Below are 136263 nucleotides of genomic sequence, written 5' to 3' on the forward strand. Positions count from 1 at the left end.
ATCTAATTATGTTGTTATGAACAGGTCTAATGATGTTGTTATAGACCCATCTAATGATGTTGTTATGAACAGGTCTAATGATGTTGCTATGGACATGTCTAATGATGTTGCAATGGACAGGTGATGTTGCTATGGACAGGTCTAATGATGTTGCTATGGACAGGTCTAATGATGTTGCTATGGACAGGTCTAATGATGTTGCTATGGACAGGTCTAATGATGTTGCTATGGACAGGTCTAATGATGTTGCTATGGACAGGTCTAATGATGTTGCTATGGACAGGTCTAATGATGTTAATGCTATGGACAGGTCTAATGATGTTGCTATGGACAGGTCTAATGATGTTGCTATGGACAGGTCTATTGATGTTGCTATGGACAGGTCTATTGATGTTGCTATGGACAGGTCTAATGATGTTGCAATGGACAGGTCTAATGATGTTGCTATGGACAGGTCTAATGATGTTGCTATGGACAGGTCTATTGATGTTGCTATGGACAGGTCTATTGATGTTGCTATGGACAGGTCTAATGATGTTGCTATGGACAGGTCTAATGATGTTGCTATGGACAGTTCTATTGATGTTGCTAATCTAATGATGTTGCTATGGACAGGTCTAATGATGTTGCTATGGACAGGTCTAATGATGTTGCTATGGACAGGTCTAATGACGTTGCTATGGACAGGTCTAATGATGTTGCTATGGACAGGTCTAATGATGTTGCTATGGACAGGTCTAATGATGGACAGGTCTAATGATGTTGCTATGGACAGGTCTAATGATGTTGCTATGGACAGGTCTAATGATGTTGCTATGGACAGGTCTAATGATGTTGCTATGGACAGGTCTAATGATGTTGCTATGGACAGGTCTAATGATGTTGCTATGGACAGGTCTAATGATGGACAGGTCTAATGATTTTGCTATGGACAGGTCTATTGATGTTGCTATGGACAGGTCTATTGATGTTGCTATGGACAGGTCTAATGATGTTGCAATGGACAGGTCTAATGATGTTGCTATGGACAGGTCTAATGATGTTGCTATGGACAGGTCTATTGATGTTGCTATGGACAGGTCTAATGATGTTGCTATGGACAGGTCTAATGATGTTGCTATGGACAGGTCTATTGATGTTGCTATGGACAGGTCTAATGATGTTGCTATGGACAGGTCTAATGATGTTGCTATGGACAGGTCTAATGATGGACAGGTCTAATGATGTTGCTATGGACAGGTCTATTGATGTTGCTATGGACAGGTCTACTGATGTTGCTATGGACAGGTCTAATGATGTTGCAATGGACAGGTCTAATGATGTTGCTATGGACAGGTCTAATGATGTTGCTATGGACAGGTCTATTGATGTTGCTATGGACAGGTCTAATGATGTTGCTATGGACAGGTCTAATGATGTTGCTATGGACAGGTCTATTGATGTTGCTATGGACAGGTCTATTGATGTTGCTATGGACAGGTCTAATGATGTTGCAATGGACAGGTCTAATGATGTTGCTATGGACAGGTCTAATGATGTTGCTATGGACAGGTCTATTGATGTTGCTATGGACAGGTCTAATGATGTTGCTATGGACAGGTCTAATGATGTTGCTATGGACAGGTCTATTGATGTTGCTATGGACAGGTCTAATGATGTTGCTATGGACAGGTCTAATGATGTTGCTATGGACAGTCTAATGATGGACAGGTCTAATGATGTTGCTATGGACAGGTCTATTGATGTTGCTATGGACAGGTCTAATGATGTTGCTATGGACAGGTCTAATGATGTTGCTATGGACAGGTCTATTGATGTTGCTATGGACATGTCTAATGATGTTGCTATGGACAGGTCTAATGATGTTGCTATGGACAGGTCTAATGATGTTGTTATAGACAGGTCTAATGATGGTGTTATAGACCCATCTAATGATGTTGTTATGAACAGGTCTAATGATGTTGTTATAGACCCATCTAATGATGTTGTTATGAACAGGTCTAATGATGTTGCTATGGACAGGTCTAATGATGTTGCAATGGACAGGTCTAATGATGTTGCTATGGACAGGTCTAATGATGTTGCTATGGACAGGTCTAATGATGTTGCTATGGACAGGTCTAATGATGTTGCTATGGACAGGTCTAATGATGTTGCTATGGACAGGTCTATTGATGTTGCTATGGACAGGTCTAATGATGTTGCTATGGACAGGTCTAATGATGTTGCTATGGACAGGTCTAATGATGGACAGGTCTAATGATGTTGCTATGGACAGGTCTATTGATGTTGCTATGGACAGGTCTAATGATGTTGCTATGGACAGGTCTAATGATGTTGCTATGGACAGGTCTATTGATGTTGCTATGGACAGGTCTAATGATGTTGCTATGGACAGGTCTAATGATGTTGCTATGGACAGGTCTAATGATGTTGTTATAGACCGGTCTAATGATGGTGTTATAGACCCATCTAATTATGTTGTTATGAACAGGTCTAATGATGTTGTTATAGACCCATCTAATGATGTTGTTATGAACAGGTCTAATGATGGACAGGTCTAATGATGTTGCTATGGACAGGTCTATTGATGTTGCTATGGACAGGTCTAATGATGTTGCTATGGACAGGTCTAATGATGTTGCTATGGACAGGTCTAATGATGTTGCTATGGACAGGTCTAATGATGTTGCTATGGACAGGTCTAATGATGTTGCTATGGACAGGTCTAATGATGTTGCTATGGACAGGTCTAATGATGTTGCTATGGACAGGTCTAATGATGGACAGGTCTAATGATGTTGCTATGGACAGGTCTAATGATGTTGCTATGGACAGGTCTAATGATGTTGCTATGGACAGGTCTAATGATGTTGCTATGGACAGGTCTATTGATGTTGCTATGGACAGGTCTATTGATGTTGCTATGGACAGGTCTAATGATGTTGCAATGGACAGGTCTAATGATGTTGCTATGGACAGGTCTAATGATGTTGCTATGGACAGGTCTATTGATGTTGCTATGGACAGGTCTAATGATGTTGCTATGGACAGGTCTAATGATGTTGCTATGGACAGTTCTATTGATGTTGCTATGGACAGGTCTAATGATGTTGCTATGGACAGGTCTAATGATGTTGCTATGGACAGGTCTAATGACGTTGCTATGGACTGGTCTAATGATGTTGCTATGGACAGGTCTAATGATGGACAGGTCTAATGATTTTGCTATGGACAGGTCTATTGATGTTGCTATGGACAGGTCTATTGATGTTGCTATGGACAGGTCTAATGATGTTGCAATGGACAGGTCTAATGATGTTGCTATGGACAGGTCTAATGATGTTGCTATGGACAGGTCTATTGATGTTGCTATGGACAGGTCTAATGATGTTGCTATGGACAGGTCTAATGATGGACAGGTCTAATGATGTTGCTATGGACAGGTCTAATGATGTTGCTATGGACAGGTCTAATGATGTTGCTATGGACAGGTCTAATGATGTTGCTATGGACAGGTCTATTGATGTTGCTATGGACAGGTCTATTGATGTTGCTATGGACAGGTCTAATGATGTTGCAATGGACAGGTCTAATGATGTTGCTATGGACAGGTCTAATGATGTTGCTATGGACAGGTCTATTGATGTTGCTATGGACAGGTCTAATGATGTTGCTATGGACAGGTCTAATGATGTTGCTATGGACAGTTCTATTGATGTTGCTATGGACAGGTCTAATGATGTTGCTATGGACAGGTCTAATGATGTTGCTATGGACAGGTCTAATGACGTTGCTATGGACAGGTCTAATGATGTTGCTATGGACAGGTCTAATGATGGACAGGTCTAATGATTTTGCTATGGACAGGTCTATTGATGTTGCTATGGACAGGTCTATTGATGTTGCTATGGACAGGTCTAATGATGTTGCAATGGACAGGTCTAATGATGTTGCTATGGACAGGTCTAATGATGTTGCTATGGACAGGTCTATTGATGTTGCTATGGACAGGTCTAATGATGTTGCTATGGACAGGTCTAATGATGTTGCTATGGACAGGTCTATTGATGTTGCTATGGACAGGTCTAATGATGTTGCTATGGACAGGTCTAATGATGTTGCTATGGACAGGTCTAATGATGGACAGGTCTAATGATGTTGCTATGGACAGGTCTATTGATGTTGCTATGGACAGGTCTACTGATGTTGCTATGGACAGGTCTAATGATGTTGCAATGGACAGGTCTAATGATGTTGCTATGGACAGGTCTAATGATGTTGCTATGGACAGGTCTATTGATGTTGCTATGGACAGGTCTAATGATGTTGCTATGGACAGGTCTAATGATGTTGCTATGGACAGGTCTATTGATGTTGCTATGGACAGGTCTATTGATGTTGCTATGGACAGGTCTAATGATGTTGCAATGGACAGGTCTAATGATGTTGCTATGGACAGGTCTAATGATCTTGCTATGGACAGGTCTATTGATGTTGCTATGGACAGGTCTAATGATGTTGCTATGGACAGGTCTAATGATGTTGCTATGGACAGGTCTATTGATGTTGCTATGGACAGGTCTAATGATGTTGCTATGGACAGGTCTAATGATGTTGCTATGGACAGGTCTAATGATGGACAGGTCTAATGATGTTGCTATGGACAGGTCTATTGATGTTGCTATGGACAGGTCTAATGATGTTGCTATGGACAGGTCTAATGATGTTGCTATGGACAGGTCTAATGATGTTGCTATGGACAGGTCTAATGATGGACAGGTCTAATGATGTTGCTATGGACAGGTCTATTGATGTTGCTATGGACAGGTCTAATGATGTTGCTATGGACAGGTCTATTGATGTTGCTATGGACAGGTCTAATGATGTTGCTATGGACAGGTCTAATGATGTTGCTATGGACAGGTCTAATGATGTTGCTATGGACAGGTCTAATGATGTTGCTATGGACAGGTCTAATGATGTTGCTATGGACAGGTCTATTGATGTTGCTATGGACAGGTCTAATGATGTTGCTATGGACAGGTCTAATGATGTTGCTATGGACAGGTCTAATGATGGACAGGTCTAATGATGTTGCTATGGACAGGTCTATTGATGTTGCTATGGACAGGTCTACTGATGTTGCTATGGACAGGTCTAATGATGTTGCAATGGACAGGTCTAATGATGTTGCTATGGACAGGTCTAATGATGTTGCTATGGACAGGTCTATTGATGTTGCTATGGACAGGTCTAATGATGTTGCTATGGACAGGTCTAATGATGTTGCTATGGACAGGTCTATTGATGTTGCTATGGACAGGTCTATTGATGTTGCTATGGACAGGTCTAATGATGTTGCAATGGACAGGTCTAATGATGTTGCTATGGACAGGTCTAATGATCTTGCTATGGACAGGTCTATTGATGTTGCTATGGACAGGTCTAATGATGTTGCTATGGACAGGTCTAATGATGTTGCTATGGACAGGTCTATTGATGTTGCTATGGACAGGTCTAATGATGTTGCTATGGACAGGTCTAATGATGTTGCTATGGACAGGTCTAATGATGGACAGGTCTAATGATGTTGCTATGGACAGGTCTATTGATGTTGCTATGGACAGGTCTAATGATGTTGCTATGGACAGGTCTAATGATGTTGCTATGGACAGGTCTATTGATGTTGCTATGGACATGTCTAATGATGTTGCTATGGACAGGTCTAATTATGTTGCTATGGACAGGTCTAATGATGTTGCTATGGACAGGTCTAATGATGTTGTTATAGACCGGTCTAATGATGGTGTTATAGACCCATCTAATTATGTTGTTATGAACAGGTCTAATGATGTTGTTATAGACCCATCTAATGATGTTGTTATGAACAGGTCTAATGATGTTGCTATGGACATGTCTAATGATGTTGCAATGGACAGGTCTAATGATGTTGCTATGGACAGGTCTAATGATGTTGCTATGGACAGGTCTAATGATGTTGCTATGGACAGGTCTAATGATGTTGCTATGGACAGGTCTAATGATGTTGCTATGGACAGGTCTAATGATGTTGCTATGGACAGGTCTAATGATGTTGCTATGGACAGGTCTAATGATGTTGCTATGGACAGGTCTAATGATGGACAGGTCTAATGATGTTGCTATGGACAGGTCTAATGATGTTGCTATGGACAGGTCTAATGATGTTGCTATGGACAGGTCTATTGATGTTGCTATGGACAGGTCTATTGATGTTGCTATGGACAGGTCTAATGATGTTGCAATGGACAGGTCTAATGATGTTGCTATGGACAGGTCTAATGATGTTGCTATGGACAGGTCTATTGATGTTGCTATGGACAGGTCTAATGATGTTGCTATGGACAGGTCTAATGATGTTGCTATGGACAGGTCTAATGATGTTGCTATGGACAGGTCTAATGATGTTGCTATGGACAGGTCTAATGATGTTGCTATGGACAGGTCTAATGATGTTGCTATGGACAGGTCTAATGATGTTGCTATGGACAGGTCTAATGATGTTGCTATGGACAGGTCTAATGATGTTGCTATGGACAGGTCTAATGATGGACAGGTCTAATGATGTTGCTATGGACAGGTCTAATGATGTTGCTATGGACAGGTCTAATGATGTTGCTATGGACAGGTCTATTGATGTTGCTATGGACAGGTCTATTGATGTTGCTATGGACAGGTCTAATGATGTTGCAATGGACAGGTCTAATGATGTTGCTATGGACAGGTCTAATGATGTTGCTATGGACAGGTCTATTGATGTTGCTATGGACAGGTCTAATGATGTTGCTATGGACAGGTCTAATGATGTTGCTATGGACAGGTCTAATGATGGACAGGTCTAATGATGTTGCTATGGACAGGTCTATTGATGTTGCTATGGACAGGTCTACTGATGTTGCTATGGACAGGTCTAATGATGTTGCAATGGACAGGTCTAATGATGTTGCTATGGACAGGTCTAATGATGTTGCTATGGACCAGTCTATTGATGTTGCTATGGACAGGTCTAATGATGTTGCTATGGACAGGTCTAATGATGTTGCTATGGACAGGTCTATTGATGTTGCTATGGACATGTCTAATGATGTTGCTATGGACAGGTCTAATTATGTTGCTATGGACAGGTCTAATGATGTTGCTATGGACAGGTCTAATGATGTTGTTATAGACCGGTCTAATGATGGTGTTATAGACCCATCTAATTATGTTGTTATGAACAGGTCTAATGATGTTGTTATAGACCCATCTAATGATGTTGTTATGAACAGGTCTAATGATGTTGCTATGGACATGTCTAATGATGTTGCAATGGACAGGTCTAATGATGTTGCTATGGACAGGTCTAATGATGTTGCTATGGACAGGTCTAATGATGTTGCTATGGACAGGTCTAATGATGTTGCTATGGACAGGTCTAATGATGTTGCTATGGACAGGTCTAATGATGTTGCTATGGACAGGTCTAATGATGTTGCTATGGACAGGTCTAATGATGGACAGGTCTAATGATGTTGCTATGGACAGGTCTAATGATGTTGCTATGGACAGGTCTAATGATGTTGCTATGGACAGGTCTAATGATGTTGCTATGGACAGGTCTATTGATGTTGCTATGGACAGGTCTATTGATGTTGCTATGGACAGGTCTAATGATGTTGCAATGGACAGGTCTAATGATGTTGCTATGGACAGGTCTAATGATGTTGCTATGGACAGGTCTATTGATGTTGCTATGGACAGGTCTATTGATGTTGCTATGGACAGGTCTAATGATGTTGCTATGGACAGGTCTAATGATGTTGCTATGGACAGTTCTATTGATGTTGCTATGGACAGGTCTAATGATGTTGCTATGGACAGGTCTAATGATGTTGCTATGGACAGGTCTAATGATGTTGCTATGGACAGGTCTAATGATGGACAGGTCTAATGATGTTGCTATGGACAGGTCTAATGATGTTGCTATGGACAGGTCTAATGATGTTGCTATGGACAGGTCTAATGATGTTGCTATGGACAGGTCTAATGATGTTGCTATGGACAGGTCTAATGATGTTGCTATGGACAGGTCTAATGATGTTGCTATGGATAGGTCTAATGATGTTGCTATGGACAGTTCTATTGATGTTGCTATGGACAGGTCTAATGATGTTGCTATGGACAGGTCTAATGATGTTGCTATGGACAGGTCTAATGACGTTGCTATGGACAGGTCTAATGATGTTGCTATGGACAGGTCTAATGATGGACAGGTCTAATGATTTTGCTATGGACAGGTCTATTGATGTTGCTATGGACAGGTCTATTGATGTTGCTATGGACAGGTCTAATGATGTTGCAATGGACAGGTCTAATGATGTTGCTATGGACAGGTCTAATGATGTTGCTATGGACAGGTCTATTGATGTTGCTATGGACAGGTCTAATGATGTTGCTATGGACAGGTCTAATGATGTTGCTATGGACAGGTCTATTGATGTTGCTATGGACAGGTCTAATGATGTTGCTATGGACAGGTCTAATGATGTTGCTATGGACAGGTCTAATGATGGACAGGTCTAATGATGTTGCTATGGACAGGTCTATTGATGTTGCTATGGACAGGTCTACTGATGTTGCTATGGACAGGTCTAATGATGTTGCAATGGACAGGTCTAATGATGTTGCTATGGACAGGTCTAATGATGTTGCTATGGACAGGTCTATTGATGTTGCTATGGACAGGTCTAATGATGTTGCTATGGACAGGTCTAATGATGTTGCTATGGACAGGTCTATTGATGTTGCTATGGACAGGTCTATTGATGTTGCTATGGACAGGTCTAATGATGTTGCAATGGACAGGTCTAATGATGTTGCTATGGACAGGTCTAATGATCTTGCTATGGACAGGTCTATTGATGTTGCTATGAACAGGTCTAATGATGTTGCTATGGACAGGTCTAATGATGTTGCTATGGACAGGTCTATTGATGTTGCTATGGACAGGTCTAATGATGTTGCTATGGACAGGTCTAATGATGTTGCTATGGACAGGTCTAATGATGGACAGGTCTAATGATGTTGCTATGGACAGGTCTATTGATGTTGCTATGGACAGGTCTAATGATGTTGCTATGGACAGGTCTAATGATGTTGCTATGGACAGGTCTAATGATGTTGCTATGGACAGGTCTAATGATGGACAGGTCTAATGATGTTGCTATGGACAGGTCTATTGATGTTGCTATGGACAGGTCTAATGATGTTGCTATGGACAGGTCTATTGATGTTGCTATGGACAGGTCTAATGATGTTGCTATGGACAGGTCTAATGATGTTGCTATGGACAGGTCTAATGATGTTGCTATGGACAGGTCTAATGATGTTGCTATGGACAGGTCTAATGATGTTGCTATGGACAGGTCTATTGATGTTGCTATGGACAGGTCTAATGATGTTGCTATGGACAGGTCTAATGATGTTGCTATGGACAGGTCTAATGATGGACAGGTCTAATGATGTTGCTATGGACAGGTCTATTGATGTTGCTATGGACAGGTCTACTGATGTTGCTATGGACAGGTCTAATGATGTTGCAATGGACAGGTCTAATGATGTTGCTATGGACAGGTCTAATGATGTTGCTATGGACAGGTCTATTGATGTTGCTATGGACAGGTCTAATGATGTTGCTATGGACAGGTCTAATGATGTTGCTATGGACAGGTCTATTGATGTTGCTATGGACAGGTCTATTGATGTTGCTATGGACAGGTCTAATGATGTTGCAATGGACAGGTCTAATGATGTTGCTATGGACAGGTCTAATGATCTTGCTATGGACAGGTCTATTGATGTTGCTATGGACAGGTCTAATGATGTTGCTATGGACAGGTCTAATGATGTTGCTATGGACAGGTCTATTGATGTTGCTATGGACAGGTCTAATGATGTTGCTATGGACAGGTCTAATGATGTTGCTATGGACAGGTCTAATGATGGACAGGTCTAATGATGTTGCTATGGACAGGTCTATTGATGTTGCTATGGACAGGTCTAATGATGTTGCTATGGACAGGTCTAATGATGTTGCTATGGACAGGTCTATTGATGTTGCTATGGACATGTCTAATGATGTTGCTATGGACAGGTCTAATTATGTTGCTATGGACAGGTCTAATGATGTTGCTATGGACAGGTCTAATGATGTTGCTATGGACAGGTCTAATGATGTTGCTATGGACAGGTCTAATGATGTTGCTATGGACAGGTCTAATGATGTTGCTATGGACAGGTCTAATGATGTTGCTATGGACAGGTCTAATGATGTTGCTATGGACAGGTCTAATGATGGACAGGTCTAATGATGTTGCTATGGACAGGTCTAATGATGTTGCTATGGACAGGTCTAATGATGTTGCTATGGACAGGTCTATTGATGTTGCTATGGACAGGTCTATTGATGTTGCTATGGACAGGTCTAATGATGTTGCAATGGACAGGTCTAATGATGTTGCTATGGACAGGTCTAATGATGTTGCTATGGACAGGTCTATTGATGTTGCTATGGACAGGTCTAATGATGTTGCTATGGACAGGTCTAATGATGTTGCTATGGACAGGTCTATTGATGTTGCTATGGACAGGTCTAATGATGTTGCTATGGACAGGTCTAATGATGTTGCTATGGACAGGTCTAATGATGTTGCTATGGACAGGTCTAATGATGGACAGGTCTAATGATGTTGCTATGGACAGGTCTATTGATGTTGCTATGGACAGGTCTACTGATGTTGCTATGGACAGGTCTAATGATGTTGCAATGGACAGGTCTAATGATGTTGCTATGGACAGGTCTAATGATGTTGCTATGGACCAGTCTATTGATGTTGCTATGGACAGGTCTAATGATGTTGCTATGGACAGGTCTAATGATGTTGCTATGGACAGGTCTATTGATGTTGCTATGGACATGTCTAATGATGTTGCTATGGACAGGTCTAATTATGTTGCTATGGACAGGTCTAATGATGTTGCTATGGACAGGTCTAATAATGTTGTTATAGACCGGTCTAATGATGGTGTTATAGACCCATCTAATTATGTTGTTATGAACAGGTCTAATGATGTTGTTATAGACCCATCTAATGATGTTGTTATGAACAGGTCTAATGATGTTGCTATGGACATGTCTAATGATGTTGCAATGGACAGGTCTAATGATGTTGCTATGGACAGGTCTAATGATGTTGCTATGGACAGGTCTAATGATGTTGCTATGGACAGGTCTAATGATGTTGCTATGGACAGGTCTAATGATGTTGCTATGGACAGGTCTAATGATGTTGCTATGGACAGGTCTAATGATGTTGCTATGGACAGGTCTAATGATGTTGCTATGGACAGGTCTAATGATGGACAGGTCTAATGATGTTGCTATGGACAGGTCTAATGATGTTGCTATGGACAGGTCTAATGATGTTGCTATGGACAGGTCTAATGATGTTGCTATGGACAGGTCTATTGATGTTGCTATGGACAGGTCTATTGATGTTGCTATGGACAGGTCTAATGATGTTGCAATGGACAGGTCTAATGATGTTGCTATGGACAGGTCTAATGATGTTGCTATGGACAGGTCTATTGATGTTGCTATGGACAGGTCTATTGATGTTGCTATGGACAGGTCTAATGATGTTGCTATGGACAGGTCTAATGATGTTGCTATGGACAGTTCTATTGATGTTGCTATGGACAGGTCTAATGATGTTGCTATGGACAGGTCTAATGATGTTGCTATGGACAGGTCTAATGATGTTGCTATGGACAGGTCTAATGATGGACAGGTCTAATGATGTTGCTATGGACAGGTCTAATGATGTTGCTATGGACAGGTCTAATGATGTTGCTATGGACAGGTCTAATGATGTTGCTATGGACAGGTCTAATGATGTTGCTATGGACAGGTCTAATGATGTTGCTATGGACAGGTCTAATGATGGACAGGTCTAATGATTTTGCTATGGACAGGTCTATTGATGTTGCTATGGACAGGTCTATTGATGTTGCTATGGACAGGTCTAATGATGTTGCAATGGACAGGTCTAATGATGTTGCTATGGACAGGTCTAATGATGTTGCTATGGACAGGTCTATTGATGTTGCTATGGACAGGTCTAATGATGTTGCTATGGACAGGTCTAATGATGTTGCTATGGACAGGTCTATTGATGTTGCTATGGACAGGTCTATTGATGTTGCTATGGACAGGTCTAATGATGTTGCTATGGACAGGTCTAATGATGTTGCTATGGACAGGTCTAATGATGGACAGGTCTAATGATGTTGGTATGGACAGGTCTATTGATGTTGCTATGGACAGGTCTACTGATGTTGCTATGGACAGGTCTAATGATGTTGCAATGGACAGGTCTAATGATGTTGCTATGGACAGGTCTAATGATGTTGCTATGGACAGGTCTATTGATGTTGCTATGGACAGGTCTAATGATGTTGCTATGGACAGGTCTAATGATGTTGCTATGGACATGTCTAATGATGTTGCTATGGACAGGTCTAATGATGTTGCTATGGACAGGTCTAATGATGTTGCTATGGACAGGTCTAATGATGTTGCTATGGACAGGTCTAATGATGTTGCTATGGACAGGTCTAATGATGTTGCTATGGACAGGTCTAATGATGGACAGGTCTAATGATGTTGCTATGGACAGGTCTAATGATGTTGCTATGGACAGGTCTAATGATGTTGCTATGGACAGGTCTAATGATGTTGCTATGGACAGGTCTAATGATGGACAGGTCTAATGATGTTGCTATGGACAGGTCTATTGATGTTGCTATGGACAGGTCTAATGATGTTGCTATGGACAGGTCTAATGATGTTGCTATGGACAGGTCTATTGATGTTGCTATGGACATGTCTAATGATGTTGCTATGGACAGGTCTAATTATGTTGCTATGGACAGGTCTAATGATGTTGCTATGGACAGGTCTAATGATGTTGTTATAGACCGGTCTAATGATGGTGTTATAGACCCATCTAATTATGTTGTTATGAACAGGTCTAATGATGTTGTTATAGACCCATCTAATGATGTTGTTATGAACAGGTCTAATGATGTTGCTATGGACATGTCTAATGATGTTGCAATGGACAGGTCTAATGATGTTGCTATGGACAGGTCTAATGATGTTGCTATGGACAGGTCTAATGATGTTGCTATGGACAGGTCTAATGATGTTGCTATGGACAGGTCTAATGATGTTGCTATGGACAGGTCTAATGATGTTGCTATGGACAGGTCTAATGATGTTGCTATGGACAGGTCTAATGATGTTGCTATGGACAGGTCTAATGATGGACAGGTCTAATGATGTTGCTATGGACAGGTCTAATGATGTTGCTATGGACAGGTCTAATGATGTTGCTATGGACAGGTCTATTGATGTTGCTATGGACAGGTCTATTGATGTTGCTATGGACAGGTCTAATGATGTTGCAATGGACAGGTCTAATGATGTTGCTATGGACAGGTCTAATGATGTTGCTATGGACAGGTCTATTGATGTTGCTATGGACAGGTCTAATGATGTTGCTATGGACAGGTCTAATGATGTTGCTATGGACAGGTCTATTGATGTTGCTATGGACAGGTCTAATGATGTTGCTATGGACAGGTCTAATGATGTTGCTATGGACAGGTCTAATGATGTTGCTATGGACAGGTCTAATGATGGACAGGTCTAATGATGTTGCTATGGACAGGTCTATTGATGTTGCTATGGACAGGTCTACTGATGTTGCTATGGACAGGTCTAATGATGTTGCAATGGACAGGTCTAATGATGTTGCTATGGACAGGTCTAATGATGTTGCTATGGACCAGTCTATTGATGTTGCTATGGACAGGTCTAATGATGTTGCTATGGACAGGTCTAATGATGTTGCTATGGACAGGTCTATTGATGTTGCTATGGACATGTCTAATGATGTTGCTATGGACAGGTCTAATTATGTTGCTATGGACAGGTCTAATGATGTTGCTATGGACAGGTCTAATGATGTTGTTATAGACCGGTCTAATGATGGTGTTATAGACCCATCTAATTATGTTGTTATGAACAGGTCTAATGATGTTGTTATAGACCCATCTAATGATGTTGTTATGAACAGGTCTAATGATGTTGCTATGGACATGTCTAATGATGTTGCAATGGACAGGTCTAATGATGTTGCTATGGACAGGTCTAATGATGTTGCTATGGACAGGTCTAATGATGTTGCTATGGACAGGTCTAATGATGTTGCTATGGACAGGTCTAATGATGTTGCTATGGACAGGTCTAATGATGTTGCTATGGACAGGTCTAATGATGTTGCTATGGACAGGTCTAATGATGGACAGGTCTAATGATGTTGCTATGGACAGGTCTAATGATGTTGCTATGGACAGGTCTAATGATGTTGCTATGGACAGGTCTAATGATGTTGCTATGGACAGGTCTATTGATGTTGCTATGGACAGGTCTATTGATGTTGCTATGGACAGGTCTAATGATGTTGCAATGGACAGGTCTAATGATGTTGCTATGGACAGGTCTAATGATGTTGCTATGGACAGGTCTATTGATGTTGCTATGGACAGGTCTATTGATGTTGCTATGGACAGGTCTAATGATGTTGCTATGGACAGGTCTAATGATGTTGCTATGGACAGTTCTATTGATGTTGCTATGGACAGGTCTAATGATGTTGCTATGGACAGGTCTAATGATGTTGCTATGGACAGGTCTAATGATGGACAGGTCTAATGATGTTGCTATGGACAGGTCTAATGATGTTGCTATGGACAGGTCTAATGATGTTGCTATGGACAGGTCTATTGATGTTGCTATGGACAGGTCTATTGATGTTGCTATGGACAGGTCTAATGATGTTGCAATGGACAGGTCTAATGATGTTGCTATGGACAGGTCTAATGATGTTGCTATGGACAGGTCTATTGATGTTGCTATGGACAGGTCTAATGATGTTGCTATGGACAGGTCTAATGATGTTGCTATGGACAGGTCTATTGATGTTGCTATGGACAGGTCTAATGATGTTGCTATGGACAGGTCTAATGATGTTGCTATGGACAGGTCTAATGATGTTGCTATGGACAGGTCTAATGATGGACAGGTCTAATGATGTTGCTATGGACAGGTCTATTGATGTTGCTATGGACAGGTCTACTGATGTTGCTATGGACAGGTCTAATGATGTTGCAATGGACAGGTCTAATGATGTTGCTATGGACAGGTCTAATGATGTTGCTATGGACCAGTCTATTGATGTTGCTATGGACAGGTCTAATGATGTTGCTATGGACAGGTCTAATGATGTTGCTATGGACAGGTCTATTGATGTTGCTATGGACATGTCTAATGATGTTGCTATGGACAGGTCTAATTATGTTGCTATGGACAGGTCTAATGATGTTGCTATGGACAGGTCTAATGATGTTGTTATAGACCGGTCTAATGATGGTGTTATAGACCCATCTAATTATGTTGTTATGAACAGGTCTAATGATGTTGTTATAGACCCATCTAATGATGTTGTTATGAACAGGTCTAATGATGTTGCTATGGACATGTCTAATGATGTTGCAATGGACAGGTCTAATGATGTTGCTATGGACAGGTCTAATGATGTTGCTATGGACAGGTCTAATGATGTTGCTATGGACAGGTCTAATGATGTTGCTATGGACAGGTCTAATGATGTTGCTATGGACAGGTCTAATGATGTTGCTATGGACAGGTCTAATGATGTTGCTATGGACAGGTCTAATGATGGACAGGTCTAATGATGTTGCTATGGACAGGTCTAATGATGTTGCTATGGACAGGTCTAATGATGTTGCTATGGACAGGTCTAATGATGTTGCTATGGACAGGTCTATTGATGTTGCTATGGACAGGTCTATTGATGTTGCTATGGACAGGTCTAATGATGTTGCAATGGACAGGTCTAATGATGTTGCTATGGACAGGTCTAATGATGTTGCTATGGACAGGTCTATTGATGTTGCTATGGACAGGTCTATTGATGTTGCTATGGACAGGTCTAATGATGTTGCTATGGACAGGTCTAATGATGTTGCTATGGACAGTTCTATTGATGTTGCTATGGACAGGTCTAATGATGTTGCTATGGACAGGTCTAATGATGTTGCTATGGACAGGTCTAATGATGTTGCTATGGACAGGTCTAATGATGGACAGGTCTAATGATGTTGCTATGGACAGGTCTAATGATGTTGCTATGGACAGGTCTAATGATGTTGCTATGGACAGGTCTAATGATGTTGCTATGGACAGGTCTAATGACGTTGCTATGGACAGGTCTAATGATGTTGCTATGGACAGGTCTAATGATGGACAGGTCTAATGATTTTGCTATGGACAGGTCTATTGATGTTGCTATGGACAGGTCTATTGATGTTGCTATGGACAGGTCTAATGATGTTGCAATGGACAGGTCTAATGATGTTGCTATGGACAGGTCTAATGATGTTGCTATGGACAGGTCTATTGATGTTGCTATGGACAGGTCTAATGATGTTGCTATGGACAGGTCTAATGATGTTGCTATGGACAGGTCTATTGATGTTGCTATGGACAGGTCTATTGATGTTGCTATGGACAGGTCTAATGATGTTGCTATGGACAGGTCTAATGATGTTGCTATGGACAGGTCTAATGATGGACAGGTCTAATGATGTTGCTATGGACAGGTCTATTGATGTTGCTATGGACAGGTCTACTGATGTTGCTATGGACAGGTCTAATGATGTTGCAATGGACAGGTCTAATGATGTTGCTATGGACAGGTCTAATGATGTTGCTATGGACAGGTCTATTGATGTTGCTATGGACAGGTCTAATGATGTTGCTATGGACAGGTCTAATGATGTTGCTATGGACATGTCTAATGATGTTGCTATGGACAGGTCTAATGATGTTGCTATGGACAGGTCTAATGATGTTGCTATGGACAGGTCTAATGATGTTGCTATGGACAGGTCTAATGATGTTGCTATGGACAGGTCTAATGATGTTGCTATGGACAGGTCTAATGATGGACAGGTCTAATGATGTTGCTATGGACAGGTCTAATGATGTTGCTATGGACAGGTCTAATGATGTTGCTATGGACAGGTCTAATGATGTTGCTATGGACAGGTCTATTGATGTTGCTATGGACAGGTCTATTGATGTTGCTATGGACAGGTCTAATGATGTTGCAATGGACAGGTCTAATGATGTTGCTATGGACAGGTCTAATGATGTTGCTATGGACAGGTCTATTGATGTTGCTATGGACAGGTCTATTGATGTTGCTATGGACAGGTCTAATGATGTTGCTATGGACAGGTCTAATGATGTTGCTATGGACAGGTCTAATGATGTTGCTATGGACAGGTCTAATGATGGACAGGTCTAATGATGTTGCTATGGACAGGTCTAATGATGTTGCTATGGACAGGTCTAATGATGTTGCTATGGACAGGTCTAATGATGTTGCTATGGACAGGTCTAATGACGTTGCTATGGACAGGTCTAATGATGTTGCTATGGACAGGTCTAATGATGGACAGGTCTAATGATTTTGCTATGGACAGGTCTATTGATGTTGCTATGGACAGGTCTATTGATGTTGCTATGGACAGGTCTAATGATGTTGCAATGGACAGGTCTAATGATGTTGCTATGGACAGGTCTAATGATGTTGCTATGGACAGGTCTATTGATGTTGCTATGGACAGGTCTAATGATGTTGCTATGGACAGGTCTAATGATGTTGCTATGGACAGGTCTATTGATGTTGCTATGGACAGGTCTAATGATGTTGCTATGGACAGGTCTAATGATGTTGCTATGGACAGGTCTAATGATGGACAGGTCTAATGATGTTGCTATGGACAGGTCTATTGATGTTGCTATGGACAGGTCTACTGATGTTGCTATGGACAGGTCTAATGATGTTGCAATGGACAGGTCTAATGATGTTGCTATGGACAGGTCTAATGATGTTGCTATGGACAGGTCTATTGATGTTGCTATGGACAGGTCTAATGATGTTGCTATGGACAGGTCTAATGATGTTGCTATGGACAGGTCTATTGATGTTGCTATGGACAGGTCTATTGATGTTGCTATGGACAGGTCTAATGATGTTGCAATGGACAGGTCTAATGATGTTGCTATGGACAGGTCTAATGATGTTGCTATGGACAGGTCTATTGATGTTGCTATGGACAGGTCTAATGATGTTGCTATGGACAGGTCTAATGATGTTGCTATGGACAGGTCTATTGATGTTGCTATGGACAGGTCTAATGATGTTGCTATGGACAGGTCTAATGATGTTGCTATGGACAGGTCTAATGATGTTGCTATGGACAGGTCTAATGATGGACAGGTCTAATGATGTTGCTATGGACAGGTCTAATGATGTTGCTATGGACAGGTCTAATGATGTTGCTATGGACAGGTCTATTGATGTTGCTATGGACATGTCTAATGATGTTGCTATGGACAGGTCTAATTATGTTGCTATGGACAGGTCTAATGATGTTGCTATGGACAGGTCTAATGATGTTGTTATAGACCGGTCTAATGATGGTGTTATAGACCCATCTAATTATGTTGTTATGAACAGGTCTAATGATGTTGTTATAGACCCATCTAATGATGTTGTTATGAACAGGTCTAATGATGTTGCTATGGACATGTCTAATGATGTTGCAATGGACAGGTCTAATGATGTTGCTATGGACAGGTCTAATGATGTTGCTATGGACAGGTCTAATGATGTTGCTATGGACAGGTCTAATGATGTTGCTATGGACAGGTCTAATGATGTTGCTATGGACAGGTCTAATGATGGACAGGTCTAATGATGTTGCTATGGACAGGTCTAATGATGTTGCTATGGACAGGTCTAATGATGTTGCTATGGACAGGTCTATTGATGTTGCTATGGACAGGTCTATTGATGTTGCTATGGACAGGTCTAATGATGTTGCAATGGACAGGTCTAATGATGTTGCTATGGACAGGTCTAATGATGTTGCTATGGACAGGTCTATTGATGTTGCTATGGACAGGTCTAATGATGTTGCTATGGACAGGTCTAATGATGTTGCTATGGACAGGTCTATTGATGTTGCTATGGACAGGTCTAATGATGTTGCTATGGACAGGTCTAATGATGTTGCTATGGACAGGTCTAATGATGGACAGGTCTAATGATGTTGCTATGGACAGGTCTATTGATGTTGCTATGGACAGGTCTACTGATGTTGCTATGGACAGGTCTAATGATGTTGCAATGGACAGGTCTAATGATGTTGCTATGGACAGGTCTAATGATGTTGCTATGGACAGGTCTATTGATGTTGCTATGGACAGGTCTAATGATGTTGCTATGGACAGGTCTAATGATGTTGCTATGGACAGGTCTATTGATGTTGCTATGGACAGGTCTAATGATGTTGCTATGGACAGGTCTAATGATGTTGCTATGGACAGGTCTAATGATGGACAGGTCTAATGATGTTGCTATGGACAGGTCTATTGATGTTGCTATGGACAGGTCTACTGATGTTGCTATGGACAGGTCTAATGATGTTGCAATGGACAGGTCTAATGATGTTGCTATGGACAGGTCTAATGATGTTGCTATGGACAGGTCTATTGATGTTGCTATGGACAGGTCTAATGATGTTGCTATGGACAGGTCTAATGATGTTGCTATGGACAGGTCTATTGATGTTGCTATGGACAGGTCTATTGATGTTGCTATGGACAGGTCTAATGATGTTGCAATGGACAGGTCTAATGATGTTGCTATGGACAGGTCTATTGATGTTGCTATGGACAGGTCTAATGATGTTGCTATGGACAGGTCTAATGATGTTGCTATGGACAGGTCTAATGATGTTGCTATGGACAGGTCTATTGATGTTGCTATGGACAGGTCTAATGATGTTGCTATGGACAGGTCTAATGATGTTGCTATGGACAGGTCTAATGATGGACAGGTCTAATGATGTTGCTATGGACAGGTCTATTGATGTTGCTATGGACAGGTCTAATGATGTTGCTATGGACAGGTCTAATGATGTTGCTATGGACAGGTCTATTGATGTTGCTATGGACATGTCTAATGATGTTGCTATGGACAGGTCTAATTATGTTGCTATGGACAGGTCTAATGATGTTGCTATGGACAGGTCTAATGATGTTGTTATAGACCGGTCTAATGATGGTGTTATAGACCCATCTAATTATGTTGTTATGAACAGGTCTAATGATGTTGTTATAGACCCATCTAATGATGTTGTTATGAACAGGTCTAATGATGTTGCTATGGACATGTCTAATGATGTTGCAATGGACAGGTCTAATGATGTTGCTATGGACAGGTCTAATGATGTTGCTATGGACAGGTCTAATGATGTTGCTATGGACAGGTCTAATGATGTTGCTATGGACAGGTCTAATGATGTTGCTATGGACAGGTCTAATGATGTTGCTATGGACAGGTCTAATGATGGACAGGTCTAATGATGTTGCTATGGACAGGTCTAATGATGTTGCTATGGACAGGTCTAATGATGTTGCTATGGACAGGTCTATTGATGTTGCTATGGACAGGTCTATTGATGTTGCTATGGACAGGTCTAATGATGTTGCAATGGACAGGTCTAATGATGTTGCTATGGACAGGTCTAATGATGTTGCTATGGACAGGTCTATTGATGTTGCTATGGACAGGTCTACTGATGTTGCTATGGACAGGTCTAATGATGTTGCTATGGACAGGTCTATTGATGTTGCTATGGACAGGTCTAATGATGTTGCTATGGACAGGTCTACTGATGTTGCTATGGACAGGTCTAATGATGTTGCTATGGACAGGTCTATTGATGTTGCTATGGACAGGTCTACTGATGTTGCTATGGACAGGTCTAATGATGTTGCTATGGACAGGTCTATTGATGTTGCTATGGACAGGTCTATTGATGTTGCTATGGACAGGTCTACTGATGTTGCTATGGACAGGTCTAATGATGTTGCTATGGACAGGTCTATTGATGTTGCTATGGACAGGTCTAATGATGTTGCTATGGACAGGTCTAATGATGTTGCTATTAACAGGTCTAATGATGTTGCTATGGACAGGTCTATTGATGTTGCTATGGACAGGTCTAATGATGTTGCTATGGACAGGTCTAATGATGTTGCTATGGACAGGTCTATTGATGTTGCTATGGACAGGTCTATTGATGTTGCTATGGACAGGTCTAATGATGTTGCAATGGACAGGTCTAATGATGTTGCTATGGACAGGTCTAATGATGTTGCTATGGACAGGTCTATTGATGTTGCTATGGACAGGTCTAATGATGTTGCTATGGACAGGTCTAATGATGTTGCTATGGACAGGTCTATTGATGTTGCTATGGACAGGTCTAATGATGTTGCTATGGACAGGTCTAATGATGTTGCTATGGACAGGTCTAATGATGGACAGGTCTAATGATGTTGCTATGGACAGGTCTATTGATGTTGCTATGGACAGGTCTAATGATGTTGCTATGGACAGGTCTAATGATGTTGCTATGGACAGGTCTATTGATGTTGCTATGGACATGTCTAATGATGTTGCTATGGACAGGTCTAATTATGTTGCTATGGACAGGTCTAATGATGTTGCTATGGACAGGTCTAATGATGTTGTTATAGACCGGTCTAATGATGGTGTTATAGACCCATCTAATTATGTTGTTATGAACAGGTCTAATGATGTTGTTATAGACCCATCTAATGATGTTGTTATGAACAGGTCTAATGATGTTGCTATGGACATGTCTAATGATGTTGCAATGGACAGGTCTAATGATGTTGCTATGGACAGGTCTAATGATGTTGCTATGGACAGGTCTAATGATGTTGCTATGGACAGGTCTAATGATGTTGCTATGGACAGGTCTAATGATGTTGCTATGGACAGGTCTAATGATGGACAGGTCTAATGATGTTGCTATGGACAGGTCTAATGATGTTGCTATGGACAGGTCTAATGATGTTGCTATGGACAGGTCTATTGATGTTGCTATGGACAGGTCTATTGATGTTGCTATGGACAGGTCTAATGATGTTGCAATGGACAGGTCTAATGATGTTGCTATGGACAGGTCTAATGATGTTGCTATGGACAGGTCTATTGATGTTGCTATGGACAGGTCTAATGATGTTGCTATGGACAGGTCTAATGATGTTGCTATGGACAGGTCTATTGATGTTGCTATGGACAGGTCTACTGATGTTGCTATGGACAGGTATAATGATGTTGCAATGGACAGGTCTAATGATGTTGCTATGGACAGGTCTAATGATGTTGCTATGGACAGGTCTATTGATGTTGCTATGGACAGGTCTAATGATGTTGCTATGGACAGGTCTAATGATGTTGCTATGGACAGGTCTATTGATGTTGCTATGGACAGGTCTAATGATGTTGCTATGGACAGGTCTAATGATGTTGCTATGGACAGGTCTAATGATGGACAGGTCTAATGATGTTGCTATGGACAGGTCTATTGATGTTGCTATGGACAGGTCTACTGATGTTGCTATGGACAGGTCTAATGATGTTGCAATGGACAGGTCTAATGATGTTGCTATGGACAGGTCTAATGATGTTGCTATGGACAGGTCTATTGATGTTGCTATGGACAGGTCTAATGATGTTGCTATGGACAGGTCTAATGATGTTGCTATGGACAGGTCTATTGATGTTGCTATGGACAGGTCTATTGATGTTGCTATGGACAGGTCTAATGATGTTGCAATGGACAGGTCTAATGATGTTGCTATGGACAGGTCTATTGATGTTGCTATGGACAGGTCTAATGATGTTGCTATGGACAGGTCTAATGATGTTGCTATGGACAGGTCTAATGATGTTGCTATGGACAGGTCTATTGATGTTGCTATGGACAGGTCTAATGATGTTGCTATGGACAGGTCTAATGATGTTGCTATGGACAGGTCTAATGATGGACAGGTCTAATGATGTTGCTATGGACAGGTCTATTGATGTTGCTATGGACAGGTCTAATGATGTTGCTATGGACAGGTCTAATGATGTTGCTATGGACAGGTCTATTGATGTTGCTATGGACATGTCTAATGATGTTGCTATGGACAGGTCTAATTATGTTGCTATGGACAGGTCTAATGATGTTGCTATGGACAGGTCTAATGATGTTGTTATAGACCGGTCTAATGATGGTGTTATAGACCCATCTAATTATGTTGTTATGAACAGGTCTAATGATGTTGTTATAGACCCATCTAATGATGTTGTTATGAACAGGTCTAATGATGTTGCTATGGACATGTCTAATGATGTTGCAATGGACAGGTCTAATGATGTTGCTATGGACAGGTCTAATGATGTTGCTATGGACAGGTCTAATGATGTTGCTATGGACAGGTCTAATGATGTTGCTATGGACAGGTCTAATGATGTTGCTATGGACAGGTCTAATGATGTTGCTATGGACAGGTCTAATGATGGACAGGTCTAATGATGTTGCTATGGACAGGTCTAATGATGTTGCTATGGACAGGTCTAATGATGTTGCTATGGACAGGTCTATTGATGTTGCTATGGACAGGTCTATTGATGTTGCTATGGACAGGTTTAATGATGTTGCAATGGACAGGTCTAATGATGTTGCTATGGACAGGTCTAATGATGTTGCTATGGACAGGTCTATTGATGTTGCTATGGACAGGTCTACTGATGTTGCTATGGACAGGTCTAATGATGTTGCTATGGACAGGTCTATTGATGTTGCTATGGACAGGTCTAATGATGTTGCTATGGACAGGTCTAATGATGTTGCTATGGACAGGTCTAATGATGTTGCTATGGACAGGTCTATTGATGTTGCTATGGACAGGTCTAATGATGTTGCTATGGACAGGTCTAATGATGTTGCTATGGACAGGTCTATTGATGTTGCTATGGACAGGTCTATTGATGTTGCTATGGACAGGTCTAATGATGTTGCAATGGACAGGTCTAATGATGTTGCTATGGACAGGTCTAATGATGTTGCTATGGACAGGTCTATTGATGTTGCTATGGACAGGTCTAATGATGTTGCTATGGACAGGTCTAATGATGTTGCTATGGACAGGTCTATTGATGTTGCTATGGACAGGTCTAATGATGTTGCTATGGACAGGTCTAATGATGTTGCTATGGACAGGTCTAATGATGGACAGGTCTAATGATGTTGCTATGGACAGGTCTATTGATGTTGCTATGGACAGGTCTAATGATGTTGCTATGGACAGGTCTAATGATGTTGCTATGGACAGGTCTATTGATGTTGCTATGGACATGTCTAATGATGTTGCTATGGACAGGTCTAATTATGTTGCTATGGACAGGTCTAATGATGTTGCTATGGACAGGTCTAATGATGTTGTTATAGACCGGTCTAATGATGGTGTTATAGACCCATCTAATTATGTTGTTATGAACAGGTCTAATGATGTTGTTATAGACCCATCTAATGATGTTGTTATGAACAGGTCTAATGATGTTGCTATGGACATGTCTAATGATGTTGCAATGGACAGGTCTAATGATGTTGCTATGGACAGGTCTAATGATGTTGCTATGGACAGGTCTAATGATGTTGCTATGGACAGGTCTAATGATGTTGCTATGGACAGGTCTAATGATGTTGCTATGGACAGGTCTAATGATGGACAGGTCTAATGATGTTGCTATGGACAGGTCTAATGATGTTGCTATGGACAGGTCTAATGATGTTGCTATGGACAGGTCTATTGATGTTGCTATGGACAGGTCTATTGATGTTGCTATGGACAGGTCTAATGATGTTGCAATGGACAGGTCTAATGATGTTGCTATGGACAGGTCTAATGATGTTGCTATGGACAGGTCTATTGATGTTGCTATGGACAGGTCTAATGATGTTGCTATGGACAGGTCTAATGATGTTGCTATGGACAGGTCTATTGATGTTGCTATGGACAGGTCTAATGATGTTGCTATGGACAGGTCTAATGATGTTGCTATGGACAGGTCTAATGATGGACAGGTCTAATGATGTTGCTATGGACAGGTCTATTGATGTTGCTATGGACAGGTCTACTGATGTTGCTATGGACAGGTCTAATGATGTTGCAATGGACAGGTCTAATGATGTTGCTATGGACAGGTCTAATGATGTTGCTATGGACAGGTCTATTGATGTTGCTATGGACAGGTCTAATGATGTTGCTATGGACAGGTCTAATGATGTTGCTATGGACAGGTCTATTGATGTTGCTATGGACAGGTCTAATGATGTTGCTATGGACAGGTCTAATGATGTTGCTATGGACAGGTCTAATGATGGACAGGTCTAATGATGTTGCTATGGACAGGTCTATTGATGTTGCTATGGACAGGTCTACTGATGTTGCTATGGACAGGTCTAATGATGTTGCAATGGACAGGTCTAATGATGTTGCTATGGACAGGTCTAATGATGTTGCTATGGACAGGTCTATTGATGTTGCTATGGACAGGTCTAATGATGTTGCTATGGACAGGTCTAATGATGTTGCTATGGACAGGTCTATTGATGTTGCTATGGACAGGTCTATTGATGTTGCTATGGACAGGTCTAATGATGTTGCAATGGACAGGTCTAATGATGTTGCTATGGACAGGTCTATTGATGTTGCTATGGACAGGTCTAATGATGTTGCTATGGACAGGTCTAATGATGTTGCTATGGACAGGTCTAATGATGTTGCTATGGACAGGTCTATTGATGTTGCTATGGACAGGTCTAATGATGTTGCTATGGACAGGTCTAATGATGTTGCTATGGACAGGTCTAATGATGGACAGGTCTAATGATGTTGCTATGGACAGGTCTATTGATGTTGCTATGGACAGGTCTAATGATGTTGCTATGGACAGGTCTAATGATGTTGCTATGGACAGGTCTATTGATGTTGCTATGGACATGTCTAATGATGTTGCTATGGACAGGTCTAATTATGTTGCTATGGACAGGTCTAATGATGTTGCTATGGACAGGTCTAATGATGTTGTTATAGACCGGTCTAATGATGGTGTTATAGACCCATCTAATTATGTTGTTATGAACAGGTCTAATGATGTTGTTATAGACCCATCTAATGATGTTGTTATGAACAGGTCTAATGATGTTGCTATGGACATGTCTAATGATGTTGCAATGGACAGGTCTAATGATGTTGCTATGGACAGGTCTAATGATGTTGCTATGGACAGGTCTAATGATGTTGCTATGGACAGGTCTAATGATGTTGCTATGGACAGGTCTAATGATGTTGCTATGGACAGGTCTAATGATGGACAGGTCTAATGATGTTGCTATGGACAGGTCTAATGATGTTGCTATGGACAGGTCTAATGATGTTGCTATGGACAGGTCTATTGATGTTGCTATGGACAGGTCTATTGATGTTGCTATGGACAGGTCTAATGATGTTGCAATGGACAGGTCTAATGATGTTGCTATGGACAGGTCTAATGATGTTGCTATGGACAGGTCTATTGATGTTGCTATGGACAGGTCTACTGATGTTGCTATGGACAGGTCTAATGATGTTGCTATGGACAGGTCTATTGATGTTGCTATGGACAGGTCTAATGATGTTGCTATGGACAGGTCTAATGATGTTGCTATGGACAGGTCTAATGATGGACAGGTCTAATGATGTTGCTATGGACAGGTCTAATGATGTTGCTATGGACAGGTCTATTGATGTTGCTATGGACAGGTCTAATGATGTTACTATGGACAGGTCTAATGATGTTGCTATGGACAGGTCTATTGATGTTGCTATGGACAGGTCTAATGATGTTGCTATGGACAGGTCTATTGATGTTGCTATGGACAGGTCTAATGATGTTGCTATGGACAGGTCTATTGATGTTGCTATGGACAGGTCTATTGATGTTGCTATGGACAGGTCTAATGATGTTGCTATGGACAGGTCTATTGATGTTGCTATGGACAGGTCTATTGATGTTGCTATGGACAGGTCTATTGATGTTGCTATGGACAGGTCTATTGATGTTGCTATGGACAGGTCTAATGATGTTGCTATGGACAGGTCTATTGATGTTGCTATGGACAGGTCTATTGATGTTGCTATGGACAGGTCTAATGATGTTGCTATGGACAGGTCTATTGATGTTGCTATGGACAGGTCTAATGATGTTGCTATGGACAGGTCTAATGATGTTGCTATGGACAGGTCTATTGATGTTGCTATGGACAGGTCTATTGATGTTGCTATGGACAGGTCTATTGATGTTGCTATGGACAGGTCTATTGATGTTGCTATGGACAGGTCTATTGATGTTGCTATGGACAGGTCTAATGATGTTGCTATGGACAGGTCTATTGATGTTGCTATGGACAGGTCTATTGATGTTGCTATGGACAGGTCTATTGATGTTGCTATGGACAGGTCTAATGATGTTGCTATGGACAGGTCTATTGATGTTGCTATGGACAGGTCTACTGTACCAACATGAGGTGGTTGGATCCACTCTCAATTTATTCTCAGTTATTTGTATTTCACAAATGAAATGTTGTGCTTTGCCCAGTCGACTACATTATGGTAACTGTGGCATAATGGTACTGGTGAATGCACCAATTTGTAAGTCGCTCTGGATAAGAGCGTCTGCTAAATGACTTAAATGTAATGTAATGGTCCCCAAATGTTATTCCATGAAATCCAGGTCATTTAATCCAGGAATTAGAAAAAGTTCTTCAGAATTCCATTGAACGTCGTTCTCTGTGTCTCCACACACACACACACGCACACACGCACACACACACACACACATACAGACACACACGCACGCACGCACGCACGCACACACACATGCAACCCTAAATATTTAAGTAATGGGACACCAGAGAGATGTGATTTTCAAGGTTTATATTCACGGAATATTTTTCCTTTTGTGGGGACGAGGTGAAGGGAGACGTACTCAGACTCGAGCTGAGACTGACAGTCTGAACAACGCCAATGCTGAGTTAACGTTTTGTAGCCTTTCAACTGTTGGATCGACATCCCCACCTGTTGGCAGAGAGGCGGCTGGTCTGTTGGTCGTTCTTCACCTGCAAACGAACCAGCTACGTGCCAGTGCTGCCATCTTGTGGTAACCTTTTTTTTATACAGTCTTCGGGATCAAACAGAGAGAAACTAACAGACCGTTACAAATTATTAAAGCTACAGTCTGGGACTTGGGAATCTGTTCAACGGTTATTTAAATTCTTTACAGTCTTGTATCTGGAGAGCTGTCCATGAATTTGAGTGGGGTTTCATTTCCCTCGCAACCCTCATCACTCAAATGTATTAGTTTATGTTGAAGTGGTATGCAATGGTTCTTTATATACCAATTACATACTGTAGTAATCATGTGATACACTATATTTACAGCAGTATGTGGACACTCCTTCAAATGAGTGGATTCAGCTATTTCAGCCACACCCGTTAGTGACGGGTATATAAAATCAAGCACACATCCATGCAATCTCCATAGACAAACATTGACAGTAGAATGGGCTTACTGAAGAGCTCAATGACTTTCAACGTGGCACCGTCATAGGATGCCACCTTTCCAACAAGTCAGTACATCAAATTTCTGCCCTGCTAGAGCTGCCCCGGTCAACAGTAAGTGCTGTTCTTGTGAAGTGGAAATGTCTAGGAGCAACAACGGCTCAGCCTCGAAGTGGTAGACCACACAAGTTCACAGGACAGGACCGCCGAGTGCTGAAGCGTGCAGAGTGTAAAAATCGTCTGACCAGTGATACATTACATCAAGATGCAGTAGATGGTATAGAGTACAGTATATACATATGAGATGAGTAATGTAGGGTATGTAAACATTATATGAAGTGCCATTTGAAAGTGGCTAGTGATACATTTATTACATTCATTTTTCCATTATTAAAGTGGCTGGAGTTGAGTCAGTATGTTGGCAGCAGCCACTCAATGTTAGTGGTGGCTGTTTAACAGTCTGATGGCTTTGAGATAGAAGCTGTTTTTCAGTCTCTCTGTCCCAGCTTTGATGCACCTGTACTGACCTCGCCTTCTGGATGAACAGGGGAGAACAGGCTGTGGCTCGGGTGGTTGTTGTCCTTAATTATCTTTTTGGCCTCCCTGTGATATCGGGTGGTGTAGGTGTTTTGGAGGGCAGGCAGTTTGCCCCCGGTGATGCGTTGTGCAGACCTCACTACCCTCTGGAAAGCTTTGCAGTTGTGGGCGGAGCAGTTGCCGTACCAGGCGGTGATACAGCCCGACAGTATGCTCTCGATTGTGCATCTGTAAAAGTTTGTGAGTGTTTTTGGTGACAAGCCAAATTTCTTCAGCCTTCTGAGGTTGAAGAGGCGCTGCTGCGCCTTCTTCACCACGCTGTCTGTGTGGGTGTACCATGCATAGTGCCAACTGTAAAGTTTGGTGATGAAGGAATAATGACATTGAAATATTCTCAAACATGAAAATTAGAAGTTTGTGTGATTGATCGTTGATCAATACCATTTAAATAGAATAAATGTGTGTTGACAGGAAGCTATAGTTGCATTCATTTACATTTGAGTAATTTAGCAGACGCTCTAATCCAGAGCGATTACAGGAGCTTTGAACCAGCGACGTTTCGGGTTACTGGCACAACGCTCTTAACAACTAGTATTTGCCGCCCTACACAGTTTAACTGATTTAGAGAAAACCCATCAATAACATCTGACATGGAAACATGTGTTGATCAATTCTTCTTGTCATTTAAAAAAAATCCCTTTTCGCTGTGTTGTCTCTCCTGTTTCTCTTTTCAGGAATCGTCAGACTCAGGTCACTCAAATGTCTTGCTATGTACGCTTTTATTGGATTATTTTCTCGGCTATTTTAGCCTTTTTTTAAATACCTTCATTGAAGAGATGACTGAATTCATTCACATTTTAATGACATTGTAATGACATAATCAGAAATCATTATTTTGACACATCAGATATTACCCCCACCAAAGAGGCAGGCTATCGCCCAGTAAAAGGCGATGCTGATTGGCTAGAGAGGTTTAACAATGTATCAATTTACAAAATATTTCGCGGAATAGTTTATATGTTGTGACATTAACAGCCTATATAAATATGTTTATTTTAATATTTTCTAATTCAATAGGCTATTAGTCTGATAATTCATCAAACAGAAGATAAGTCAAATAAGTATTGTCTTTTGAGGTCATTTAAATGTTTTAAAATGTATTTTGACTGCAGGCAAAGTCGATTATGTAACGAGATTGTGCGTGCGCACTCATCTCCAGTTGGCCGCTTGGGCACGCAATTATGGGTAACTGCACCGGGCAATGTGAGGCGAGCATGCGCTAAAGCAAGCACAGACTTACGTAGGCCCAACACATAATAATACCATCACTGATGTTTACGTACGGAATTTAAATAAATAAAAGACTTATTCGCGGAGAAAACTTTCTTCAACAGAACGAACGTGAGTTATATTGTTATTTTACGGCTCTTTTACGCGCCGCACTCGTTTTGTATGGGTGAATAATTCGGTATTTTTATTGTGCGTTTATTGAGCAAGTTTGATCAGCATCTCGGACGCACTGGTTGGATTAGGGATTGTTTGAACCCAGTCCCTCCAGAAAGCCTTTTCAAAACAAACGGAACCCCCACTAGGTTTTATAAACAGCTGAATGTATCTTAGATCAAAGCTTTTTACTCAATTTGCAGAGAGAATATATGACCTCAATAGGTCGAGAACAAAATGTTCCAATCTCAGGACGTAGACTTTGTTAAATGTCCATCAGACCGTGATTTCATCCCTGATCCATGGGAAGATGTTGCACAATGCGTTATGTAAGTGGTACGGAACGGAGGGCATTTCGGTAATACAGTTCAGTTGTTAATGCTATGGAAAACGACGGTCATTTCGCAACCCAGGTCTAGCAAAGGTAAAATACATGTCGCTCTCCCGCCAAGTCGGTTCCATAGGCTAAATGTACATTCGTTAGATTGTTATGTTTAGATAAAGCCTATATTCTGCCAATGTATTGGTTTATTAATGGGGCAGTAGACCTATGTTTTCCTTGTGAATTCGTTTAAAGATCGAATGTATTGTCGTGCGAAATACAGTAAATACAACAAGCCTTTCAATTTGCACTACTTGATTTCTGTGTGATCAGCTGGTTGACAGGTTCGAATGAAGTAGACCGACCACTTGCTTCACAATGGTCTTTGCTTGGCTTTATTTGGATCATTATTTCATAACATCTTTTTCGAGTAGTATGTGTGCGTGTGTGTGTGTGTGTGTTGGTGGCTCGTGGTTGCAATCCTTGGATTCTAGTCGTACAGCATGGCTACAAGGCAGAGTAGAGTACACACCCACTCTTTTGTGTTCCCAAAAAATACCCCCCTTCTTTCTTCTCACTCTCTCTTTCTTGGTTTCCCCATTCTGTGTTGTTGAACTTTTTGTTCCAAACGTGAAGGATAGCCTAGTAATGCTGGTATATTAAGAAAGTTGTGAATAATCATTGCAAATGTTATGCCTTCATATCGTGAAAGAACAGGATTTCAATATTCCTGCGCGCCACCTATGCAAACGTGTGCGTGATAACTGCGTAGTCAGCATTTTATGCAGGTCTGTTTTTTTTGCGTTGGAAACATTTAGTTACATTCTAGGAATACTCTTCGGTTTGATTTTCATGTTGACTTGGTTACTTTTGGATTTAGCTCGAAGGCAGTTCAAATGTGTAGCCTATTTTGAAGAAGCATTTATTTTTTTATTGTGATTAAAACGGTTTAGGTCCCAAAATGCACAATAAATGTGAAATGTTATGTGAAGTAGGGAAAAAAAGAGACAAGGAGGGTATTTCAAATGTTATCTGCATTTCAGTGTACTTGTTACATGTGAACTTGCATGTGCAATGCCCCACTCCACCCTGTTTGTACCCAATGCAATGGCAATGGCTAAAGGGGTAGTTCACTATTTTACAACATGTTAGATTTTTCCTACCATAAAAGTAGTCTATGGGCCATGAGAAATTGTAATCCAGTGTTCTTTTTTAAATGTATTTTTTAAACAACCACTACAAATTTAGCTAATTTTAGCCACCGTTAGCTAAAACTCTATGGACGTGAAGGGGGCGGGGGGAATCACTTTAAAACAACTCCATATTTGATTTGATGTTACGTAAAAGTGATATAGAGCCTGTTGCCCAACTATTAGGTACTTTAGTTATGTTGTCTTCAAGATATCACTTTCTCTCCTAAATTTACATAATATTTTATTTGGGTACTAGTGATGGGAAGTTCGGCTCTTTTTGCTGACTCTGATCTATTCCACTCATTCAGTCAAAAGAGTCAAATCTTTCAACTAATTTCGTTCATTTGAGTCAGTAATGCCCAGAGTGTGCAGGACCCCCAACCGACTGAAGGAGGATAGATCACTCTACTATTCACTAAAAACACCCTGTCCTGGGGGGGTGTAGGGAGGGAGGGAGGGAGGGAGGATAGATCACTCTACTATTCACTAAAAACACCCTGTCCTGGGGGCGTGTAGGGAGGGAGGGAGGGAGGATAGATCACTCTACTATTCACTAAAAACACCCTGTCCTGGGGGCGTGTAGGGAGGGAGGGAAGGAGGGAGGATAGATCACTCTACTATTCACTAAAAACACCCTGTCCTGGGGGCGTTTAGGGAGGGAGGGAGGATAGATCACTCTACTATTCACTAAAAAGGGAGGGAGGGAGAGGTGGACTATTCACTAAAAACACCCTGTCCTGGGGGCGTGTAGGGAGGGAGGGAGGGGGGGAGGGAGAGGTGGACTATTCACTAAAAACACCCTGTCCTGGGGGCGTGTAGGGAGGGGGGGAGGGAGGGAGAGAGAGGTGGACTATTCACTAAAAACACCCTGTCCTGGGGGCGTGTAGGGAGGGAGGGGGAGGGAGAGGTGGACTATTCACTAAAAACACCCTGTCCTGGGGGCGTGTAGGGAGGGAGGGAGGGAGGGGGAGGGAGGGAGGGGAGGTGGACTATTCACTAAAAACACCCTGTCCTGGGGGCGTGTAGGGGGAGGGAGGGGGAGGGAGGGAGGGAGAGGTGGAGTATTCACTAAAAACACCCTGTCCTGGGGGCGTGTAGGAGGGAGGGGAGGGAGGGAGGGAGTATTCACTAAAAACACCCTGTCCTGGGGGTGTGTAGGGAGGGAGGGAGGATAGATGGGAGGGAGGGAGTATTCACTGCTAACACCCTGTCCTGTAGAGAGAGAGAGAGAGAGAGAAATGGAGTACAGTACAGTATTCACTACTAACACCCTGTCCTGGGGGTGTGTAGGGAGGGAGGAGTGGAGCACATCTGGGTTTCAATGGAATTACACACATTGGGCCTGATTCCGACCCGAGTTAAACTTGCTTAAATGGAATTCCCTTTTTATGCTCTTTTCTTTCTATGCATATTCTGACCTTGAGCTTAAGCATGAGCATAGTGTGTCATGTGGTTGTTGCTGAGGATCATTAGTAACAGGTGATGATATAAGAAAAGACATGTCGGCTAATTAAATGGTTGTGGAGCGGAGCACAGACCAAGCCATAACAGTTGGAACCCAACGCATGGTGCAATACTTAGCTGTGTCATCACACAGTTCAATGCTTAGCACAGGCAATAGATGAGGGTATAGTCTACTATTGTACACTATTCTCCCTATTATAATTATATGTACCCTCATCTTCCAACATTACCATGGATTAAGGAATGGACATTTTCAGAATTAATCAAACCATCATTTTTTGTTGTTGTTGTGTATAAAGGCTCTCCAAACCAGTTGTTTATGACTCATAAATAGTTTCATAATCCTAAATAATCTACAAAATCAGAGTATTTTTTAAATCTACCAGTTGGTTCTGAAACAGAGACTAATATGCATATATTAAGATGGCTTTCATTCATTGGTCCATAATATTCTCAAACTGTTCTCTCCATGTATTCTGTTGAGTCTGTGGACAAAATTCTAATTAAAGGTACACCATATTTAAATAGACGGCTTAAGATAAATGTACTGAAAACCATATTGAATGAAAACTCCACTAGAAAATCTGTTAGGCCAGCAAGTGAGAACTTTTTAAGCGTTTGAATTTATTTATTCAGCATTTCCAAGGAACCACGCCTGTTAAGCACCTTCATAAGGTAAGTCTGAACACCAACTACTGAGAAGTGCATCAGAAAGGCATAAAGTCTGAATCGGGCCCGCACTTACTTTGGCTTTCTCTCACTTACAGACATGTTAGTCTGCCTCGCCATCATACTTTCTTTCTCTCACTTACAGACATGTTGGTCTGCCTCGCCGTCATACTTTCTTTCTCTCACTTACAGACATGTTGGTCTGCCTCGCCGTCATACTTTCTTTCTCTCACTTACAAACATGTTGGTCTGCCTCGCCGTCATACTTTCTTTCTCTCACTTACAGACATGTTGGTCTGCCTCGCTGTCATACTTTCTTTCTCTCACTTACAGACATGTTGGTCTGCCTCGCCGTCATACTTTCTTTCTCTCACTTACAGACATGTTGGTCTGCCTCGCCGTCATACTTTCTTTCTCTCTCAAACACACACAACACACATCACAGACTTTATGCGTGGCTGTTAATGGCCTCTGACATTACAGGGTGTGCCAGCAGAAACAGTGATGGCGGTGGATGTGATAGACTGACAGACAGAAATAAGGGAATTGAGACTGTCACCATTCAGTTCAAATGAAAACACACACACAGCTGGAGCTCTATACACTCGACTCTATATAACGACCAGTTTTATATAACAGCCCTGTTTTCTCCGTTCATAATATGTGATGTTACACGGATGTTTGTGAGGCAGTGACACAAAACATAGATACCTACACACTGCATTCTGAGTCTGTTTTCTTGGTTGTGGAGGAAGTAGCACAAACATATAGCTTCTAACTTGTTCTTGATAACCCAGACACAAGTAAGCATTGTGATGAGTCAAGTTGTGTACAAGTGGGTGCTGCACATTGGTGGTGGATGAGGTGAGTTTCCTCCTAACTAAAGTCCTATTATTATTATTATTATAGCCTACTGATGATATCGGAGGGGTGAACTACAAAGCTAGCTAGATATACTCAGGTTTTACTAAAGCTAACTAGCGTTAGTTAGATCCACATTCCAGCTCTGATATCTGGTCAAAAAGAGTATGACATTGTTGCTGCCTGTAGCACTGAATGCAAGGGAAGCCAGCGAGCATTTGGCCTCCTATATATACTTTAAAAATAAAATAATAGCCAATTAGCATTGAGCTAAACAGAGAGAGCTCAGCTGTGAATGGTCCTGGCACACCAAAAAAAGTGTCAAGGGAAGTCAGTTTAGATTTGGCTTCAGACCAATCATATCAGAAGGCAAACGTCAATGACAGAAAACTTGAATTTTTGCATCTCATTGTGGCTTGTTAGCTAGGTAAAATCGTTCCAAAATTAGCCATGGATGGAGATAGGGATTTGGACTTGTGGTTATACTTAATTCTCTGTAATGGCCAATAATTATAACAGGGATTCTGATCCAATCATAAATTCATACATTGTACCCTGTGTCTGAGAGAATGGAAGTTCAAATCATATCAAACTTTATTTGTCACATGTGCCGACAGTGTAGTTCAAGAACTATTTACCAAGTAAACTAAAGTAAAAAATAATAAAAAGTAACAACTAAAATAACAAAAAAAAGGCTATATACAGGGGGTACCAGTACTCAGTCAGTGTGCGGGGGTAAAGGTTAGTCGTGGTAATTTTTAGATTTAGGGGTGAAGTGACTATGCATAGATAATAAACAGCATAGCAGCAGCGTAAAAAACAAATGGAGGGAGGGGAGTGTGAATGCAAATAGTCCAGTGGCCATTTGATGAATTGTTCAGCAGTCTTATGGCTTGGGGGTAGATCAGCAGTCTTATGGCTTGGGGGTAGATCAGCAGTCTTATGGCTTGGGGGTAGATCAGCAGTCTTATGGCTTGGGGGTAGATCAGCAGTCTTATGGCTTGGGGGTAGATCAGCAGTCTTATGGCTTGGGGGTAGATCAGCAGTCTTATGGCTTGGGGGTAGAAGATGTTAAGGAGCCTTTTGGTCCTAGACTTGGCGTTACAGTACCGCTTGCCCTGCGGTAGCAGAGAAAACAGTCTATGACTTGGTGACTGGGGTCTTTGACAAGGGTTTGGGCTTTCCTCTGACACCGCCTAGTCACCAGTATATACAGTTGAAGTCGGAAGTTTACGTACACTTAGGTTGGAGTCATTAAAACTCGTTTTTCAACCACTCCACAAATGTCTTGTTAACAAACTATAGTTTTGGCAAGTCGGTTAGGACATCTACTTTGTGCATGACACAAGTAATTTTTCCAACAATTGTTTACAGACAGATCATTTCACTTATCATTCACTGTATCACAATTCCAGTGGGTCAGAAGTTTACGTACACTACGTTGACTGTGCCTTTAAACAGCTTGGAAAATTCCAGAAAATTATGCCATGGCTTTAGAAGCTTCTGAAAGGCTAATTGACATCATTTGAGTCAATTGGAGGTGTACCTGTGGATGTATTTCAAGGCCTACCTTCCAACTCAGTGCCTCTTTGCTTGACATCATTGGAAAATCAAAAGAAATCAGCCAAGACCTCAGAAAAAAATTGTAGACCTCCACAAGTCATATCCTTGGGAGCAGTTTCCAAACGCCTGAAGGTACCACGTTCATCTGTACAAACAATAGTATGCAAGTATAAACACCATGGGACTACGCAGCCGTCATACCACTCAGGAAGGAGACGCATTCTGTCTCCTAGAGATTAATGTACTTTGGTGCAAAAAGTGTAAATCAATCCCAGAACAACAGCAAAGGACCTTGTGAAGATGCTGGAGGAAACGGGCGCAAAAGTTTTTTTTTTTTTTTCTTCACCTTTATATAACCAGGTGGGCTAGATGAGAACAAGTTGTCATTTACAACTGCGACCTGGCCAAGATAAAGCATAGCAGTTTGACACATACAGCAACATAGAGTTACACATGGAATAAACAAAACATACAGTCAATAATACAGTAGAAAAAAAGGAAAAAGTCTATATACAGTGAGTGCAAATGAGGTAAGATAAGGGAGTTAAGGCAATAAATAGACCATGGTGGCGAAGTAAATTACAATATAGCAATTAAACACTGGAATGGTAGATGTGCAGAAGGTGAATGTGCAAGTAGAGATACTGGGGTGCAAAGGAGCAAGATGAATAAATAACAGTATGGGGATGAGGTAGTTAGATGGGCTGTTTACAGATGGGCTATGTACAGGTGCAGTGATCTGTGAGATGTTCTGACAGCTGGTGCTTAAAGCTAGTGAGGGAGATATGAGTCTCCAGCTTCAGTGATTTTTGCAGTTCGTTCCAGTCATTGGCAGCAGAGAACTGGAAGGAAAGGCGGCCAAAGGAGGAATTGGCTTTGGAGGTGACCAATGAGATATACCTGCTGGAGCGCGTGCTACGAGTGGGTGCTGCTATGGTGACCAGTGAGCTGAGATAAGGTGGGGCTTTACCTAGCAGAGACTTGTAGATGACCTGGAGCCAGTGGGTTTGGCGACGAGTATGAAGCGAGGGCCAGCCAACAAGAGCGTACAGGTCACAGTGGTGGATAGTATATGGGGCTTTGGTGACAAAACGGATGGCACTGTGATAGACTGCATCCACTTTGTTGAGTAGAGTGTTGGAGGCTATTTTATAGATGACATCGCCAAAGTCGAGGATCGGTAGGATGGTCAGTTTTACGAGAGTATGTTTGGCAGCATGAGTGAAGGATACTTTGTTGTGAAATAGTAAGCCGATTCTAGATTACATTTTGGATTGGAGATGCTTAATTTGAGTCTGGAAGGAGAGTTTACAGTCTTACCAGACACCTAGGTATTTGTAGTTGTCCATGTATTCTATGTCAGAACAGTCCAGAGTAGTGATGCTGGACGGGAGGGCAGGTGCGGGCAGTGATCGGTTGAAGAGCATGCATTTAGTTCTACTTGCATTTAAGAGCAGTTGGAGGCCATGGAAGGAGAGTTGTATGGCATTGAAACTCTGTAGGTTGATTAACACACTGTCCAAAGAAGGGCCAGAAGTATACAGAATGGTATCGTCCGCGTAGTGGTGGATCAGAGAATCACCAGCAGCAAGAGCGTCATCATTGATGTATACAGAGAAAAGAGTCGGCCCGAGAATTGAACCCTGTGGCACCCCCATAGAGACTGCCAGAGGTCCGGACAACAGGCCCTCCGATTTGACACACTGAACTCTATCAGATAAGTAGTTGGTGAACCAGGCGAGGCAATCATTTGAAAAACCAAGGCTGTTGAGTCTGCCAATAAGAATGTGGTGATTGACAGAGTCGAAAGCCTTAGCCAGGTCGATGAATACGGCGATGAATGCACAGTAATGTCTCTTTTTCGATGGCTGTTATGATATCATTTAGGACTTTGAGCATGGCTGAGCTGCACCCATGACCAGCTCTGAAACCAGATAGCGGAGAAGGTACGGTGGGATTCTAAATGGTCGGTAATCTGTTTGTTAACTTGGCTTTCGAAGACCTTAGAAAGGCATTGTAGGATAGATATAGGTCTGTAGCAGTTTGGGTCTAGAGTGTCTCCGCCTTTGAAGAGGGTGATGACCACGGCAGCTTTCCAATCTTTGGGAATCTCAGACGATACGAAAGAGAGGTTGACCAGGCTTGTGATAGGGGTTGCAACAATTTTGGCAGATAATTTTTTAGAAAGAAAGGGTCCAGATTTTCTAGCCCAGCTGATTTGTAGAGGTCCAGATTTTGTAGCTCTTTCAGAACATCAGCTATCTGGATTTGGTTGAAGGAGAAATGGGGGAGGCTTGGGCGAGTTGCTGTGGGGAGTGCATGGCTGTTGACCAGGGTAGGGGTAGCCAGGTGGAAAGCATGGCCAGCTGTAGAAAAATGCTTATTGAAATTCTCAATTATAGTGGATTTATCGGTGGTGACAGTGTTTCCTAGCCTCAGTGCAGTGGGCAGCTGGGAGGAGGTGCTCTTCTTCTCCATGGACTTTACAGTGTCCCAGAACTTTTTGGAGTTTGTGCTACAGGATGCAAATTTCTGCTTGAAAAAGCTAGCCTTAGCTTTCCTAACTGCCTGTGTATATTGGTTCCTAACTTCCCTGAAAAGTTGCATATCACGGGGGCTATTTGATGCTAATATAGAATGCCACAGGATGTTTTTGTGCTGGTCAAGGGCAGTCAGGTCTGGAGAGAACCAAGGGCTATATCTGTTCCTGGTTCTACACTTTTTGAAAGGGGCATGCTTATTTAAGATGGTGAAGAAGGCACTTTTAAAGAAAGACCAGGCATCTTCTACTGACGGGATCAGGTCTATATCCTTCCAGGATACCCAGGCCAGGTCAATTAGAAAGGCCTGCTCGCTGAAGTGTTTTAGGGAGCGTTTGACAGTGATGAGGAGTGTTCGTTTGACCGCGGACCCATTTCGGATGCAGGCAATGAGGCAGTGATCGCTGTTGAAAACAGCAGAGGTGTATTTGGAGGGCAAGTTGGTTAGGATGATATCTATGAGGGTGCATGTGTTTACAGATTTGGGGTTGTACCTGGTGGCTTCATTGATTATTTGTGTGAGATTGAGGGCATCAAGCTTAGATTGTAGGATGGCCGGGGTGTTAAGCATGTCCCAGTTTAGGTCACCGAGCAGCACTAGCTCTGAAGATAGATGGGGAGTAATCAGTTCACATATGGTGTCCAGGGCACAGCTGGGGGCAGAGGGGGGTCTATAGCAGGCACTAACGGTGAGAGACTTGTTCCTGGAAAGGTGGATTTTTAATAGTAGAAGTTCAAATTGTTTGGGTGCAGACCTGGATAGTAAGACAGAACTCTGCAGGCTATCTCTGCAGTAGATTGCAACACCGCCCCCTTTGGCAGTTCCATTTTGTCGGAAAATGTTATAGTTAGGGATGGAAATTTCAGGCTTTTTGGTGGTCTTCCTGAGCCAGGATTCAGGCACGGCTAGGACATCCAGGTTGTCAGAGTGTGCTAGGGCAGTGAATTAAACAAACTTAGAGAGGAGGCTTCTAATGTTAACATGCATGAAACCAAGGCTTTTAGTCAACAAATGATAGCGCCTGGGGAATGGGAGTGGAGCTAGGCACTGCAGGGCCTGGATTAACCTCCACATCACCAGAGGAACAGAGGAGGAGTATGATAAGGGTATGGCTAAAGTCTAAAAGAACTGGTTGCCAAATACTTTCAGAAAAGACAGTAAAAGGAGCAGATTTCTTGGCATGGTAGAGTAGATTAAAGGCATAATGAACAGATAAAGGTATGGTAGGATGTGAATACAGTGGGGTTAAACCTGTGCATAGAGTGACGATGAAGGAGATATTGTCTCTAGAAATATCATTTAAACCAGGTGATGACATCGCATGTGTGGTAGGTGGAATCAAAGTGTTAGATAAGGCGTATTGGGCAGGGCTAGATGCTCTACAGTGAAATAAGGCAATAATTACTAACCAAAACAGCAATGGACAAGGCATATTGATGTTAGCGAGAGGCATGCGTAGCCTAGTGAATCATAGGAGTCCAGTGAATGGCTTCAGGCAGTTAGCGGGCCAGGGCAAGCAAGCTAGCAGAAAAAGGGCCTTGGAGGGACGTCGCGACGGAAGAAAGTCCGTTGTGGCCCACTCGTGCTATTACGTCGGCAGATGGATCAGCAGGGCTCCGTGTGGTAAACCAGGCCAATTGGCAAAATAGGTTTGGTGGCCAAAGACATTGTCCGATGAGCCTCTTAAGCTAACAGTCCGATGTGATCTGGACAGCTAGCAGGCCGCGGCTAACAGGCTAACAGATGGGCATTCAGGGGGACGATGAAATGGCGGAGCTAGTTTAGAAAACCCCTCGGGCAGATCACGTCGGTGGTCCAGTCGTGATGGGTTGGGGCCGGTTGGCAAAATAGGTATTGTAGCCCAGGGAGTGACTGATGGACCTCTATTGGCTAGCTGGTGAGATTGGCTTAGCAGATTGGCCTGGCAAGGATAGCTCCAGGCTAATTGGTTCTTGCTTCGAGACAGGGACGTTAGCCAGGAGTGGGCACTCGGATAGCTAGCTGCGGTGATCCAGGTGAAGAAAAAAGAGAAAGGTTCAGAGCTTGTGGTAGGAATTCGGAGATATGGAGAAAAATAAGTCAGATATGTTCTGGTTTGAGTCGCGCTGTGCAGACTGGCGAAAGTTTCCATGCTAGAGGTAGCTGATGACCCCACTAGCAGTGACTAGCTGACTACTAGCTAAGTATCTAAAAAAGGTATCTCTATCCACAGTAAAACACGCCCTATATCGACATAACCTGAAAGGCCGCTCAGCAAGGAAGAAGCCACTGCTCCAAAACCGCCATAAAAAAGCCAGACTACAGTTTGCAACTGTACATGGGGACGAAGATCGTACTTTTTGGAGAAATGTCCTCTGGTCTGATGAAACAAAAATAGAACTGTTTGGCCATAATGACCATCGTTATGTTTGGAGGAAAAATGGGGAGGCTTGCAAGCCGAAGAACACCATCCCAACCGTGAAGCACGGGGGTGGCAGCGTCATGTTTTGGGGGTACTTTGCTGCAGGAGGGATTGGTGCACTTCACAAAATAGATGGCATCATGAGGTGGAAAATTACGTGGATATATTGAAGCAACATCTCAAGACATCAGTCAGGAAGTTAAAGCTTGGTCGCAAATGGGTCTTCCAAATGGACAATGACCTCAAGCATACTTCCAATGTTGTGGCAAAATGGCTTCAGGACAACAAAGTCAAGGTATTGGAGTGGCCATCACAAAGCCCTGACCTCAAGCCTATAGAAAATCTGTGGGAAGAACTGAAAAAGTGTGTGCGAGCAAGGAGGCCTACAATCTTGGCTCAGTTATACCAGCTCTGTCAGGAGGAATGGGCCAAAATTCACCCAATTTATTGTGGGAAGCTTGTGGAAGGCTACCCAAAATGTTTGACCCAAGTTAAATCATTTAAAGGCAATGCTAGCAAATACTAATTGAGTGTATGTAAACTTCTGACCCACTGCGAATGTGATGAAAGAAATAGAAGCTGAAATAAATAATTCTCTGTACTATTATTCTGACATTTCACATTCTTAAAATGAAGTGGTGAACCTAACTGACCTAAAACAGGGATTTTTTTACTCGGATTAAATGTCAGGAATTGTGAAAAACTGAGTTTAAATGTATTTGGCTAAGGTGTATGTAAACTTCCTACTTCAACTGTAGGTCCTGGATGTCAGGAAGCTTGACCCCAGTGATGTAATGGGCTGTACACACTACCCACCTGTAGCGCCTTACGGTCAGATTCCAAGCACTTGCTCCAAGCACATACCAGGCGGTGATGCATCCAGTCGGAATGCTCTCAATGGTGCAACTGTAGAACTTTTTTAGGATCTGGGGACCCATGACACGGATCCCTCTAGAACTTTCATTGTGCACACCTGGCCCGTATTCCCACTGATTGTATTTGTATATAGGTGTCCTTTGTTCACCATGGTCTTGTCGATTATTGTTACTATATCCATTGGTGTGTGTGAGTACCTGTGCTGCGTGTTTTGGGCTTTCGTGCCCTTGTGGATTGCGCAGATGATTACGGGTTTCGTCCCGTATGATAATCATTGTGCGCTTGTGTTATTTATTCGAGGTACTCCTCGCTCTTTTGTTTGGGGTTACTACCCTGTGTTTTGTTATGTGTTTGTTTGGGGTTACTACCCTGTGTTTTGTTATGTGTTTGTTTGGGGTTCTACCCTGTGTTTTGTTATGTGTTTGTTTGGGGGTTCTACCCTGTGTTTTGTTATGTGTTTGTTTGGTCTTCGTCCCCGTGCCTTTACACGGCATGCCGTAATTTGGGCTGAATAAAAATAAAACTATTACACATTCCTGCACCTGTCTCCCGAATAATTTATAACAGTATGACAACCCATGACTAATCTTCTCTCTCTCCTGGGGGGTGAAAGGTGTTGTTGTGTCCTCTTCATGACTGTCCTGGTGTGTTTGGACCATGATAGTTTGTTGGTGATGTGGACACCAAGGAACTTGAAACTCTCGATCCTCTCCATTACTGCCCCGTCAATGATATCGTTCAGCCTACCTTTTCTTGTAGTACACAATCAACTCCTTTGTCTTGCTCACATTGAGGGAGAGGTTGTTGTCCTAGCACCACACTGCCAGGTCTCTGACCTCCACCCTATAGACTGTCTCATCGTTGTCGGTGATCAGGCCTAACACTGTTGTGTCGTCAGCAAACTTAATGATAGTGTTGGAGTCGTGCTTGGCCACGCAGTCGTGGGTGTACAGGGAGTATAGGAGGGGACTAAGCACACACCCCTGAGGGGCCCCCATGTTGAGGATCAGCATGGCAGATGTGTTGTTGCCTACCCTTACCACCTGGGGGCGGTCCGTCAGGAAGTCCAGGACCCAGTTGCAGAGGGAGGTGTTTAGTCCTTATCTTAGTGATGAGCTTTGAGGACACTATGTGAGAAAATAATTCTCACATAGGTGTTCCTTTTGTCACGGTGGGAAAGGGCAGTGTGGAGTGCAATAGCAATTGTGTTATCTGTGGATCTGTTTGGGCGGTATATTAATTGGAGTGGGTCTAGGGGTTCTGGGATAATGGTGTGACTAGCCTTTCAAAGCACTTCATGGCTACAGATGTGAGTGCTACGGGTCGGTAGTCATTTAGGCAGGTTACTTTGGCGTTCTTGGCCACAGGGCCTATGGTGGTCTGATTCAAACATGTAGGTATTACAGACTTGGTCAGGGAGAGGTTGAAAATGTCAGGGAAGACACTTTCCAGTTGGCCAGAGCATGCTCGGAGTACACATCCTGGTAATCTGTCTGGTCCTGCGGCCTTGTGAATGTTGACCTGTTTAAAGGTCTTACTCACATCGGCTACGGAGAGCGTGATCACACAGTCGTCTGGAACAGCTGATGCTCTCGTGCATGCTTCAGTGTTGCTTGCCTCGAAGCGAGCATAGAAGTAATTTAGTACATGTCCTGGTAATCCGTCTGGTCCTGTGAATGTTTACTTGTCATGCCTGCTCCCCCTCCCCCTCCCTGGCGCTTGAGGGCACCAGGCTACTCTTATCTACACGCACCTGTCACCATCATTATGCGCAGCAACGCTCATTGGACTCACATGGATTCCTTCCATGGTTGATAACCCCCTGTATATCTGTCTGTTCCTCTGTGTTGTTAAATGTTCATGTCCAGACACTGTTCCTGTTCCATTTCATGTCCGTCAGCTATTAAACCTTCACTCCCTGTACCTGCTTTTCGCCTCTTCTTACAGGCCTGTTTCATAGTGTAGGGCTAAGATGTGAGGAGGAATATATTGAGTGAGATTTGTCACGTGAATTTATTTGACTTTTGTAGTCAAACATATAGTATGAACTCATTGACAGACACCATGTGAAAGTGCACATTCTGTCAATAAAGAAGGGCAGAGATTGAGGAAACCCGTTGTGCAAGTACAGGAAACTTTATGGTGCGTCCGCTGCTGAACTTCATGTCTGAAGGGACTGAGGGGAGAGAGAGTGGAACAGGAACAGGGACTGGAACAGGGACTGAGGGGCGAGAGAGTGGAACAGGAACAGGGAGTGAGGAGAGAGAGAGAGAGAGGGTATTCACTGGAACAGGGACTGAGGAGAGAGAGAGAGAGAGGGTATTCACTGGAACAGGGACTGAGGAGAGAGAGAGAGAGGGTATTCACTGGAACAGGGACTGGAACAGGGACTGAGGAGAGAGAGCGGGCGTATGCACTGGAACAGGGACTGAGGAGAGAGAGGGGTATGCACTGGAACAGGGACTGAGGAGAGAGAGGGGTATGCACTGGAACAGGGACTGAGGAGAGAGAGAGGGGTATGCACTGGAACAGGGACTGAGGAGAGAGAGAGGGGTATGCACTGGAACAGGGACTGAGGAGAGAGTGAGGGGTATGCACTGGAACAGGGACTGAGGAGAGAGTGAGGGGTATGCACTGGAACGGACTGAGGAGAGAGAGAGAGCGGTATGCACTGCAACAGGGACTGAGGAGAGAGAGAGGGGTATGCACTGGAACAGGGACTGAGGAGAGAGAGAGGGGTATGCACTGGAACAGGGACTGAGGAGAGAGTGAGGGGTATGCACTGGAACAGGGACTGAGGAGAGAGAGAGGGGTATGCACTGGAACAGGGACTGAGGAGAGAGAGAGGGGTATGCACTGGAACAGGGACTGAGGAGAGAGTGAGGGGTATGCACTGGAACAGGGACTGAGGAGAGAGTGAGGGGTATGCACTGGAACGGACTGAGGAGAGAGAGAGAGCGGTATGCACTGCAACAGGGACTGAGGAGAGAGAGAGGGGTATGCACTGGAACAGGGACTGAGGAGAGAGAGAGGGGTATGCACTGGAACAGACTGAGGAGAGAGAGAGGGGGGTATGCACTGCAACAGGGACTGGAACAAACCACATGGAAAGTGTTAATGTTTATATATGTGTAAATTGTGGTCCATTATTGTGTGTTTATATTTATTCAGGTGTCCATACATGTTTTTGTTTGTTGTTTATGTATGTTGTTTGTGTTGTTGTTTATGTTTGTGATTTATGTTTATGTTTGCTGTTAGGCTTTGTTGTTTGTTGTTTGTTGTTTTCTGTTCGTTTGTGTTTGTTGTTTATGTTTGTTTGTTTGTTGTTTATGTTTTGAATCTATACATTCATTGAGTGTTTTTATATGGCCTTGTGTGTGCATGTTTATTTGCGTATGTTCACTGGTGCATATGTGTGTGTGAACAATAGTGTGTGTGTGTGTGCATGCATATAGAGTGTTTTTATTTCTTCATGTGTCTTCCTGTGTGTATCACAGGAGGTTGGTGGCACCTTAATTGGGGAGGATGCGGTCGTGGTAACGACTGGTGCGGAATCAGTGGAATGTAACAAATACAACACATGGTTTCCATGGTTTCCAGGTGTTTGATGCCATTCCATTTGCTATGTTCCATTATTATGAGCCGTTCTCTCCCGTTGTGTATGTAGATATCTGTGCACCAGGGGTTCCGCTGCTGTCGTGTAGCTGTGGTGCTGCGTTGAGGAGCAGGTTGAAGATGGTAGAACAGTCCTCTGCAAACAAAACGAGTGATGACTACAACAATCTGACAACCCCACAGTAGAATAGTTGATTTAATTGCCTAGTTGGCTCGTTGTTGTGTGTTTTATTCAAGATAAATATTTATCTCAAGATAAATATTTATCTTGAGGCGCATGCAAGTTACGAGTGCCACAGGAAGAGAAACATGCATTCTGACAAGCAGCCAATGCACAACAATTCCTGCAATCGCGGGCAAAATAGTCGTTTTTATGGTCTTTGTTAAAAGAGGGGTATCCCAGCTTTCCATTCCTACTTTATTTATTTCTCAACACTTAAATATGTGTGAACTGCACCATTTTAAACCCAGAGTTTATAGCAGCGGCATAGTTAAGCACGTTACCACTCCACAATTCACCCTGAGTGCATAGGGGAGATGTAGAGGTCCTGGGCTGGTGTGGTTACACATTGTCTGCGGTTGTGAGGCCGGTTGGACATACTGCCAAATTCTCATTGGAGGTGGCTTATGGTTGAGAAATGAACATTTAATTATCTGGCAAAAGCTCTGGTGGACATTCCTGCATCAGCATTCCAATAGCACACTCCCTGAAATCTTGAGACCTCTGTGCCTTTGTGACAAAACTGCACATTTTAGAGTGGCCTTTTATTGTCCCCAGCACAAGGTGCCCCTGTGTAATGCTCATGCTGTTTAATCAGGTGGATGGATTATCTTGGCAAAGGAGAAATGCTCACTAACAGGGATTTAAGCACATGTGTCGGCACAACATTTGATTGAAATAAGCTTTATGTGCATATAGAACATTTCTGTGTTCTTTTATTTCAGCTCATGAAACATGGAACCAACACTTTACATGTTGCGTTTATATTTTTATAGATAAATGCCTGCTTTGTTGACAAACTCATTATATTGTTGATTTAATTGTACTGAAGGTCACAAACGGAGATCCTAACCAGTTATTGTCCATTGTTACTTCGGTTCAGTGTGTACTACATTTTGCATCATAGTTTAGTTGACTTGTCTTAGACAGTCTACAGGTAGATTTAAACATAGGCTGGTCTTATGTCATAACAGGATAATCAACTTGCAGAACTTGTGTTTCCTGTTGGAGAAATGCTAGCTAGAACGTAGTGTTCTTTCTGGTTCTCAACAAGTGTTGAGGAAGCAAAAACAGATTGAGAAGAACCCGTTATCAAATGATCCAACTGGCTTTATAACATCTTCAGTTAATTACATCTTTAAGAAGTCACTGTCTCTTGGCCGTGAGGTTTGGAACTCTGACAGTAGATCCATTCTGCTGTTATAACTGAAAACAGATTTAGTGTTCTCTCTCTCTCTCTCAGCATGTGGTGGCCTGTTGTTATTCCCTTGGCAGTTCTTCTCTCAGAGCAGTTTGGAACATTAGCATAGTGTTAACATTAGCTTAGTGTTAACATTAGCTTAGTGCTCCTCATCAGGGCGTGATTACCTCTTCAAAGATCATCTTCACATCTGTCTTATCCCACTGCATGCATTTAAAAAAATTATTTTCCTAATAGCACTGACTTTGCTGATAACGTCTTTATTGAGGAAAAATGTACTGACTACAACTGTGATATGTGGTTGTCTCAACTAGCTAGCTTAATAAGATGAATGAACTAACTGTAAGTCGCTCTGGATGAGAGAATCTGCTAAATGACAAAACTGTTAAAAAAAATGGTAATGTAAAGTGATTTGAGATGTTAACCTACAATGTTAGCTTCGGGGGCAGTTTGGTGTGCCTCTAAGTCAGACAAACGTGTTCAGTTTGTTTGTAGTATTAGTATGGTAATGGTTAATAGATGCATATGACCGGTTACATTTTTGCTAATTATTATGTTTGTATAATTGACGTTCTGTGTGCCATGACATTGGAGCGTGTGTGTGACTGTGTGTGTATATGTGTGACTGTGTGTTTTTAGTCCACAGAGTAATTCCACCTCAAAAAGCACCAGAAAGAGGACTTCCCTCCATCTCAGATTGTTCTGAAACTATTTATATCGTTAGAAACAGAGGATTAACATTCCTGAAACATTATTTTGTTGAAAGATAATTTGAACACTGAGAAATTAAGCAAATTTATTGCACCCAATTTGGCCATTTCAATTTATAGGATTCATATAATATTAAATAAATATAGTACCCAATATCTGATTTGGACCAAACCTCTTCTAAACAGTGAATCTAAATGAATGGTCAAAAGCCATCCAAGGACCCCAAAATCCAGTATACATCATCAGTGATTTATGTTTGACAAGTAGTATGAAGCTGCGGCTTGGAGTATTGTTTATTCATACTATGTAATGTATTCTTAGTGAATTTGATTATGTTTTTTTCTCTCTGTTCAGATAAATTAGCCAAATTAGCATTTCCCCTATGAATGAATGTTAAAGTACCAAGTTTTGCCCACTAGATGTTACTGTTTCTGCTACTGTCATACCCTTTTATCAATTTTGCTGGTCTCTTGCATTTATTCAATGGATCACAACATTTACAACTTTGGGTAGAATACCAATAGCTTTTGCTTTTAATCCAAATAAATTGTGTGGTTATCCTCAAGTCAAGCCAGTCCTCCATGAAAGCAATTGAGTTCTTCCTTCTCTTAGCAGCTAATGCTTCAACCCAACTCACCTTGAAGAGTCCAACAAATGGCAGCTCTCTGAGAGGGCTATGCCTATGGTGAAATTCTCATATGAAGACTTTTCCTATAACCTCAAACAAATCTATTGAGAAATGAACTAGTGACTGTTGCATGGCAGGTTTCTGTTTGTCAATAAAAGTATTAAAACACCTCTTAATATGTTGTGCGATTAGTGTAATTTACCATCAAACCCATACCATTAACATTGTAAAACACTATACAGTATGTGCTTTGGACTTTTACCATTGAAGACCTTTAGAGACCATAACATTGAAGCCATTATATCTGCTGTAGCCTAATGATTTGCTTGTTCACCAGGGATGGTCTAATCCAGACCTTTTTTTAAAGGGAATAAATCACAAACACAGGGGCCATTTCCTGGACCTAGATTAAACCTAAGAGAAGGACAAACTGCTTTGGTTTCATGGAGGACTGGCTTGAATTGAGGATAACATTATTATTATTATTTTCAACATGAGCTAAAGCAATTTTTTTTAAATCCAAAATTGTAAAGAAAATGTTGTCCTCACGAGACAAGCAACATTGATAAAAGGGTGTGGCAGTAGCAAAAACAGCATCATCTAGTGGGCAAAACCTAGTACTTTAAGGCCAGGCAACACACACTCATAGGGCAATTTTTCCCCTTAATCAAATAATAATCACATTTTACCAGTTGAATGTAGACCAAAATATAATACTTTTTTGGGTTAAACATGTTATGAAATATTTTATTACAACATGCAAATGAGGCAATAGCTCATTAAATATGCACATATTTGCATATCACACAAATCCATTTTTCTGGACACTGGATGAAGTCCAGCATTTTGTCCAGAGCAGATTGTGGATAAATACTTTTTCAAATCTTTCTATCTGTAAAATAATAAATATTTTTTCCCCAAATAAAATGTTATCTACAGTGCCTTCAGAAAGCATTCAGAACCTTGAATTTTTCCACATTTAGTTGTGTTACAGCCTCAATTTAAAATGGATTAAATAGAGATTATTTGTCACTGGCCTACACACAATACCCCATCGTGACATCACAATACCCCATCGTGACATCACAATCCCCCTTCGTGACTTCACAATACCCCATCGTGGCATCACAATACCCCATTGTGACATCACAATACCCCGTAATGTCAAAGTGGAATTATGTTTTTACTAACTAATTAAAAATGGAAAGCTGTGCTTAACACTTAATAAGTTGCATGGACTCACTTTGTGTGCAATAATAGTGTTTAATATAATTTCTGAATGACTACATCTTCTCTGTATCCAATACGTACAATTATCTGCAAGGTCAGATAACCAGTTATTAAATGCAAGGGTTTTACATACTTTTTCCAACCTACACTGTGAATGTTTAAATGATGTATTCAATATAGACAAGAAAAATACAATTATTTGTGAGTTATTAGTTTAAAACACACTGTGTTTGTCTATTGTTGTGACAAAGATGAAGATCAAAATGTATGACTAATTTATGCAGAAATTCCAAAGGGTTCACATACTTTTATTTGCCATTATGTAAATGTACTGTATGTAAATTAGATATCTAGACCCAATCTCTTCAAAGATAGTTACTAAACATATAAACATAGTCCAGTTTTAACATTCTCTATGAAATGGTCTTCTAAATTATGTGTAATTTAATGTTATGAGCTTTGAAATTATTGCTGTATTTTAAAGTGGTTAAAATTCATGAAAATATTGATGACGGTAGTATGACAAACTAAAGAAAATATACATTTTCATAAAGTTTTTTAAATGTATTTGTTAAAATTCTAATCGGTAAAAATGTAATTTCAGTTTTGCCTGGCCTTAAGACTAATTTATGGGGGAAATGTGAGCTACATCAATGGCTAATTTCTCTGATCAGGAGGGGAAAAACCTCACGTAATTCACTGAGAATACATTACATAGTATGAATAAACAATGTGCAAGTAAAACATTACAAAACCTGATCAGTTAACCTGTTGCTTCTACTCGGGACGCTTGCGTCCCAACTAGAGCTCTGGAAATGCAAATGCGCTACGCTAAATGCTAATAGTATTAGTTAAAACTCAAAAGTTCATTAAAATACACATGCAGGGTATCGAATTAAAGCTACACTCGTTGTGAATCCAGGCAACAAGTCAGATTTTTAAAATGCTTTTCGGCGAAAGCATGAGAAGCTATTATCTGATAGCATGCAACACCCCAAAAGACCCACAGGGGACGTAAACAAAATAATTAGCATTTCGGCGTTACACAAACCGCACAATAAAATAGAAAACATTCATTACCTTTCACCATCTTCTTTGTTGGCACTCCTAGATGTCCCATAAACACTATTTGGGTCTTTATTTCGATTAAATCGGTCCATATAAAGCCTAGATATCGTTATATGTAGACTGTGTGATAAACGAAAAAAACATTGTTTCAAAAACGTAACGTCATTTTTTAAAATTCAAAAAGTCGACGATAAACTTTCACAAAACACTTCGAAATACGTTTGTAATGCAACTTTAGGTATTAGTAAAGGTTAATAAGCGATAAAATTCATCAGGAGGCGATGTAAAGATCATTAGCTGTCCGTCTGGAAAAATGTCCGGCTAGAAACTCAACGAAAATATCCGGTCCTAGACCGGAGGAGATACGGTGTCCTGTATGTGTTTGACCAAGAAAAAACTCGAAGGGAAATGACAAGACTCTAGACACCGTGTGGAAGCTGTAGGTACTGCAACCTCAGTCAATTAATTGTGGTTCACGTTTATCAATGGGTTCAAGTAGCGCATGGATATATTTTCCCATTTTCAGTGATCAGTTTTTCCTGTGCTTTTCGATGTAAATGCCGTTCTGGTAAAGCCACAGCAGTGATTTAACCAGTTTTTTAAACGTCTTGAGTGTTTTCTATCCACACAGACTAAGCAAATGCATATACTATATTCCTGGCATGAGTAGCAGGGCGCTGAAATGTTGCGCGATTTTTAACAGAATGTTCAAAAAAGTAGAGGGTCGACTTAAGAGGTTAAAGTCATCAGTCTCAAGTCTCAAGTGATTTTATATCTAGTCTCAAATCATCAAATGTGTGACTTGAGTCAGACTCAAGTCCAAGTCAATGTGACTAGTATCTACTGTCTGAAGCTGAAATGACCTTGACCCCCCGTTAGTTGGACACACACGTAAGCATGAAAGATCAAAGCAGGATTATTGGTATTTGTTGTGACAAGTGAATTAGATCCGATGACAATGACAGCTCAGTAGAAGAGTAATCTGCTCCTTCCCTGCGTAGATGAAACCACGCTAGTCTAGACTATTGTTTGAATGTACTGTATATACAATATACAAACTGAATGATCAAGGCTGGTGGTAGAGATATGTTTTCTTTGTTCCAAAATGCTATTGTCCTAATAACGTAATCTACTTTGGGCTGTTCATATGGTCATGTGAAATTCATTAGACTAATATAATTATTATAATAGACTTCAATAGACTAATGTAATCAACAAAAAAAAAAGATAACAGCACATAATTTAATTACAAAATAGAATGTTATAATACAAATGTTAGAGGATACACAGATGACTGCATTCCTTTTGTTGTGAAAGGCCCAAAACGGCAGTCACTTTCTGAAGATCTGTCACAGTCTTGTCTGCAAACTGCTAGTCAACAAGTAGTAAGAATTAAACGATCAGCTTGTTGGAGCTACGTCAGCTCATCCACCAAAGGCCTACTTGATTCTCTTGCACTTTGGGAGATATTGTATTTAGAACCACTGCTCTGTAGTCTTTAAGTGTACAAAGCTTCAGGAACTATTTCCTAATATTTAGTTGCACTCCATTTTGCCCTCAGAACAGCCTCAATTCGTCTGGGCATGGACTATTTTTTAAATTTAACTAGGCAAGTCAGTTAAGAACAAATTCTTATTTACAACGATGGCCTACCAAAAGGCAAAAGGCCACCACGGGGGCTGGGATAAAAATATATATATATATATATATATATAATGACAAAACACACATCACGACAAGAGAGATAACACTACATAAAGAGAGACCTAAGACAACATAGCAAGGCAGCAACACATGAAAACACAGCATGGTAGCAGTACAACATGACAACAACAGGGTAGCAGCACAACAATGACAACAACAGGGTAGCAGCACAACATGACAACAACAGGGTAGCAGCACAACATGACAACAGGGTAGCAGTACAACATTTTTATTTATTTATTTCACCTTTATTTAACCAGGTAAGCAAGTTGAGAACAAGTTCTCATTTACAATTGCGACCTGGCCAAGATAAAGCAAAGCAGTTCGACACATACAACGACACAGAGTTACACATGGAGTAAAACAAACATACAGTCAATAATACAGTAAAAAAAACAAGTCTATATACAATGTGAGCAAATTAGGTGAGAAGGGAGGTAAAGGCAAAAAAGGCCATGGTGGCAAAGTAAATACAATATAGCAAGTAAAACACTGGAATGGTAGTTTTGCAATGGAAGAATGTGCAAAGTAGAAATAAAAATAATGGGGTGCAAAGGAGCAAAATAAATAAATAAATTAAATACAGTTGGGAAAGAGGTAGTTGTTTGGGCTAAATTATAGGTGGGCTATGTACAGGTGCAGTAATCTGTAAGATGCTCTGACAGTTGGTGCTTAAAGCTAGTGAGGGAGATAAGTGTTTCCAATTTAAGAGATTTTTGTAGTTCGTTCCAGTCATTGGCAGCAGAGAACTGGAAGGAGAGGCGGCCAAAGAAAGAATTGGTTTTGGGGGTGACTAGAGATATACCTGCTGGAGCGTGTGCTACAGGTGGGAGATGCTATGGTGACCAGCGAGCTGAGATAAGGGGGACTTTACCTAGCAGGGTCTTGTAGATGACATGGAGCCAGTGGGTTTGGCGACGAGTATGAAGCGAGGGCCAGCCAACGAGAGCGTACAGGTCGCAATGGTGGGTAGTATATGGGGCTTTGGTGACAAAACGGATTGCACTGTGATAGACTGCATCCAATTTGTTGAGTAGGGTATTGGAGGCTATTTTGTAAATGACATCGCCAAAGTCGAGGATTGGTAGGATGGTCAATTTTACAAGGGTATGTTTGGCAGCATGAGTGAAGGATGCTTTGTTGCGAAATAGGAAGCCAATTCTAGATTTAACTTTGGATTGGAGATGTTTGATATGGGTCTGGAAGGAGAGTTTACAGTCTAACCAGACACCTAAGTATTTGTAGTTGTCCACGTATTCTAAGTCAGAGCCGTCCAGAGTAGTGATGTTGGACAGGCGGGTAGGTGCAGGTAGCGATCGGTTGAAGAGCATGCATTTAGTTTTACTTGTATTTAAGAGCAATTGGAGGCCACGGAAGGAGAGTTGTATGGCATTGAAGCTTGCCTGGAGGGTTGTTAACACAGTGTCCAAAGAAGGGCCGGAAGTATACAGAATGGTGTCGTCTGCGTAGAGGTGGATCAGAGACTCACCAGCAGCAAGAGCGACCTCATTGATGTATACAGAGAAGAGAGTCGGTCCAAGAATTGAACCCTGTGGCACCCCCATAGAGACTGCCAGAGGTCCGGACAGCAGACCCTCCGATTTGACACACTGAACTCTATCAGAGAAGTAGTTGGTGAACCAGGCGAGGCAATCATTTGAGAAACCAAGGCTGTCGAGTCTGCCGATGAGGATGTGGTGGTTGACAGAGTCGAAAGCCTTGGCCAGATCAATGAATACGGCTGCACAGTAATGTTTCTTATCGATGGCGGTTAAGATATCGTTTAGGACCTTGAGCGTGGCTGAGGTGCACCCATGACCAGCTCTGAAACCAGATTGCATAGCAGAGAAGGTATGGTGAGATTCGAAATGGTCGGTAATCTGTTTGTTGACTTGGCTTTCGAAGACCTTAGAAAGGCATGGTAGGATAGATATAGGTCTGTAGCAGTTTGGGTCAAGAGTGTCCCCCCTTTGAAGAGGGGGATGACCGCAGCTGCTTTCCAATCTTTGGGAATCTCAGATGACACGAAAGAGAGGTTGAACAGGCTAGTAATAGGGGTGGCAACAATTTCGGCAGATAATTTTAGAAAGAAAGGGTCCAGATTGTCTAGCCCGGCTGATTTGTAGGGGTCCAGATTTTTCAGCTCTTTCAGAACTTCAGCTGAATGGATTTGGGAGAAGGAGATATGGGGAAGGCTTGGGCGAGTTGCTGTTGGGGGTGCAGTGCTGTTGACCGGGGTAGGAGTTGCCAGGTGGAAAGCATGGCCAGCCGTAGAAAAATGCTTATTGAAATTCTCAATTATGGTGGATTTATCAGTGGTGACAGTGTTTCCTATCTTCAGTGCAGTGAGCAGCTGGGAGGAGGTGTTCTTATTCTCCATGGACTTTACAGTGTCCCAGAACTTTTTAGAGTTAGTGTTGCAGGAAGCAAATTTCTGCTTGAAAAAGCTAGCCTTGGCTTTTCTAACTGCCTGTGTATAACGGTTTCTAGCTTCCCTGAACAGCTGCATATCACGGGGGCTGTTCGATGCTAATGCAGAACGCCATAGGATGTTTTTGTGTTGGTTAAGGGCAGTCAGGTCTGGGGAGAACCAAGGGCTATATCTGTTCCTGGTTCTAATTTTCTTGAATGGGGCATGTTTATTTAAGATTGTTAGGAAGGCATTTAAAAAAATATCCAGGCATCCTCTACTGACGGGATGAGATCAATATCCTTCCAGGACACCCCGGCCAGGTCGATTAGAAAGGCCTGCTCGCTGAAGTGTTTCAGGGAGCGTTTTACAGTGATGAGTGGAGGTCGTTTGACCGCTGACCCATTACGGATGCAGGCAATGAGGCAGTGATCGCTGAGATCTTGGTTGAAGACAGCAGAGGTGTATTTAGAGGGGAAGTTGGTTAGGATGATATCTATGAGGGTGCCCATGTTTAAGGCTTTGGGGGGGTACCTGGTAGGTTCATTGATAATTTGTGTGAGATTGAGGGCATCAAGTTTAGATTGTAGGATGGCTGGGGTGTTAAGCATGTTCCAGTTTAGGTCGCCTAGCAGCACGAGCTCTGAAGATAGATGGGGGGCAATCAGTTCACATATGGTGTCCAGAGCACAGCTGGGGGCAGAGGGTGGTCTATAGCAGGCGGCAACGGTGAGAGACTTGTTTTTAGAGAGGTGGATTTTTAAAAGTAGAAGTTCAAATTGTTTGGGTACAGACCTGGATAGTAGGACAGAACTCTGCAGGCTATCTTTGCAGTAGATTGCAACACCGCCCCCTTTGGCAGTTCTATCTTGTCTGAAAATGTTGTAGTTTGGAATTAAAATTTCTGAATTTTTGGTGGTCTTCCTAAGCCAGGATTCAGACACAGCTAGAACATCCGGGTTGGCAGAGTGTGCTAAAGCAGTGAAAAGAACAAACTTAGGGAGGAGGCTTCTAATGTTAACATGCATGAAACCAAGGCTATTACGGTTACAGAAGTCATCAAAAGAGAGCGCCTGGGGAATAGGAGTGGAGCTAGGCACTGCAGGGCCTGGATTCACCTCTACATCGCCAGAGGAACATAGGAGGAGAAGAATAAGGGTACGGCTAAAAGCAATAAGAATTGGTCGTCTAGAACGTCTGGAACAGAGAGTAAAAGGAGGTTTCTGGGGGCGATAAAATAGCATCAAGGTATAATGTACAGACAAAGGTATGGTAGGATGTGAATACAGTGGAGGTAAACCTAGGTATTGAGTGATGAAGAGAGAGATATTGTCTCTAGAAACATCATTGAAACCAGGAGATGTCATTGCATGTGTGGGTGGTGGAACTAATAAGTTGGATAAGGTATAGTGAGCAGGACTAGAGGCTCTACAGTGAAATAAGCCAATAAACACTAACCAGAACAGCAATGGACAAGACATATTGACATTAAGGAGAGGCATCCTTAGTCGAGTGATCAAAAGGGTCCAGGGAGTGGAGAGGTTGGTTTGGGGGTCACGGCGATTTAGACAGCTAGCCAGGACATCGGTAGCAAGCAAGCATAGGATGGAGGTCTGTTGTTAGCCACCTCTTGCGTTCCGTCAGTAGATTAGTGGAGTTCCGTGTTGTAGAGGGGATTAGTCCAAATCACACAACAACAAAAAAATAAATAAAACAATAGATATAGTTATAGAGGCCCAAGAAGAAACATAATAATAATAAAAATAAATAAATTGTCCAGTTTGAGTGTTTGTTGCAGCTCGTTCCAATCGCTAGCTGCAGCGAACGGAAAAGAGGAGCGACCCAGGGATGCGTGTGCTTTGGGGACTACAAGGTGTCGAAAGCTTCCCACAGTTGTGTCAAGTTGGCTGGATGTCCTTTAGGTGGTGGGCCATTCGATACACACAGGGAAACTGTTGAGCTTGAAAAACCCAGCAGCGTTGCAGTTCCTTCTTTAACCCAGCAGCGTTGCAGTTCCTTCTTTAACCCAGCAGCGTTGCAGTTCCTTCTTTAACCTGTCTCCTCCCCTTTATCTACATGTCTCCTCCCCTTCATCTACACTGATTTGAAGTGGATTTAACAAGTGACATCAATAAGGGATCATAGCTTTCACTTGGATTCATCTGGTCAGGCTATGTCATGGAAAGAGCATGTTTTTCACACTGGCACACAGCTTATGCCTGCAGGGATGGAGGCAGGTCACGTCAATGATTCCCTGTACTGCCTGATACCATTAGAGCTGCATGTCAATCTGCAACTTGCATATATGAAAAGGGCTTATTGCTCAGTCCCAAACAGTTGAACTAGTGTACTCCCAAAATAAGCATCATGCCTGTGTCACTGCCTTTTTCAAAGTCCCCCAGTCCCATGACAACGACACGTCACATGTGAAATGAAGGATTATATAAAAAGGAAAAAATTGTGTGTCTACACACTGCTTGTCTGAGAACGGAGTGCTCTGTGTTCCTGTAGGGATGGAGTTCCCTGTGGACGGCCTGGTCAGCGTGAGCCAAGAGATCCTGGAGAGATCAGCCCAGGACTACATGAACAGCCTTCTCCACAGCCCCCTTGACTCACCCCAACACCTCACCCTCGCAAACAACACACAGGTAAATAGACCCTCACTCTGCCACACTCTACACAGGTAAATATCAAATCAAGTCAAATTTGATTGGTCACATAGACATGGTTAGCAGATGTTAATGCGAGTGTAGCGAAATGCTTGTGCTTCTGGTTCCGACAGTGCAGTAATATCTCATAAGTCATCTAACAAATTCACAACAACTACCGTATACACACAAATCTAAAAGGGGTGAATGAGAATATGTACATATAAATATATGGATGAGCGATGGCCGAGCGGCATAGGCAAGATGCAATAGATGGTATAAAATACAGTATATACATATGATATGAATAATGTAAGATATGTAAACATTATTAAAGTGACCCATTTGTTAAAGTGGCCAGTGATTGGGTCTCCATGTAGGCAGCAGCCTCTGAGTTAGTGATTGCTGTTAAGCAGTCTGATGGCCTTGAGATAGAAGCTGTTCTTCAGTCTTTATCCTCACTCTGCCACACTCTACACAGGTATATAAACCCTCACTCTGCCACACTCTACACAAATAAACCCTCACTCTGTCACACTACACAAATAAACCCTCACTGTCACACTCTACACAAATAAACCCTCACTGTCACACTCTACACAGGTAAATAAACCCTCACTGTCACACTCTACACAAATAAACCCTCACTCTGTCACACTCTACACAAATAAACCCTCACTCTGTCACACTCTACACAGGTAACTAAACCCTCACTCTGCCACACTAACACAGGTAACTAAACCAGAGGAAACAGATAAAATAAGTGTAGTGTTTGCCATGTGTTACAGTTAAAGCTAGCTAGCTAACAATTCCATAGCCACAACAAAGTAATGTGCTGTGGGTGAGAAGCTTGGATCGAGTGCTGCACAACATCGAATCAAATGTATTTATAAAGCCCTTTTTTTCCTTTTACATCAGCCGATGTCACAAAGTTCTAAACAGACACCCAGCCTAAAACCCCAAACAGCAAGCCATGCAGATATAAAAACACAATGGCTAGGAAAAACTCCCTAGAAAGGCAGGAACCTAGGAAGAAACCTAGAGTTGAACCCCTACAACTCATCCAGAACGCCGCAGCCCGTCTGGTGTTCAACCTTCCCAAGTTCTCTCACGTCACCCCGCTCCTCCGCTCTCTCCACTGGCTTCCAGTTGAAGCTCGCATCCGCTACAAGACCATGGTGCTTGCCTACGGAGCTGTGAGGGGAACGGCACCTCAGTACCTCCAGGCTCTGATCAGGCCCTACACCCAAACAAGGGCACTGCGTTCATCCACCTCTGGCCTGCTCGCCTCCCTACCACTGAGGAAGTACAGTTCCTGCTCAGCCCAGTCAAAACTGTTCGCTGCTCTGGCCCCCCAATGGTGGAACAAACTCCCTCACGACGCCAGGACAGCGGAGTCAATCACCACCTTCCGGAGACACCTGAAACCCCACCTCTTTAAGGAATACCTAGGATAGGATAAAGTAATCCTTCTCACCCCCCTTAAAAGATTTAGATGCACTATTGTAAAGTGGCTGCACCACTGGATGTCATAAGGTGAATGCACCAATTTGTAAGTCGCTCTGGATAAGAGCGTCTGCTAAATGACTTAAATGTAAATGTAAATGTTGAACCAGGCTCTGAAGGGGGGCCAGTCCTCATCTGGCTGTGCCGGGTGGAGATTATAAACCTAGAGAGGAACCAGGCTCTGAAGGGGGGCCAGTCCTCATCTGGCTGTGCCGGGTGGAGATTATAAACCTAGAGTTGAACCAGGCTCTGAAGGGGGGCCAGTCCTCATCTGGCTGTGCCGGGGGGAGATTATAAACCTAGAGAGGAACCAGGCTCTGAAGGGGGGCCAGTCCTCATCTGGCTGTGCCGGGTGGAGATTATAAACCTAGAGAGGAACCAGGCTCTGAAGGGGGGCCAGTCCTCATCTGGCTCTGCCGGGGGGAGATTATAAACCTAGAGAGGAACCAGGCTCTGAAGGGGGGCCAGTCCTCATCTGGCTGTGCCGGGGGGAGATTATAAACCTAGAGAGGAACCAGGCTCTGAAGGGGGTCCAGTCCTCATTTGGCTGTGCCGGGGAGATTATAAACCTGAGAGGAACCAGGCTCTGAAGGGGGCCAGTCCTCATCTGGCTGTGCCGGGTGGAGATTATAAACCTAGAGAGGAACCAGGCTCTGAAGGGGGCCAGTCCTCATCTGGCTCTGCCGGGGGGGGAGATTATAAACCTAGAGAGGAACCAGGCTCTGAAGGGGGCCAGTCCTCATCTGGCTGTGCCGGGGGGAGATTATAAACCTAGAGAGGAACCAGGCTCTGAAGGGGGTCCAGTCCTCATTTGGCTGTGCCGGGGGGAGATTATAAACCTAGAGAGGAACCAGGCTCTGAAGGGGGCCAGTCCTCATCTGGCTGTGCCGGGTGGAGATTATAAACCTAGGGAGGAACCAGGCTCTGAAGGGGGGCCAGTCCTCATCTGGCTGTGCCGGGGGGAGATTATAAACCTAGAGAGGAACCAGGCTCTGAAGGGGGGTCAGTCCTCATCTGGCTGTGCCGGGTGGAGATTATAAACCTAGAGTTGAACCAGGCTCTGAAGGGGGGCCAGTCCTCATCTGGCTGTGCCGGGGGGAGATTATAAACCTAGAGAGGAACCAGGCTCTGAAGGGGGGCCAGTCCTCATCTGGCTGTGCCGGGTGGAGATTATAAACCTAGAGTTGAACCAGGCTCCGAAGGGGGGCCAGTCCTCATCTGGCTGTGCCGGGGGGAGATTATAACATACATAGATAACGTGCATAGATGACCAGCAGGGTTAAATAATAATAATCCCAGTGGTTGTAGAGGGAGCAACAGGTCAGCACCTCAGGAGTAAATGTCAGTTGGCTTTTCTTAGCTGATCAGACAGCAGGTGCAGTAGAGAGAGAGAGAGTCGAAAACAACAGGTCTGGGACAGGTAGCACGTCCGGTGAACAGGTCAGGATTCCATAGCCGCAGGCAGAACAGTTGAAACTAGAGCAGCAGCACGACCAGGTGGATTGGGGACAACAAGGAGTCATCAGGCCAGGTAGTCCTGAGGCATGGTCCTAGGGCTCAGGTCCTCCGAGAGAGAGAAAGAGACAGAGATAATTAGAGCATACTAAAATTCACAAAGGACACTTGATAAGACAGGAGAAATACTCCAAATATAACAGACTGACCCAGAGACAAACTATTGCAGCATAAATACTGGAGGCTGAGACAGGAGGGGTCGGGGGACACTGTGGCCCCTTCCGACGATACCCTCGGACAGGGGCAACCAGGCAGGATATAACCCCACCCACTTTGCCAAGGCACAGCTCCCACACCACCAGAGGGATATCTTCAAAACACCAACTTAATACCGAGACAAGGCTGAGTATAGCCCACGAAGATCTCCCCCACGGCATGAACCCAAGGGGGGCACCAACCCGGACAGGAAGATCACGTCAGTGACTCAACCCACTTAAGTGATGCACCCCTCCTAGGGACGGCATGGAAGAGCACCAGTAAGCCAGTGACTCAGCCCCCATAATAGGGTCAGAGGCAGAGAACCCCAGTGCAGACAGGGGAACTGGCCAGGAAGAGACAGCAAGGGCGGTTTGTCACTCCAGTGCCTTTCCGTTCACCTTCACACTCCTGGGCCAGACTCCACTCAATCATATGACCTACTGAAGAGATGAGTCTTCAATAATAACTTAAAGGTTGAGACTGAGTCTACGTCTCTCACATGGGTAGGCAGGCCATTCCATTAAAATGGAGCTCTGTGGGGAAAGCCCTGCCTCCAGCTGTTTACTTAGAAATTCTAGGAACAATAAAGAGGCCTGCTTCTTGTGACCGTAGCGTACGTGTAGGTAAGTACGGCAGGACCAAATCAGAGAGATAGGTAGGAGCAAGCCCATGTAATGCTTTGTAGGTAAGCAGTAAAACCTTAATCAGCCCTTGCCTTAACAGGAAGCCAGTGTAGGGAGGCTAGCACTGGAGTAATATGATAGATTTTTTGGGTTCTAGTCAAGATTCTAGCAGCCGTGTTTAGCACTAGCTGGAGTTTATTCAGTGCTTTATCCGGGGAGCCGGAAAGTGGAGCATTGCAGTAGTCTAATCTAGAAGTGACAAAAGCGTTAGATTCTGCATCATTTTTGGACAGAAAGTTTCTGATTTTTGCAATGTTACGTAGATGGAAAAAAAAAAAGCTGTCCTTGAAACAGTCTTGATATGTTCGTCAAAAGAGAGATCAGGGTTCAGAGTACCGCCGAGATCCTTCACAGTTTTATTTGAGACGACTGCACAACCATCAAGGTTAATGGTCAGATTCAACAGAAGGGTATGTTGTCTTGAAACCAGGGGAAACCAGCTGTAGACATTCAGGGACAGGAGTTGCTCTTTGGTCTGGCAAATATAATATGATATAATTCATGTAATTTGAAATATTCTGTCACGTTGATACTATAAGCTAATGGTTGAACTTTGACCTTGTGCTCATGTCCTCTCCCAGGTGCCCATTGGTCTTTCCAATGTGGGTTTCGTTCCTCTATATGGAGACAACATGAGACAAAAAGTCCTCGCCCTGTTCTCCCAACAGGACCAGTTTACAGGTGACTGACACAAAATGGAGACTGCTCATGGTTAAACTGGGATAGTTTAGTTTGAAACATGGTTTGTTCAAATCTTCTCTCCTAACAAATAATTGTGTAATGACCCAATCTATGTTTTGTGTCTTCAGGAACAACATGCCATATATATATATATATATATATATATATACACACACATACGTCCAAAATTATTGGCACCCTTGACGAATAAGGAGGAGCAAAAATACTGAGCAAAATAGGCCCATAACATCAAAGATCCACCACCATATTAAACAGTAGGTACGGAGACATTTTATGCTCATCACATTCTTCTTTCAACGCCAAACCCACTGGTGTGTGTGGCCAAATAGCGCTATTTTCTTATCATGCAACAAAACGCCTTGGGTGTTTGCTAAACGGCAATAGGATTGGAACCATCGCTATGGTCGGATGACATGAAAAGAGCTCTTTGGCAATGCACACCAGTGATGGGTTTCATGTTGAAAGAAGGATGCGTAGGCAGAAAATAACCCCATACCTACCGTTTAATATGGTGGTGGATCTTTGATGTTATGGGACTTCCACTGGTCCTGGGGCCCTTGTTGAACTTTACCCAGTACCAGGACATTTTATCCAAAAACCTGTTTGCCTCTGCCAGGAGGCTGAAACTTGGCAGCAAGTGGATCTTCCAGCAATACAATAATCCTAAACAACACATCAAAATCCACAAATTAATGGTTAATTGACCACAAAAATCAACATTTGGCCATCTCAGTCTCCGGACTTGAACCTCATTGAAAACCTGTGTTTTGAATTGAAGAGGGCAGTCCACAGATAAAGGATATCAAGGTATAAGATCCCTCCCAATGTGTTCTCCAACCTCATCCAACCTCTTTTTCTGAGCAATTGCGTTAGGACAAATAATGATATATATTTTTTTCATTTTTACAATTTACACACTTTTGCACATCTTTATCAAGGGTGCAAATAATTGTGGACCTAACTGTATTTACCAAATTGAATAATTAACTATTTTATATATATTTATTTAACTAGGCAAGTCAGTTAAGAACAAATTCTTATTTTCTTTAACTGGTCTAGGAACAGTGGGTTAACTGGTCTAGGAACAGTGGGTTAACTGGTCTAGGAACAGTAGGTTAAATGGTCTAGGAACAGTGGGTTAACTGGTCTAGGAACAGTGGGTTAACTGGTCTAGGAACAGTGGGTTAACTGGTCTAGGAACAGTGGGTTAACTGGTCTAGGAACAGTGGGTTAACTGGTCTAGGAACAGTGGGTTAACTGGTCTAGGAACAGTGGGTTAACTGGTCTAGGAACAGTGGGTTAACTGGTCTAGGAACAGTGGGTTAACTGGTCTAGGAACAGTGGGTTAACTGGTCTAGGAACAGTGGGTTAACTGGCCTAGGAACAGTGGGTTAACTGGTCTAGGAACAGTGGGTTAACTGGTCTAGGAACAGTGGGTTAACTGGCCTATTAACTGGTCTAGGAACAGTGGGTTAACTGGTCTAGGAACAGTGGGTTAACTGGTCTAGGAACAGTGGGTTAACTGGTCTAGGAACAGTGGGTTAACTGGTCTAGGAACAGTGGGTTAACTGGTCTAGGAACAGTGGGTTAACTGGTCTAGGAACAGTGGGTTAACTGGCCTATTAACTGGTCTAGGAACAGTGGGTTAACTGGTCTAGGAACAGTGGGTTAACTGGTCTAGGAACAGTGGGTTAACTGGTCTAGGAACAGTGGGTTAACTGGCCTAGGAACAGTGGGTTAACTGGCCTAGGAACAGTGGGTTAACTGGTCTAGGAACAGTGGGTTAACTGGTCTAGGAACAGTGGGTTAACTGGCCTAGGAACAGTGGGTTAACTGGCCTAGGAACAGTGGGTTAACTGGTCTAGGAACAGTGGGTTAACTGGTCTAGGAACAGTGGGTTAACTGGTCTAGGAACAGTGGGTTAACTGGTCTAGGAACAGTGGGTTAACTGGTCTAGGAACAGTGGGTTAACTGGTCTAGGAACAGTGGGTTAACTGGTCTAGGAACAGTGGGTTAACTGGTCTAGGAACAGTGGGTTAACTGGTCTAGGAACAGTGTTGTTAACTGGTCTAGGAACAGTGGGTTAACTGGTCTAGGAACAGTGGGTTAACTGGCCTAGGAACAGTGGGTTAACTGGCCTAGGAACAGTGGGTTAACTGGCCTAGGAACAGTGGGTTAACTGGTCTAGGAACAGTGGGTTAACTGGTCTAGGAACAGTGGGTTAACTGGTCTAGGAACAGTGGGTTAACTGGTCTAGGAACAGTGGGTTAACTGGTCTAGGAACAGTGGGTTAACTGGTCTAGGAACAGTGGGTTAACTGGTCTAGGAACAGTGGGTTAACTGGTCTAGGAACAGTGGGTTAACTGGCCTAGGAACAGTGGGTTAACTGGTCTAGGAACAGTGGGTTAACTGGTCTAGGAACAGTGGGTTAACTGGCCTATTAACTGGTCTAGGAACAGTGGGTTAACTGGTCTAGGAACAGTGGGTTAACTGGTCTAGGAACAGTGGGTTAACTGGTCTAGGAACAGTGGGTTAACTGGTCTAGGAACAGTGGGTTAACTGGTCTAGGAACAGTGGGTTAACTGGCCTATTAACTGGTCTAGGAACAGTGGGTTAACTGGTCTAGGAACAGTGGGTTAACTGGTCTAGGAACAGAGGGTTAACTGGTCTAGGAACAGTGGGTTAACTGGCCTAGGAACAGTGGGTTAACTGGCCTAGGAACAGTGGGTTAACTGGTCTAGGAACAGTGGGTTAACTGGTCTAGGAACAGTGGGTTAACTGGCCTAGGAACAGTGGGTTAACTGGCCTAGGAACAGTGGGTTAACTGGCCTAGGAACAGTGGGTTAACTGGTCTAGGAACAGTGGGTTAACTGGTCTAGGAACAGTGGGTTAACTGGTCTAGGAACAGTGGGTTAACTGGTCTAGGAACAGTGGGTTAACTGGTCTAGGAACAGTGGGTTAACTGGTCTATGAACAGTGGGTTAACTGGTCTAGGAACAGTGGGTTAACTGGTCTAGGAACAGTGGGTTAACTGGTGTAGGAACAGTGGGTTAACTGGTCTAGGAACAGTGGGTTAACTGGTCTAGGAACAGTGGGTTAACTGGTCTAGGAACAGTGGGTTAACTGGTCTAGGAACAGTGGGTTAACTGGTCTAGGAACAGTGGGTTAACTGGTCTAGGAACAGTGGGTTAACTGGCCTAGGAACAGTGGGTTAACTGGTCTAGGAACAGTGGGTTAACTGGTCTAGGAACAGTGGGTTAACTGGCCTATTAACTGGTCTAGGAACAGTGGGTTAACTGGTCTAGGAACAGTGGGTTAACTGGTCTAGGAACAGTGGGTTAACTGGTCTAGGAACAGTGGGTTAACTGGTCTAGGAACAGTGGGTTAACTGGTCTAGGAACAGTGGGTTAACTGGTCTAGGAACAGTGGGTTAACTGGCCTATTAACTGGTCTAGGAACAGTGGGTTAACTGGTCTAGGAACAGTGGGTTAACTGGTCTAGGAACAGTGGGTTAACTGGTCTAGGAACAGTGGGTTAACTGGCCTAGGAACAGTGGGTTAACTGGCCTAGGAACAGTGGGTTAACTGGTCTAGGAACAGTGGGTTAACTGGCCTAGGAACAGTGGGTTAACTGGCCTAGGAACAGTGGGTTAACTGGTCTAGGAACAGTGGGTTAACTGGTCTAGGAACAGTGGGTTAACTGGTCTAGGAACAGTGGGTTAACTGGTCTAGGAACAGTGGGTTAACTGGTCTAGGAACAGTGGGTTAACTGGTCTAGGAACAGTGGGTTAACTGGTCTAGGAACAGTGGGTTAACTGGTCTAGGAACAGTGGGTTAACTGGTCTAGGAACAGTGGGTTAACTGGTCTAGGAACAGTGTTGTTAACTGGTCTAGGAACAGTGGGTTAACTGGTCTAGGAACAGTGGGTTAACTGGCCTAGGAACAGTGGGTTAACTGGCCTAGGAACAGTGGGTTAACTGGCCTAGGAACAGTGGGTTAACTGGTCTAGGAACAGTGGGTTAACTGGTCTAGGAACAGTGGGTTAACTGGTCTAGGAACAGTGGGTTAACTGGTCTAGGAACAGTGGGTTAACTGGTCTAGGAACAGTGGGTTAACTGGTCTAGGAACAGTGGGTTAACTGGTCTAGGAACAGTGGGTTAACTGGTCTAGGAACAGTGGGTTAACTGGCCTAGGAACAGTGGGTTAACTGGTCTAGGAACAGTGGGTTAACTGGTCTAGGAACAGTGGGTTAACTGGCCTATTAACTGGTCTAGGAACAGTGGGTTAACTGGTCTAGGAACAGTGGGTTAACTGGTCTAGGAACAGTGGGTTAACTGGTCTAGGAACAGTGGGTTAACTGGTCTAGGAACAGTGGGTTAACTGGTCTAGGAACAGTGGGTTAACTGGCCTATTAACTGGTCTAGGAACAGTGGGTTAACTGGTCTAGGAACAGTGGGTTAACTGGTCTAGGAACAGTGGGTTAACTGGTCTAGGAACAGTGGGTTAACTGGCCTAGGAACAGTGGGTTAACTGGCCTAGGAACAGTGGGTTAACTGGTCTAGGAACAGTGGGTTAACTGGTCTAGGAACAGTGGGTTAACTGGCCTAGGAACAGTGGGTTAACTGGCCTAGGAACAGTGGGTTAACTGGCCTAGGAACAGTGGGTTAACTGGTCTAGGAACAGTGGGTTAACTGGTCTAGGAACAGTGGGTTAACTGGTCTAGGAACAGTGGGTTAACTGGTCTAGGAACAGTGGGTTAACTGGTCTAGGAACAGTGGGTTAACTGGTCTAGGAACAGTGGGTTAACTGGTCTAGGAACAGTGGGTTAACTGGTCTAGGAACAGTGGGTTAACTGGTCTAGGAACAGTGGGTTAACTGGCCTAGGAACAGTGGGTTAACTGGCCTAGGAACAGTGGGTTAACTGGTCTAGGAACAGTGGGTTAACTGGTCTAGGAACAGTGGGTTAACTGGTCTAGGAACAGTGGGTTAACTGGTCTAGGAACAGTGGGTTAACTGGTCTAGGAACAGTGGGTTAACTGGTCTAGGAACAGTGGGTTAACTGGTCTAGGAACAGTGGGTTAACTGGTCTAGGAACAGTGGGTTAACTGGTCTAGGAACAGTGGGTTAACTGGCCTAGGAACAGTGGGTTAACTGGCCTAGGAACAGTGGGTTAACTGGTCTAGGAACAGTGGGTTAACTGGTCTAGGAACAGTGGGTTAACTGGTCTAGGAACAGTGGGTTAACTGGTCTAGGAACAGTGGGTTAACTGGTCTAGGAACAGTGGGTTAACTGGTCTAGGAACAGTGGGTTAACTGGTCTAGGAACAGTGGGTTAACTGGTCTAGGAACAGTGGGTTAACTGGTCTAGGAACAGTGGGTTAACTGGTCTAGGAACAGTGGGTTAACTGGTCTAGGAACAGTGGGTTAACTGGTCTAGGAACAGTGGGTTAACTGGTCTAGGAACAGTGGGTTAACTGGCCTATTAACTGGTCTAGGAACAGTGGGTTAACTGGTCTAGGAACAGTGGGTTAACTGGTCTAGGAACAGTGGGTTAACTGTTCTAGGAACAGTGGGTTAACTGGTCTAGGAACAGTGGGTTAACTGGTCTAGGAACAGTGGGTTAACTGGCCTAGGAACAGTGGGTTAACTGGCCTAGGAACAGTGGGTTAACTGGTCTAGGAACAGTGGGTTAACTGGTCTAGGAACAGTGGGTTAACTGGCCTAGGAACAGTGGGTTAACTGGCCTAGGAACAGTGGGTTAACTGGCCTAGGAACAGTGGGTTAACTGGCCTAGGAACAGTGGGTTAACTGGCCTAGGAACAGTGGGTTAACTGGTCTAGGAACAGTGGGTTAACTGGTCTAGGAACAGTGGGTTAACTGGTCTAGGAACAGTGGGTTAACTGGTCTAGGAACAGTGGGTTAACTGGTCTAGGAACAGTGGGTTAACTGGTCTAGGAACAGTGGGTTAACTGGTCTAGGAACAGTGGGTTAACTGGTCTAGGAACAGTGGGTTAACTGGTCTAGGAACAGTGGGTTAACTGGTCTAGGAACAGTGGGTTAACTGGTCTAGGAACAGTGGGTTAACTGGTCTAGGAACAGTGGGTTAACTGGTCTAGGAACAGTGGGTTAACTGGTCTAGGAACAGTGGGTTAACTGGTCTAGGAACATTGGGTTAACTGGTCTAGGAACAGTGGGTTAACTGGTCTAGGAACAGTGGGTTAACTGGTCTAGGAACAGTGGGTTAACTGGTCTAGGAACAGTGGGTTAACTGGTCTAGGAACAGTGGGTTAACTGGTCTAGGAACAGTGGGTTAACTGGTCTAGGAACAGTGGGTTAACTGGTCTAGGAACAGTGGGTTAACTGGTCTAGGAACAGTGGGTTAACTGGTCTAGGAACAGTGGGTTAACTGGCCTAGGAACCGTGGGTTAACTGGCCTAGGAACAGTGGGTTAACTGGTCTAGGAACAGTGGGTTAACTGGTCTAGGAACAGTGGGTTAACTGGTCTAGGAACAGTGGGTTAACTGGTCTAGGAACAGTGGGTTAACTGGTCTAGGAACAGTGGGTTAACTGGTCTAGGAACAGTGGGTTAACTGGTCTAGGAACAGTGGGTTAACTGGTCTAGGAACAGTGGGTTAACTGGTCTAGGAACAGTGGGTTAACTGGTCTAGGAACAGTGGGTTAACTGGTCTAGGAACAGTGGGTTAACTGGTCTAGGAACAGTGGGGTTAACTGGTTTAGGAACAGTGGGTTAACTGGCCTAGGAACAGTGGGTTAACTGGTCTAGGAACAGTGGGTTAACTGGTCTAGGAACAGTGGGTTAACTGGTCTAGGAACAGTGGGTTAACTGGCCTAGGAACAGTGGGTTAACTGGCCTAGGAACAGTGGGTTAACTGGTCTAGGAACAGTGGGTTAACTGGCCTAGGAACAGTGGGTTAACTGGTCTAGGAACAGTGGGTTAACTGGTCTAGGAACAGTGGGTTAACTGGTCTAGGAACAGTGGGTTAACTGGTCTAGGAACAGTGGGTTAACTGGTCTAGGAACAGTGGGTTAACTGGTCTAGGAACAGTGGGTTAACTGGTCTAGGAACAGTGGGTTAACTGGTCTAGGAACAGTGGGTTAACTGGTCTAGGAACAGTGGGTTAACTGGTCTAGGAACAGTGGGTTAACTGGCCTAGGAACAGTGGGTTAACTGGTCTATGAACAGTGGGTTAACTGGCCTAGGAACAGTGGGTTAACTGGTCTAGGAACAGTGGGTTAACTGGTCTAGGAACAGTGGGTTAACTGGCCTAGGAACAGTGGGTTAACTGGTCTAGGAACAGTGGGTTAACTGGTCTAGGAACAGTGGGTTAACTGCCTGCTCAAAATATTTTTAGCTTGTTAGCTCCGGGATTTGAACATTTCGGTTACAGGCCCAACGCTCTAACCACTAGGCTACCTGCCACCCCAAAAGGAGTTTATATATAGTTGATATGTTGTATTTATCTACTGTTTGTGTATTTTCTCTTAGCGGTGGGGCTGTACCTGTTGGATCAATGGTGGTCACTGGAGAATATCTTAAAGACAGCCAACTCTGACAAAGATGGAGCTGTGGAGGTATGATTAGTCGCCTCTCCTTTGAAAACAAAATAACTGCTGTTTGTTGGAATTAGACGACCCGGTTGTAGAGATATACAAAATAGCACGTGCATCAGTTTTCACTATTGTTGTAAAAGTTACACAATTATAAAAGTTAAATAGTTTGAAAATAAGATGCATCCAAAGATAGCTCAAAAATAATAATTTGATCATATCTTATTGGAGGATGTGACCGTATGGGTCAGTGAATTAAGAGACACTTAGTGGTGCTGACATGGTTGTGTTATTCTGTGTTTATCTTCAGGTGGAGACCGTAGGGGAGCGGATAGTTCTGTACGTTTTGAACCGTGTGGTGTACAGAGCCAAGGAGATTAGTTCAGGCGAACTGCCGTTCCTCTGCCACGGAGAGAACGACTACGCCAAGATCCTTTGGAAAGACGGACAGGCTGTCGGCTTCTACTCAGTCAAACCTTCAGGTACGAAACAGCTTTTATTGTTGTGAGTAACGAACCATCATCCACCTCCACTAAGTACCACCTTTTTGGTGATGCATGGCACCCATCTTAGGCTAGAATCCTCATCACTTATGCGATATTACATGGTAGCACTGAGGTTGTGTGCTTTTAAGTGTTCGTTTATTTAACAGCAACATAACTATGGTTGACCGTTAATTAATTAATTTTTCAGAAACTGAAGATTGTGTGCGTTGTATAACACAGATAATGCTTAACTCACAGAAATATCTATGAGAAGTGAACATTGGCTACGTACGTACTGCATGCAGGGCTGTAGTGCTGCTGTAACCCGCGGGAACGGCCCTACATACATGGAGCTGGTAGAGATATTTCTGGAAAATGTGCTCTGATCAATTCTAAATAAATTACATTTCATTACCACTCAAATGCAATCAAAACGATAGAATGGCCTACTAAAGACTGTAAATATCTATGCTAGAATGTCTTCAAAAACAATTTGTTATGGACTTAGAGATCACTTGCCCTACTCTCCGAGTGCTTGGCTTACAGAAACGTACCCCACTCTATAGCGTACGCAGACAAACTGATTCCCTGCATGAACCTTATCACACCAACGAGATCTAGGATCCAAATTCACCATGTGTCTGCCTTGATGTTTATAAAACTCCATGGACCCCCTCTTGTGCAGTGGAACCCAGAACAATGTGACCCACACTGCATTCTGGGACAGGACACTTGGTTAATGGCGTTGTCCTTTAACCACCATTTAAAAGGCACTCAAATCGCTTAAAATAACCCTCAACAAGATCTGCTGCCTACATTTAATAGTCATACTCATCACTTATTAGTATTATTACAAATAGAAGATTATCACTTCTCACAATGGTGCTCCTTTAGTAAAGTTCAAAGCCGAATCAATATCTCGCAAGATCACAATGATTCATTAGTTGGCCTATTTTCAATAACAGAACCACATAATAACACTCGTGTGGCCAAACCTCAATAGCGTGCAACACTAATCAGGCCTGTTTGGCCTGTTTTGAATAGGCCTACAAGAAAAGGGAATCATTTTCACCGGTAAAACACAATTAACAGTGATGACGGCCTATTTTGAAATGAGGTATGTATGTCTAACTTGGTGTTTGAGGGTGTTAAAAATATAACATTTTCTGCTGGCAATCGGTGTGGGAATAGAAAGCGGTTGCAATTGGAGGATGCATTTTATGGATAGACCTATTCTAGAACGATATTCAATAGATTACATCTGTCGGTACAACCCGAGATTGAGAACTGACAAAATTGAATTAAAAGGCCCCCCTCACCTAAAAAAAACCAAACACTATACCCGTTACAAATCCCTTTGGCCCAGCAGTCTAGGGGGGAGACCCGTAACATAACTCATGCAAAGTGTACCAAAGTAACAGTCAAAAACAGACTCAGGGTTTATTTGAAAACACACAGTAAAGGGGGAAGGTCCTAGGAAGGTGCTGAGCTGGACCCAAAAGAAATGCAAACAAAATATCCAAAAACACCCCTAAAATGCTAGACTAGCCCAAGGAAAGCAAAATAAAAAACTAACTAACCAAAACTAACCAAAAATAGTGGGTGGTCCGGCCAGTTCTACCTAGGGTTCTTAGACAAAGTAGTCCTACGGGTAGTGTATGCCCATGGGTAACTTGTCTTGGTTCCCCCTTTTCCCACCATCAAACAAACAAACAACAATACTCACAGGTGGGGACAAAGTGATATGCAGGTGATAAAACAAAAGTGAAATTTACAGAGCGATTGCATGACAGAGAGGTTGAGCTTTAGAGAAACCAACTGACAGGGTTTTTAAACCAAGGGAAAGGGAATGTGATAGGGTAATGAAATAGGAGGTGTGTCTTCTGATTAGCGACTGATTGGTGACTGATTAGGGAATGATGATTGCCACCTGTGAGGAGGGGATAAGGAGAGAAAAGAAGTACACACACAGGATACCTGTAACTGTAACAATACCACTGACTGTATGAATGCTGTCTGTACTATACATACTGTATGTCTGGCTATCTTGACATGTCATCTCCATTTGTTTTCCCTATAGGCAGCTTGTGCAGTTCCTTCTTAACCCAATGCTATCACATTCCTGTCATGGATTCCATATTCGTCAGGAAGTGTCACCGTGGCAACGGTCTGGGTCTTCAGATGCTGGAGAACTTTGTTGACAGTTTCAAAGAGGAATACCTTGGGTTGAGATACCCCCTTTCAAAAGCTATGTACAAAGGTAATCATCAACCTTTTCTACTAGTTGTTCACACAGAGAAACACAAGGGTGGTTGAGAGATCTCAAAACGTCCCGGACTTCCCTAACTTCCCTAACGTCCCAGACTTCCCTAACGTCCCAGACTTCCCTAATGTCCCAGACTTCCCTAATGTCCCAGACTTCCCTAACTTCCCAGACTTCCCTAACTTCCCTAACGTCCCAGACTTCCCTAACTTCCCTAACTTCCCAGACTTCCCTAATGTCCCAGACTTCCCAGACTTCCCAACGTGACTTCCCTAACGTCCCAGACTTCCCTAACGTCCCAGACTTCCCTAACGTCCCTAACGTCCCAGACTTCCCTGACTTCCCTAACGTCCCAGACTTCCCTAACGTCCCAGACTTCCCGGACTTCCCTAACGTCCCAGACTTCCCTAACGTCCCAGACTCCCTGACTTCCCAGACTTCCCTGACTTCCCTAACGTCCCAGAATTCCCAGACTTCCCTAACTTCCCAGACTTCCCTAACGTCCCAGACTTCCCTAACGTCCCAGACTTCCCTAACGTCCCAGACTTCCCAGACTTCCCTAACTTCCCAGACTTCCCTAACTTCCCAGACTTCCCTAACTTCCCAGACTTCCTAATGTCCCAGACTTCCCAGACTTCCCTGACGTCCCAGACTTCCCAGACTTCCCTGACGTCCCAGACTTCCCAGACTTCCCTGACGTCCCAGACTTCCCAGACTTCCCTGACTTCCCAGACTTCCCTAACGTCCCAGAATTCCCAGACTACAATACAATACAAGTCCACTTTCCTAACAACTGCTCTGTATTGTTCTCCAGTGTGTGGGAAGTATCTGAGCCTGTACCCAGCCCACAGAGACCTACTGTGGGAAGTGGAGAGTGTTGGAGGACCCAGCCAGAGGACCAACATAGCCAACAAGATCCAGGCCATGGCCATGAGCAGTATGTTTATCACAGATTTCAAATGGAAGATGTGCACGTCCCCTAAGTGTCTTGATTTCTGTATTTAGGTGGCTAGATTGACTCCTCATTATCTGCCTTAAACATAGACAATTCTCAACAAAACAATGGAATTTCTTCCCTCAGCCTTATCCAAGAACCTGTCTTTTACGGAGCACTCTGTAGTGAACCGTGACGTGGTTGAAAACGAGGTGGTTATGGAGGAAGTGACTTCACACTTACAGGAACAGGAAGCCATGGAGTACACCGTTGAAATTGTGGTATGTTTTATGAATCTAACAATAGATTTAAAGTAAATAAGTAGGGATGGGCGGTATACCGTTTTACTTTATATCGGTATTGATGCACGGAGCGTTTTGGGTTTTCATTTGAACTCCTATAATGTTATTTCAATGTTTAGTTTGTTAAATGTGATATGTAACTCCAGCATGTGTAATGTCAGTTTTTATAGTTTACTCCGTTTTGCTACTTGAGTCGTCTTTCTCCCTCTTCTCCTGCTGCACGCCACTTCCCACACCAAGCCCTGCCCCTGTCACTCAAGGAGAGAGCAGTTGCTCAACCATGGAGTCACAAGCACCTCCTTGCAGTTCACTCCGCAGCGTAGTCAGTATGCATGGTCGGATAGATGCAACAAGATGTTGGTGACATGTGTTCTATAATTACACTATTACTTCGTTTTTTTTACTGCTAGTTTGTCTTTTATTAGCAAGTTGTCTAAAATAAATATTGTTAGCCTAATGCTAATTAGCTGGCTTGCTAAATGTACTTAGAGTCAGAGCAAACACAGCTATCTAATACAGCCCTGTACCAACGCTGGTGTAGGCATAGATAAGCATTTTGTTTATACAACAGTGTCTTCTAAGTCAAAGAGAAATAGGCAAAGCATGAACATGCTAGCTAGCTACATGAGGTAAGAAAACATGTAAAGCAACATCTAATTACGGAAAGAGAAAGAGATTAGGGCTGGGCGATATGGACATATCATATATCACAATATTTTACAGTATTTTACTGTTGGAATCATGAAAATAGAATGATTGTTCTAATTCTATAGAAGCACATAGAATACATTGTTGTTTGACAGGACAACGAAAAGAAAGAAAAGACAAACTAGCATCTGTAAGGAATGACGCTGGAGAAGAGAAGCAGGTACAGGGAGTCAACGTTTAATCGGAACAGACATAAAAACAGGACAGGAACAGCGTCAGAACTGGGTAAAACACAGACGCAAGACAATCAGTACAGCAGTGGGGGACAGAGCTGGGGAACTGACACATATAGGGGAGGTAATAAACAGGTGATTGAGTCCAGGTGAGTCCAATAATTTGCTGATGGGCATGACGAGGGAAGGCAGGTGTGCGTAATGATGGTGGCAGGAGTGCGTAATGCAGGGCAGCCTGGTGCCCTTGAGCACTGGGGGGGAAGAGTGGGAGCAGGCGTGACAGCATCGTTGCATCCATCTGACCATGCAGATTGAACGGCAAGAAGGTACTCGTGACTCCGTGGTCGAACAACTTCTCTCCCCTTGAGTGACAGGAGGCAAGGCTTGCTGTGGTTTGTAGTAGGCATGCAGCAGCAAGAGGGAGAGAGATGACTCAAGTAGCAATTGGAGTAAAGTATAAAAAGGGACATTATACGCATCATAGTTGTGTATCACATTTAACAAACCAAACATTCAAATACCGTTATAGAGGGTAGAGTAAAAACAACAGTTCCATACCTCAACACTGGCATATAGTCAATTACCGTATAGCATCCTGCACCAGTAGAGATATAGTCAATTACCGTATAGCATCCTGCACCAGTAGAGATATAGTCAATTACCGTATAGCACCCTGCACCAGTAGAGATATAGTCAATTACCGTATAGCATCCTGCACCAGTAGAGATATAGTCAATTACCGTATAGCACCCTGCACCAGTAGAGATATAGTCAATTACCGTATAGCATCCTGCACCAGTAGAGATATAGTCAATTACCGTATAGCATCCTGCACCAGTAGAGATATAGTCAATTCCTGCCCGTATAGCACCCTGCACCAGTAGAGATATAGTCAATTACCGTATAGCACCCTGCACCAGTAGAGATATAGTCAATTACCGTATAGCATCCTGCACCAGTAGAGATATAGTCAATTACCGTATAGCATCCTGCACCAGTAGAGATATAGTCAATTACAGTATAGCACCCTGCACCAGTAGAGATATAGTCAAATATGGTATAGCACCCTGCACCAGTAGAGATATAGTCAAATACGATATAGCACCCTGCACCAGTAGAGATATAGTCAATTACCGTATAGCATCCTGCACCAGTAGAGATATAGTCAATTACCGTATAGCATCCTGCACCAGTAGAGATATAGTCAATTACCGTATAGCATCCTGCACCAGTAGAGATATAGTCAATTACCGTATAGCACCCTGCACCAGTAGAGATATAGTCAATTACCGTATAGCACCCTGCACCAGTAGAGATATAGTCAATTACCGTATAGCACCCTTCACCAGTAGAGATATAGTCAATTACCGTATAGCATCCTGCACCAGTAGAGATATAGTCAATTACCGTATAGCATCCTGCACCAGTAGAGATATAGTCAATTACAGTATAGCACCCTGCACCAGTAGAGATATAGTCAAATACGATATAGCACCCTGCACCAGTAGAGATATAGTCAATTACCGTATAGCATCCTGCACCAGTAGAGATATAGTCAAATACGGTATAGCATCCTGCACCAGTAGAGATATAGTCAATTATCGTATAGCATCCTGCACCAGTAGAGATATAGTCAATTACCGTATAGCATCCTGCACCAGTAGAGATATAGTCAATTACCGTATAGCATCCTGCACCAGTAGAGATATAGTCAATTACCGTATAGCATCCTGCACCAGTAGAGATATAGTCAATTATCGTATAGCATCCTGCACCAGTAGAGATATAGTCAATTACCGTATAGCATCCTGCACCAGTAGAGATATAGTCAAATATTGTCTGCGTATAATGAGATGAAGTGATCTGTACATTGGTGTTATTTCCTTTGATTGAGGAATTGCCTTGGCATGGGGATAATAAGAATAGCAAAGGTGAAATTGGATCGCCTTTTCTGCTGCTTCTAGTGGTTCTGAACAGAGCAGAGCAGATATTGCTTGTTATAACCATGGCTGAGGGATTGGCATATAGAATTCTAATCATACTAATGAAATTGGAACCAATACTCATATGTTCCAAGACAGACAAGAGATATGTCTATTCTAGTCTATCAAAAAGCATTGAGAGATAATACAGTTGTTGTTTCTGATGAAGCATCTAAGATATGTAATAGTCAGAGGTTATCCAAGGATAAACGCTTTTTAAAAACCCGCTTGGGTCCGTGTGGACCAATTTTCGGTAATTAAATCTCGAGATGGGACGACAAAAAAACCAAAACAGTTTAATATCAGTGTTTATCAAAGATAAGGCGATAGTGAGCAAACTGGGTGGCATCCTTACCTTTAAAAAATATATATATAGTTCTATATTCTGTATTTTGTTCAGTATGAATTTTTGTATTGTATTATTTACTTATGTACAATCAATTAGTGTAGTGGAGGGTAAACGCATGGTAAACTCAGTTTACCCACTTTTTTTTTTACAAGACAGTTTACCCACCTTTTGGGGAAAAAGTGCATTGAAAGTTATAGGGAGTATACATTTTCTACTGCGTCCGGTGATCCGAGTTAACCCACATATCTTTTTTTGTACCACTACATCAATGTGTACAATGGAATTATGTTTTTCTTTCATAAAATTATACCTTATTCACTCTTAACACATGGTCTACAATCACATTTCTCTGTTCATAGGAGGAAGTTACACTGGTCAGGGTGCCGAAAGGCAAGTATTGGTTGATTCATTTACTGGATTTTTCGCGATAACATACAAAATCTAACAATAGACTTCTCTTCCTAATGCCAATTTGTGTTGAATGTTTTCAGAGAATGAAGAAATGCCGGTTACAACCAGAGGAAGGAGCAGCGGCCTCAAACGCAAGATCTTAGAGGAAAGCAAATCAGAGAAAGTCATCAGGTAGCAGAGAATGTGAATATTGCTTGGGTTCAAATGTTCATGGAATACAGTAAAACTCATGAACAGTTAAATAGACATTGCCTAAATGAAGGCAACTCACTTTGGCATGTCTGTGTTGTTTAGGATTGAGGATATTGAAGCAGAGGGGGAGACTCCCAAAGAGAAGCCAGTGGGAGAGCATCAGCAAGAGAATAAAGACATTGTTGCTGAATCTGACAAAGAGGAATTGGCTGAGGTACAAATACAATACGTCTTTGTTTTTCAAGTGTCCAGGAGTAAAGAGTCTTAAGTGACACACTCTCTTTTAAAAATGTTTTTGACAGGATGTCATTGACACGGCCATGGGGGACACAGCAGTAGAGCCTGAGCTTGGAGAGGAGATTGGAGAGACTGTTACAACACGGACACATCAGATTCAGAAAGACGCTGTGTTGCTGGTGGACCTGAAAGAAACCTTGCAACCACAAGTGGAGGTAGAAAATGTGGCCTCAGAGATAGAGGAGGTGGAGGAGGAGGCTCCAAAGGAGGTGGCAGAAACCGATGAAGAAACAGCCGAAGAACCCTCTAAGGAGGAAAAGAAAAGAAGCCTCACAAAACCTTTTGAGGCTGAGGAGAAGACAGTGAAAGAAGAGCAGCCAGCAGTTGAGAAACCTGCTGAGGTAAATGAGAAGATCTCACCACCTGAAAAGGAAGTGGTAGCTCCAGTGGTAGAAACAAGAGTCCTTCGGAGAGGAATAAAAAGTGTACCAGCTACCCCGACTCCAAAACGCAAGTACACAAGAAGAGTCAAACAACCTGTGGAAGAGGAGAAGGAGGAAGAGGTGGCTGAGGAAGAAGTAGAGGCAGCTGTAGTGGAAGCCAAAGTTCTGAGAAGAGGAAGGAGATCTGCCCCTCCTCCTGCCCATGCCACACCTAAATGCAAATCCACCCCAACTGTTGTTGAAGCGGAAGAGGCAGAAAAAACAGATGAAATGACAGAGGAGGAAGTAGACGACGAAGTCCAGGAAAAAGCTGTTGAGGAAGAGAAGGCTACAACAACAACAAGCCAAGAGGAAGTGAAGGCTACAACAACAAGCGAAGAGGAAGAGAAGGCTACAACAACAACAAGCCAAGAGGAAGAGAAGGCTACAACAACAACAACAAGCCAAGAGGAAGAGAAGGCTACAACAACAACAAGCCAAGAGGAAGAGAAGGCTACAACAACAACAACAAGCCAAGAGGAAGAGGAAGAGGAAGTGGAAAGCTTTGAGGAGGTTGTGGAAGTTCCTCCAGTTGTGGGAACTAGAGCTAAGAGGAGCAGGACAAAAACAGTTGCACCAGTCACACCCAAACGAAAGTCCTTACGAAGCAAGTCTTCTGTGGATTATAAGGAACAGGATGCAGAGGAGGAGGAAACAGGAAATGAATCCACAGTGGAAGAAGGGGAGGATAATGTAGTGGCAGAAGAGGTGAGCGTAGTAGAGGAGGAAGACAAAGAGGAAGAAGAAGGGTTCCCGGTGGCTGAGGTTGCTGTTGTTGAGGAGACGGAGAAGCAGCCTGAGGAACACAAATCAGAGAAAGTCATCAGGTAACAGAGAATGGGAATATTGATTTGTTTCAAGTGTTTATGGAATACAGTACAACATATGAAAAGTTAAATGCAGTGGTTTCAGAAAGTATTCGTACCTGCTGACTTGTTCCACATGTTCTTATGTTACGGCCTGGGTTCAACATGTATTAAATATATATTTTTCTTACCCATCTACACATAATACCCCATAATGACAAAGTGAATACATGTTTTTAGATATTTTAGCACATTTATTGAAAGTGAAATACAGAAATATCTAATTTATATAAGTATTTACACCCCTGAGTCAATACATGTTGGAATCACCTTTGGCAGTGATGACAGCTGTGTGTCTTTTCTGGGTAAGTCTCTGAGAAGTTTGCACACCTGGATGTACAATATTTGCACATTGTGGTTTTAAAAATTCTTCAAGCTTTGTCAAATTGGTTATTGATCATTGCTAGACAACCATTTTCAATTCTTGATATATATTTTCAAGCAGATTTAAGTCAAAACTGTAACTCGGCCACTCAAGAACATACATTTTTTTTCTTAGTAAGCAACTCCATTGTAGATTTGGCCTTGTGTTTTAGGTTATTTTCCTGCTGAAAGGTGAATTAAATCTCCCAAATATCTGGTGGAAAGTAGACTAAACCAGGTTTTCCTCTAGGATTTTGCCTGTGTTTAGCCCCATTCAATTTAGCCTGAAATACTCCCCAGTTCTTTAACAATTATAACCATACCCATAACATGATTCAGCCACCACTATGCTTGAAAATATGCAGAGTGGTAGTAATATGTTGTATTTGATTTGCCCCAAACATAACACTTTGTGTTGAAGACAAAAAGTGAATTGCTTTGCCACATTTTTTTAAGTATTACTTTAGTGCCTTGTTGCAAACAGAATATTTTTTATTCTGTACCTGCTTTCTTCTTTTCACTCTGTCAGTATCAGGAATCAAGGTAAGACCCAGAGGCAGACCGTGTCGAAGTAAAAATGTTTATTACAGCAACAGGGGCAAAGGAACAGGACGGCAGGCAGGCTCAGGGTCAGGTCAGGCAGCGGTCGGTAATCCAGAGTGTGGGCAAAGGTACAGGACGGCAGGCAGGCTCAGGGTCAGGTCAGGCAGCAGTCGGTAATCCAGAGGTGGGGCAAAGGTACAGGACGGCAGGCAGGCTCAGGGTCAGGTCAGGCAGCGGTCGGTAATCCAGAGGTGGGGCAAAGGAACAGGACGGCAGGCAGGCTCAGGGTCAGGTCAGGCAGCGGTCGGTAATCCAGAGTGGGGGCAAAGGTACAGGATGGCAGGCAGGCTCAGGGTCAGGGCAGGCAGAGTGGTCAGGTGGGCGGGTACAGGGTCAGGACAGGCAATGGTCAAAAACCAGGAGGACAGGATAAGAGACTGGGGAAAGGCAAGACCTGACACAAAAACACTGATTGGGTTGACAAACTGGCAACAGACAAACAGAGAACACAGGTATGAATACACAGGGGATAATGGAGAAGATGGGCGACACCTGGAGGGGTGTGAAGACAATCACAAAGACAGGTGAAACGGATCAGGGTGTGACAGTCAGTTAGGTTAGTGTTACCAAATTTAAATTGAGTCTAACACATCAAAATGTTGGAAAAGTCAAGGGGTGTGAATACTTTCTGAAGGTATTGTAACTATTGTCTAAACTAAGGTCTTTCACTTTGGCATGTCTGTGTTGTTTAGGATTGAGGATATTGAAACCGAGGGGGAGACTCCCAAAGAGGAGCCAGTGGCAGAGCATCATCAAGAGAATAAAGAAGTTGTTGCTGAATCTGACAAAAAGGAGTTGGCTGAGGTACAAATAAGATTCATACGATTCGTAAACAAGTGTCCAGGAGTAAAGGAGTCTTAAGTGACACACTCTTTTCTTTTTTCAATAATTGACAGGATGTTGTTCACACAGCCACGGCGGACACAGCAGTAGAGCCTGAGCTTAGAGAGGAGATTGGAGAGACTGTTACAACACAGACACTCAAGCTTCAGAAGGCCATTGTGGTGCTGGTGGACCTGAAGAAAACCTTGCAACCACAAGTGGAGGTAGAAAATGTGGCACCGGAGATAGAGGTGGAAGAAGAGGCTCCAAAGAAGGTGTCAGGAACCGATGAAGACGAAAAAGAAACCGCCAAAGAACCCTCTAAGCAGGAAAAGAAAAGAAGAGGACGACCAAGATCCACTCATCTCAGAACACCTGTTGAGGCTGAGGAGGAGACAGTGAAAGAGGAGCAGCCAGCGGTTGAGAAACCTGCTGAGGGAAAGGAGAAGATCTCACCACCCGATGAGGAAGATGCAGGTCCAGTGGTAGAAACAAGAGTCCTGAGGAGAGGAAGAATAAGTGTTCCAGCTACCCCGACTCCAAAACGCAAGTACACAAGAAGAGACAAACAGCATGAGGAGGAAGAGAAAGAGCCAGCTGTGGAAGAAAAGGCTTCAGTGGTAGAAACAAGAGTCCTCAGGAGAGGAAGAAAAAGTGTTCCAGCTACACTGACTCTGACACGCAAGTACACACAGAGAGGCAAACAACCTAAAGAAGAGAAGGAGGGGGAGGAAGAGCCAGCTGAGGAAGAAGAAGATGCACCGGTAGTGGAAACCATAGTTCTGAAGAGAGAGAGAGGCAGATTTTCTGCTCTTGCTCATCCCAGACACAAATCCACACAAGGCTGCAAAGAACCTGAGGAAGAGGAGGAGAAGGAAGGGGAGTTGGATAAACCTGTTCAGGAAGCTTTGGAAGAAAAGGTAGAGGAAGCAGTGGATGAAGCAGCAGCTGCAACAGTGGAGAGTGTGGGGGAAGAAAGGGACGCAGAGGAACTAAGAACTGAGGAGGAGGGAAAGGTGGAGGAAGAGAAGGAAGAGGAAACTGAAGCTGTAGCTGAAACTGTACCAGTGGAAGAGGAGAGTGTTGCAGAAGAAAAGGTGGTGGAGGGAGAAACAATTCAGGAAGAGGAAAATGTAGAGGAAGAAAAGGAGATTACAGAAACTATTACAACACAGACACTCAAGCTTCAGAAAGCCACTGCAGTGCTGGTGGACTTGAAACAAACTGTGGCCTCAGAGATCGAGGAGGAGGCTCCAAAGGAGTTGTCAGGAACCAATGAAGACGAAGAAGAAACAGCCAAAGAACCCTCTAAGGAGGAAAAGAAAAGAAGAGGACGACCAAGATCCACTCATCTCACAAAACCTGTTGAGGCTGAGGAGGAGATGGTGAACGAGGAGCAGCCAGCAGTTGAGAAACCTGCTGAGGAAAAGGAGAAGATCTTACCACCTGAAGAGCAAGAGGCAGAAAAACCAGATGAAACAACAGAGGAGGAAGTAGAAGACAAAGTCCAGGACAAAGCTGTTGAGGGAGAGGCCACAACAACAACAAGCCAAGAGGAAGAGGAAGTGGTAGCAGAGAGCCTTGAGGAGGTTGTGGAAGTTCCTCCAGTTGTGGAAACTAGAGCTAAGAGGAGCAGGACAAAAACAGTTGCACCAGTCACACCCAAACGAAAGACCTTACGAAGCAAGTCCTCTGTGGATTATAAGGAACAAGATGCAGAGGAGGAAGAAACAGGAAATGAATCCACAGTGGAAGAAGGGGAGGATAATGTAGTGGCAGAAGAGGTGAGCGTAGTAGAGGAGGAAGACAAAGAGGAAGAAGAAGGGTTCCCGGTGGCTGAGGTTGCTGTTGTCGGGGAGTCAGAGAAGCAGCCTGAGGAACACAAATCAGAGAAAGTCATCAGGTAACAGAGAATGGGAATATTGCTTTTTTTGTGTTCATAGCTATTTCAGTTAAATAGCTATTGTCTAATTTAAGGTAATTCACTTTGGCATGTCTGGGTGGTTTAGGATTGAGGATATATATTTTTATTTATTTATTTTATTTCACCTTTATTTAACCAGGTAGGCTAGTTGAGAACAAGTTCTCATTTACAACTGCGACCTGTCCAAGATAAAGCATAGCAGTGTGAACAGACAATAACTCAGTTACACATGGAGTAAACAATAAACAAGTCAATAACACAGTAGAAAAAAAAGTCTATATACATTGTGTGCAAAAGGCATGAGGAGGTAGGCGAATAATTACAATTTAGCAGATTAACACTGGAGTGATAAATGATCATATGATCATGTGCAAGTAGAGATACTGGTGTGCAAAAGAGCAGAAAAGTAAATAAATAAAAACAGTATGGGGATGAGGTAGGTAAATTGGGTGGGCTATTTACAGATGGACTATGTACAGCTGCAGCGATTGGTTAGCTGCTCAGATAGCAGATGTTTAAAGTTGGTGAGGGAAATAAGTATCTTTCTGTGTGGTATAGGATCGAGGGGGAGACTCCTGAAGAGAAGGCAGTGGCAGAGCATCAGCAACAGAATAAAGAAGAAGATGCTGCTGTTGCTGAATCCGACAAAGAGGAGTTAGCTGAGGTATGTATACTATGGGTGGTGAACGTTTAAACATTCAAACATTTCAACGAAATTGAGTTTCCTTAGTTAAATAAGACAAAATCCCTAACCGATAAACAAAATAATATTTTTCCTCACAAAATTCGAATCACAGTGCAGTTATCACAAAACAACAACTTGTCCCGATCATCATCATCATCATGAAGTGAAAATTTCAATTAAAACAAATACCTAACGCAACAATGTGGTAACATTGGTAGGAGGGAAAAAAGGTTGTTATTTTGAGCTATTTTGAGTGTGAAAGTCTCCAAACAGAGCATCAGCTCAAAGTTGACGAGGGGAGCATGGAGAGAAGAGATAGAAACGAAGTCGACTCGCGCTAACTTATTGTGAGCTATTTATCATGCCATGTATGTACTTGTCTTGACTTCATCAAACCGAGAGAAGCTAGTTAAGATGGCGCTAGCTAGCAATGCAAGCCAGGCAGCACCATTTTCCCTGTTATTTTAATTTACAGATAGCCATGGGCTATCACACATCACAACACTCACACATCATTTACAAATTAAGCATTTGTGCTTAGTGAGTCTGCCAGATCAGAGGCAGTAGGGATGACCAGGGATGTTCTGTTGATATGTGTGAGAATTGGACCATTTCCAGGCCAGCATTCAAACTGTAACAAGTACTTTTGGGTGTCAGGGAACAGATACAGTAGTTCTTCCTTTAAAAGTTACGAGTTTTATGCTGCGACTGTTTGTGGTAGATGGTGGCATTCTGTCATTGCATCACACTACCACAAGGGGGAGTTAGAACGCTGATCTATCTGTGGTAGTCTAAACTGTGGCAATTAATGGATGCGTTTTCAGTCTGAGAGTCTCTCCTCTGGCACTAGAGTCCTGCATCAGACAAGAATGACAAAAGCTGTTGGTGGTCCTGGAGTTACGCGAGAACTTGTGTAATACAATGGAGGAATATCACTTGACATGTGGATTGACAATTAAAAAAATAAAAATAGGCACGGTATACTTTTGGTTTCTCTCCCTTTAAAAACAGAAATAAATCATTCTCAATAACAAACTGGCTTTATTTACAAATTAGTAAGAATGACTCACCACATGTTCCAAAATGGCTTTTTTCCCTTTATTCAGATTACAATCGCTCACTTTCGGTTATTTGAAATTAAATAATCTCCAATATCATTATTTTTTAAACAAAGCGATTATTATTATTATTAACCCTGCATTATAATTATATAAAAGCCCCTTAGATATTCTCAGAGATCAGATTTTCCATAACAAAAAATACCCCTTAGATATTAATTTAGAATCCTCCAATCCTCTAAATGTAATTATTGGCGAAGAGCCACTTCATTGGAAAGTCAGGCAGCATTGGCGGAGTTGAAGAGGGTGAGGAACGAAATGGAGTCACAATCCATGCCAGGCAAACGTGCAGATGATTATTTCAACTACATTTTAGTTGCAACAAGTTCGATCGGGTTCAAATAAGGACACCTACTTGTAGAGATGAAACAAATATTTTTTTAGATATACTGTAGGCCTACCGTAGGCGACATGAGTCTCACTAGTGTTGAGTAATGTGCTGTTAAAAGTGTTGTAGGTCTTATTTTTATTTAACCTTTTCTACTACGTAAAGGTCTGCTTACTTTACTGGCGTCTTGACCCAGTTTATGCCTTCATTTGCAATGCAAACCATAACAAATTACTATGGGAATGAATGGAAGAGGCAGTGAAGGGTGGGGGAAGTAAGGAACTTCTCTGTCGGCCCTGGAAAACATGTTTTCACAAGGGCTATTAGCAGGACAGTAGACATGATGTGGTTCCAAAAACACCCCTCTAACATAGGGTCCAGCTTGTCTCTTGATGATGATTGGGCTCGGGCCGATTCCGGTGGGAGTTATCTGGCACAAATGTATCACTTGGGGCTCGGGCCGATTGTGGCGACTCTCTGGCAGATGATTTCACTGCTTTATATAATTAACATGTCATGATTTATTTTTCCATATTTTCTCAATGTTTCTGTGATCAAAAAATAAAATGAACATTTAAATTAAATTCTTTAAGAGTCCTGTTAAAGTAGTATATTAGTATTTTGATACTTTATCCAATTAATCAGCATTACAAACTTTGTGGATGGGGCCTCCCGAGCGGCGCAGCGGTCTAAGACACTGCATCGCAGTGCAAACTGCGTTGCTACAGATGTTGGTTCAATACCGTGCCGGCCGCGACCGGGAGACCCATGAGGCGCCACACAGGGGCGAGCGGTGGGCTTATGGTTTCGGTGCGGTGGGCTTATGGTTTCGGTGCGGTGGAATTCTGCAAACAACATTTCTCGAATGGGCTATTAGCAGGACAATGACAGAGCAGGGGGACTGGTCTTGATAAATCAATCAGATGTTTATTTCAACTATCAGCAGGACAATGACAGAGCAGGGGGACTGGTCTTGATAAATCAATCAGATGTTTATTTCAACTATCAGCAGGATAACAGGGAATAAATATCACTGAATGACAGAGCAGGGGGACTGGTCTTGATAAATCAATCAGATGTTTATTTGGAAATGTTATGATTATTTTGCTCTTCACTCGCAGTTGATAGTAGCCTAGGCCTACTCCCGACCGGTTTTCAACTGTCTTCTGACTGTGATTAGAGCGATGTTGATTGCCTTTGCCGATCGCTCATCATCTTCAACCATCAGTGAGTCCATCTTACTGAGCCCACCAAATGCACTGTTTTAAGTACTCGAAAACCAGATTTGCCCCAACAAACAAATGCATCCACCCCTAAAATATATAAATGTATTATTAACCCTCTAATTGTAATGCAGATGTTTATGTTTATGGATCCATAACGAATTACTATGGGAATGTGGTCAACTGTTTCAGCACCGAGGCAAAAATGGGGACTGGTATTGATTTTATTTTCACGGAATCTCCGTTTGGGTATTGGATAGACTACAGCGTAGCCTAGTGGTTAGAGCGTTGGATTAGTAACCGAACTGACAAAATACAAATCTGTCGTTCTGCCCCTGAACAAGGCAGTTAACCCACTGTTCCTAGGCCGTCATTGAAAATAACTGACTTGCCTAGTTAAATAAAGGTAAAATAAAAAAATGAGGGTGCGTAAATGTTAGGATTATTTTGCTCTTAGTACAGTAGCCTACTCCCGACCGGTCACGTTGTACAGTGCCATATTTTCTTAACGGATACTTTGGGGGTTTTGTTTTTCTTGGAATAGAAACATCATAATATTAATCAAATGAATTAAGCTACACTTCTTAAAATCAATCCCGTATACTATTTTCTTACAAAAAAAAAAGGTTTTAAATTCTCTCGAACAGCCAATTCTCTCGAACAGCTAATATTATTATTTTTATATTGTTATTTTATCTTTGTTTTAGTATGGTCATGGGCAGTCTGTTTGTTTTTCTATGTTGGTTTTTGAGTTCGGCCTAGTATGGTTCTCAATCAGAGGCAACTGTCAATTGTTGTCCCTGATTGAGAATCATACTTAGGTAGCCTGGGTTTCAGTTTTGGATTGTGGGTGTTTGTCTTCCGTGTCAGTGTTTGTCGCCACACGGGACTGTTTCGTTTCTTCACGTTTATTATTTTGTTGAATCTGCAGGTAGCTAACCAACCAGGTTATATGGCTATAACTAGTCAAGCAAATGTGTCTGAGATACAAATAATAAGATCATACACACAACGTTAGCTAGCGACCCAGCCAGCTAACGTTAGCTAGCTAACAGTACACTTGAAATGAAGCCACTTTCTGTCAAAATTAGAAACGTGTAATTTTACCAGTATACATCATGGTTGGACACGTCTCCTGTCTGATGCCATGCATGGTTGCCTTAGTTTGACGATGTAATCCAGACTGGTGTTTTCTTCATCTCCTTAGCTATCATACTCAAATTCCACTGATTTCAAAACTAGGTCCTCCAGAAAGTGGAGAGCATACACACAACGTTAGCTAGTGAGCCACCCAGCTAACGTTAGTTAGCTAACAGTACACTTTAACTTATGTAGTTTTACTACGCAATACTTAAAAAAAAAAGCTGTGTTCAACATGAGTACCTAAACATACTGACCAGCTCCAATAGACAGACGCTTGCTATATGGTAGACCAATCCAAACTCATCTCTCGGCATGGCCAGCCCACTCATTATCTCAGCCAATCATGGCTAGCCGGAAGGTTGCTCTCTTTTTCTGTGGCCAACTAGGCTCATAATTTAATGATTTTATTTGTACTTACAGATGGCATATAAGTTTGATATTAAGGCACATGGAAGTTCACATGTTCGAGAAGGAATTTCTCCCAAAAAAGACATTTTGATATGAATAAAATAAAAATCACTTTCAAACAGCTCTCCTGTGAAGTCGTGACTTGCGACATACTGAATCGGGTCACAAATGTAATCTATCCACGGAAAGCGCGATGTAGACCATCTGTTTTGTGAATACACATGGATTTTTTGGAAAAACAAAATAAAAGTTATCTTAAACGTAAAAACAAAATTGCTAATTTGTCACAACCCTAATGTATGTGATTCATACTATTGGTAAACTATTCATCTTTGTTTTTCAAGTGTCCAGGAGTAAAGAGTCTTAAGTGACACACTCTTTTTCTTTTTTCAATAATTGACAGGATGTTGTTCAGACAGCCACTGCGGACACAGCAGTAGAGGCTGAGCTTGGAGAGGAGATTGGAGAGACTGTTGCAAAACAGACACTCAAGCTTCAGAAAGACACTGTGTTGCTGGTGGACCTGAAGAAAACCTTGCAACCACAAGTGGAGGTAGAAAATGTGGCCTCAGAGATAGAGGAGGTGGAGGAGGAGGCTCCAAAGGAGGTGGCAGGAACCAATGAAGACAAAGGAGAGAACAACGAAGAAACAGGCAGACCAAGATCCACTCGTATCACAAAACCTGTTGAGGCTGAGGAGACAGTGGAAGAGAAGCAGCCAACAGTTGAGGAACCTGCTGTGGAAGTGGAGATCTCGCCACCTGAGGATGAAGAGGAGGCTCCGGTTGTAGAACCTAGAGTCCTGAGTAGAGGAAGAAAAAGTGTTCCATTTACTCCGACTCCAAAACGCAAGTCCAAAAGAAGAGGCAAACAGCATGAGGAAGAGGAGAATGTGGAGGAGCCAGCAGAAGAAGAGGCACCAGTAGTGGAAGCCAGAGTTCTGAGGAGAGGAAGGAAATCGGCTTCTGCTCCTGCCACACTTAGACGCCAATCCACACATGCCACTAAAGCACCTAAAGAGGAGGAGGTGGCTGAATCTGTTCGGGAAGCTGTGGAAGAAAAGGAGAAAGTAAAACCAGTGGAGGAGGTAAGGGCAGAGAAGAAAGCCACACTAATGGATGAAGAGGACATGGTGGAGGAAGCTGCAACAGTGGAGAGTGTGGAGGAAGAAAGGGTGGCAGCGGAAGCCATAACTGAGGAAGACGGAAAGGTAGAGGAAGAGAAGGAAGAGGAAGCTGAAGCTCCATTTGAAACTGCAACAGTGGAGGAGGAGAGTGTCGCAAAAGAAAATATGGATGAAGAGCAGGAAGCGGAGAGAGTGGAAGAAGTGAAGAAAGAGGAAACAGTTATTGAACTAGCTGTAGAAAAACTAGCTGAAGAAGTTGCTGGGATAGAAGAGGTAGATAAAGTGGAGGAGAAAGAGGGAGCAAAGCCAGTTGAGGAAGAGAAGAAGACTTCACTCGAGGAGGAAGAGCAAGCTCCAGTAGAGGAGGAAGAGGATGCTCCAGTTGTAGAAACAAGAGTTTTGAGGAGAGGAAGAAAAAGTATTCCAGCTACTCCGACTGCAAAGCGCAAGTACACAAGAAGAGACAAACAAGCGGAGGAGAAAGCCCCAGCTGTGGAAGAAAAGGAACCAGTAGTGGAAACCAGAGTTCTGAGGAGAGGAGGCAGAGGAAGATTTTCTGCTCCTGCCCCTGCCACACACGGACGCAAATCCACAAGAGCCTGCCAACAAACTGAGGAAGAGGAAGATGTGAAGGCAAGTGTTGAACCTGCACCAGAAGCGATGGAGGAAGAGAAGAAAGTGGAGATAGTGGAAGAGGCGAGTGTTGCAGAAGAAAAGGTGGAAGAAGTAAAAGCAGTGGAGGGAGAAGGAACAACTCTGGAAGAGGAAAAGGTGGAGGAAGAGAAGGAAACGGAGATAGTGGAAGAAGACGTTGAGGAAGCTGCAGCAGAAACTGCACCAATGAAAGAAAATGTGGAGGCTGAAGCAACAACTGAGGAAAAGGAAGATGTTGAGGAAGAGAAGAAAGAGGTTGAAGCAGAAAAGGAAACAATTGTTGAAATGGCTGTAGAGAAACTAGCAGAGGTAGTTGAAACGGCAGAAAACATGGAGGAGGTAACATCATTGGAAAGTGTTGCGGATGAAGTGATAAAAAAGCCTGTTGAGGAACCTGCTGAGGAAGGGAAGACTTCACTACCTGAGGATGGAGAAGAGACTCCAGTGGTAGAAACAAGAGTCCTGAGGAGAGGAAGAAAAAGCATTCCAGTAACGCCTCCAAAACGAAAGTCCACACGAAGAGGCAAACAACCTGAAGAAGAGAAAGATGTGGAGGAAGAGCCAGCTGAGGAGGAAGATGCACCAGTAGTGGAAACCATAGTTCTGAAGAGCGATAACAGAGGGAGATTTTCTGCTCTTGCCCCTCCTTCTGCCACGCCCACATGCAAATCCACACACGCCTGCATAAAACCTGAGGAAGAGGAGAAGGAAGAAGAGTTGGAGGTAGAAAAGGTAGAGGAGGAAAAGATGGAGGCGGTGGCTGAACCTATTCAGGAAGCTTTGGAAGTAGTGGATGAAGCAGCAGCTGCAACAGTGGAGAGTGTGGGGGAAGAAAGGGTGGCAGAGGAACTAAGAACTGAGGAGGAGGGAAAGGTGGAGGAAGAGAAGGAAGAGGAAACTGAAGCTGCAGCTGAAACTGTACCAGTGGAAGAGGAGAGTGTTGCAGAAGAAAAGGTGGTGGAGGGAGAAACAATTCAGGAAAAGGTAGAGGTAGAGGAGGAAAAGGAGATACTCAAGCTTCAGAAAGCCACTGTGGTGCTGGTGGACTTAAAACAAATCTTGCAACCACAAGTGGGGATTGAAAACGTGGCCTCAGAGATAGAAGAGGTGAGGGAGGATGCTCCAAAGGATGTGGCAGGAGCTGATGAAGACGAAGTTGAGGAACCCGCAGTGGAAGTGGAGATCTCGCCACCTGAGGACGAAGAGGAGGCTCCAGTTGTAGAAACAAGAGTCTTGAGGAGAGGAAGAAAAAGTGTTCCATTTACCCCGACTCCAAAACGCAAGTCCAAAAGAAGAGGCAAACCGCATGAGGAGAATGTGGAGGAGCCAGAGGAAAAAGAGGCAGCTGAGGAAGATGAAGAACAGGCTCCCGTAGTGGAAGCCAGAGTTCTGAGGAGAGAAAGGAAATCTGCTTCTCCCACACCTAGACGCAAATCCACACATGCCACTAAAGAACCTGAAGAGGAGGACTTGGCTGAATCTGTTCGGGAATCTGTGGATAAAAAAGAGGAAGTAAAACCAGTGGAGGAGGTAAGGGCAGAGGAGAAAGCCACACTAATGGATGAAGAGGACATGGTGGAGGAAGCTGCAACAGTGGAGAGTGTGGAGGAAGAAAGGGTGGCAATGGAAGCCATAACTGAGGAAGACGGAAAGGTAGAGGAAGAGAAGGAAGAGGAAGCTGAAGCTGCAAAAGTGGAGGAGGAGAGTGTTGCAGAAGTAAATGTGGATGAAGAAGCAACAACTGAAGAAGAGGAAAAAGTGGAGGAAGAGAAGGAAGCAGAGAGAGTGGAACAAGAAAATATTGAGGAAGCTGCAGCTGAAACTATTGGTGTGGAAGAAAATATGGAGGAGGAAGTAGCAACCACAGAGGAGAAAAAGGAAGAGGAAAAAGTGGAAGAGAAGAAAGAGGAAACACTTATTGAACTTCTTGTAGAACAACTATCTGAGGAAGTGTCTGTGGTAGAGGCAGAAAAAGTGGAGGAGAAAGAGGAAGCAAAGCCAGTTGAGGAAGAGAAGAAGACTTCACCACCCGAGGAGGAAGAGCAAGCTCCAGTAGAGGAGGAAGAGGATGCTCCAGTTGTAGAAAAAAGAGTTTTGAGGAGAGGAAGAAAAAGTATTCCATCTACTCCGACTCCAAAGCGCAAGTCCACAAGAAGAGACAAACAAGCGGAGGAGAAAGACCCAGCTGTGGAAGAAAAGGAACCAGTAGTGGAAACCAGAGCTCTGAGGAGAGGAGGCAGAGGAAGATGTTCTGCTCCTGTCCCTGCCACACACGGACGCAAATCCACACGATCCCGCAAACAGCCTGAGGAGAAGGATGAGGAGGTGGAGGCAGAATTGGTAAATGAGCAAAAGATGGCAGAGGTGGTTGCACCTGTTCAGGATGCTGTGGAGGAAAAATTGGAGGAAGAAAAAGCAGTGGACGAAGCGGAAGCTGAAACTGCACCGTTGGAAGAGGAGAGTGTTGCTGAACAAAAGGTGGTGGAGGGACAAACGACTCAGGAAGAGAGAACTGCTACTGTGGAAGAAAAGTTGGAAGGCAAAATACCTGAAAAAGAGGAAAAGGTTGAAGAGGACAAGAAAGCTGAAGCTGAAACTGCACCAGTAGAAGAGGAGAGTGTTGCAGACGAAAAAGTGGAGGAAGAAGCAAAACCCACAGAGGAAGAAAAGGTGGAAAAAGCAGTAACTGAGGAAGAGGAAAGAGTTGAGGAAGATAAGAAAGAGGTGGAAGCAGAAGAGGAAGAAATGGTTGAAATGGGTATAGAAAAACTAGCAGATGTAGGTGAAGCGGCAGAACAAGTGGAGGAGTCAACGGCAGTTGAAAGTGTTGCAGATGAAGTGCTATTAAAGCCAGTTGAGGAACCTGCTGAGGAAGAAGAGAAGACCTCACCCCCTGAGGAAGAAGAGAAGACCTCACCACCTGAGGAAGAAGAAAAGACCTCACCACCTGAGGAGGAAGAGGTAGATGAGGAAGAACAAGCTCCAGTTGTAGAAGTAAGAGTTCTGAGGAGAGGAAGAAAAAGTGTTTCAGTTTCTCCCCCAAAACGCAAGTTGAGAGGAAAAGGTAAACAGCCCGAGAAAGACGAGAAGCTGGAGGAGCCAGAGGAGGAAGAGGCAGCTGAGGAGGAAGAAGAGGCACCCATAGTTGAAGCCAGAGTTCTCAGGAGAGGAAGGAGATCTGCCCCTACAACTGCCCCTGCTACATCTAGACGCAAATCCACACGAGTCAGCAAGCATCCTGAGGAAGAGGAGGATGTGGAGGCAGTTGCTGAACCTGCACCAGAAGTAATGGAGGAAAAGGTGGAGGAAGAAAAAGCTATGGAGGAGGAAATGGAAGCTGCAGCTGAAACAGCACCAGTGGAAGAGGAGAGTGTTGCAGAAGAAAAGGTGGAGGAAGTAAAAGCAGTGGAGGAGGAAGGAGAAATTGTGGAAGACGAAAATGTGGAGGACGAGAAGGAACTGCAGATTGTGGTAAAAGAGAAGGTTCAAGAAGCTAAAGCTGCAGCTGAAGCTGAACCAGTTGAACAGGATAATGTTGCAGAAGAAAAGGTGGAAGAGGAATTAAAAAGCATAGAGGAAGAAAAGGTGGAAGAAGAAACAACTGAGGAAGAGGAGAAAGTTGAGGAAGAGAAGAAAGATATGAATGCAGAAAAGGAAACAATTGTTGAAATGGCTGTAGAAAAACTAGCAGAGGTTGTTGAAGAGGCAGAAAAAGTGGAGGTAACAGCAGTGGAAAGTGTTGCAGATGAAGTGGTAGAAAATCCAGCTGAGGAAGAAGAGAAGACCTCACTACCTGAGGTGGAAGAGGAGGCTCCAGTTGTAGAAACAAGAGTTCTGAGGAGAGGAAGAAAAAGTGTTCCAGTTTCTCCTCCAAAACTTAAGTCCACAAAAAGAGGCAAACAAGTCCAGGAAGAGGAAAGCATGGAGGAGCCAGAGGATGAAGAAGCACCAGTAGTGGAAACCAGAGTTACGAGGAAAGGAAGGAAATCTGTCCTTGCTCCTGCCACACCTAGACGCAAATCCAAACGAGCCCGCATAGAACCTGAAGAAGAGAAAGAGGAGAATGAAGAGGAAAAGGTAGACGATGCGGCTGCAACAGTGAAGAGTGTGGAGGAAGAAAAGGTGGAGGAAGTGAATGAACTGGAGGCAGAAGAAAAGGTTGAAGAGGAAACAAAAGCTGTGGAAGAAGCAAGAACTGAGGAAGAAGAAAAGGTGGAAGAAGCAACCACTGAGGAAGAAGAAAAGGTGGAAGAAGCAACAACTGAGGAAGAAGAAAATGTGGAAGAAGCAACCACTGAGGAAGAAGAAAAGGTGGAAGAAGCAACAACTGAGGGAGGAAAAAAGGTCGAAGAAGCAACCACTGAGGAAGAAGAAAAGGTGGAAGAAGCAACCACTGAGGAAGAAGAAAAGGTGGAAGAAGCAACCACTGAGGAAGAAGAAAAGGTGGAAGAAGCAACCACTGAGGAAGAAGAAAAGGTGGAAGAAGCAACAACTGAGGGAGGAAAAAAGGTGGAAGAAGCAACAACTGCGGGGGCTGTGGTAGAGGAGGCTGAAAAAGTGGAGGAGGTGGCAACAGTGATGAAAAGTGTTGCAGTCGAAAAGCCAGTTGAGGAAGAGAAGACCTCACAACCTGAGGAAGAAGCAGAGACTCCTGTTGTAGAAATAAGGGTCCTAAGGCGAGGGGAAAAAAGCACTCCTGTTAATCCTCCAAAACGTAGGTTCACACCAAAAGGCAAGCAAGCTGAGGAAAATGAGAAGGAGGAAGAAAAAGTAGAGGAGGTGGCTGAACATGTGCAGGAAGCTGTGGAGGAAAAGGAGGTGGCAGCTGAGGAAGATGAGGCACCATTAGTGGAAACCAATATTCTGTGGAGAGGAAGGAGATCTGCCCCTGCCACACCAAGACGCAAATCCAAACGAGCCCGCAAAGAACCTGAAGAAGAGGAAAATGAGGAGGAAAATGTAGAGGAGGAAAACGCAGTGGAGGAGAAAATGGTGGTTGAGGAGAATAAGATGGAGGAGGAAGAAGAAAAGGTTGAAGAGCCAGCAGAGAGTGCTGCTTCAGAGACGAAAGAGGCAGAAGCCATCGCACAGCAGCCAGAGGAGGTGGCAGAGCAAACAGAGCAGAAGGAAGAAGTAAAGAACACTGCTGAAACAGAAGAAGAAAAGGTAGCTGATGAAGAAACAGATAAAGCGGTAGAGAAGGAAGAAGGAGACACCACCAATGTGGGAAAAAATACTGACAAGGCAACAGTAACTTCTGCTACTCAAGATGAAGTAGCTGGTAAAGCTTCAGAGGACGAGGAGGGAGAAACTCTGGCGGTAGAAGTGGAAGAGGCAGAGAAAACAGAAGAAATGACAGAGGAAGTAGAAGACAAAGTCCAGAACAAAGCTGTTGAGGAAGAGGGAGAGGCCACAACAACAACAACAAGCCAAGAGGAAGTGGAAGCAGAGAGCCTTGAGGAGGTTGTGGAAGTTCCTCCAGTTGTGGAAACTAGAGCAATGAGGAGCAGGACAAAAACAGTCACAGCAGCCACACCCAAACGAAAGTCCTTACGAAGCAAGTCTTCTGTGGATTATAAGGAACAGGATGCAGAGGTGGAGGAAACAGGAAATGAACCCACAGTGGAAGAAGGGGAGGATAATGTAGTGGCAGAAGAGTCGAGTGTAGTAGAGGAGGAGAAAAAAGAAAAAGAGGAGGAAGGGGCCCCGGTGCCTGAAGTTGCTGTTGTCAAGGAGATGGAGAAGCAGTCTGTGGTATCGAGAGTTCTGAGAGTGAGGTTAACTGCCACACCCACACCACAGCAGCGTACATCCACAAAACACAGCAAAATAGTTACACCTGAGAAGGTCGAGCCTGAGGTGGGCATGCTTTCATCAGATGAAGAGCAGGAAGAGAGCCCTGTGGAAAAGAGAAACCTCCGGAAGAGAAAAAGCATGGAACCAACACCTGTTCGCAGATCCATGCGCCGCAGCAGAACTTAGACTGTGGAGAATGTTTTTTTGGTTCAGTTTTTAAAAATGAATCTATTTAGTGAAGAATTCCTATTAGACCAGATTGTTTTCTTCTATCTATTTGTAAGTTTCTATAAATAGAAAAATAGAAAAAAAACATACATCACTTAACATTTCTATGTAATTTTTCTGAAAGTCAATATGTAGTTTATTTGATATCTTTTCATATTGTATATATATTTTGCATTTAACCACAAGTCTGTGAACAGTTTTTTGTTGACCTTAGTGGCTGGTAACACAATGCGTTTCAGCTTTGGTTTGGACACAATCGTCTAAAACAACATTTATTCCCTCAAAATACTGCATCCATAATCTGCTAAAACAACATTTATTCCCTCAAAATACTGCATCCATAATCTGCTAAAACAACATTTATGCCAAACGGTGTCTCCTCGAATAAGAATCAAGAAGCCTGTAAATAAATATATATATTTTTAAAAACAAATGTAGTTACATTGGGACACACCAGCACTAATCGTCATTAAGAAAATATTTTGGGCCACCAGGCTCCATGCTCAATCTGGAATATTTTAGAAAATATGAAATATTGATATCTACAATAGTGCAGATACATATGAAAACATTTTTTTTAAAGGACATTGCTCAGAAATGCACAAAAACAATATAACAGCTCCCCTTTGTTATAAGATTATTCATAGTTTTTTAAGCAAGCTATGTTTATTTACATTTTTTTTCTACACATGTCAGTAACAGTTCTTGTGGAAATTTGGAATGTTTACATTTTTACCCATTTATACAAATGTTTTCAACAGAACTCAGGATATAAAATGACATTTTATTCGACATAATTCTTCATTTGAAATATCTAATGTCAACACTTTGGGTCATTGTGTTACATTTTGTGTGTATTGAACAATTTGGTACACTTTGAACATATTTAGTGTAAAAAAACGACTAAATACACACTAAAATATTACCTCACCGAGCCGACGAGGTATACCATTTCAGTTTGTAATTTGAAAAGGATGTTGTTCCTGTATTAACCTTTTACCCACGGCAACATTCCTCTGAAAAGGCAGCACGCGAAATTAAAAAATATATTTTTGAAATATGTACCTTTCACACAATAACAAGTCCAATACAGCAAATGAAAGATAAACATCTTGTTAATCTACCCATGGTGTCCGATTTCAAAAATGATTTACAGCGAAAGCACAACATGTGATTATGTTAGCTCATAGCCAAGTCAAAAAAACACACAGCCATTTTTACAGCCAAAGATAGGAGTCACAAAAAGCAGAAATATAGATAAAAATGAATCACTAACCTTTGATGCTCTTCATCAGATGACACTAATAGGACTTCATGTTATACAATACATGTATGTTTTGTTCGATAATGTGCATATTTATATCCAAAAATCTCAGTTTACATTGGCGCCTTATGTGCAGTAATGTTTTGATTCCAAAACATCCGGTGATTATGCAGAAATACTCATAATAAACATAGATAAAAGATGCAAGTGTTATTCACAGAATTAAAGATAGACTTATCCTCTATACAACCCCTGTGTCAGATTTTTAAAAAACTTTACGGAAAAAGCATAATCTGAGAACGGCGCTCAGAGCCCAATCCAGCCAAAGAAGTAGCCGCCATTTTGGCGTCAACAGAAGCTAGAAAAAACACTAAATATTCACTTACCTTTGATCTTCATCAGAAGGCAATCCCAGGAATCCCAGTTCAACAATAAATGACTGATTTGTTCCATAAAGTTCCATAAAGCCCATAATTTAGTCACTTGTTGTTAGTGTGTTCAGCCCAGTTATCCATCTTCATGAAGCGTGAGCACTTCCTCCAGACCAAACTCGAAAAGTTCCGTTACAGTCCGTAGAAACAAGTCAAATGATGTATGCAATCAATCTTTAGGATGTTTTTAACATAAATCATCAATAAGGTTCCAACTGGAGAATTTCATTGTCTGAAGAAAAGCATTGGAGCAAACTCTGTCGGGAGCGCACGTCATGAGACCGAGGCTCTCTGCCAGACCATTCCTTTATAGTAGGATCCTCAAACCCGTTTCTAAAGACTGTGACATCTAGTGGAAGCCCTAGGAAGTGCAACCTCACCCATATCTCAATGTGATTTCTATAGGCACTGTTTTTGAAAATCGATTTCTCACTTCCTGTTTGGATTTTTTCTCAGGTTTTCGCCTGCCATATGAGTTCTGTTATACTCACAGACATCATTCAAACAGTTTTAGAAACTTCAGAGTGTTTTCTATCCAATACTATTAATAATATGCATATATTAGCATCTGGGACAGAGTAGGAGGCAGTTCAGTTTGGGCACGCTATTCATCCAAAAGTGAAAATGCTGCCCCCTATCCCAAAAAGGATTTAACGCAATATAATTTCATATACCAATTACATGTATGTATATCCTCACATCTTGTATGTTAACATTTATCATTAAGGTTTTGATATACAGTAAGTACATTTTTAATAACAGTAAAAATATGGTCATACAGAAGAGTTTGTAAAATAAAGTTTAAAAGTTTCAAATAAAGTTTATAATAAAATCTATAAACTGAGCTATGATGTTAAACTGTGAGAGATGTCGTGAGAGATGTGAAAATAGATAGAAACTATGAGTTTTCGTTTGTGTGTGTTAATATGATATATCTTGTTTCAGATTTTCAACGCTTTTGTTATGTGTCTCAGTGCCCCACAAAGGCACAAGCCAGCCATAGCCAGCAGTAGCCTGTCTTGCTCACAAACATTTTCATTTAGCAATGCTGTATTTTATGACAAACCTCTCCTTGCATTATGTGGAATGGACTTATGTAAACTTCTCCTCTGACAATGTGATTTGTTATGATCTTTGGTAGAAAATAAAGATTTTCACTGTTTTACCTATTTTTCTGTTTCATTTACATATTACATTTAAGTAATTTAGCAGACGCTCTTATCCAGAGCGACTTACTTGTTTCCTTTCTGGCTGTGTTACAAGGCCATGTACAGACCTTTCAGGGAGCACGTGCTCAAACAACAAAAAACGACTTTCATAATTAATGGGGCTTGCAAAGCAAGAGTCCCCACTTTTAAATATTCAACATACTTCTTATTGTTATTATTTGGAATGCTACTCCTCTTACACCGTTTAATCTAGAAATGCTGTTCAAATTTACCAATGTGTAGACTGGTGTGGATTGAGTTTCTTACATAACTTTTTTTTTTTTTTTTTTTAAATATCTTTTGTTTTAAACTAAGCTTTTTGGTCTTTTTTTGTCAATCTTCATTCACTTTCATGGGATTTTTTTCAGCATTCTAAAGGCCCCATTATGACATCACTTCCAATAAGTAATCAATGGGAAAGCTGTTTTAGCAATCTGTCAACTGCTTTCTTTATCGATGCAGTAAGTCATGTCAGAAGCTAGCAGATACAATACTTACCAACAAATTCCAATAAAACTACATCACGTTTTGAAGTTCACTTTCCTTGCTTTGTCTAACACACTATCAGGAATCTAGCAAATACTTTTTGTGGGTCAATGTGCAGTATTTACTTTCATGGCACAAATGTTTGTTAGCATGTGTCTCACACTGGCTTTAGCCAATGAGGGAGCCAGGTTGCCAAGGCAACTGTTGCCTAGCGACACATGCCTCAGAGGGAGACAACTTCTTCATGGACAATAAATTCCCATGATTTGTGAATCTGTTTTTGACCGAACAGCGAGCCCTAATTTTTTTTAATGCTACCCTGGTTTGGACGACCTGGAATGATACAGAGAAGACTTCTAATGATCACTAGCTTCGTCCTCCTTCTCTGGATCGTGACCCGTGCTCTAAATAACTCAACTGGCTGGTTTGTCTGTCTGTAAAGAGAAGGGTGGCTGTACTTTGATACTGCTGCTCTGGCTGGATAGAGACAAGCTGTCTCCGTTCAATCACTTAATATTTCACCTGATCACTTCTCATCACATTTCTTTCAGTTTTGACGTGCAACAACTGTAGTTTAGACACTTAAAACAACCACACAACTACTGAACCACACAACTACTGAACCACACAACTACTGACAACAACCACACAACTATTAAACATAACTACTGACCAAAATGACTGACTACAACCACACAACTACTGACCACAACTACTGAACCACACAACTACTGAACCACACAACTACTGACAACCACACAACTATTAAACATAACTACTGACCAAAATGACTGACTACAACCACACAACTACTGACCACACAACTACTGAACCACACAACTACTGACAACAACCACACAACTATTAAACATAACTACTGACCAAAATGACTGACTACAACCACACAACTACTGACCACAACTACTGATCACAACCACTCAACTACTGACCACAACTACTTACCACAACAACACAACTGCAGACCATAACTACTGACCACAATTACTCACCGCAACTCATGAACACAACTCCTAAACATAACTACTGACCACAATCACAAAACTACTGACCACAGCCATAAAACTACTGACCACAACAACTGACCACTAGTGACCACAACTATGAGGCTGTGGAGGGATCCAAATTGTGGATTTAAAAGAAAACATAAATCAGCATACAATGACAACTTGGTTTTTAAACCATGGATTTCTAACCACTTAATATTATTGTTGTATCTGATTTTAACAGTTAACATTTCGATGGCCATAATAAATTGATATGCCGATAGTGGGCAACCTTGTTTTACTCTTCTTGACAATTTAAAACTTTCTGACAAGTAGACATTATTTACTATTTTACACATAGGGTTACTATATATAACTTTAACCCATTTTATAAGAGATTCTCCAAAATTGAAATATTCAAAGGCCTTTTCAAAGTCAACTATGAATACCAGGCCTGGTTTCCCAGATTTAACATAGTGTTCTATTGTTTCCAGTACTTGTCTTATATTATCGCCAGTGTATCGTCCATGCAAAAAACCTGTCTTATTAGAATTAATAATACCCAACAATAACTTTTTAATTCTATGTGCTAAGCATTTTGCTAGAATTTTTGCATCCCAACACTTAAGTGTAAGAGGCCTCCATTTTTTTCAATGGACTGGATCTTTATATTTACCACTTGGATCTTGTTTCAGTAATAATGAAATCAGACCTTGTTGAGTGTCTGATAATCTACAGTTTATATAGGAGTGGTGAAAACATGCTAATAACGGTCCTCTGAGTATATCAAAAAGGTTTGCTGTACCTCCACTGGTATGTCATCCAGCCCTGGAGTTTTCCCAGACTTAAAGGCTTTAATTTCATCAAGAAGTTCCTCTTCTGTATTTTGGTCTTCACACGAGTCTATCTGTACAGCTGTTAATTTTACATTGTTGATAGAAAAGAAATCTAAACAATTAGCTTTGGTTAGTGGAGATGGAGGAGACTGAAATGAAAACATATGCTTAAAGTACTTTACTTCCTCTTTCAAAATATTGTTTGGTGAATCATGAGTGACAGTCATTTGCATCAAGTTTCAGTAAAAAAAATGGTAGCATTTCTATGTTGAAGATTAAAATAGGATTTGGTACATTTTCCCCCATATTCCATCCAGTTTGCTTTATTTTATAATATATTACACTTGATCTTTCTTGATTAAGTTCCTCAATTTCTTTAGTTTTTCCTGTAACTTATTCTGAACCTCTATGGCACAGTTTCTATTGCGATCTATCTATCTATCTATCTATCTCTGTCCTTCCATTCCCTTTCTTAATATGGACTCTTTTGATCTAAATTGCTTTTGCTTTATAGATTAGTACTGAATTGCATGGCCTCTAAAGGCACATTTAAAAGTGTCCCATACAATACAGGGATCTGCTGTACCTAAGTTATGTCAGAAAAGTCAGTTATAAATTCTTCTGTCCTAGTTATAAACAAGTTATCCTCCAATCGGCTTTGATTCAATTTCCAATATATGCGCCCACGTGGAAATTCTGTGAGACTAATATATATGCCAATTATGTGATGGTCTGACTGCATTCTGTCCCCTATCAACACTTTTTAAACTTTTGGTGCCAGAGAGAATGACATAAGAAAGTAATCAAGAAGACTAGCTTGATTGAGTCTCCGCCATGTATATATCACTAGGTCAGGATATTTAAGCCGTCCATACATTCATTAGTTCCTATCACGTTTCAGGAGAAGACCCAGATGCAGACAGTGTTGAAGTAACAGAGGTTTGTTGCTAGTTCAGGGGGCAGGCAAAACGACAGGTCAAGGGCAGGCCTGTCGACACCTGGAGGGGGGTGGAGACAAGCACAAAGACAGGTGAAACAGATCAGGGTGTGACAGTTCCAATATATCCATGACATTCGTGGTTTCCTTAAGTGCATCAGGGTGATAGTTTGTGGTGTGATGTCCTTTACGGTCCATAGAGGTATTAAAACCTTATTATATATTATAATCTCCCACCACGATAATTGAGTCTTGTATTGCTTGTAACTCTCCCCATCCCAATTTGGTTTGTCAACCCAGGGCCCAGCAGACCACCCCTGTCCCCCCGTATCCCAGGGCCCCCAAGAGACCGGGACCCATCCTTTGAAAAGAGCACACAGTGCCACCCACAGAACATAAGTAGATCAACCGCCAAAAACATTTCCATTGCCCTCACCTCGATTTGTATTATATATAGGTATTAAAAAATAAATATATATTAAAAATCCTGCTTATTTTAATTTCCCAATTTAACAAATAATATTCGTGAAAATGTAGGCAGGATTGTTACCTCTAACCATGATTGTCATTACAAAAATGAGGTTTTTGGCAAGCAATTATTATTTTTGCAAACAATTATTGTGATTCATCCTATATTGTCCCTAACATCTATACTCCCTAGCAACAGTTGTACTCCTAGCAGCAATTAAATTCAATACATACACACATACGCACACAAACACTTTCCCCCACAAACAACCATAAACTCAGTTGCTCAACAGTTGTTCCATCCCAGAGTCCAACTCAAGAAAGGACTTGATTTACTAATGCATATACAGTTCTAGCTGTTTGAGAAGGCCTGCAAAATTGAGCAAAAAATCTGGCAAAAAATGGGAGATTTGATTAACCAAGTCCTAGGTGACGGAGATCAGTTACACCCCCTTCCCCTGAAACACACACGCTGGCCCCCCCATTGTGACCATATTCCCAAGCATCTCTGTGTAGTCAGACCCTGCCAAGCAGGCTCAGAACCTTGAGGGGGCGGTGCTGCTCTAGTAGGTCTCTGATCACATTCAATTTTCTGATTTGGCGAGTAAAGACTACTTACAGTTGGCCCATAAAAACAGATAAGGACTTCTCCTTAGTGTAAGGGTCACTCAGGTGGGTGTCTAGGTTATAGGGTTTGGGACCGTTCCATCGTGATAGGACAATAAATACACTATGATTATAATTTATTTAAAAATGTGTATATCCCATATCTGCAAGTCAGATGTTCATTTGTTTACTGTGAAATAGCATTGTATCTGGTCAAACACAATTTTGTCTAAAAGTTTACTAAGGGATGGTAGCAGGCTGATTGGTCGGCAGTTTGAGCCAGTAAAGAGTACTTTGCTAATCTTGGGTAGCGGCATGACTTTTGCTTCCCTCCAGGCCTGAGGGCACACACTTTCCTGTAGGCTTAGACTGAAGAGATGGCAAATAGGAGTGGCAATATAGTCCGCTATCATCCTCAATATTTGTCCATTCATTTTCTCAGAGCTAGGCGGCTTGTCATTGTTGATAGACAACAATACTTTTTTTCACCTCTTCAAAACTCACTTTACGGAATTCAAAATTATAATGCTTGTCTTTCATAATTTGGTGAGTTATGAATGGATGTGTAGGTTCAGAGTTTATTGTTGTCCTGCCTAATTTTGCTAACCTTGCCATTTAAAAAAAACATTAAAGTAGTTGGCAGTATCAGTGGGTTTTGTGATGAATGAGCCATCTGATTCAATGAAGGACGGAACCTTTTTGCCCAACATTCCTTTAGCCTCATCCCTCTCAACCATATAATTGTTAAATTCCTCATCAATCCAAGGGGATTGAACTGTTTTTATTGTCATTGTGTTAATGGGTGCATGCTTATTAGTAACTGGGATAAGCAATTTGTTACGGTTTTCTTGCGGTGAAGGAGAGTCGGACCAAAATGCAGCGTGGTATTCTTGATACATGTTTAATGACGATGAAAAAACAAACAATACAAAAACAACAAACGTAACGTGAAAACCTATACAGCCTATCTGGTGCAAACAAACACAGAGACAGGAACAATCACCCACGAAACACTCAAAGAATATGTCTGCCTAAATATGGTTCCCAATCAGAGACAACGATAAACACCTGCCTCTGATTGAGAACCACTCCAGACAGCCATAGACTATGCTAGATACCCCCACTAAGCCACAAACCCAATACCTAACAAAACCCCAAGACAAAACACACAACACAATAAACCCATGTCACACACTGGCCTGACCAAAATAATAAAGAAAAGACAAAATACTAAGACCAGGACGTGACACAATTTCATAAATGTGTCAAGTGCAGCGTGTGGTTGCTCCTCATTACACGCCACAGACCAACAAATGTTCTTTACATCTTCAACATAGGAATCACTACAAAACCTCTTGTATGACCTCTTATACTGTACACTATATTAGGCCCAGCCTTTGGAACTTTGGTTTTCCTAGATATGGCTACCCTATTATGGTCACTACATCCGATGGGTGTGGATAGTGCTTTAGGGCAGATTTCCGCAGAATTAAAACTTCTTCAGGATTGGTGAGCTAACGTAGGCTAATGTGATTAGCATGAGGTTGTTAGTAACAAGAACATTTCCCAGGACGTAGACATCTGATATTTTGGCAGAAGGCTTAAATTCTTGTTAATCTAACGACACTGTCCAATTTACAGTAGCTTATATAGTGAAAGAATACCATGTTATTGTTTGAGGAGATTGCACAGTTTTGAACATGAAAAGTAATTAATAAACAAATGAGGCACATTTGGGCAGTCTTGATACACCTTTACTCCCTAACCCTCAGGAAAGGTGTTTTGCTGCTCAACTGTAGGAGCAGTGGATACATCGTCACAATGAAATAGGAGTTAAAAAAAACAATGTTCCCTCGTAAGTGGAGTTTGTTGCATAACACTTCTTTCAAGAGTTGTTGGTTCAATTCCAGCAGGGATCACATGTAAATAATGTATGCACCCACTGCACCCTGCTCTGTACTTCACTGTGGATAAAAGCATCTGCTATAAGTGGAACAACATTTTGCTTTAAAAACCAAGGGATCAAAGAAACACTCACCACAATACATAATCTGTTGCCACATCAAAAGAGGGATGCTTCACTGATCAGAACATAATGTTAAATGGTACTCTTGCACTGTGTCCAGTGCTTATAGGGCTCTGGTTGAAAGTAGTACACTATTTTGGGGGGGATTTTACTTTTTTTTAACTAGGCAAGTCAGTTAAGAACTAATTTTCTAATTTTCAATGACAGCCTAGGAACAGTGGGTTAACTGCCTTGTTCAGGGGCAGAATTACATATTTTTTTACCTTGTCAGCTCAGGGATTTGACCTTACAATCTTCCAGTTACTAATCCAACACTCTAACCACTAGGCTACCTGCCACCCCAATGTAGGGAATAGGGCAGGTTTCTCCAACTGGTGGCCCACCAAGTTACACACCCCAAAAAAAAAAAAAAAAAATTAATAAAAAAAAATAATAATAAAAAAATATATATATATATTTTTTCAATTGTTGGATATAAAATACTAAAAACAAAAATATGTTCCAATGTATTCCCACGTATATAAATATGAAATATATATGATCGTATATAAATGTAATCAAGGTTTGAAGTGATTATATTTGAGTGTAATATTGTATATGTTTGGGCTTCTTGTGGTCAATTTGCAGTCTACAAATGATGTGTAATTATGTTCTGGCCCCCTGACCATCCGCTCAACAAAACTCGTCCCGGGACTGAATTTAGTTGATGATGGCTGGAATAGGGTGTCATTTAGGGCACAATCTGCGTGAATCAGACAGGAGTTTTCAATTAAATTGTTGTTGAATAATAATCTTTTATGAAGAGTTGTGAGGTGAGATACATCAAGGGGGGTATTGTTTGAGACTTTGCCAAAAATGGTTTTGTTGGGAGAGTAATTATGACAATTAATTTACAGACTGGTGATGCCTGCATGCCACATAACTATTGAAATGCTAAAATGCTATAATTTCAATAAATAATAATAATACATTTTATTTAATGCCCCTTTCAGAAAACCCAAGGAGAGTCAGCAAGGAAGGACAGGTTTAGAGTACGAGTCATGAAGGGTTTTCATTCCCATAAATACGAAGACATGAGAAGCTTGGATAAATGTTTCAATATAGCCTCAAAATATAAATTAATAAGACATTAAACATGTTTATAAATCTTCACAAATAATGAAATACCTATTTATTAATAATTTATAAATATTGTATTAACGATTATTCATCAAATATATTATTAAGTGTTGCCAGAGGTTTTCTGTGGACGCAGGAAGGATCTCATATTACTGCTTGACTGAATGAATACCGGGATTGAGACTACTTTCCAACAACAGGTGGTGCTATTCACTATTTAATGGATGTGCTTGAACAAAACAGCGGAAAGCTATGCCTACAGTCAACGAGTAGGCATAGCAGCAATGAGTGTCAATGTTGGGCATCAGTACAGCAATTGGTATTTTAAGGTAAATTAGAATACTTTTTGTCGTATAGCTAGATAATGTGTGGTGAATTATTTCAAAGCCTTTTATCTTTGCACCAACCTTTTGTCTTGGAAAACTATTGCATGCAGGCCTTGTTCTAACCCAGCACTAAAACAGCTGACTCAGCTAATCAAAGTCTTCATGGTTATTTTAATCAGGTGTTTTAGAGCATAGATGTGGAACCAAAGACTGCACACCCTGTAACTCTTCAGGATCAGCAAGGAAGGACGGGTTAGTGAGGGACCACATTTAAAAAGCACTACTAGTTTGCATACGCCACCCTCTTTCTTGAATATTGCCCCTCCCACATCACGCTTTAAAACCATCTCCTTTCTTTCCAGAGCTCTTACCTCTCGCTGAGTCAAAGCGAAAGACATTCTAATACAAGACTGGCGACATTCCTCTTAAATTGCATTTCAGATCTCATAATGTGTATTATAACAGAAGAAAACTAATATCTCATTCGTTTCAATGAACGAGATCACGCATCGAGAGAGACTACAGTAGGGAAGCGGCAGATTACGCTTTTTTTGGAGTGTAGCAGTGCAACTTTCTATCTTTTTCAAGAGGAGAGGAAAATATCGGTCTCGAGAGCATCGTGGTTCTCACTGGACCGGAGTGTCATGCTCTTAGTCAGTCAGAGGTAAATGTCCATCTACTATTATCATCTGAAGATCTGCAGTGATCAGTATTGTTGTGAAAATAAGATATTATGGTTAGAAATTCAGGGGGCTACAACCACTTGTTGGTGTGATGCATTTCATTTTTTAATTTTTAATTTATTGTGGATATACTGTACATTTCAAAGCACTCCAGTTTTGAGGGCGAATTACTACAGTTCAGTGTTGTTGTGTGAGGGTAGTATTTTCCCACATCACGTCTTTCATACCACAGCTACATTAAGGCTGCGACTGGAGATTCAGAGACGATTACACGTAATAACACTTTAATAACAGTTGTAATAACTTTTTAAAAGACCTACATCAACACCATAGCATTACATATAGAGCTGATTCATAGGATCTCTGTGGTCAAAACAGCCTTGAGCTTCAACTTGTATGAGACCATACCATTGCCTGGAAAGCATATGGATTACACTGATATAGCCTCGTAACTTCCGTGGTCCTAGTAATGTGAATATTAGGCTGATTACAGTTCTCTCCATAATGTGGTAACTGGAACAGAAGATGCATTGTCTAGTTATCTATCCCCAGGGTATTTGTAGTCTAATCAATCTGTCATTGGAAATAAGTCTTAGCTGCTGGTTAATGGCTTTAAGAGTTTGGCTGAAACCTTGTCCTCTCCCTACAGCTAGTTTGTTTTTCGCATGTTGATTCCACTAATATTGCTTATAAAGCTATTTTGGAGTAATTCAGCACAAAATCAAGTCTGAAAACAACAAAGCCATTGGGATACAGTCAACAGCTAACAGACAGAGTTGGGGAGTTGGAGTTGCCTCAGAGGCACACAGCTGTTTGTAATTTAGGAAGGCTGTATGTTTTTTAGAGAAAAAAACGTCAGGAGTTTGGCTTGTATGACATCACTCAAAGTCAAGATGCCATTGTCTCTGGCAGAGAAGGCTTACTAATGCATTCAAGACAGGAGCTGACAATAAAGATTTTCCATTGTGTGTGTGAGTGCATTTAGCCTACTGCAGTGGTTCTCAACCAGCAGTACTAGCATCCCTGGGGGTACTTCGCCTATCCACGAGTAGCCTAGCTGTTAAAGCTCTTGTGCTAGTAACCATAAAGTTGCTGGTTTGAATCCCTTTGCACAGGCAAGGTGGAAAAAAATGTCTCCTTGAGCAAGGCAGTTATTGCCCAACAACAACTGTTCTCCTGCACCTCTCTGGTTCAGAGGGGTTAAATGCTAAATGGTGAATGGTTGAATGCATTCAGTTGTGCAACTGACTAGGTATCTATCCCCTTCCCTATTTGAGAATGCTTACGAGACCATAGCGTTATGAGACTGGTAAAATGCACATGAGGGGGTTGCTTCAAGGGTAGTCTGGGCAGAGAAAAACCTACTTGCTGGTACAGTAACCAAGAAAGGTTGTGAACCACTGACCTAGCGTATGAGCTATTGGTCTTCTGTGTTAAAAGCAGGTAATAACATTTAATCTGTCTAAGCACTCAAGATCAGAGTTGTGCAACAAAGATTAAAATAACAGTATAGAGGCATTTCAGTGCAGGTAGTTCATGCAGCTTTTAGTATTGCCGTTAAGGACTAGATATCAGTCTCATTTATGTTTGACTCGTTCTTCTTCTCCCTCCCTCATCTCGAAGGATCCAATGAAAATGTCCGTCTGCACGCATGAGAACCGCAAATCCTGCCTCAGCTCAGCGTCCATGAACATCTTCCTGTTTCACAAGTCATCGTACGCGGACAGCGTCCTTACGCACCTCAACGCGCTCCGGCAGCAGCAGCTCTTCACCGATGTCCTCCTCCACGCTGGGAGACGCTCCTTCCCCTGCCACCGTGCTGTGCTGGCTGCATGCAGTCGCTACTTCCAGGTAAAGACGCTGGGCTTTGTTCAACGTTGCAGGTGATTTTGCAGACGACTGCTGATTGACTGATGTACAGATGTGGGATCTTAATTTGACCAATTTCATCGCAGGAGTAAAATAATCCTGCAGGAGGAGGATTTAATGAATAAAACAAATAAGTGATAATTTCTAACAGGAAATTCGTTTTGATAGGCTACAGTAGGCTATAGTTTAGGTGTGAGCTCTAGTGAAAGAAAGGCTTTTCAGTGAATGTATGTTATTCACAAGTCTCATTTGAATTTCCTGCGTCGACAACAGAATAATCAAGTTAAGATACTACATCTGTACAAATCACCTTGCAACATGATTATCAATCACTGTGATCATCTCCAATAGGAAAATATGACACGTTTGCCGCCATACCAACGCTAACAATGCTACTGCTAACAAGCTAACTCTTGGTGTCCCACTCTCTTTGTTCCAGGCCATGTTCAGCGGAGGTCTCCGGGAGAGCCAGGCCAGCGAGGTGGACTTCAGGGACTCCATCCACCCAGAGGTCCTGGAGCTCTTACTAGACTATGCCTACACCTCCCGGGTCGTGATCAACGAGGAGAATGCAGAGTCCCTCCTGGAGGCCGGAGACATGCTGGAGTTCCAGGACATCCGGGACGCCTGCGCTGAGTTTCTGGAGCGGAACTTGGCTACGTCCAATTGCCTGGGCATGCTGCTGCTGTCCGACGCCCACCAGTGCACCAAGCTGTCCGAGCTCTCCTGGGGCATGTGCCTCAGCAACTTCCCCACCATCTGCAAGACGGAGGACTTCCTTCAGCTGCCCAAGGACATGGTGGTGACGCTGCTGTCCCATGAAGAGTTAGAGACGGAGGACGAGAGGCTGGTCTACGAGGCCGCCCTCAACTGGGTCAACTATGACCTGGAGAGGAGGCACTGCCACCTCCCCGAGCTGCTGAGGACGGTCCGCCTGGCCCTCCTCCCCACAATCTTCCTCATGGAGAACGTGTCCACAGAGGAGCTAATCAATGCCCAGATGAAGAGCAAGGAGCTGGTGGACGAGGCCATACGCTATAAACTCAGGATCCTCCAGAACGATGGTGTGGTCAACAGCCCCCTGGCCAGGCCCAGGAAGACCAGCCACGCCCTGTTCCTCTTGGGAGGACAGACCTTCATGTGTGACAAGCTGTACCTGGTAGACCAGAAGGCCAAGGAGATCATACCCAAGGCCGACATCCCCAGCCCCAGGAAGGAGTTCAGCGCTTGCGCCATCAGCTGTAAGGTCTATGTTACCGGCGGGAGGGGCTCAGAGAACGGTGTGTCCAAAGACGTGTGGGTCTACGATACGTCCCGCGAGGAATGGTCCAAGGCGGCGCCTATGATCATCGCCCGCTTCGGCCACGGATCGGCCGAGCTCAAAAACTGCCTCTACGTGGTTGGAGGACACACAGCGGGTACAGGCTGTCTCCCCGCCTCGCCCTCTGGGTCACTCAAACAGGTCGAGAAGTACGACCCGGTTGCCAACAAGTGGTGCATGGTGGCGCCGCTGAGGGAGGGCGTGAGCAACGCGGCGGTGGTCAGTGTCAAACTCAAACTCTTCGCCTTTGGAGGAACCAGCGTCACCCACGACAAATTACCCAAGGTGCAGCTCTACGACCCGCAGGAGAATAGGTGGTCTGTCCCCGCCTCCTGCCCACAGCCCTGGCGATACACGGCAGCCGCCGTCCTCAACAACCAGATCTTTGTGATGGGCGGCGACACAGAGTTCTCGGCGTGCTCTGCCTATAAGTTCAACAGCGACAGTTACCAATGGACTAAAGTAGCAGATGTGACAGCCAAGAGGATGAGCTGCCAGGCAGTGGCATCAGGTAACAAACTGTATGTGGTGGGAGGCTACTTTGGCACTCAGCGGTGTAAGACTCTGGACTGTTACGATCCAACACTGGACGTGTGGAACAGCATCACTACCGTACCCTACTCACTCATCCCCACAGCATTCGTCTCCACCTGGAAACACCTCCCAGACTGAGGACTGGACTCAGACTCAACGTCGAGCATCGGTCTCACGGTGAGTGGAATGATGGATGATAAATATTCTTGGCTCCACGGTAACGGTTTTCCATTTGTCCGGTTGTCTGTTTGTCTCGGACAAGTACAATATTGGAATGATGACTGATATTCAGCCAGAAACACCACACCAGTCCTCCTGCCTCACAACTCATATATCTTTCTAAATCATAGCACAGAGCTAAATAGTCATCCACTATTCAAATATGAATAAATTAATAACTACTAATAAGTAATTGGGCGCATTTAAAAACAACCAATTCCCTATCATAACTATATTATTATAATATTAGATGATAATGCAGGAATACAGAGGTGTCTCCTAATAGGGTGATAGACTGCAGCCATGAGAGTCGACCCAGGAACATTAGTCTACCCATATGTTGTTATGAGAGTCGACCCAGGAACATTAGTCTACCCATATGTTGTTATGAGAGTCGACCCAGGAACATTAGTCTACCCAGATGTTGTTATGAGAGTCGACCCAGGAACATTAGTCTACCTAGATGTTGTTTTGAGAGTCGACCCAGGAGCATTAGCCTACCCAGATGTTGTTTTGAGAGTAGACCCAGGAGCATTAGCCTACCCAGATATTGTTATGAGAGTAGACCCAGGAGCATTAGCCTACCCAGATGTTGTTATGAGAGTCGACCCAGGAACATTAGTCTACCCAGATGTTGTTTTTAGAGTAGACCCAGGAGCATTAGCCTACCCAGATATTGTTATGAGAGTAGACCCAGGAGCATTAGCCTACCCAGATGTTGTTATGAGAGTTGACCCAGGAACATTAGTCTAATGGTATGAGTGGGAAGAGCAGGTAGTAGTGGGAGGGACGTGTGGAGGCAGTGATTTGTGCTAGGTCAGTCCAGTGGGACTAGGTAGAGAAGTTTAGATGGGAAGTCTATGGTGGTGGCCCACATTGTTTATTGAAGTAGAAGCCTGATGTCTGTTTGAAAGGCCTGGGTGGGCTGAAACTCATGGGCTTGCACTGTGGTGTGTGTGGAAGGGGAGGGGGAGGGTCATAGCTCTGGTCTGATAGAAAGCAGAGGGGAGTGGAGTGGTGGTCTTTGTCTTCTAAGGAATGCTTCTCTCTCTTTCTCTCTCTCTCTCTCTTACCATACAGCTCTCTATTGTCCAACCTGTTTGATTAGAATTGGGATAAAGGGACATGGTGGTGGTAGGCAGCGCAGGCCTGGAATCCTTGTCAGTGGTCATTGGCTGACCCCCTAAGGTCGATGTCCACGCCCCCATGGAAATCTAATTAGCATATTTTAAAAATCCCCATTAAAATCAGTTAGTTTAATTATTATCTATTTAAAAATGTTTTAACTAGGTAAGCCAGTTAAGAACAAATTCTTATTTACAATGACTGCCTACCCCGGCCAAACCTGGACCAATTGTGTGCCGCCCTATGGAACTCCCAATCATTGCCGGATGTGATACAGCCTGAATTCGAACCAGGGACTGTAGTGACACCTCATGCACTGAGATGCAGTGTCTTAAACCGCTGCACCACTCGGGAGCCCTAATCTAGTTTAAGCTAGAGATATCTGTTTTTCTCTATGACCTCCACAACCGTCTTGGGACTCGTCTGAAGTCAGTACAGTCGATCTGCCAACTTCTGTCTGTAGCGTCTGAACAGTTTGGGCTACACACTAATTATGACCCCTCTGTGTAAAAGTGAGACTCTCATGAACACGTACAGTGATTTGCGAAAGTATTCACCCCCCTTGGCATTTTTCCTATTTTGTTGCCTTACAACCTGTAATTAAAATTGATTATTTGGGGGTTTGTATCATTTGATTTACTCAACATACTTACCACTTTGAAGATGCAAAATATTTTTTATAGTGACACAAACAATAAACAAGACAAAAAAACAGAACTTGAGCGCGCATATCTATTCACCCCCCCCAAGTGAATACTTTGTAGAGCCACCTTTTGCAGCAGTTACATTTGCAAGTCACTTGGGGTGTGTTTCTATAAGCTTGGCACATTTAGCCACTGGGATCTTTGCCCATTCTTCAAGGCAAAACTGCCTCAAGATGGATGGGTTCTGCTGGTGTACAACAATCTTTGTCATACCACAGATTCTCTATTGGATTAAGGTCTGGGCTTTTGACTAGGCCATTGCAACACGTGTAAATGTATCCCCTTAAACCACTCGAGTGTTGCTTTAGTAGTATGCTTAGGGTCATTGTCCTGCTGGAAGGTGAACCTCCATCCCAGTCTCAAATCTCTGGAAGACTGAAACAGGTTTCCCTCAAGAATTTCCCTGTATTTATTAGTGCCATCCATCATTCCTATGATTCTGACCAGTTAGCCAGTCTCTGCTGATGAAAAACATCCTCACAGCATGATGCTGCCACCACCATGCTTCACTGCGGGGATGGTGTTCTCGGGGTGATGAGAGGTGTTGGGTTTGAGCCAGATATAGCGTTTTCCTTGATGGCCAAAAAGCTTAATTTTAGTCTCTTCTGACCAGAGTACCTTCTTTCATATGTTTGGGGAGTCTCCCACAGGCCTTTTGGTGAACACCAAATGTGTTTGCTTATTTCTCTCTTTAAGCAATGGCTTTTTTCTGGCCGCTTCTTCCGTAAAGCTCAGCTCTGTGGAGTGTGCGGCTTAAAGTGGTCCTATGGACAGATACTCCAATCTCCGCTCTGGATCTTTGTAGCTTCTTCAGGGTTATCTTTGGTCTCTTTGTTGCCTCTCTGATTAATGCCCTCCTTGCATGGTCCATGAGTTTTGGTGGGTGACCTTCTTTTGGCAGGTTGTGTGGTGCCATATTCTTTCCATTTTTTAACAATGCGATGTTCAAAGTTTCAAATATTTTTATAACCCAACCCCAACCCAACATCTGTACTTCTCCACAACTTCATCCCTGACCTGTTTGGAGAGCTCCTTGGTCTTGATAGTGCCGCTTGCTTGGTGGTGCCCCTTGCTTAGTGGTGTTGCAGACTCTGGGGCATTTCAGAACAGGTGTATATATACTGAGATCATGTGACAGATCATGTGACACTGAGATTTCACACAGGTGGACTTTATTTAACTAATTATGACTTCTGAAGGTAATTGGTTGCACCAGATCTTATTTAGGGGCCTCATAGCAAAGGGGGAGAATACATATGCACCCACCACCTTTTCATTATTTCGTAAATAATCCTCAGTATGACCTTCTGAAAACAATTCCATATAGCTTGGTAGAACCCCCCCCCCCCCTTCCCCGGCTTAGACAGATCTTTTAGTGCCAAAAAGACGTTTCCCAGTCTTTCTTTTATCTCTCAGGTACAGGACAGACACTTCAGAACAATGTTCCTTTAGATTTTTGTATGGGCTAATAGCAGTAAGGCCCCCCAAAACATTCTTAATAAAATGTTTTTTCATATAGATTTTTGATACTTCAAGGGGTCTTAAAATATTTATTTATTTGCAAAAATGATGATATTTTTTAAAACAATTACATATATCTTAGTCGGCCGTCCACTCCCCCCTTGCCCCAGCCCAGACAGGGCTTACACTCTCACAGGTTAATGACTGTTGTCCCTGGCCTTTCCCATATTGGAAGATGGAGGTGGTTTAATGAAAAGTCTCCCTTCCAAGAAACCTACTTCCAGTAAATGGTATGTGTTGTAATACAACTCTAGACACTATCAACCAACTGCCGACATTAAATCTGTTTTAAAGTAAAGTTCACAGGAACCAACATTTTGTTTCATAACATACCCAAGAGGTCGTTCAGAAATATAATCAATAGGAAAAGAATAACAGATCTCTCCACTGCCACATGTGCATTTTTTGGCATGTCTTTAACCACGAGTCCTTATGGGTTATTTTGAAGTCCAAAAACAAGTGGAATTCACTTACATTTTAGCAGACGCCCTTATCCAGAGAGACTTACAGGAGATATTTCTCCCATTCAACCAGATCTGTTAAGCTGAGTCCATCCGTGAGAAGTCCATAAGTGCTTCATACCTTTTTCCAGGTTTTTTCATATGGAACTCCATAGCAACATGATGTGCAATGTGCAGCCTGTGGAATGTTGCCCACCTAGGTAGCTAAGGCAGTAAATGTTGGAGCGGTGGAGTGGTGGGGGAAAGTCTCTCTCTCTCTCCCTCTTTATCTCTCTCTCCCTCTTTATCTCTCTCTCTCTTTATCTCTCTCTCTCCCTCTTTATCTCTCTCTCTCTCCCTCTTTCTCTCTCCCTCTTTCTCTCTCCCTCTTTATCTCGCCCTCTTTATCTCTCTCTCTCTCTTTATCTCTCTCTCCCCCCTCTTTATCTCTCCCTCTTTATCTCTCTCTCCCTCTTTATCTCTCTCTCTTCTTTATCTCTCTCTCTCTCTCTTATCTTTATCTCTCTCTCTCCCCCTCTTTATCTCTCCCTCTTTATCTCTCTCTCCCTCTTTATATCTCTCTCCCTCTTTATCTCTCTCTCTATCTCCCTCTCTCTCCCTCTTTATCTCTCTCTCCCTCTTTATCTCTCTCTCTCTCTCTCTCTCTCTCTCTCTCTCTCTCTTTATCTCTCTCTCTCCCCCTCTTTATCTCTCCCTCTTTATCTCTCTCTCCCTCTTTATATCTCTCTCTCTATCTCCCTCTCTCTCCCTCTTTATCTCTCTCTCCCTCTTTATCTCTCTCTCTCTTTATCTCTCTCTCCCTCTTTATCTCTCCCTCTTTATCTCTCTCCCTCTTTCTCTCTCTCTCCCTCTTTCTCTCTCTCCCTCTTTCTCTCTCTCCTCTTTATCTCTCTCTCTCTTTATCTCTCTCTCTCCCTCTTTCTCTCTCTCCCTCTTTCTCTCTCTCCCTCTTTCCCTCTCTCTCTCTCTCTTTATCTCTCTCTCTCCCTCTTTATCTCTCTCTCTCTCTCTCTCTCTCTCTCTCTCTCTCTCTCTCTCTCTCTCTTTATCTCTCTCTCTCCCTCTTTCTCTCTCTCCCTCTTTATCTCTCTCTCTCTCTCTTTATCTCTCTCTCTCCTCTTTTATCTCTCTCTCCCTCTTTATCTCTCTCTCTCTCCCTCTTTATCTCTCTCTCTCCCTCTTTATCTCTCTCTCTCTCCCTGTTTATCTCTCTCTCTCTCTCTCTCCCTCCTTATCTCTCTTTCCCTCCTTATCTCTCTCTCTCTCCCTCTTTATCTCTCTCTCTCTCCCTCCTTATCTCTCTCTCCCTCCTTATCTCTCTCTCTCTCTCTTTATCTCTCTCTCTCCCTCTTTCTCTCTCCCTCCTTATCTCTCTCTCCCTCCTTATCTCTCTCTCTCTCTTTATCTCTCTCTCTCCCTCTTTCTCTCTCCCTCTTTCTCTCTCCCTTTTCTTTCCTTTGTAGGGTTCGATTCAATCCGTAGCGTTGATGTTCAGCGTTATAGTGCGATTTAAATTTGAAGGTAAATTCCGATTGAGCAGACATATGCATTCCGCTGTCGCAGGAACATTGCCTTTAAATGTCAATAGCGCTACAATGCAGATCTTCAGAACTACAGATTGAAACAAGTCCTTTTCTCTTCATTTTCATTCTCTCTTTAGTCTCTCCATCACCAGTTTAAGACTTCACTTTGTCCTGCATGTTGGAGCTCAAAGTCAAAGATTCTCACTGTATCCTGCAATCACATTCTGCAACCCTGAACAACCCTGACTATTAAACACCCTGAATTTGAAAAGGTTTTTTGACTTCAATCTTGTCCTTTGTTATTCTCTAATTATCCTTGCTTTAACCTTCTATGTGGAAGCAAAGCATACTGTAGATACTGTAGGTGTTATTTAGGTGGGAATATTGTTTAATCAAGCTCTCATACAGTGTGATTTAGGTGTGAGTATTGTTTAATCAAGCTCTCATACAGTGTGATTTAGGTGTGAGTATTGTTTAATCAAGCTCTCATACAGTGTGATTTAGGTGTGAGTATTGTTTAATCAAGCTCTCATACAGTGTGATTTAGGTGTGAGTATTGTTTAATCAAGCTCTCATACAGTGTGATTTAGGTGTGAGTATTGTTTAATCAAGCTCTCATACAGTGTGATTTAGGTGTGAGTATTGTTTAATCAAGCTCTCATACAGTGTGATTTAGGTGTGAGTATTGTTTAATCAAGCTCTCATACAGTGTGATTTAGGTGTGAGTATTGTTTAATCAAGCTCACATTGTGTGATTTATGTGTGAATACTGTTTAATCAAGCTCTCACAATAATTCAATCAGGCATATAGATGGTTAGTAGATGGTTTGTCTGCCTCTGGTCTTACATTGACTCGCCTCTTGGAAGCAATGAGAAGGCTAGGAATGTGAATAGGTGAACTCACCTACAACTGTTATGTTGAAGAAGTGTAATTAAACAAAATGATGACCTTTACTCTATAAAAAAACAAACACTGATTTGCCTGACCTTTATTGTCTCTTGTCTCTCTAGGTCTCGTCGCTATACTGGATTATCTATTCGATTAAAGACTGTGAAGGTGCCAGATATTCAACGTGAGGATGGCAAGAAAGCTTTACCGTTTAACATGAAGGACTATCTTATTGGAGTAAAGAAACCTGTGGTGTTTAACATGAAGGATGAATATAATATATCTCTACTTTATATTCCTTCATTTGTATATCCTTATTTGACTTTAAAGACTATTCAATAACTCAATCATTCCTAATATCTTGTGGGCCTAGTGTATTTGGAGCAAGCAAGCCACTAAGACAGTGTTTACACAGGCAGCCTAATTCTGGTCTTTTGTGCAATTATTGTCAAAAGAGCTGATCTGATTTGGTCAAAATACCAATGAATGGAAAGAGAATAAGAATTGGGCTGACTGTAAATGCAGCCGATGTCACGTGGATTCTCACAAGTGAGGTAGGTAGACTAGGTGAAAAATCTGTCGACGTGCCCTTGAGCAAGGCACTTAATCCCGATTGCTCCTGTAAGTCTCTCTGGATAAGGGCGTCTGCTAAAATGTAAGTGAATTCCACTTGTTTTTGGACTTCAAAATAACCCATAAGGACTCGTGGTTAAAGACATGCCAATAAAATGCACATGAGGCAGTGGAGAGATCAGAAATCGACTGTGTTGTTACTGACATGCAACTGTGGGACAAGACCAGTAAAGAGGAGGAAAGTAGAACCAGGGAAGAACCTCACAATCCCTGGCAGGTCATGTAGGAAAAATGTTGTGAAAATGTTCTTTCTGGGTAATTTATAAGGTAAGGGTTATTTACCTTACGCAGGGACTAATTCTATTGTTTGAACTGGATGATTTTTTAATTTATTGTTTATTTTTTATTTTTGCTGCTTGTATTCTGTAACAAAATTATGTCACTTTGTTGCCTTTTTCTACTGTATATTTGTGTGTGTGATTATACTGCTTTGAGATTGAATAATTGTTTGCACATGTATGCCTCTGATCTGGGAGTATCCCCATTCCTTGTAGACATGGTAGAAGAGTAGCTTCCTCTGCTTTTAATTGAACTGGAGGCTTGCCAAATAAAATGGAGACCCTGAAGAGATGTTGTAGGTTTAGCTAAGCAACAAATGGAACCCTATTCCCTATATAGTGCACTACTATTGACCAATATAGGGAATAGGGCTCTGGTCTATAGTAGTGCACTATATAGGGAATAGGGCTCTGGTCTATAGTAGTGCACTATATAGGGAATAGGGCTCTGGTCTATAGTAGTGCACTATATAGGGCATAGAGCTCTGGTCTAAAGTAGTGCACTATATAGGGCATAGGGTTCCATTTCAGAAGCTGCCATAGTCTTCAGTGTGCAGGTTGCTCTCCAGTTCAGTGGTTGGCTCACTGTCTCTAGAACATAAAGGCTATGAGATGTTTTAAGACCATAATAAAGACACGTCTTGTTATTAAAGTACACAAAAAGAAAAACTCTCTGATGTCCTACTGTACCTATAACAGTAATCATTCTAAAGGCTGAGTGTTAAAAGTATTAGGAATACGATGCGCCAAACAAATTGTGACCAAGGGAGAATGGTTCAGGCTGAAATGTACTGCACAGGGCATCTTTAACTGGGGAGCCTAATGCTCCGGTCTGTTTCACTGTCCTGTTTCACTGTCTCTGTGTTGCAGTGTGTTTCAGCTTGGTATTTCTGTGATCACACCCCTCTCCAACACGTTCCTACTACGGGCTGGGTTCACGTTGATATGCAGTTGAAATGGATTAATATTGAAATCCATGAGCCTGAATCTAGATTCTAACAGTCTGCATCTTGTCAAAAAGTCTGAAGACACTCAATCTCACCCTACCCACTAACCCAGTTAGTTACCCTACCCACTAACCTAGTTACCCTACCCAATAACCCAGTTAGTTACCCTACCCACTAACCCAGTTAGTTACCCTACCCACTAACCCAGTTAGTTACCCTACCCACTAACCCAGTTACCCTACCCACTAACCCAGTTAGTTACCCTACCCACTAACCCAGTTAGTTACCCTACCCACTAACCTAGTTACCCTACCCAATAACCCAGTTAGTTACCCTACCCACTAACCCAGTTACCCTACCCACTAACCCAGTTAGTTACCCTACCCAATAACCCAGTCACCCTACCCAATAACCCAGTTAGTTACCCTACCCAATAGCCCAGTTACCCTACCCAATAACCCAGTCACCCTACCCAATAACCCAGTCACCCTACCCACTAACCCAGTTAGTTACCCTACCCACTAACCTAGTTACCCTACCCAATAACCCAGTTAGTTACCCTACCCACTAACCCAGTTAGTTACCCTACCCACTAACCCAGTTAGTTACCCTACCCACTAACCCAGTTACCCTACCCACTAACCCAGTTAGTTACCCTACCCACTAACCCAGTTAGTTACCCTACCCACTAACCTAGTTACCCTACCCAATAACCCAGTTAGTTACCCTACCCACTAACCCAGTTACCCTACCCACTAACCCAGTTAGTTACCCTACCCACTAACCCAGTTACCCTACCCAATAACCCAGTTACCCTACCCACTAACCCAGTTAGTTACCCTACCCACTAACCCAGTTAGTTACCCTACCCACTAACCCAGTTAGTTACCTTACCCAATAACCCAGTTAGTTACCCTACCCAATAACCCAGTTACCCTACCCAATAACCCAGTTAGTTACCCTACCCAATAACCCAGTCACCCTACCCAATAACCCAGTTAGTTACCCTACCCAATAACCCAGTTACCCTACCCACTAACCCAGTTAGTTACCCTACCCACTAACCCAGTTAGTTACCCTACCCAATAACCCAGTTAGTTACCCTACCCAATAACCCAGTTACCCTACCCAATAACCCAGTTAGTTACCCTACCCAATAACCCAGTTACCCTACCCACTAACCCAGTTAGTTACCCTACCCAATAACCCAGTTAGTTACCCTACCCAATAACCCAGTTAGTTACCCTACCCAATAACCCAGTCACCCTACCCAATAACCCAGTTAGTTACCCTACCCAATAGCCCAGTTACCCTACCCAATAACCCAGTCACCCTACCCAATAACCCAGTCACCCTACCCAATAACCCAGTTAGTTACCCTACCCAATAACCCAGTTACCCTACCCAATAACCCAGTCACCCTACCCAATAACCCAGTCACCCTACCCAATAACCCAGTTACCCTACCCAATAACCCAGTTAGTTACCCTACCCAATAACCCAGTTACCCTACCCAATAACCCAGTCACCCTACCCAATAACCCAGTCACCCTACCCAATAACCCAGTTAGTTACCCTACCCAATAACCCAGTTAGTTACCCTACCCAATAACCCAGTTAGTTACCCTACCCAATAACCCAGTCACCCTACCCAATAACCCAGTTACCCTACCCAATAACCCAGTCACCCTACCCAATAACCCAGTTACCCTACCCAATAATCCAGTCACCCTACCCAATAACCCAGTCACCCTACCCAATAACCCAGTCACCCTACCCAATAACCCAGTCACCCTACCCAATAACCCAGTCACCCTACCCGATAACCCAGTCACCCTACCCAATAACCCAGTCACCCTACCCAATAACCCAGTCACCCTACCCAATAACCCAGTCACCCTACCCAATAACCCAGTCACCCTACCCAATAACCCAGTTACCCTACCCAATAACCCAGTCACCCTACCCAATAACCCAGTCACCCTACCCAATAATCCAGTCACCCTACCCAATAACCCAGTCACCCTACCCAATAATTTTTTTCTGTAGATGCATCTCAATCCATGTCACACTTCCACATCTCACAAATATGTACATGTAGGTTGTTTTGCTCTAAGATGCCCATTGTCCTCACAAGACTCATCTGATTATCCCTGGTACCAGTTGAAAACATTTATGGAAGTCTATATGGAGACAGTTTAGTGCTAAAAAAAAGGGTTAAGTACATGTAAAATCAAATAAAAAAATGTTTCCTGATCTTTCTTACATCTCTCAGATTTATGACAGACACTTTAGATTATTTTGGGGGGGACTATCTGTTTTTCCATGTAGTGAATCTGTTATTCAATGTGTTTGTATTGGCCAATAGCAGTAAGGACTATCTGTTATTCAATGTGTTTGTATGGGCCAATAGCAGTAAGGACTATCTGTTATTCAATGTGTTTGTATGGGCCAATAGCAGTAAGGACTATCTGTTATTCAATGTGTTTGTATGGGCCAATAGCAGTAAGGACTATCTGTTATTCAATGTGTTTGTATGGGCCAATAGCAGTAAGGACTATCTGTTATTCAATGTGTTTGTATGGGCCAATAGCAGTAAGGACTATCTGTTATTCAATGTGTTTGTATGGGCCAATAGCAGTAAGGACTATCTGTTATTCAATGTGTTTGTATGGGCCAATAGCAGTAAGGCCCAAAATATGTTTTTTTACATATATTTCTGGAATCCTTCAAGGGGTCTTAAAATATAAAACACAATAGCTAATTGATCCTTTGTATGACCTTCTTAAACAATTCCTTATAGCTTAGTAGAACCCCCCCCCTTCCCCTGGCCCCTGGCTTAGACAGGGTTTAGACTCTAGGTTAATCAACGTTTCAGTAAAAGTGACGGTTTTAGCCAGCCGGCTCATTTTTAACTGCATTGTCTGGGCAAGTTATTCAAAACAACTCCAATAAAAATACAAACAAACAAGGAACAGTCTTGTGCAGTCGGCTGTTGTTTTGTTGTGTCCTATGTTGAGTCCTTTTCTTCAAGATTGAACCCACAAGAATTCTATCATTCTGTAAGGTGATGCCCGTCCACGCCCACACCTTCTCACAACCATCACCCAACACATCGCAACCATCACACAACACATCGCAACCATCACACAACACATCGCAACCCAACACATCGCAACCATCACCCAACACATCGCAACCATCACACAACACATCGCAACCCAACACATCGCAACCATCACCCAACACATCGCAACCATCACACAACACATCGCAACCACCACACAAGACATCGCAACCATCACACAACACATCACACAACACACAACACATCGCAACCACCACACAACACATCGCAACCATCACACAACACATCGCAACCATCACACAACACATCGCAACCATCACACAACACATCGCAACCATCACACAACACATCGCAACACAACACATCGCAACCATCACCCAACACATCGCAGCCATCACCCAACACATCACAGCCATCACCCAACACATCGCAACCATCACACAACACATCGCAACCATCACACAACACATTGCAACCATCACACAACACATCGCAACCATCACACAACACATCGCAACCATCACACAACACATCACAACCATCACCCAACACATCGCAGCCATCACCCAACACATCGCAACCATCACACAACACATTGCAACCATCACACAACACATCGCAACCATCACACAACACATCGCAACCACCACACAACACATCGCAACCATCACACAACACATCGCAACCATCACACAACACATCGCAACCATCACACAACACATCGCAACCATCACACAACACATCGCAACCATCACACAACACATCGCAACCATCACACAACACATCGCAACCATCACCCAACACATCGCAACACAACACATCGCAACCATCACCCAACACATCGCAGCCATCACCCAACACATCGCAGCCATCACCCAACACATCGCAACCATCACACAACACATCGCAACCATCACACAACACATCGCAACCATCACACAACACATCGCAACACAACACATCGCAACCATCACACAACACTTCGCAACCATCACACAACACAACACACAACCATCACACAACACACAACACATCGCACTAACACTTTACAACGGCTCCTTTAGATAACAGGGAATTTCACCCATTGGGTCAAAAGTATTTCCTTAGTTACGCCAAACAATGTGTTAACCACCGTTGAAATCTGTGGCTTTTCTTTGGGAGGTTGGCTGTTGGTCGGTTGAGGTTTCTGTGTGGGAGATCTTGTCCCGAGCTGATTGACAATGGATTTTATTCTAGTTCTGTTGACCGGTTGAAGATGAACTATTACTAGAAGATTATCATTGTGCAGGAGAAATGACATGCCATCCTGTGTATGTATCCATTCCATTTGGTCTACTAGAAATCATTGTCATTTTCTGTATATATATATATATATATATATATATATATATTTAAAAAATCATAATGTGAAATGCTAATTGCTAATAAACATAAGAGTTTTTAAAATCTTTTACCCTAAATGTACCTGGAACAATATTTCACACGGTAGGATTATATTTTCCATTGTCTTACATCTGTTGTTTAACCTGTTGTGAGCATGATCTATTGAATGCTTCTTTTGGGTGCAGTCCTACTAGTCATAAACAAATGAAATACCAATGGCCTCAAATCATTTCACAAATGTTTTCGTTGGAATGCTTTATAATCTCATGTGAACACACAAAAGGTTTTTATGCGTTAAGCTTACGGAAGGAGACCATTCTGAGGTTTCTAACCTGTCTAAAACTCGCTGGTTTCGTCCCAATTGGTAACCTGCCAGATGCCTTGGTCAAAAGTGGTGCACTATGTAGGGAATAGGGTGCCCTTTGGGATGAATCCACGGTGACAGGAGGAAGATGGGCGCTAACATCACATTCCTATAACACAACACAACATACTAAAGATGTCAGGAAGAGGTAGACATGCCAGTTTAATTGTAGGGTAGGCTAAGAAACACACACACACACACACACACACACACACACACACACACACACACACACACACACACACACACACACACACACACACACACACACACACACACACACACACACACACACACACACACACACACACACACACACACACACACACACACACACACTCCACCCTTCTTTGCAGGAACAGAGTAAAGCAACTGCGAATATGAAACAGAGTCAGGAACTGCTGCATCATTCCAGACTTGACTACCTGTTCTAGAGCTCAGTTATTTTCCCTCATGGATCACGTGTGTGACTCTTGCAGAAATACAAGGCTGTCTATACAGCCCTCCTAACCCTCCTAACCTTAACTTAGTGTTCAGTCATTAACCCTAAACCTAACTTAGTGTTCAGTCATTAACCCTAACCTTACTTAGTGTTCAGCCATTTAACCTAACCTTAACTTAGTGTTCAGTCATTAACCCTAAACCTAACTTAGTGTTCAGTCATTAACCCTAACCTTACTTAGTGTTCAGTCATTTAACCTAACCTTAACTTAGTGTTCAGTCATTAAACCTAACCTTAACTTAGTGTTCAGTCATTAAACCTAACCTTAACTTGGTGTTCAGTCATTAACCCTAACCCTAACTTAGTGTTCAGTCATTAACCCTAACTTAGTGTTCAGTCATTAACCCTAAACCTAACTTAGTGTTCAGTCAATAACTCTAACTCTAACTTAGTGTTCAGTCATTAACTCTAACCCCAACCCTAACTTAGTATTCAGTCATTAACCCTAACCCTAACTTAGTGTTCAGTCATTAAACCTAAACCTAACCCTAACTTAGTGTTCAGTCATTAACCCTAACCTTAACCAGTTTCAATCCATATGCCCTATGTTAACCTTTGGGCCCCAGGCTGAATATCCACCTCCAAAACCTAAGCAGCATGTAGAATAGATGGGAGGGAACAGCAGGTAGAAATAGAACAGAGTCTATGCACAGAATCACCCATCATGACGAGTTTAATCTGGAAACTAGAACAAAGACCAAAGCCTGTAGGACAATGACAGAGGGGTGACATCACATGAATGGCATTTAAAATTATGATATTTCTGCAGGAATTCGTTTGACATTATGAACATAATGAGGATTCAGGAGAGCCTAAGTCAACTGAGAGAGGTTATGTAAGGATATCACGCCACTGTAGCCGAGAGGTGGTTTGGTGAACAACGCTCGCATGACGAGAACCCTTGTCTGAGAACTGAATACGTGTGTTTGTTTCCCAAGGTATTGTGAGGCTGTAACTCAGCAGGCTAATATGGTATTGTGGTACACAAGAGGAAACCTGAACACGTGCGCACGCACGCACACACGCACGCACACACACACACACACACACACACACACACACACACACACACACACACACACACACACACACACACACACACACACACACACACACACACACACACACACACACACACACACACACACACACACAGTAAGGTTTACTTATGAGGTCCTGTTAAAAACCACAGGGATGCTCATTGTTTGGATCAATGAACAGGAATGGATCAGGAAGTAGAATTTCCTGCCTGTTGGAATGTTAACAGCTACCAGCCTCCTGATAGGTCAGCTTGTTCCTTTAGCTAACCTGGACTGCATCTTAAATGGCACCCTATTCCCTATATACAGTATACTGTCTGTAACATCAGTATACTGTATATAGTTCACTGCTAAGGGCCATGGTCAAAAATAGTGCACCCTGTCCCCTATATATATATTTCACTGCTAAGGGCCCTGGTCAAAAATAGTGCACCCTGTCCCCTATATTATATAGTTCACTGCTAAGGGCCCTGGTCAAAAACAGTGCACCCTGTCCCCTATATATATAGTTCACTGCTAAGGGCCCTGGTCAAAAGTAGTGCACCCTGTCTCCTATATATATAGTTCACTGCTAAGGGCCCTGGTCAAAAGTAGTGCAGCCTATAGTGAATAGAATGCCAGTTGGACAGTCAGGAGTCAGAAGGTCTGGTAGAAATTTGTTTCCTCAATCTATGTTCTGTATATCCCTATGGAGAAAGAGACATCTAATAGATTGCAGACATTTAGGTTTCCATTTGGGATATCAGACCACAAGTCAGAACCGAAGAGGTGGTGAGATATCTGGCACAGTATTTGTGACCACGGTCAGAAATAAAGATGAGATGACGTCACGGACAAGACCTGTTTTCGTCCCGATTCATGGCTGTACACCATGTATGGGGCTGTGTGACCTGTGTGTGAATGGGCGTAGATACTGATACCAACCAACCCTGGGCGGAATGCTCTGATTGGTTGTATGTGAATAGCCTGTGACTTGAATGATTGATATGTCAAAAATGCTGCTTTGGTATGTAGATGAATTGATGAGTCTGGAGAACAAAATAAATAACAATTAGTGGAGAGCTACAGGGGCTGACTCACTGAATGACTGATGTAATATAAAGGCTTGAGGGACTGAGAAGGTGTGTTTGTGTGTCTGTGTGTGTGTGTGTGTGTGTGTGTGTGTGTGTGTGTGTGTGTGTGTGTGTGTGTGTGCTCGTTTGTGTGTGTCTGTGTCTGTCTGTGAATGAGGAAAGGCATGGCCCATTCAATACCATTTGATTCGGAGCCAACAAAGGTATGTAATCTAATGTCATATGAGCCATCAATATGACTCTAATCTACTTCGCCTCCTGTCAGTATCATCTGTCTGTATCATCTGTCTGTGCCATCTGTCTGTATCATCTGTTAGTAACATCTGTCAGTATCATCTGTCTGTATCATCTGTCAGTATCATCTGTCAGTATCATCTGTCTGTATCATCTGTCTGTATCATCTGTCTGTATCATCTGTCATTATCATATGTCTGTATCTGTCAGTATCATCTGTTTTGTAACATCTGTCTGTATCATCTGTCTGTATCATCTGTTTGTAACATCTGTCTGTATCATCTGTCTGTATCATCTGTCTGTATCATCTGTTTGTAACATTGGTTTGGGAGCCAGATAAGATGAGAGGAGCAGAAAGGAGAGGAATTTGAAATGCTTGCACCCAAACATTCCACCGGTGTGTGTGTGTGTGTGTGTGTGTGTGTGTGTGTGTGTGTGTGTGTGTGTGTGTGTGTGTGTGTGTGTGTGTGTGTGTGTGTGTGTGTCCGAGTGCTGGACTCACTCAACCCCAGTCCCACGACCACTGACCAGCTTAGTGCTTTGTGATCGGTCAGGGGCGTTAAGGCTCTGGACTGACCCCCCCAACACACACACACCCCTCGATCCCACACCACATCAAAGGTCAGCGACCCCCTCTTTCAGCCCCTGGGAGTTCCAGGGGTCTTTGGAGACCCCAGAGCTCTGATACCAGCAGGCCCTTGGAGGAGGGGTGATTGCTCGGTGGGGTTTCCCTTCATTTAAAGTTGGCCAATTCTTTCCCCCTAATTTTGGGCTTTGAGTGAAACAGAAAGGGAAAATGTGCATAATGTCTGATGCCTTTGTGAGTGGATACTAGAGAAGGTTGGAGGAGGGGGAGTTGTTCGTGAGTGGATACTAACGTTCCTTTCATACCTTGTATCTATCTGAGTTTTCATAGAGCATGTCTCTGTCTGTTCCACTACTGCAGGCTTTGAGGAAGGTCATACTGCAGGCTTTGAGGAAGGTCATACTGCAGGCTTTGAGGAAGGTCATACTGCAGGCTTTGAGGAAGGTCATACTGCAGGCCTTACAGAGGCTGAGCGTTGGCGAAGAAGAATATGCCTTTATTGTCCAATACCACACAACACTTTTATATTTTATGATACATATGTAACACTACTGTGCTCAGTTCGTTAGCAACTGTTGATCTGCTGAAACCTTTCAACGACCGCGTAAATGTCATAAACCATGTCATTTTAAAACCCTAACAGATACAGCGGTCATCATAAACCCGTCAACGCTCTACTGTTTACCTTTTTGTATTCAGCAGCAAACCACCATACTATGCTGAATGGAAACCTGTCACCAGCTCTCAGTCTTGCTGCTTGGCACAGTGCAGGGTCATGCTCATTAGGCACCAAACGGAATAAAAAGCACTGAAACAACAAAGGGACAACCTGGACTTGTCCAATAAAGGAACAAAAAAAAGTTTTCCGTTGTAAAAGGTTTTGCTACGGTGTGCATTAAAGAATAAGGCCCAGCTCCCAGTCTCAGTCTTTGGCATATGGAGAGCAGCAGATACCATTGTGTTTGGATTCAGAACAAGGCAGAGTGTCTGCCAATGACTCTGCTATCAATTAAGGCCCCAAACTGGAACTGCCTCTGCAAAAAAACATCATGAAACAATTTACAGTGAGTCTGTTACTGTATAGAACAGTGAGTTTGTTACTGTATAGAACAGTGAGTCTGTTACTGTATAGAACAGTGAGTTTGTTACTGTACAGAACAGTGAGTCTGTTACTGTATAGAACAGTGAGTTTGTTACTGTATAGAACAGTGAGTTTGTTACTGTATAGAACAGTGAGTCTGTTACTGTATAGAACAGTGAGTCTGTTACTGTATAGAACAGTGAGTTTGTTACTGTATAGAACAGTGAGTCTGTTACTGTATAGAACAGTGAGTCTGTTACTGTATAGAACAGTGAGTTTGTTACTGTATAGAACAGTGAGTTTGTTACTGTATAGAACAGTGAGTATGTTACTGTATAGAACAGTGAGTCTGTTACTGTATAGAACAGTGAGTCTGTTACTGTATAGAACAGTGAGTTTGTTACTGTATAGAACAGTGAGTCTGTTAAGGTACAGAACAGTGAGTCTGTTACTGTATAGAACAGTGAGTCTGTTAAGGTACAGAACAGTGAGTCTGTTACTGTATAGAACAGTGAGTCTGTTACTGTATAGAACAGTGAGTATGTTACTGTATAGAACAGTGAGTCTGTTACTGTATAGAACAGTGAGTCTGTTACTGTATAGAACAGTGAGTTTGTTACTGTATAGAACAGTGAGTCTGTTAAGGTACAGAACAGTGAGTCTGTTACTGTATAGAACAGTGAGTCTGTTACTGTATAGAACAGTGAGTATGTTACTGTATAGAACAGTGAGTCTGTTACTGTATAGAACAGTGAGTCTGTTACTGTATAGAACAGTGAGTCTGTTACTGTATAGAACAGTGAGTCTGTTACTGTATAGAACAGTGAGTCTGTTACTGTATAGAACAGTGAGTTTGTTACTGTATAGAACAGTGAGTCTGTTACTGTATAGAACAGTGAGTCTGTTACTGTATAGAACAGTGAGTCTGTTACTGTATAGAACAGTGAGTCTGTTACTGTATAGAACAGTGAGTCTGTTACTGTATAGAACAGTGAGTCTGTTACTGTATAGAACAGTGAGTTTGTTACTGTATAGAACAGTGAGTCTGTTACTGTATAGAACAGTGAGTTTGTTACTGTATAGAACAGTGAGTCTGTTACTGTATAGAACAGTGAGTCTGTTACTGTATAGAACAGTGAGTCTGTTACTGTATAGAACAGTGAGTTTGTTACTGTATAGAACAGTGAGTCTGTTACTGTATAGAACAGTGAGTCTGTTACTGTATAGAACAGTGAGTCTGTTACTGTATAGAACAGTGAGTCTGTTACTGTATAGAACAGTGAGTTTGTTACTGTATAGAACAGTGAGTTTGTTACTGTATAGAACAGTGAGTCTGTTACTGTATAGAACAGTGAGTCTGTTACTGTATAGAACAGTGAGTCTGTTACTGTATAGAACAGTGAGTTTGTTACTGTATAGAACAGTGAGTCTGTTACTGTATAGAACAGTGAGTTTGTTACTGTATAGAACAGTGAGTCTGTTACTGTATAGAACAGTGAGTTTGTTACTGTATAGAACAGTGAGTCTGTTACTGTATAGAACAGTGAGTCTGTTACTGTATAGAACAGTGAGTCTGTTACTGTATCGAACAGTGAGTCTGTTACTGTATAGAACAGTGAGTTTGTTACTGTATAGAACAGTGAGTTTGTTACTGTATAGAACAGTGAGTCTGTTACTGTATAGAACAGTAAGTCTGTTACTGTATAGAACAGTGAGTCTGTTACTGTATAGAACAGTGAGTCTGTTACTGTATAGAACAGTGAGTCTGTTACTGTATAGAACAGTGAGTTTGTTACTGTATAGAACAGTGAGTCTGTTACTGTATAGAACAGTGAGTCTGTTACTGTATAGAACAGTGAGTTTGTTACTGTATAGAACAGTGAGTCTGTTACTGTATAGAACAGTGAGTTTGTTACTGTATAGAACAGTGAGTCTGTTACTGTATAGAACAGTGAGTCTGTTAAGGTACAGAATAGTGAGTCTGTTAAGGTACAGAACAGTGAGTTTGTTACTGTATAGAACAGTGAGTCTGTTACTGTATAGAACAGTGAGTTTGTTAAGGTACAGAACAGTAACACTGTTAAGGTACAGAACAGTGAGTCTGTTAAGGTACAGAACAGTAACACTGTTAAGGTACAGAACAGTGAGTCTGTTAAGGTACAGAACAATGAGTCTGTTAAGGTACAGAACAGTAACACTGTTAAGGTACAGAACAGTGAGTCTGTTAAAGTACAGAACAGTGAGTCTGTTAAGGTACAGAACAGTGAGTCTGTTAAGGTACAGAACAGTGAGTCTGTTAAGGTGTAGAACAGTGAGTCTGTTAAGGTGTAGAACAGTGAGTTTGTTAAGGTACAGAACAGTGAGTCTGTTAAGGTACAGAACAGTGAGTCTGTTAAGGTACAGAACAGTGAGTTTGTTACTGTATAGAACAGTGAGTCTGTTACTGTATAGAACAGTGAGTCTGTTACTGTATAGAACAGTGAGTTTGTTACTGTATAGAACAGGGAGTCTGTTAAGGTACAGAACAGTGAGTTTGTTACTGTATAGAACAGTGAGTCTGTTACTGTATAGAACAGTGAGTTTGTTACTGTATAGAACAGTGAGTCTGTTACTGTATAGAACAGTGAGTTTGTTACTGTATAGAACAGTGAGTTTGTTACTGTATAGAACAGTGAGTCTGTTACTGTATAGAACAGTGAGTCTGTTACTGTATAGAACAGTGAGTCTGTTACTGTATAGAACAGTGAGTTTGTTACTGTATAGAACAGTGAGTCTGTTACTGTATAGAACAGTGAGTCTGTTACTGTATAGAACAGTGAGTTTGTTACTGTATAGAACAGTGAGTTTGTTACTGTATAGAACAGTGAGTCTGTTACTGTATAGAACAGTGAGTCTGTTATTGTATGGAACAGTGAGTCTGTTACTGTATAGAACAGTGAGTCTGTTACTGTATAGAACAGTGAGTCTGTTACTGTATAGAACAGTGAGTCTGTTACTGTATAGAACAGTGAGTCTGTTAAGGTACAGAACAGTGAGTTTGTTAAGGTGTAGAACAGTGAGTCTGTTAAGGTGTAGAACAGTGAGTCTGTTAAGGTACAGAACAGTGAGTCTGTTAAAGTACAGAACAGTGAGTCTGTTAAGGTATAGAACAGTGAGTTTGTTAAGGTGTAGAACAGTGAGTCTGTTAAGGTACAGAACAGTGAGTCTGTTAAGGTACAGAACAGTGAGTCTGTTAAGGTACAGAACAGTGAGTTTGTTAAGGTACAGAACAGTGAGTCTGTTAAGGTATAGAACAGTGAGTCTGTTAAGGTACAGAACAGTGAGTCTGTTAAGGTACAGAACAGTGAGTCTGTTAAGGTACAGAACAGTGAGTCTGTTAAGGTACAGAACAATGAGTCTGTTAAGGTACAGAACAGTGAGTCTGTTAAGGTACAGAACAGTGAGTTTGTTAAGGTACAGAACAGTGAGTCTGTTAAGGTACAGAACAGTGAGTCTGTTAAGGTGTAGAACAGTGAGTTTCTTAAGGTTCAGAACAGTGAGTTTGTTAAGGTACAGAACAGTGAGTCTGTTAAGGTACAGAACAGTGAGTTTGTTAAGGTACAGAACAATGAGTCTGTTAAGGTACAGAACAGTGAGTCTGTTAAGGTGTAGAACAGTGAGTTTCTTAAGGTTCAGAACAGTGAGTTTGTTAAGGTACAGAACAGTGAGTCTGTTAAGGTACAGAACAGTGAGTCTGTTACAGACAGTGATTAGGCTCACTGTAAGCCCCTTGTTCTAGAACTGAACCTTCACATGGAAAGTTCCCCTTTGTCTGTCATGAGTGATAAACAGTTGTTCCATGTGAGATTAGCCTACGTCACGTCACGACTCTCAACATATAGTAACCTATGAAAATGCTGAATTTATAACACTAAAAGCGCCACTAAGAACTCCTACCATTTTGTATGTATTGAGTCTTCTGTATGTATGGAGATCATTCCGCATTGTTTTCAATGTCACCAGCTTACTTAACTCCTTTGTCATGGTGGATTCCTGCTTTAACTGTTCTAGCTCTGAGTAACGCAGGAAAGAAGAGCCCCGTAGGAGGTCCAACCAGTCCAAAATCCTCTCAGCCAGAGAAATTGTCATGCTAATTTGGTGTGAAGAAACAAAGAGTTTATCCCTCCTTTAAAAGAGGATTGGGCTGGAAAGTGTAGAAGTAATTTCTCTCCATCCCTCTCTCCATCCCTCTCCATCCTCTCTCCATCCCTCTCTCCATCCCTCTCTCCATCCCGCTCTCCATCCTCTATCCATCCCTCTCTCCATCCCTCTGACCATCCTCTCTCCATCCCTCTCTCCATCCTCTCTCCATCCCTCTCTCCATCCTTCTCTCCATCCCTCTCTCCATCCCTCTCTCCATCCTTCTCTCCATCCCTCTCTCCATCCCTCTCTCCATCCTCTCTCCATCCCTCTCTCCATCCTCTCTCCATCCCTCTCTCCATCCCTCTCTCCATCCCTCTCTCCATCCCTCTCTCCATCCCTCTCTCCATCCCTCTCTCCATCCCTCTCTCCATCCCTCTCTCCATCCCTCTCTCCATCCCTCTCTCCATCCTCTCTCCATCCCTCTCTCCATCCCTCTCCATCCCTCTCTCCATCCCTCTCTCCATCCCTCTCTCCACATTATTCACAGCTGTTGGAATGTAGAGGTAATCCATTGACAAGGGATGTGTTCCAATGTCCACTCTATAGCACCTCTTAGAATGGAATCAGATGTAGGATCTTCATTTGATGTAAATAATCCTGCGGAAACATTTAGTCCATAATGTAGCTTGATCAGTGGTGAGGCTATAAGCTGGCCGGAAGTAGGCTACATGAAACGTGCAATACTCTTAATATAACCAGTACTCTTAATATAACCAGTACTCTTATATAACCAATACTGTTAATATAACCAATACTGTTAATATAACCAGTACTCTTAATATAACCAGTACTCTTATATAACCAATACTGTTAATATAACCAATACTGTTAATCTAACCAGTACTGTTAATATAACCAGTACTCTTATATAACCAGTACTCTTAATATAACCAGTACTCTTATATAACCAGTACTCTTAATATAACCAGTACTCTTATATAACCAGTACTGTTAATATAACCAGTACTCTTATATGACCAGTACTCTTATATAACCAGTACTCTTAATATAACCAGTACTCTTATATAACCAGTACTCTTAATATAACCAGTACTCTTATATAACCAGTACTGTTAATATAACCAGTACTCTTATATAACCAGTACTGTTAATATAACCAGTACTCTTATATGACCAGTACTCTTAATATAACCAATACTCTTAATATAACCAGCACTCTTATATAACCAGTACTCTTATATAACCAATACTGTTAATATAACCAGCACTGTTAATATAACCAATACTGTTAATATAACCAATACTGTTAATATAACCAGCACTGTTAATATAACCAATACTGTTAATATAACCAGTACTCTTATATAACCAGTACTGTTAATATAACCAGTACTCTTATATGACCAGTACTCTTCTATAACCAGTACTGTTAATATAACCAGTACTCTTATATAACCAATACTGTTAATATAACCAGCACTGTTAATATAACCAATACTGTTAATATAACCAGTACTCTTATATTACCAGTACTCTTATATAACCAGTACTCTTAATATAACCAGTACTCTTATATAACCAGTACTCTTATATAACCAGTACTCTTAATATAACCAGTAATCTTATATAACCAGTACTCTTAATATAACCAGTACTCTTATATAACCAGTACTCTTAATATAACCAGTACTCTTATATAACCAGTACTCTTAATATAACCAATACTCTTAATATAACCAGTACTCTTATATAACCAGTACTCTTATATAACCAGTACTCTTAATATAACCAATACTCTTAATATAACCAATACTCTTAAAATAACCAGTACTCTTAATATAACCAGTACTCTTATATAACCAGTACTCTGTATGTTAGTGTGGGTTTTCAGTGAATTTATGTCAATTATGAAGCTCATCTGTATTTCCTGGAAAATTTTCAGCAACAATTGTGTGATCGAATTAAGATCCTACATCTGTGTAGTCAATGCTTCATTCTACGTGGTTTGCTAGTCTAGTAGAAGAGTAGAGGTCATTTCTCCATCCCTCTCTTCTAGGCAAGTCAGTTAAGAACAAAGTCTTGTTTACAATGACGGCCTACCCCGGCCAAACCCTCCCCTAACCCTAACGACCCTGGGCAAATTATGCGCCGCCCTATGGGACACCCGATCACGGCCGGGTTGTGATACAGGCCAGAATTGAACCCGGGTCTGTAGTGACGCCTCTAGCATTGCGATGCAATGCCTTAGACCGCTGCGCCACTCAGGTCTATGTTCAGTTCTGAAGTCCACACCATAGAGTACCACTTGGAATGTATTTGCCCAGTACATGCAAAATCACACTTGGCTATGAGAGATCCCAGAGGAAATCGGCTGTCCTCAGGCAGTCCTAGGTGTAAAGGCAAACAGCCTCGAGAAACGGCTAAGAAAACCAGACTTTGGTTTTTGACACGTACAGCAAACACACCAGTCACAATAAAACCCAGAGAAGACGAAATCACTGCGATGTTCACCATTAAACTAATATCCTACTTCATCAGTCCCTCTGCGATGTTCACCATTAAACTAATATCCTGCTCCATCAGTCCCTCTGCGATGTTCACCATTAAACTAATATCCTACTTCATCAGCCCCTCTGTGATGTTCACCATTAAACTAATATCCTGCTCCATCAGTCCCTCTGTGATGTTCACCATTAAACTAATATCCTGCTCCATCAGTCCCTCTGCGATGTTCACCATTAAACTAATATCCTACTTCATCAGTCCCTCTGTGATGTTCACCATTAAACTAATATCCTGCTCCATCAGTCCCTCTGCGATGTTCACCATTAAACTAATATCCTACTTCATCAGTCCCTCTGTGATGTTCACCATTAAACTAATATCCTGCTCCATCAGTCCCACTGCGATGATCACCATTAAACTAATATCCTGCTTCATCAGTCCCTCTGTGATGTTCACCATTAAACTAATATCCTGCTCCATCAGTCCCTCTGTGATGTTCACCATTAAACTAATATCCTGCTTCATCAGTCCCACTGTGATCTCTGTATGTCTCTCTGTCCGACTAAAACCCAGTGGTGTAAAGTACTTAAGTAAAAATACTTTAAAGTAGTACTACTTAAGTAAAAATACTTTAAAGTACTATTTTTGGGGGTATCTGTACACACCTCTTTATACGTTTGACAACTTTTACTTTCACTTCACTGAGTTCCTAAAGACAATCGTGTACTTTTTTCTCCTTACATTTTCCCTGACATCCCAAAATAATTGTTACATTTTGATTGCAAGGCAGGACA

At 42.5% G+C, this 136263-nt stretch overlaps 2 protein-coding genes across 2 annotated transcripts; both read left to right on the forward strand.

Moving 5' to 3' along the window:
• Positions 1 to 30614: 30614 nt before the first annotated feature.
• LOC115140711 (titin-like) lies at positions 30615 to 98912 on the forward strand. Its single transcript, XM_065027015.1, has 16 exons — positions 30615 to 30709; positions 57940 to 58076; positions 62560 to 62659; positions 70186 to 70271; positions 70558 to 70729; positions 72813 to 72992; positions 73810 to 73932; positions 74077 to 74210; positions 77803 to 77833; positions 77935 to 78025; positions 78149 to 78260; positions 78349 to 79592; positions 81290 to 81401; positions 81494 to 83322; positions 83902 to 84007; positions 88652 to 98912. The coding sequence occupies exons 2-16, from the start codon at positions 57942 to 57944 to the stop codon at positions 96008 to 96010; spliced, it is 11814 nt and encodes a 3937-aa protein (XP_064883087.1). The 5' UTR covers positions 30615 to 30709; positions 57940 to 57941; the 3' UTR covers positions 96011 to 98912.
• An 8190-nt stretch (positions 98913 to 107102) lies between these two features.
• On the forward strand, positions 107103 to 120182 carry LOC115140618 (ectoderm-neural cortex protein 1-like). Its single transcript, XM_029678967.2, has 4 exons — positions 107103 to 107427; positions 109070 to 109297; positions 109755 to 111347; positions 117735 to 120182. Exons 2-3 carry the CDS (start codon positions 109076 to 109078, stop codon positions 111306 to 111308), a joined length of 1776 nt encoding a protein of 591 aa, XP_029534827.1. The 5' UTR covers positions 107103 to 107427; positions 109070 to 109075; the 3' UTR covers positions 111309 to 111347; positions 117735 to 120182.
• The last annotated feature ends 16081 nt before the right edge of the window (positions 120183 to 136263 follow it).

Source organism: Oncorhynchus nerka, linkage group LG13 (assembly GCF_034236695.1).
Source record: "Oncorhynchus nerka isolate Pitt River linkage group LG13, Oner_Uvic_2.0, whole genome shotgun sequence".
Taxonomy (NCBI): Eukaryota; Metazoa; Chordata; class Actinopteri; order Salmoniformes; family Salmonidae; genus Oncorhynchus; species Oncorhynchus nerka.

Excerpts from the sequence above, each read along its gene's own strand:
- LOC115140711 (XM_065027015.1), top strand. The coding sequence starts at position 57,942 with ATGGAGTTCCCTGTGGACGGCCTGGTCAGCGTGAGCCAAGAGATCCTG. Across the intron at positions 77,834-77,934 it reads ACTGGTCAGGGTGCCGAAAG|AGAATGAAGAAATGCCGGTT; the intron begins GCAAGTATTGGT and ends GAATGTTTTCAG. Across the intron at positions 81,402-81,493 it reads ACAAAAAGGAGTTGGCTGAG|GATGTTGTTCACACAGCCAC; the intron begins GTACAAATAAGA and ends AATAATTGACAG.
- LOC115140618 (XM_029678967.2), top strand. The coding sequence starts at position 109,076 with ATGAAAATGTCCGTCTGCACGCATGAGAACCGCAAATCCTGCCTCAGC. Across the intron at positions 109,298-109,754 it reads CATGCAGTCGCTACTTCCAG|GCCATGTTCAGCGGAGGTCT; the intron begins GTAAAGACGCTG and ends TCTTTGTTCCAG.